We start from the raw sequence: 141675 nt of genomic DNA on the forward strand, positions 1-141675 counted from the left end.
TGGGGCGAAGTGGACACGCCGGAGGGCAGGGAGCAGCTGCAAGCAGACCTGGACAGGTTAGACAAGTGGGCAGAAAACAACAGAATGCAGTTCAACAAGGAGAAATGCAATGTGCTGCATCTAGGGAGGAAAAATGTCCAGCACACCTACAGCCTAGGAAATGACCTGCTGGGTGGCACGGAGGTGGAAAGGGATCTTGGAGTCCTAGTGGACTCCAAGATGAACATGAGTCGGCAGTGTGACGAAACCATCAGAAAAGCCAATGGCACTTTATCGTGCATCAGCAGATGCATGACAAATAGGTCCAAGGAGGTGATACTTCCCCTCTATCGGGCGCTGGTCAGACCGCAGCTGGAGTACTGCGTGCAGTTCTGGGCGCCGCACTTCACGAAGGATGTGGATAACCTGGAGAGGGTCCAGAGAAGGGCCACTCGTATGGTTAAGGGCCTGCAGGCCAAGCCCTACGAGGAGAGACTAGAGAAACTGGACCTTTTCAGCCTCCGCAAGAGAAGGTTGAGAGGCGACCTGGTGGCTGCCTATAAGTTCGTCAGGGGGGCACGGAAGGGAATTGGTGAGTATTTATTCACCAAGGCGCCCCTGGGGGTTACAAGAAATAATGGCCACAAGCTAGAGGAGAGCAGATTTAGATTGGATATTAGGAGGAACTTCTTCACAGTTCGAGTGGCCAAGGTCTGGAACGGGCTCCCAAGGGAGGTGGTGCTCTCCCCTACCCTGGGGGTCTTCAAGCGAAGGCTAGATGTGTATCTAGCTGGGGTAATGTAGGCCCAGCACTCTTTCCTGCTTATGCAGGGGGTCGGACTCGATGATCTATTGAGGTCCCTTCCGACCCTAGCATCTATGAATCTATGAAAGACCCTGCCACGACTGGGCCGTGGACCCATGCCTGCATCTGGGACGAGGAATGTCTCCTTCCCTGCAGGGAGGGAAGACGTGCGTGTATCCTCCCACAAGCCGGGCATGGAGGGAGGCAGTTGTCTCTGGATGATTAAGGCAGAAAGCAATGCAGGAAGCTGCTGGGATTTGAATGACTGGCTATAAATAGCGAGAGCGCAGGGTGTTCCCCTTTCGCTCCGGCTGAGCTTTAAACTTTGCTTCCCTTTCCACCGCGCTCAGGGGTGAGTGATATCTGGGGATAAGGGCAACGCGTCCAGGCCACCTTGCTCACGGGCCTCGCGTGGGAGCTGAAGCCACAACCGCTAACCACCGAGCTTTCCTGGGCTGCGATTTTAACCCCTTTCCTTTCCTGCCTGGGGGTGGGCAGGCAGCCTGCGTTTGGGCGCAGGCAAAATCATAGGTTTGGGAGCGAGCTGCTTTTCAGCGGCTGCACGCCTTCGTGTCGGCTTCCCAGGAGCCTGTGCTGGCTCGGCTGCAGAAACGCATTGCTCGCCTGCAGTCCCACGATGCAAATATTTTCCTTAAATCTCCAGCGTGGGTGTGGAAAGCAGCAAGGCCAGCAACCGTCTCCCTCGAGCAGAGCCCAGATGTTGGTGCCATAACAGCAGAAGGGGACTCCATGCTTCGGTTCGGTTCAGAGGCTTACTTTGCTCCTGTTTCGCTGCACAGCTGGGCTCCAGGCACTTCCTTCTGCTTTTCAGTTGTGCTTCCCAATGCTACTCCCATTTTGGATGTATTGCATAGAAAATGAGGGTGGCAGGGACCTCAGGAGGTCACATTGAGTCCAGCCCCCTGCTCCAAGCAGGACCAGCCCCGACTACATCATCCCAGCCAAGGATGTGTCTTAAACACCTCCAAGGATGGAGACTCCCCCACCTCTCTGGGTAACCTGTTCCAGTGAGCCCATTCTGCTGAAGCCCCCTCCCAGCCCACAGTCCCCGAGGGGTAAATCAGCATGACCCCCCTCCCCATGCCACGCTCTCCCAAGTGCGTGGGGAGGAACAGTGTGTGCACCACGCATCTGTGAGAAGAAACAACCCCGCGGATGCAGCAAAACCGAGCAAGGGGAACCCGCAAGGAAACGCCACCGTAATCCGTGTAAACGGGCCTCAACAGGGAGCAGCACAGCCACAATTAAGGTGGCTTGTGTTACCGAACACAGCAATCATCACCTCTATGTGAGCGGAGTCAAGGCTGCAGCCCTTGGGGGCACCGGGCGGCTCTGCTCTGTCCCCACCCCGCCACGGCATCTCCGGCACCAGACCTCCCCGCTCCTCCCCGCCGGACGCTTCCCTCTCCCAGGACGAGGAGCGGGGGCGCAGAAGCTGCCCTGCAGCTCCCCCAGGGCCGGCCAAGGGCCCCGTTCACTCGGTCCTCACCCGCAGCCTCAGGTCCGCGCGGATGGCTGCGTGGGCCTGGGCTGGCCACCCCCCGGCAGCGGCAGGGGAAGGCTGACGTTGCCAGGAGGGGATTTGGGGGTGTGCATGCATGGGTGGGTCCCAAGTCGCAGCAGCTCCTGATGCCTGTCCAGAAGGGCGGCCTGGGAGTTTACGTTACTTTCCTCGGGATTTAATCCGGAGTACTGTTGGTTTTACCCAAGGACTCTAGGCAGCTTCTTGCAGCCATGAGACCTGGCAGACAGGAGGGAGGACTGCACCCAGTGGGTGACCACAGAGGTTTTGAGAAGCAGCAGGAAGGCTCTGCTTGTTTGCGAAGCAGCTGTTTGTGGCCTTGGCGTTCAGCTGCCAAACCACATAAGAGCGTCAGTAAGCACCAGGTGCTTAATCTGGAGAATGAGGACCTGAGGGGAGAGGCCAGGTTTCTTCTGCTAATGGTTTCTACTGGGAGACCTCCCATCTCTCTGCACTGGAAATACCTCCTTCTTCCGCAGCTGCATTTGGGCACTGCATCTGGAGTTGTTACCTTGGCTCTGAATGCCAAAATAAAGATGGAAGAGGCAATCAGGCCTCATAGTAGAGATGGTATCTTTTATTAGATGGACAAGATCTTTGCCAAAAAATGTTCTTTCATTTCAGGGGTGTACTCGGTAGCCGTGTTGGTCTGAGACAAAAAGACATACAAAAAACTAGAACTCTTGTTTCCAAAATACCTTTTATTATAGTTTCATAGTTTCTAGGGTCGGAAGGGACCTGAGCATATCATTGAGTCCGACCCCCTGCCACGGCAGGAAAGAGTACTGGGGTCAAACAACCCCAGCAAGATGTTCATCCAACCTCCTCTTAAACACCCCCAGGGTAGGAGCCAGCACCACTTCCCTTGGAAGCTGGTCCCAGACCCTAGCCGCCCCGTCTGTGAAGTCGCCTCCTGATGTCTAACCTAAACCTGCCCTCTGCCAGCTTGTGACCGGTATTCCTGGTCACTCCTGGGCGTGCTCGGGGGAACAGGGGCTCCCCCAGTGCCTGCTGATCCCCTGACTAGTTTGTAACAGGCCACCAGATCCCCCTCAGCCTTCTCTTGTGGAGGCTGAACAGGTTCAGGTCCTGTCGCCTCTCCTCGAAGGGCAGAAAAGGACAATTTTCTTGCCACTTTCTGGTTGGTCTAATAAAAGGTATCATTTTGGAACCAAGAGTTCTAGTTCTTTCACTGCAAGCTTTCAGGCACAAACACCCTTCATCAGCCTTTATACCCATAGAAAGCTTGGTCAGGTATCTGGTTGTAGCTGTATTGGTCTAGAGGCAAAAGGAATCAAAACTTGTGGAAGAGGTGCTGTCTTTTATTAAACCAATGAGGTATTTGCAAACAAATTATGGTATTTATCTGCAAGCTTTCGGGCACACTCACCCTTCATCAGGCATAGGAGAGAGGAGAGATTGTAAAAGTTCTCCTAGGTAGACGTGCAAATTCATATTTCACAGGGGAGCTGAAGGTGTGGTAAGAGCTCCTGGTTGGAATTGTTCATTTTGTGCAGGTTAGGCACAGAGAAGAGTCGAAACAGGCTTTTTACCCCCAAGTTGTTTGGTGGCGCACACAACAATCACTATTTTATTGCGCTGGTGTAAAGCCCTTCTCAGAAGGCAGGTGCTTTGCCCCTGCTGGCTCTCGGGACCCCGGGGCAGGCAGCCCTGCTGAAGCACTGGGTAGTGAAGCTCCAGCATTCCCGCTTTATCCTGGGATTAGCCTGCAGCACCTTGGCTCCGGGGATGCCCACAGCGTTCCCAAATCACCCTTTCAGTCCGTTCTTGCAGCTCCTTCCCCACCTTGGTCCCCGAGTACCATCTTCAGGCTCCTGATGCGCTGGGGCAGGATGCTCTGTGAGCAACTTTGGGCTGTTCGGTGGTGTAAACACCGCCGACCCCTTGCCCCATGGGGCTGCCAGCTCCTGCTGGCACCACTGCCCGCGTGTCTGTCAACCCTGTTAGAGCGTGCTTGGAGCATGGGCTGCTTGCAATACCCCGGCTCCCAGCACAGGAAGAGCCTTGGGGGTGGCAGTGGTCCTAGGAAAGATTTATAGATCTTACCTGGTTTGGACACGGGTTATGTCTTGTATCTGGTGGCTCTCCAGAAGAAGCCACTTCTCCAACGGGAGCTGATGTTCTTGGAGGAAAGGGGCACAGTGTGGCGGGGAGCACGCGGCTTGTTGCTGCTCGGAGGCACCCACCGTTCGTTCACCTACCTGAATGGATGGAGGTAGCTGGAAAACCCTCCCAGAAGCGGTTGCCCTCTCTGCCACGCCGCCTGCCCGGCCTCCCCCAGGCACGGGGCGAACGGGCTGCTGCGTGCACGGACGAGCTGGGCTGGTCGGAGCAGCGCTGCCAAATCCAGCTGGAGGGAAGCCGCCGGCGTTGGTGTTTCTATTGAGTGTGATGGAGGCTGGAGCTAGAGTTGGTCCCCACTGTTATGAGAGCCCCGGGCACTGAAAGCTGCTATTCAATCCCCCCTTGGTCTTCTCTTCTGCAGTCTAAATCAGCCCGTTTCCCTCAGCCTCTCCTCACCAGTCCTGTCCTCCAGCCCCACAACCATTTCCATTGCCCGCCGCTGGACTCTTTTGATGTTCTGCTTTATGGGGGAGTTTCTTTTGAGCCTGGGAGGGAAGGGCATGGGCTCTGCATCACAACTGCCTGGACCTTCGCTGCTGCAGGCTGCAAGGGGGGTGAGGAACTCGTGCAAAGAGGAGGAGGGAAATGGGCTGATTTCATCTGCAGAGGAGAAGACTGAGGGGGTTTAATTGCAGCCTTCACTTCCCTGCAGGGGGGCTGCAAAGAGGATGGGGCTGGGCTGGTCTCAGTCGGGGCAAATGACAGCAGGAGCAATGGGCTCAAGCTGCAGCAAGGGAAGTTGAGGTTGGATATTAGGAAAAACTCTCACCAGGAGGGTGGTGAAGCCCTGGGCCAGGCTCCCCAGAGAGGGGGTGCAGTCTCCATCCTTGGAGGTTTTGAAGACTTGAGCAGACAAAGCCCTGGCTGGGATGACGCAGGTGGGGCTGGTCCTGCCTGGAGCAGGGGGCTGGACTGGATGTGCCCTCCTGAGCTCCCTTCCAGCCTCGTTTCTGTGCTTCGATGAAAATCTCTGCTCAGACCCAGGCAGACGAGGCTCTTGGGGAAACCCAGTATCACTTCTCGCCTTTTGGCTCAAATCAAGCGTAGACCCGTAGCCTAAGCTCAAGCGGGGGCACCCGAGTCCCAAGCTCTCCAGCAGGCACGCGGGCTTCGGGGGTCCCGGGGTGAGAGCGTGGGGCAGGGATGCTCGGTGGTCGCAGCGCTGCACGCGGGGCCGGGAGGGAGCGAGTTCTGCCTGCCCCACCGAGTCGGGTTTGGACCGATGGACTTCTCTGCTCCATCGATACGATTTGGTGCCAATTTGACCTGGACCGGGACATCTATTAATAATAAAAGTGATCCCTTGTATTTGGGCCACTAAATGGTTGGAAAAACTTGTTCCTTGCAAGCTTCTGGGTACAGGCCGCTCGCCCTTCCAGCCTCTGTGACACGAGAGCCTGGGCCGTGGGCTGGTGGCCTGAGCCCGCCACGGCCCTTCTACCCCCCCCCCCCGCGAGCGCTGCCCGGGGCAGGACCCAGCACCCAGAGCAGCTCCAGCGCCCTGGCGGGAGCCAGACATGGGGGACCCCGTGGGGGTGCAAGCAGGCGAGAGGGGATCTGGGCACTGCCAGGGCACCAGGGGGCACGCTGCCCTGCAGCCAGTCTGCTCCGGGGTAATTCTGCCCCGCATTAACTGTGCCCCGGACTAATTCTGCCCCGCTTTAACTTCGCCCCCTATTAATTGTGCCCCGCATTGAAGTCTGCCCCGGGTGTTAATCCCCCGCCGCGTGTCCGACGCGCGCGGCCGCAACGCGCAGTCGCTCCGGCGCGCGGGGCCGTGGGCGGGGCCCAGGTGCCGCGGCCCCGCCCCCCCAGGTGAGCGCCGCAGAACTTTCCCCAGAGGAAGTCCCGCCCCCGCGCGCCGCGCGCATTGGCTGCCGGGCCGCGGCGCCGCGCGCCCATTGGTCGCCCCGGGCGGGGGGCGGGGCCGGGCGCGCTGAGGGTCCCGCGCGCCCCGGCCCCGGGCGCGGCTGGCGGCGGTGGTGGCGACATGAAGAGCCTCAAGTCCCGGCTCAGGAAGCACGAGGCGCCGGGCGGCGGCGCGGTGAGTGGCCGCCCCCCCCCCCCGAGCCGGAGTCACTCCGGAGTGCGGGTCCCGGGGCGGTGGCGCGTGTGAACGCCCGGTCCAGAGTGTGGCGTCCTGGGGACCGTGGCATCTGTGAGCACCCCGGTCGGGAGCGTGTGTCCCGGGGCTGTTGGCATGTGTGAATGCCCCGATCCGGAGCGACTCGGTGGCAGTGGTTCACGCGGGTCCTGGTGGCGGTGGCGCCATGTGTGAACGCCCCAGTCCAGAGTGACTCCGGAGCGTGGGGCAGGGGGCGGTGGCACGTGTGAGCACCCGGATCCGGAGCGCCTCCGGAGTTTGGGTCCGGGGGGAGGGTGGCGCCACACGGGCACGCCCCGGTCCGGAGCGACTCCGGACTGTGGGTCCTGGCGCCGTGTGTGAACGCGACAATCCGGAGTGGCTCCAGAGCTGCCCCCCGCCCCGTTGCCGAAGCCCCAGGTGGGGCGTCTCGCGTTTGGCTGGTTGGTAGCGGCGACGCTCCGTGGATCCGGGGTGCCCCCCCGTGGCGCGCGCGACTTCCCAGGCGCCCCCAGGATCTCGTCCAGGACCCCCCCGCCTCCGCGCACGGCTTCCGCCACTCGCTCCCCCAAAGCTCCCCTTAAAAAGCGCCGCCGCAGCGTATGTGGGAGCACGCCTCCGCGCCGGGGAGCGTTGCCGGTTGGGAAGAGCGTCGGGCATATAGACGTTATTGGGTGTATAAACGCCCTGCACGCAGCAGCCCCGTGCACCAGAACGGCTCAGGAGGTCTTTCATCCGCGTGTGCGGTGCACGGCCTGGCACCGCCTGTGCCCTTTGCTACAAAAGGGTTTTGGGTCAATTTGATCTCTTTTATTATATCTTCTCCTATGAGACCGGCCTTGACTTTTCCAGCCTAAAATGTTGGCGGTAATAATGGTGGCAATCGCTTCTCAGCCAATAATGGTGGCAATAAAAGTCAGAGCCGGCTTCAGAGATGGCAGCGTCAGCGCGTTCGGTGGCTTGTGGTTTTCTGGAGGCAAAAAGGAAAGGACGGGCCCAATGCCGGCCTGCGTGGCACGAATCGGTGCTTCTCCTGCACGACGCACTGCCGTTAAAAGCTGGGACTGTTTTGGTGCATGAAGAGAAGCTGCTTTTGCGACACGGAGAGATCAGGACCGAGGAGGGGCTGTGTCCCAGTGATGGAGGTGCCGATTCCCTTGGCCTTGGAAGACCCGGCTTTTGTTGGCTGCGTTGGTGGTGTTGGTCCCGGCTGTTACGCCGGCAGCTGCAATGAGCTCGGCGGTGAGGAGGCCGTGAGCCATTTACCGTTTGCATCAAGCACTCGCTCGTGAGATTGCAACGAAAACTTTGTGCTTGTGGGTCGGGGCAAAGGGAAAGGCTGGGGGGTGGACTCAAAACCTTCCCCCCGTCTAGACTCAGCTCCCCCACGCACCTGTATTGCGGGCTAGCGGTCCTCTGCTCATAACTTCAGAGCCCACCTCCGAGGGTCCTTTTTCTAGTCTTTTTCCAACAGTAGCAGCGAACACCATAAATGCATTGCTGCAAGGTTTGGAAGGACTGTGAAGTCATCCCGATGTCCGAGTTTCAGGATGCTGCTGCTCCCTTGGGCAGACAAGTGAGTTGTCTGTGGTCTTGGGAGGACAAAGTTTTGCTTCGTATTTAGGAGGTGCCAAGATCTGTCTCAAAATGCCGAACCCTACAGAGCTTGAGGACCTGGCACGCTAACCGGGGAAATGTTGCTTTCGAGACTGCAAACGGATTTTTCCCCCATGTGAACATCACTCTTAACTGCTGCTTCGTTACAGTCAAGGTGTCGCAGCAGCATTTGCCCCCAAATATTCTGCATGCTTGAGATGCCCAAATCTGTACTGATGCTGTATATACATCTCTTTGAGGTCTAGTTTGTGCTGAGGAGCTGCGTTCTTCCTGTGTATGCTAGGAATTCAGCGTCCCTCCTGCGGTTAATACGTCACAAAAGACTGTGTTCTGGATGGGAGGAAAGGCAGCCAGCTCTTGGAATTCAAGGTAGATGGAGATGCTGTACTGGTCCTTTCAAGCATGTGCATTTGCCCAACTTACACTCTCTGAGACATTCAAACTATAGAACTTGGTTCAGAGATTATACCTTATATTAGAAATTTCCAAAAAATGATCTTTTTCTTTGAGACTGAATTTCGGATGGTTTGTTTTTTACTAATACTCTGTGCAAATAGCTGTTGCTGTCTGGCAGGATCTGTTTTCAGGCGTCTGTGTGTACAGCCCCACGTGCATTTGCAGGTCTGCTAAAAAGTGCCACCCAGCTCCTGGGTCCGGAGAAGGGAGGCGGGGGGGTTGTGGTGACAAGGGAGTGCGGAGAGCTGGAAGAGATGAGTCTGTGGGGGAGGAGAGTGTCACAAAAATGTGCGTGCTTGTGTGGGAGGGACAGCATGGGAGGACTGGGATGCAGGAGGAATGCAGTTACACTAATATAGTCATGTAATGTCTCATTGTAGAGAATGTGGAACAACCTGCCTTCCAGTCTAGCTTTTGTCTGCTTTATTAGCAGGCTGGAGAAACCAATGAAAGTCCCTTGCACAGGGTCTGAATGGATGTTGTCAGCCCCTGTAGGCAGAAGTAGAGTTGTGCTGCCTTGCCATGTGGTTTTGGAACAGCTTTATTCAGAAATGTTGGACTTAAATTGCAAAAGGTAAAACTGCAACTGGCAATAGCAACTAAAGCTGTCCCTTTGCAGGAGCAGTTCCTAGCCCACCACCCACGGGCAATGCGTTCAGCAGCTCTGTCGCTGCTGAAAGGAAATTTGGCTTCCTGCAGATAAAGTTTCTTCAGGTTGACTGATAGCGAGGCCCCCTGGGGCCTGCAGAACGGGACGTGCTCACTATTGTTGCCCATGGGAATCACTGCTCCCGATTCCTTCGCGCTAGCTGTTCTGTCATTCTTGGCTTAACTTAATCTTGTTTTTCATGAGTTACTAGTACAATTTAAACAAGCTTTTGTGCCACGTGTTGTGGATGCTTCCACCAGAAATATGTTTATAAGCATTGCCCTTTAGCCAGAAAACAAATAATTATTGAAAATATTTTGGGGAGGCTGAATGCCCAGTTCTGTAACGTGAGAGACTTGGAAATGATTTTCAGCTGAGCAGTCCTAATCCCTGTGGTGCAAGGGAAACTGAAGAAGGCAAGACCTTGTTGGTGACAGACGAGGCTTCACTTATTAGCAGGTGTTACCTTACACTGCACAAAAATAGCGTAACCTTTTTCTCCATGCACATGGGCTTGGGGGCTGAAGGAGCTGTTATGGGCCCTTCTGAAGGTTTCTGATGCCGTGGCACAGAAGTTAAGTGCACATGGGGTCCTTGGATGCCCTTGAGAGGAACTGCTGAAAGGATATCTCTGACCTGGGGTTTCTCTGGTTGTTTTTGGTTGGTCCATTATAAAATTTGACAAGGTCTGCAGCAAAGGTGAGCAAAACGATTGAGATCTGCTGACAAGCTTCGGTGACGAGGACTTGTTAACTTGAAATTCGACTGCAAGGGGACTCGGCGCTTTAGTGAAATGAGGGGGGTGGTGAGAACCACGCTTCTCGCTAAGGCTGCGCTGGCATAGGGAGGGGAATCAAAACTGGACTGCAGTGAATTCAGAGCCTGGAAAGGAAAATCTTGCTCATTTCAGAGTGGCGTGTTGCAGAACGCATTGCTGCATGAAATACGTCTTCACGTTGGAGCATTTAAGATGGCTGGAAAATGACATGGACGCACACAGTGGTTGCGGCTCAAGATGAGCGAAGAGTGAGAAACGTTGCTTTGCTTTGCCTAAAGGGGCCAGGAAAGCTTTGGCACCTGGGTGCAAAATGCTTCACTACTGCTGCGGTTCCTGGCGTGCTTGCGAATCTTCTGAGTACCAGCAGCTTGGAGAAGTGCGTAGACCAGTGGTCCAATCTAACACGGTAAATCCCATCAATCTTTAACTGCATTTACCCGATCGCTAACACAGCTTGTGCTCCAGCTATTTTAGGGTGTTGTTGCAAATGATGGTTACTGGTATCTAGCAGTGTTCTGGAACAACTGGAATTGCACGCTTGAATGTGTTCCAGCATGAATCGGAGAGGTGGAGCTCCTCAAGCGCTGGGTCCCTGCATTTTCAGACTGGTGGACTACAGTCAGCGTTGCCCACTTCTCATGGGCTAGCCTGCACCCCTGATACCTGGCTCTTCTTTGGAAGGGGAGGGTAAGAGGTGGGCTGCAATCCCTGGACAGTCATTTGGGGCCTTCTTTCTCTGACACACAAACTTGGCCAGGTGTACTGTTCTGTTTTGCAGGCTATAGTTTTGGGTGCCAGAGGCAGGATCTCAAACCCAGCTTATGCTTCACTTTACACTAGTAAAAAAAAAAAAAAGGGAATCATCCCTGTCTTGAACCTCATATCCTGATTTTTAACTGGTTGTTTTCTATATCTTAACTGCTATGCTTTTCTTGGGGTGTGCTTGTATCCCAGGATGCTGTGCTCCTGAAAGCTGAAAGACGAAGATGGCACATACAGCGATTGGTTGTGGGTAGAGAGAATCTCATCTTTTTTTAAAAAGCCTCAAAGAAACTTTTCTTTTAAATGAATACAGCTGTTTGTGATGCCTTGATAAAGGGTTAGCAGTTTCTAGTCTCTTCATGAACAGGCTGTTGGAGCAGAAAGGTAGGCAGTTGGTTTATTAAGCTGGCCTCATTTTGCAGAGACTTCATTGCTAGTTACTTGTATTTTAAATATGCAGCGTATCCCAAAGGGAGCACGGAAGGAGCAGTTCTTACTTCTGCTAGTGAGTGAAGGGAAATGCTTCGCTGCATTAAACTGTTCTCCATTGAGCTTCATGGCCAGGAAAGTTGTACGCTTTGCAAAGCTTCTTCTGAGGATGTTGCTGTGCTCGGTAAATGTGACTTTTCCTCCACATTCCTTTAGTTAAGCAACAGAGCTTCTCTTTTATCCTCTCCTCTGACAATAAAACACACTATCTTGCATTCTTATCTGATCTCTCTTGTGGCCTTATCAGAACTGAAGAATGTAATCAGCTTGCCGTTGCTAGTTCATTAGCCATGACATGCATCCACGCAAAGCTTTGTCTGTACTATAAAATAATTCTGTTCACTGCATGGTTGGGGCCATAATGAGCTGCAGCCTAGCTTGTTTCTGTTGTAGACTGAGGAAATAAGTGGTTGAAACTCTTTGGGAATCATGGCTCTTAATCTGGTTTAAAACAGTTTTGAATATAAGAGGTCCTTGAATTTAAGATGCACCCAATCCAAAGAAACCCCTGCAAATAAAATGTTTTTACAAGACTGCTTCAGGGTTGTTGGTTGTAGTCGTGTCTAAGGAGGGTCTTTGGGTAGATGCGATATCTTTTATTGGAACAGTTGGAAAACCTGTTCTTTGCAAGCTCTTGGGCACAAAATTATGCAAAGAACAATTTTTCCAACTATTTAGTTGGCCTAATAAAATCTCACATTTACCCAAAGCACCTTGTTTGCTTTTTTACAAGCAAGCAGCGTATATGGTACCTATGTGAGAGTTTTATTTCCACTCTGGTTTTAGATGCAGGCTTTTTTTTTTTTTCTTTTTTAGAAGAAATTTGGTTATAAGAAGTGTGTCTTAGAGTTGAAATAATACAATAGGTCTCCTCCGTGCTGAATGTTAATAGCTAGGTGGTGCAAACATTGGGTGGTAGATGGCCCTGGTAGGGGGTCTAAGGAAAGCTGTGTTTATCTTCACAAGCTGACCTCTGCATTGTTGTCTGCTTGAGCTGATGAGAATTAAATGTCCTGGCACACTCCTTGATATGGCTACTTCTGAAATGTCTTCAGGGGCTGAGAAGATGAGTTCATTTGTGGTGACTGTATGTGCATGCATGCATGTGTGCACAAACAAATTGCACCAACCCTGCCCTTTGCTTTTACTTTGCATTTAGGTAAGGAACACCTGAATGCTTTCTGCTTGCCGGGGCCCAAAGAAAAAGAAGATTGAGAGTGCGGTGTGCAAATACTGTGTGGTCCTATACGGTTGCAGATGATGTAGGCTTCTGATCAATCCAAAATAGTTTATTTATAAACCTCATCAGTGCTGCATTTGAAATGCTGATATTTAGCAGAAGTACTTTTCAAATGCAGGGCTAAAAAAGGACTTCTGCTAAATATTGGCATTTTTAGCCCTGCGATATTTAGCAGAAGTACTTTTTTAGCCCTACTGGTTTTATAAGCACTTCTTGTTTCCGTATGAGCGTCTAGACTGGCAAGATGTTTCCCGCTTGTTTGGTCTTGTTCCTAAATACAAAAGCAATTATATCATGCCTTGTCAATAAGCCACTCCTTGCAACGGTTGGGCAGCAGGTGCTTTTCCCAGGTCTCATCTCCCTGCTGGGTAAACAGGGTGACAGCCTGTGAAACCAAAGCTAAAATCCTCCTTGAGCATGTCCTTTGGGGTGCTGCTGTTGGAGATGGGGGTGTGGGGTGTAGCCCTGTTGGTCTAAGGACATAGGCAGAAAAGGGTCTTTGGGTAAATCTGATATCTTTTATTAGACAAACTCAAATAGTTGGAAAAATTGGCATTTTAACACAGCGAGACTGTTTAGTCTCATGTAATATATTTCCATGAGATGATGCTGTACATGAAGAAAGGACTGTATAACCAGCTAACCCATCTTTGCGTGACTGCTGTGAGGCCAGCTTGCTGTTGGGCTAGCCCTGGGGCAGATGGGAAGGGAGCTTATCTCCGAGAGCTGCAGTCTTTCTCCTCTCACGTCCCTCCAGGCCCGTACCTGGCCCTGCCAGACCCGACAATGTAATTGGTATATGCTTTCTGCTTCCTCTTCCTGCTTGTCTGGTGAGCTGGGATGGGGAATCGGTGCAGGGGTATAAAGGGGCATCTTGCGGTCTGTCTGGCTACACAAGCCAGACCACAGCCCAGTCTTAAGATGCTCTTCCTGCGGTTAACCTCTGGAGCATGTAGATGGTACCGATGCCTTCTTTGTAGAGCTGAAGATATCCAAGTATGCTCTGTAACAGAGGGACTCAGGTTTGTCTAAAGAGCTTTATCAACGTGTATTGGAAAGCAATTTTCCTGTCTCAAGTGTGCCCCTTCCAGTGTGAATCTGTTGGGGGAACATTGAACGGTCCATGAAATCCTATGCAGCTTTCCACATTGGTGCCCTGTTCACTGCACAGGACCAGGGAGTTCATGCTCCTGCTTGCGATGTAACCATCACACACCTTTAAAACGCCTGATTTGGTAGGTAAAGATTCGGTGAGCTCTCAGGTCTCTTTTGATTAGTCATTTTCTGATGACATGATTATAAGCAGCTATCCAATCTTTACTTGGGAGACCTAACTGAAATGTTTTGCTACAAGATGTCTGAAGTGAGGGGTAAAGTTACTGTAGTTTTTTTCTGGCTTTACACAAAAGGCATTCGTTTTAGTCTCTCCTCTTCGCAAGCAACGTTTATAAAGCGCACCCTTATCATTAGTTCGCTAAATGAGCTGATACTGCTGTTCAAAACCAGATCCGTCATGTCCTGCTGGCGTGCCTTGAAGTTTCCTACTCCATGTTGACTCAAGCAGGGAGATTTGTTATGTTAAATTTCTTTGGAAGAAAACCTGAGATCTTTAGGACTTTCACTCTGTCATCATTAGCAGTCATGTCTCACCCTATTACCTGCATTAAGGAAGGATGGAAAGTTGCACTGTATAACATACTCTGTGCAACTCAATTGTAAATAGGGCAAGTTTGCTCTGAAGACCTGGCTTAGTAATAAATGGTGCTATGCTTGGGCATCTGCTGGGAAAAGTGGAGACGACCGCCCTGTTTACTAAGCAGCTCCAGTTTTGCTGCTTGCAGGTTTAAGTAGTTCATCTTAGTCCTACAAATTAGGATTTACTCCAAGGGAAGTCACCTGTAGGGAGACTCCTAGCTCCCCAGATGGGAGACCGTCGTTGGCAGTGTAAATCATGGCTGAAGTGACCTCTGCCACTCGTTTCGGAGGTAGAAGATGTGCTTGCAGGTTGCGTGATGAATCTGGCTGGTGGAGTAACTGAGGTCAAAACTATCCCGTCTGTTCACGTGGAAAACCCAGTCCGTCCTGTTTGAACCCAATCTCTTCAGCTCCAGCTGGATTCTTTTTCTTTGGGAAATCCAGCTTCTTTTGTTGCTCAGTGATTTTTTTTTTTTTTGAAAGTGGCAGCTGAATTACTGTCTCGGTTCACAGAGGAATGCCTTTAATGTGTCACGCTACCACGTCACTTTAATCAGGCACGTACTCTGACCTTTGTGAGGGACGAGCTATGGACAGGCCAATAAAGCTGAAAGCTGATATGGCAGTAGTAGCGCTGCCATAATCGCCGCTTTCTTTCTGTCCTGTTCTCTCTACTGGCCGTACGCTGCTGCAGGGCTGCTTTGTCCATTTGCTCTTTCCTTCTTGGCTTTGTCTGCCTTTAAAATTTTTGCAGCTTAATATCAATGCTCATGCAGATGTGACCTTAATTAACAGTGCCCCCAGTTTGCTAGGGCAGAGGTTTGGACTATACACTGTTGCACCTCTATTCAGTGCCTCAAGGCAATTCTCTTCTGTTTTACCAAGTCCTTGAAAAACCTAACACACGGCTCCTTTTCCTTCTCACTACTTTGCTGCGTACTGCACCTTTATTTTAAGATTAAGGTAACAGTTGTCAGGGCTTGAGCAGGGTGATGCGTAAATGCCTGGAAGGGGGATGAGGATTTAGCACTGAAACTCATAAACAGTCTTGAGAGACTTTCATTAAAAGTCCGTAGGCTTTCTGGTGGCTTTCACACAGACGTATTATTCGTGTGTCTGACCAGCTGCCTGTGACAACCTGAGGCAAGCAGTTTGAATTCAAACAGTCTGGCAACAAAAAAAATCTCCTGTATACGGTGTGGATGTTGTGCCTGAGTATTCGTAGCCCCGAACGCCTAAAGCAACGGGCTTGTCAATGGTGGGCATTGAAAAATTTGTTTGCTGCCACTACAACTTTGGGCGCTTGGTGCCCAAAATGAACGAGGGTGACTGAACCCAAATGCGCATTGTTTTTAAGCGAGGTGCCTGGGTTCGGTCGGGTGCAGGCTAAAGAGTAATGAGGTTGGCAGTGATGCTCTGTGATCTGGCGGGTGGGTTTGTATTGCAAGTCCGGTGTGAGCTTCCTGTCTGACATCCTAGGTGACGTGCAAACAGCTGACTTGTCTAGCTTTTTCACGTGAGAACTGTCATGAGACCTGTTTACTAAACTTTTAAGGAGAAGAAACATCGCCTCGTATTGCCAACGTGTCAGCCTCGCTCTGCAGTAAAAGTGCTGCTCAGCCTGCCCTTCCCGAGCTCGTCTGTACCGTTTTCATTTGGCAGGTGCGGTTGTTGAGAGTTGTGTTTTCTTCTTGGATGTCGAGTGGTTTGTAAGAAGCATCTGCTTCATTCATGTGCACAGCCTACTGAGCCCAAAGGGTCTAGCGTGCATCTGAGAGCTAGGACCTGGAGGAAAAGGGCAATCGCGTCACCTCCGAGAGGTTAGTCGAGGGGGCTAGGTCCGTGTTCTAGGAGCAGGACGCATGCACGATGTCCAGCGTAGGAGGGAAGGGAGCCCCTTGTTCCCGTCTGCTCAGGTGGAAGAAGTAACGGCAAGTGCCCTGATGTCAGACTGCTGAGCGTTCGCACTTGTGTTTGCCCAGCTTCCAAACTGAGCCTAAAAAGAAGGCCAAGCGAACTCAGTTGAAGCCGCAGGGCGCTCTGCCGGCCTTATTTTCTGTCTGCTGCTCGCAACTTGTGCCAGGGCGAGTTGGCAGAGAAGGCAGAGAATTTCTACCAAGCCCTGTGCTTGTGCAAGTCTGGGCCAGCGGCTAAGAGGAAGCAGCAGGATGTCAACAAATGCCATTCATTTTTTTTGTGTGTGTTAGTAACACAAATTGCAGTGGAGAGCCTGGATGAGAAATCAGCTTTGCGGCTGATGCTTAGGGGAGGAGCATGCTGACCCATTTGCCCAGTACAAAGTTTAGGGCCCAAGAATATGCTGCAGGGTTGTGCTCTGGAGCGAGGAGTCTTGGCTGACTCCGTGGGAGGTTGCAGGTGGTCCGAACGGTCTCGCTAGCAAGTGTGAGCAGCTTCTGTTCACGTTGGCTCTGAGACCTGAAGACCATGAATGCCAGCAGTGTCAATGCATGATACCCTGCGTGTTCTCTCCTGAGTGGGATCTTGCACCACCCCGCTCACCATCGGATGAGCGCCTCGGATCGATGTAGTTTGGGTTTCCAGCCTCGGGTCCCGAAAGCCCCAGTGACCAGCTCCGAAAGAGCTTGCTCCCCTCCCCTCCTCCCTGTTTGCATTAAGACAACTGTCCGTCGCCTCTGGGGGAACTAGTCAACCAGAGGCCTGAGTCCCCAGATAAGAGCAGATATGGTAGTGACTGAACACGGGGCTTTTATGTCACTCCAAGTCCATTTAAAAACAAATCTCATTCCAGCACGGTCTGTAGCAAACGGCACCTTGCTTCAGATCTGAGGGCGGGTTTGCTGGGGGTGATGGTAAGTCATAAATGAGATTTTTGTGTGCAGGATTACACTTGTATTGTGGTGCCAGAGCATATCAAGAGCAGCAGTTCCTCGAGAAATGCCAGTCAAGAGGCTGAGCAGTGGTGATGCAGCTTAGGAGTCTCAGTCTCTGAACTTTATGATACCTAAACCATACTCCAGTGTAGGTGAGAGAGTCTTTCTCGGCTGGGAGATGTGGAGGAAAAACAGCCAGTCTGTACAGCTGAACAAGCAGTGTTTATTACCTGTACGCAGAGTGGAAATCTGGATTTTGAGGACCAGCCCATCTCCAGGACCTCTGCGTCTAATGAAGGATGACGGGTCTTATGCACGTGGCATGAAGGTCTTTGCCTTTCCCACCCCTATAAACAGATCAAGGGCAGGTCAGGGTCTGGTAGGACTGGGTCCCTATGAGGCATTTCTGGCAGTGTGCTGGTGTAGCTCTCGTCTCAGGGCATCCTCCAGCTAGCTCGGGTCTGTGCTTGTATGGCAGCCTTGTGTGACCATTAGCTGCGTGCACCGGTGATGGGCCCCAGCCCTCCTGGCAGGAGAAGCAGAGGATGATTTGGAGGTGATGGTGGTACCGCTTAGTTGCTTTCTGAAGCCGTCTTCCACTCCAAATCCCAGTGTCCCATGTCTCCTCGTGCTTTGTGTCCGAGCCGGAGGCAAGCGAGCACGGATGCCTTTTGCTGTAATTTCATCTAAAGAGTCAGAGGAAAAACAGCCGGATTCTCCATCTTGTTCTAGTCCAGGGATCCTCAACCGGGGGCCTGTGGCACCTGGGGGCCCCTTGAGATCCTTTCAGGGGTGCCCCCGGGCTGTCACTGCGAGGTGTGCGAACATGATTCACAAGATAAACTGTGTTTTCAAACAGGAATTGCATTGTATCGGTGGCTTTCTGCCCTGCTGAGCTCTTTGTAACAGAATTGTTCTATTAGTTTTCACCCCTTTTTTGTGACTACAGAAAAATCAACTGATGTTTTCTGAGGGAGGCCTCCAGTCTTAAAATCTGAGAACCGGTGGCCTGTCAGTCTAGTGGACCAGCACCTTGCAGTGTAGGTGTGAAAGTGGTGTGTATAATGGAAAATTTAGGCTCTGCAGAGGAAAATGACTTTTTCTTCTGAACTTTCCATTTCTTCCTGGTCCTGGGGATGGCTGCTGGGATAGTTCAGTGGTGAAAAGCTTGGAACCACGTAGGAGACCTAGCCTATAAATAATCTTGATTGCTGATCGTACCCTGGACCTCTGCTTCCCGCTGTCCTAGCAGCTGTATGCCCTTTTCGTTATTTCTGGTAACCTAAGAACATCCTGTCTCACTTTCTCCCTTCGTTCTCCATACCCTGTGTACTGGGAATGCCTTGCAAATACCACCCCGGGCAGGCACTGCGATGCTTTCTCGTTACCCTCTCGCTTTTAAATACTTACTTGAAATGGCAAGGCCTGCGCAGGGTTGTTTCTGAGGGTGTTAATTTTCAGGGACGTGCACTGCTGAGTAGGTAGGCTTTGAGTCTGGGTCTGCTTTTAGAAAGCCATTAAAGCTGCAGGCGTTTCCCCCATGGACGGCTGCTCCTGCATCCGCTTCAGCATTTGCATGAGGTCAAGTGGCTGGGTAGGGGCAGATGCAAGGCCTCAGTATTATCAAAGAGACTTTCAAGTTCCATAGATGCAAGGAAATATAAGGGAGATCATAGCTTTCTTTCCCTCCTAAGCACCTCCTTTAGCATGTCAGACCAAAAAATAAGCCAGGAGCTTAGTTTAGCAGCTGGTCTCTAAGCCTCTAATAAAATCCCTCTTCAGTGTTCGTTGTCTCACCTGTTGACAAGCTGCCTCAAGACCCATCTATAACCCCTTATGTCATGCAAAGAAGAGCTGCTGTTGGGCTGGACTTTGTCGTGCCCATAACTTGGGTAAGTACATTTTTCTTCCCAGTGTCAGCTTTTTAACTGATTTTCCCCCCTCCCCCCTCTCCCTCCCCCACTTACATTGATGCAACAGAAAAGACTTTAGGGAGTATTTGGCCTTGGTAGTTCTTCCAGCCAGTCATTGAAGAGGTGGAATCTAGTTGTGCATTCAGACACTAAAGATGAGAGAGGCATTAATTGCTCATAGGTTATTTTTCCTGAGGGGCTAATTATGACATTGATCTGTTCTTGGAAATGACTAAATTAGCTTTTTAGTTGTTCTCTGTAGGCACGTCCGTGTTTTTCACAGATGGATTCCCAGTGTTGCGAAGATGCAGGCAACAAGGTGTTTCCCAGGGAGGTCAGGGAAGCATAGGGAGCTTCAGCCTCTGTTTTTAGGGCTGTAACTGTTCATGGTTCAGTGTAAACACCCTGATCTCGTATCTGAGGGCGGATCAAAGTTGGGCTGTTCCAGGTCACAGGATAACAGGCACACCCATGCAGGGACCTTGTGGCACGCTCATCTGAGATGTGGGAGACATGGGTTCAGATTCTCGGCCTGGCTCAGACCTTGGGGGACTCGAACTTAGGGTTTTCTGTATTTCTGAGTGCTGTAACCACCAGCATCCTGGCTTGTTTTGGGGTCCTTGTGTCTCTTGTGAATCATAGAAAATGAGGGCTGGAAGACCTTGGGAGGTCACATCTCATCCAACCCCTGCTCAAAGCAGGACCAGCCCCAACTACATCATTCCAGCCAAGACTTTGTCTTCAGCACCTTCAAGGATGGAGACTGCACCACCTCTCTGGGTAAACTGTCCCAGTGCTTCACCACCCTCCTAGTGAGAGTTTTTCCTAATATCCAACCTCAACTTCCCTTGTTGCAGCTTGAGCCCATTGCTCCTTGTCCTGTCATCTGCCCCCACTGACACCAGCCCAGCGCCATCCTCTTTGCAGCCCCCCGGCAGGGAGGTGAAGGCTGCTATTCAATCCCCCTCGGTCTTCTCTTCTGCAGACTAAATCAGCCCACTTCCGTCAGCCTGTCCTCACCAGTCCTGTCCCCCAGCCCCACAACCATTTTCATTGCTCTCCTCTGGACTGTCTCCAGTGTGTCCACATCCTTTCTGCAGTGGGGGCCCACAGGTGGACACAGGACTCCAGATGTGGCCTCCCCAGTGCTGAATAGAGGGGAAGAACCACCGCCCTCCATGTGCTGGCACCGCTCCTACCGATGCACCCAGGATGCAGTTGGCCTTCTTGGTGACAAGGGCACATGTGCCAATAGACTTTTTATCCCAGTTCTCTCCTGGTTCTGTCTCGCCAGCCCTGTGCCAAGCCTGTTCCTGTGCTGACCTCCCTACGGTTGCTTACTTTGCTGATGCTGCTGGGTTTGTGGTGCCCTCGTTTTTAATTCCCTGGTGTGAAGAGTGGTGTGGCTGAATCCCAAACTGAGCCTGGCACTCAAATGCTCCCCTCTAGGAAGGGGTGTGTATGCCACAGGGGCCTAACTACACTCCCATCACCATTTCCTTGCTTGTGCAAAACAACTTTCCTCTAATTACATCTTAATGCCAGATGACTTAACCCTGTTGATGGAAAGTCTGACAGAGCCCTGACTGGTTACCCTGAATTACCTTCCCTGCAGCCCTTTGGGATTTGTGGCTGTGGATCTTCATACTTGATGCTGAAACGATAACGTTCTTTTAGAGATGCATAGCTGGAAGTAGTGTTGTCCTCTTGACACATTCCCACTCCCCAGTACAAAGGGGCTGAAATAGGATCACATGCTTCAAGCTGTCCTGGAAGCCAGGAAGGCCTTCCCTTCCCTTCCCTTCCTTTCCCGAAAGAAGTTTTTATATTCTAATCCTGTTAGCATTAGCAGGTATGCAGAGAGCTGCCATGAGCTCACACTAGAAGTGAGCTGATTATATCGGTTGCCTATTGGATTTGGCACCAACTTCAAAGAGAAATGACACTGTTGACTATTGGCCTTTTTTGGCTGTTGTGGCAAATTTTACTGATTGCAGATAAGTGTGCCTTCTGGCCAGGGCCCTGGATACCTGGGTTCCCTCTCTCCCTTGGGGCCAGGGCCCCCGCATGTCTGGGTTCCCATGGGAAATGGTGGGTTTCCCCTTGCAGGTGGGGAGCATTGTAGCCTGCAAGGGGTCCTGCTTGGGGCTGAGGGGAGCGGGATGCAGGGGGCCCACATGCATGTGCGCGGTTGCATGCGTGCACGTGGTCAGGCATACAGCTGGGTGGCATGGAGAGCAACTCCCTGCAGGTAAGTCTTTGGAGGGAAGGGGCATGAGGGGTTGCAGATTGAGACCATGACAGTGAGAGCAGGAGTGGGGCAGCACCTGGGGGCAGTGCATGAGACCCAGGCCCGGGGCAGGGAGCGGGAGGGAGCAGAGTGCAGAGCCCCAAGCCCACAGCGAGCAGTCCATATCTGCCCTTGCCTTGCACGCCTCCGTTCTGGTTAGAAATGTCCTCGTGCTTAAAAATGATGGTGGCAGCACTCGAACTAAAAGCTTGTTTGATGAGCTTCATTTCGGGCGGTCCCATCGCCATTTTTAGGTGCCAGGACTTTGGTACATGTGATGCAGGAGGCTGCTGGAGCATGCAAAAGGTTTATTTATGTCAGTATTTTAAAATGCCTTTCATTATTACTAAATGTCAGTTATCGGATCAGCATTGGCTGATACAGTTGGTTGATAATTGGCTATCAGTCAAGAAAATCTTTACTGGTGAATCCCTAGATCACACCAGCTGATCTGTATTTTATCCTAGCTTGGGTAGAAAAAAAGATTTGTATTTTAAAACACACAACTTTATGCATTTTTATTTCTATACTGCTCTTCCCAGCAGGGCAGCTTACAATAAGAGAACAGATGGATTTATAAAATAGGAGAACAAACAGGCAAACAAGGCACCTAGTGTATGAACGTCAAACAGGAACCTCCTAAACGATTTCCCAGTTTAGCTCAAGGTGTGGTTTGCTGTTTTGGGGTAACGGCATCTAGTTTGCTGTGAATGCAGTGCGGTCCCGCAAGGCTTTTAGTAGTTATGATTTGAAAAGCAATGTTTATAAAGTGAAAGCGAGCTGATAACACTTGTGAGTGAGCTGATCATACTTGTGGTTCCTTCCTATTAGGCGATGTACTTCCTTTGTTTCAAAAATACCCCCTTGGCAGCTTCCAGCAGCACGGCCGCGATTGCAAGGGAGATGACAAGGACAGTCCACGTGGTGCCTCCCAGCCATTCATTTTCTGCTACTGCACATGTGAATGACCTGGACTCGGGCACTTTGCCGGGTTATAGAAGTCGCCATGCATAGACAGCTAGGCTTTCATTTGTTACCTTTTTTTGGTGTTCGTTATTCATCGCTGCATTTCTTTCTGGTCCCTTGGCTTGTAGAGGGGATTTGTGCTGCTCTTAGGAGTTCTCAAAGTGCCCCATTGCTTGAGGTCAAAAGCTTGGAAATGGGTTCAGGGGTGTTTCCCACCTGGTACAGCGAAGTGTGACCAGCAGGACACGCTTGGGACGGAGCTTTGTGAACGTAAAGATCCAGGTGAGGAATCCCAGAGGCTTGCGGTGCAGGTTGAGGAAGGCAATCGGGGCCCTATCATGGACTCCGTATGGCCAAGGACTTTGGGTTGCATTGGCGACCAGAAGAACCCTTCCAGTCTCAGGCGGGGAAAGGCATTTCCAAATCTCTGGAAATCTGAGTCTGTGATTGACAGAGAGGTTGGCGCTCTCTACAGTCCAAAGGGGAAGGAAAGGAAGCAGAAACCGTGCAGCTGGGTGTGAGACATGGGGAGAGGATGGATTCTGTGACTACGCCCCGACTGGTTTTGCTGGTTGAAGGACTGAAAGCTGTAGCTGCCTGTGCACTCGGGGAACCCCTCCCTCGTACAGGTAATGACGGGGACAGTGTAGACGGAGCAGGGCTACGTGTCGGCTTTGAGCCAAGGCTGTAGGGAGGGGGTGTCCCCGGGTAAGGAGCCAGAACAAGCTGCTGCCACTTCTCGCTCAGCATTCCTTCATCCTCTTCCTCCACGCAGGGCAATAATAAATTCACGTTTTCCCTTAAAAGCTGACACATCCTTGCGCCTATGTGACAAAATCTGAATCGTAGAGAAGGGCTGGAAGGACCTCGAAAGATCAAGTCCAACCCCCCTGCTCTGGGCAGGAATACTGGTGGAGTCTAGGTCCTTTCAAAAAGGAGTTAATTCAACCCAAAACCATAACCTCTTACTCTCTGATATTGACTCCGGGCCATCTAATGATATGGGTGTAATGTTTTCATACATTTAATGCTTGCAGACAACTTTCATCTCTAGAGTGTCTCCAAACAGGCACGAGACTTGCAGTGTTTGAAATCGGTACACGTGAGCAGTTAGGTTTATTTGGCACCAGCCGTATTTTTCCAAATAATGCCTTCCTCTTGAATTCAGAGACTGACATTTGTAAAGTTTCATTTTTAATTTGTTCAGAAAGCATCAGCCCCCGCTGCTGCCAGATACCTTGCCCTGTAAAGCATCATCAAAACATTGGCAGTCTCACACTCCTCTTGACACCCCCTTTCAACAAGGCTGTGTTAAACTCGGTGGAGGTAGAAACGGAGTTGTTTGCTCTCCATATGCGTGCTTTGCTTGGCACAAATTGCATAAACACAGGGGAGACCCAGTAAACGGGATTAGCACGCACGGTTTCAATGCTAGAACAACGGAAAATCATCTTGGATTGGGTGTAGTTGTTGCTGCGTCGTGGGGGCATGTTTTAATTATGGCATGAGAAGCTGGATTGCCTGTTTTTCGTGGAACCAGCTTGATCCCTTGCAGCCCTGAACTAAACCAGCAAATCCTGTTTACAGACCAAGTGGGATGAAAACATTATTTTGCAACTTCCTGTTTTGGTGTTTTCCCTTTGAGTTTAATTATGGTGTGCTGCACTGATTTGGGGAAGGGGAGGGAGGGAATTCTGCAATTATAGGTTTCAAGTTGTGGGCAGAAAGGAGAAAACAGACATTGTTGTGTTGATTACAGGCTTAGCCTGCTCTTTAATCCTTGCCATTACTTCCGAGGGCTTTGGTACTAAATCATCTCCTGCTGTAACAGGTACCTGCGAGATCTTATGGTTGTTTTCAGTTAAAATGTGCAAATGCTCTTTCAAGCACATGCTATGCGGTTCTGTACCTTGTTTCAACACAGAACCAGTAGCAAAAATGGGAGAGCAATAGTCTGGCACACCAGAAGTCTTCGTATTTTCTGCTGTGTGCGTCTTCTGAGAGATGCTGCTAACAAAGACCCCAATGCAGCTTTAGTGTGCATCTGCTCTGAATGAAAGGCACAGACAAAAAGTCAATTTATGCAAAACCTGAACTGGTCTCTGCTGGTTTCACACTTGGAACGAAGGCAGGAGGTGATCCTCCGTGTTCGTGATGAAGGCAGGGTGTTCCCAGCATCTGACAAATAGGCTGCTGCCTACACAAGTGTATGCCTTTCTGAATGAATCGGTCTCCAAGGTGCTGCCCTGCCCTGACTTCAGACTAACATAGCTAACTATCTCTGTGCACAGATGCAATGTTTCCAAAGCTACCAAGAACATTAACAGGAATTTTACTTGGTGATTAGTCAGTATGTATAGAGATATTTTAATCTCATAATAAGATTTTCCCCCCTCCCCTTCCCCAAGTTAAAATTTGCTGGTGGTTCCTTTTTTAAGAACTTCTGTTTTTATATATTTAACCAAATCCAACTGTGAAAAGTCAAGTCATTTAATTGTTTTTGGTCCAATCTAATTAAAGCCTCCTTTGTACACTCGCATTGATTTATATTGTTTTTTTGGGGGGGTTGGGGTTTTTTTTAATAGAGAAAATGTCAGGCCCTGGCATAATATGGCATTGTTTGGAAAATATTTAGACATCAGCAGAGATGTTTTAGCTGCATGAAAGGATCAGACATGCTGGACTGGAAAGCCTGGATTTTATCTTAACAACTGATTCATAACAGTCTCGTTTAGCTCAATCTCTTTGTGGTGGGGTGGCATTTTGAACTCGTTAGATATGCTTTTAAAGCTCCTCACGAGGTAAGCATGGACGTACCTTTCTAGCGCTACCTTTGCCTCTTTTTGGTGGGGGGGAAAGCAAAATGATTGACCACTCTCTCCAGGTTGGATGATCATACAGCGACGTATCCTGTGAGCGGGCCAGAGCACTTCTTTCCTTGTGACCTGAGTCTTTTGCAGGGCCCTTGGACTGGGATGCTTCAGAGCAGTGGGTGGGAGAAGGAGGAAAAAATAAACCATGCCTGGCCCTGGACCTACTGTTTTTTAGTCTTTAATTTGTGGCATACTTATATGTTGCTCTAGAGAGGTGCATCCGTCTGTATGGGACGCACAGGGCTCCATCCTTGCGTTACTTCTGTTTGTAAGTATAAAGTCGGTTGGGAATCGGCCCGAAGATCTCTCTGAGCGTGCGTGGACAGCTGATGCCGAACTGTTCTCTGCTTCAAAGGAATTCGTGGCCTTGCTAGACCCCGTGCCTCCAGCACAATGACCATCAACCTTTTTAGACTTGGAGGCACCCCTTGGAAAACACCAGCTCTTGGGTTTCTCAAGTCTGGTTGAGAATCGCTGCTCTGGGAAGATGGGAGCTTTGTTCCATGTGACTGGGCGCGCGTAAGTGGTGATGGTGGGAAACTGTTGAACATCAGTGCAAGCTGTCAGCAGCCATAGCCTGCTTGACCATGCAGCACAGCAAGCGTTGGGAGCTCTTACCTTCAGAGGCTTTTTTAAACCAAGCTTTTGTTATTTTTGGCATCTCTGACCTCTCCTCCTGAAAGCCCTTGAGCAGGCCCAGGAAAATCCCTTGATGTAGCTCTTGTGGCCAATGCTCAAGCCCTGTTGGACATGGCTCATGGCCGTCCCATGCTCCAGAGGCTCTCAGCGTAGTAGTTACTCATCCCAGGAAGCTACAAGTTGCTGCATGTCCTTCCCTTGCCAGTGAAGAGTCTAGAGCGGCGATTCTCAACCACGGTGCTGCGGCTGGTTTGTTGGACTCTTAACAGGCTGCACCGTGAGTGCTTCTGCTCTGTGCAAGCCTCTGTGGTGCCTTGAGATCCTTTCAGTGGTGTCAGGGTTGCAAACATTCATGTGATAAACCCAGAGATTTCAAATGGGAATCTGTTGCATCAAAAATATTCTGGCCTGTTGGGTCTTTCCGGGTTCTTTGCAACAGAAGAGTTGCTCTAGTATTTTCCGGTAGTCAGAAAGAGAGAAAACGAAGGGATGCCTCACGTCTAGAAAGGTTGAGAACCACTGGTACTCTTCAGTTGTCACAGCATGTCCTGGGGCTTCCTGCAAGAGCCTCATCACTCCTGCTTTGCACCTGGGAGGGCAGAGGTGCACGTGTGTGGGGGGCAGGGGGAGTCAGTAGATTGACTGACTGATGCAGAAACTAGCACCATTTTATAGAAATATGGATGACAGGAAAGGCCATGCTTATGCGAACAAATCACTTTAGTCCTGCTGGCTGCCCTGGGGCTGCTTGTGCTGTGTGCCAGTCATTCAGCTCTCAAACATGCCCCTAGTCTGTCCGCACTGTTCAGGGATTGTACTTTATCGGGGATGGTAAAGGAGTGTGTGGATCTTGCAACAGGGTAGGTGAGTTGCTTTGAGCAGCAGTTCAATGAATGCTCCCTCCTTCTGCATGGTTAATCAGTTGACCTGACTGATTATTGGGTAATTGCCGAACTTTCACGCTTATCCATTATTTGTTCCTGTGTTTCCGGCTGAAGTACTCGGAGAGCTGAGCAATGAAAGCTGGAGGTGACTTTTCCATGACTGCTGCAGTATCATTTTACTAGTTGGCTGCTTGACAGCGCAGCATTGGAAATGAAATCTGCATCCCTTCCAGGGGGTGTTTTGCTTCTGCAAGGCATTTGCAGAGTGGATTATCGCACAATGGCATCGCTGATGGGCGCTGATTGTGCTTGCGGGCTGCATCTGATATAGTGGATATTGTGGATATCCGCTGCTGTGACTTCGGGGTGCTTGTGTGTATTGTACAGTCCCAAGACTTGTGCACAAAACTTTCAAGACCGCCTTCCAGGTGCCAGGGACCCGGCAGCAGAGCTGCGTTATGGGCAGATAACGTTGAGTCGACTTCCAAGACTTCTTAAAGAAGTGGGGTTTTTTGATTCTCGACTTTCCAATTTGGTTGTTTCACCCACTTCAGGAAATATTTGCTCTGCATTAATTGAACGTTGACAGTATTCTCCTCCAAGTAGACACCCCCTGTACGTTTGGCAGCTTAGCAGCTCTGGACTTTTGCACTGTTGTCATGTTTGAGAGGCCTTCCAAACCCATTTAGTGCTATGATTTTTAAGTCTGTTTGTACTTAAAGAATCAGCAGCAACATCCAGGCTCATACAGATTACTTGGCCTTTCTCTCATATTTTTCCCCTAAAAGTTTTAACTGGTTTGTTCCTAGCAGAAGGGAGACAAATGCCTTATTTTACATAATTGCACAAAATGAGGGTTGGAAGGGCCTGTAGTGGTTACATGTAGTCTAACCCCCTGCTCCAAGCAGGACCAGCTCCAGCTACATCATCCCAGACAAGGCTTGGTCTACCTGGGTCTTCAAAACCTCCAAGAATGGAGACTGTACCACCTCTTTGGGGAGCCTGTCCCACTGCTTCACCACCCCCCGGTGAGAGTTTTTCCTAATATCCAACTCAACTTCCCTTGCTGCAACTTGAGCCCATTGCTCCTTGTCCTGTCATCTGCCCCCACTGAGACCAGTCCAGCTCCATCCTCTTTGCAGCCCCCCTGCAGGGAGGTGAAGGCTGCTACCAAATCCTCCCCTTGGTCTTCTCTTCTGCAGACTAAAGCAGCCCATTTCCCTGAGCCTCTCCTCAAGTCCTGTCCCCCAGCCCCCAACCACTTTCATTGTCCTCCACTGGACTCTCTCCAATGTGCCCACATCCTTTCTGTAGTGGGGGCCCACAGGTGGACACAGGACTCCAGATCTGGCCTCCCCAGTGCTGAATAGAGGGGAGAATCACTGCCCTTGACCTACCAATGCAGCCCAGGATGCCATTCGCCTTCTTGGCACCAAGGGCACACTGCTGGCTCCTGTTCAGCTTCTTGTCCCCTGTCACCCCCAGGTCCTTTTGTGCAGAGCTGCTGCCCAGCCCGTCACCCCCAGCCTGCACCGGTGCATGGGATTGCTCCCTCCTAAGTGCAGGACTTTGCACTCGTCCTTGTTGAACCTCCTGCGATGTTGGTTTTTTTTTTTTTTTTTTTTTTATTTTGGCCCAGTCCTCCAACTTGTCTAGGGAACTGAATCCTAGCCCTACCCTCCAGCATACCTACTACTCTTTCCAGCGTGGTGTCATCCGTGAACTGAGGGTGCACTCCATGCCATCTTCCAGGTCCTTGATGAAGATTGTGAACAAAACCAGCCCCATGACCACTCCCTGGGGCACTCCACTTGACACCAGCTGCCAACTAGATATTGAGTCAGTGACTGCGAGTGGGAGCTTACTTCACACAGAGCTTTTGTTTCCACCTACACCAGTTAACACGACTCTGGTGCAAATGCTTATTAAAATGCTGTGACGCAGATTTTGTTTTCCTAGCCCTGGAAATCTGAACATCCCTCCCCTGCCCCCAAACCACAAACAGCTCGGCTTTCTTAGCAAAACGTGAAGCACTGCATTGCTCTTCTGGTCCTCTCCCTCTTCTCTGATCTTTCAGCTCTGCAGGTTTATTCAAAGCTGCTTCATGGCTGATAAGACCTGTAGCCACTTCCTTTTTGGGTAATTTGCTGCTTAGGCTCTTTGACCCTAAATGGATGCAAGGTAGGAGCAGAGTTTTATGGGTCCCCAAGCAGTACGTGCAGGGCTGCCCTTGTGGGAACAGGGCTGTAAGAGGTTTTCGTCGGCCACTGGAAGAGAAGTCCAGGAGACCTGGACGAATGCTGGTATGTCAGCCCATGGAAATGGAGAAGAGCCAAAGCTTTGGCGGGGCTGGGTGAAACTGAATAGAGAAGCAGTCTGACTTTGAACAGGATATAGTCTTTAATTGGAGTCATATGGGTTGGCGCAAACAGAGCCAAGAGATGCAGCCAGCCAAGTATTTCTGTTGCTCCAGTGCTGGGGGGGAAGGGCTCTCTGGGACCATCTCTGAAATTTGTCTTGGAGAATCAGGCTCTTGATTTCCAGGCATTTATGGAAGTACTCTGTGGAGGGCATCCGCCTCCCCAGATCTTGTGGGACGTTGCACGTAACCCTGCTAAGTGATCTCTTGATCGGATAATGGACAAACACTGATTTCCTACAACTTTTTCCTTCCAAGGCTGCTATGTATTGGTTTTCGATATTGTAATCGCAATACTGTCTCTTCTAGGGGAGGGGGTGGTGGGAGGCATATGCTGTTATTCCTGGCTGTTCGGGGCTGGTACAGTAGAGCCAGTCGGCATCGCTTCTCCTGTTCTTTCCTACAAAGATTTGTAATCTCCATGCTTCTTCTGCTTTGGGCCCAAACCCTTTCTCTAGTCTTTAGTGTACTGATGAGCTATGCTATTGCCAGGCCACCAGTTTTTCCAATGCAACCTGTTCTGACCTTGTGCTTTTCAAACAGTCCTTTTTTCCAAATTTTACTTTTTTTTTTTTTTTTAAAACTTGGCACACTCAGGAAAAGCTTATGTTCCCCAAGTGCCATTTATAGCTGCTGGAGGTTGACTTGCTTCACAGTCATAAGACAGCTTTTGGGGTGACTTAGGCTGTATGTAATCACTTAACTTGTTGTGTGTTGCTTTTTTTTTTTTTTTTTTTTTTAAATTGGTATGGTTCTGTTGGGGAAACTCTGACGGCAAATAGCTCCTGGTATGTGGATTTTCAAGGAAAACATCTTGGTGTCATAAGGCAAGGGGCTATTTGTCAGAAAGCAAATAAGATCTATTTATTTATTCATACAATGAATATGCTGCTCTTCCCCCATAAAGGTTCAGGGTGGCATATGGGAAGAGAACAGAATAACTTGAAAGGGCAGAAATACTGTAATACTCCCAATGTTGTGAGATGGCTGCACTTTTGCAGGGCAGAGATTGCCTGCACACTGGCTCATTTGTATATGAGGGGGCAGGAGGCTTTGTAAAAACTGTTTTCCTGCCCCCCGATCCGTTTTGGAAGACTATGTTTGCAATCGTGCTGCGTGCGACAGTCTTGCAGGGCTTCTATTTTCCTTTGCACATGTTCATATCCCCAGCAGACAAAACAAGCAATAATCATAAGGTTGACCTAGTCCCCGAAATATGGCATTTAGGAGCTCTCTGTTTAAATTTAAAACGTGTGAAAGGGGACCCGGCCTCTTCGGTACCGTTAATCATTATGCTGTCTACTTAATGTTTTGACAACCTTGGTGGCTCTTCTCGTTTGACACGTTGGGAGACAGACTGGCAGCAGCCGTAAGCTGAAACCCGGTGGTGTTCAGAATGGGATTTGTTGTAAAAGGAAAATTTTTGAAGTGCCAAGGCGTGCGCTTTTCCTAAATTAAAAGCGGTTCCATTTTTGTTGAAATACAACCACGCATTCCACTTGCCGCACGGCCGCAACTTTGTCTGCCATCAGCTGACCCGAAAGCTGCTTTCGGTGTCGTGTGGTGGCGGGGCGAACTTGTCTCCTGCCAATATTTATAACATCCTATTTAACAGGACGGAGCATGACCCTCCTCTAGTGTCAGTCAAAAGTTAATTGGACTAATGTGTTCGTTCCTTGAAGGTGGATGCCTGTAGCTCTGAAAACCGTGGCTCTGCGGTGGTAATGTGTCATGCATACTTGTCTTATTTGCTAGCAATAAACCTAAAATATATGACTCGGAGGATAAGCACGCATGGAATGTATTATTAGCTATTCCTTTCTATCGCCCGGCTATCAAGTACTGGACAATCAGAAAATAGAACGGGGCTGATGGGAGACTGTCTACATATTGTTTACGGGGTATTTCAGACCTGGGTGGTATTTACTGCGAGTCTGAGTCACTGTGGTTGTCTGTGCTGCAGCAGGGGAGCTGCAAAACTAGACGCCGGGGGTAGGGCTTCCCTACGGGGACGGCCACGGTGACAGCCACAGTACAAAGTGGGACTGGAGGAAGAACTGCTCTGCCTGCCTCGGCTGTCTCTGCACCCTTGGAAAAAGGAGGGGAAACTCTTATCCAAAGAGTTATGAAGTCTGAAGAAGATCCTGAAGATGGAGAAAACGTCCTGGGGGAACCAAGCTAAGTGAAGGATGGAGCAGAATGAATGTCGAGCAGTAGACATAGCCGGTGTCCTCGAGCAGCCTGCTTTGAACTCCGGCTGGGCGCTTGCTTTGTGAGCTTCAGCAATTTTAAACTGAATGCAAGATAAATTATTTGCTGCTGGCAGCAAATTCTAGGATGAGCTGTTGGTTTTCCTGTGCTGCAAAAAACACAGTAGGTACCTTTTGTGTTTCATGTTACTGGGAGACTTTTTTTTTATAGCAGCTTTCTCATTATTCCACGTGTCCCTCATTTTCATCAGCCTTAATATTGTCTGCTTGTTGGGAATTTCCAGGCTAAAATTTTAAATGTGGAGCTGTTCTCTGAAGTGCTTAACAGGCACTTGGGTTACTGGACCATAATAAATTGACATAATGATTTCTAGAAAGAGATTATTAATAAACCTTCATATAAATTGTACTCTCTCTTACACTAATACTAAGCATTTTTACGCTAATTATCTTAATCTTGAAGATCTTAATTGTGGGTTTAACATAACAGACCTGTTTCATTTGAAAAAGGGCTTCCATTTTTTTTTAAAGGCCCTTGTTGCATTTTGAATTCATTCCTTCATGTTGAAGGTCAAGCCTGAAAATCTGACAGTCGAAAGCAGCTGTTTGCATACGGAGCGGTGCAAGTCTTGCATTGGATTGGACACGCTGAGTGCTTAAAGAAGTGGAGAGTATTTAGAAAGGAGAAAGTGCTGCTTGTCTACATGGTCCATATTTATATTCTGTGCAATTAAACTCTTAATAGCTCATCGCAGCTTCACAGAGCTGCGTGGAAAAAAACTGAGCATCGCACAGGGGGTCTAAGCAAAACAGCTTCCCTCTCCAGGAATTTATTTATTATTTATTTACATGGTTTTTTGGAGGAATGACACCAAAATGTGTTAATTGTCAGTGCAAGTAAGGGTAGATCTGAACCTTAGATTAACCAAAGTGTGTGTATGTGCACCTGTGATCTACTTGGGTTACAAGGTGTGAATCTACCCTGCCGGCCACTACTCTTTAGACTAACGGGGCTAACTTATAGCAACTAGGAGAGAAATTCCAACACAGTGGCTTTTTACAAGCAAACAAAAGCCAGGGTGCAGATGCATCGATCTCCCTGCATATTGGTTACTTAAGGTACCAGCCATAATGGCTCGGTTATTTTTACCAAGTGTCCTACTAGGTATCCGTTGCTTACTGTTGCATTACAGCAGACGAGAGAGGCTCTGGTCATGCTCACGGCTCCACTGTGCACCTTCCATGGTGCAAATTCAGATTCCTGCTCCAAACCTGCAGAGAAGACCTTGTAACTGCCCGTTGGTCTTACTACTTTACTGAGTGACTAGAGACGGATGTCTTGCTGCGTGATTCCCTAGACCTGCCTGGTTTGAATATGCCCAAAAGCCTCTCATGTTCCTTAATTCAATCTACCCCCTACCCCCATGCTGGGAACACTTGATTTTTTTTTTTTCTTTTGAACCCCTATTTTTGAAGCGGATACATTTATATGGATTTCAGCCTTATTTTCCTCTGTCTTGTTACCTTTTCTCTGCATGCTTGTAAAGTCTCAATGTCTTCTGTTATTTAATGTGCTTCAGAATTTAAAGCTGCCACAAAAAAAACAAGGAAAGTTGCCTGCGGCATGCAACTCCAGCGTTTCATGAATGTCAAGTTTGCAGTATTTGAAGTGAGAAAGTGGCTTGTAGGGGTCTGGGGGTGGGGAGTGTCTCGCTCCTCTGCTTCGGGAATTCAGTAATTGGCTAAAGATTGACTTTGCATGATCATCATCTTGCTGAAAGAAAAAGTTTCCAAACTAGCATTCAGTGAGTTGGTGCAGCTGGAAATAGCAGTGGTACTGTTTTAATGACTTTTGTAGAGAAGCTGGTCTCTGTGTAGCTCAGCGTGCTGCTATCATTCCTTCATAAGCCTTCTTCTTTGGCCACCGGTCTTGCTAATAGGAATGGATCAGTCTGAAACGCTACATAAAAACTTTTAAGCTCGGAGTAAGTTCCCTTTTTTTCCCCCCCTGCAAAGTGTAAGGCGGCTCAAGTGGCTTCGACCAGGAGATCCAAAAACTGGGTTGCTAATGTGGGTGGATTTGTCAAGTTTCTTGGGTGACAAGCTACGTGGAAACATCAAAGGTGCATACACATGTCTGCGGGACCAAATCTACAATCACACGGCTTGCTTTTAAGGTGTTTGGCTGTAGATGGGGTCCCCACTTGCACACGCATTCGCCGGTGCTGGATCCAAGCTGCAGTGGATGGTGGGGGGCATGGCCTATTGGGAGGGTTTTGGCCGGGGCGGATCGGAGGACTAACAATAGCTTGGTTGGGGGGTGGGGGTATAGGAAAAGCACAGCCTGGGTGCTAGGGTTGGGGCAAGTGGCCTGGCTCCTCCAGCCCTGGGGCTGCTCATCAAATGTGTGTACACATTTGGTTATGTTGGGCTTGGTGTAGCCCAATCAGTGTAGCGCACCTCCTTAGGTGAACTAAGTAGGCTGGCTGGTTCTGCCCAATCTAAATTCCCCAAATGTATGTGCAGTTCAGCACTTGGGTCCACCTAACCCTAGTTAGTTTGATATAAGTGTACCACCAGCAGCCACCCCAGATGCTTTATTCTCCTGGCATTGAGGGGAACGGGTACGGTTTTCTCATGATCGGTCTAGCCTCGATACTCTGTAGGAAACTTGCAGTGGTTGATCTTGAGATGTCAGCTCCCTCATTCTCATTTTTCTCAAAACAGGGCTAAGCTTTGAAGACTGCACAAAGATGACTAGAATTTCTATCCTAATGGCAGCTAGCAGCCCTGGAAAGCCGTCTTCTCTTGTTCATTCACTGCCAGCAGGGGGTTTTCATGTTAGACTGGGAAAAAGGTACCTAGCTAGTTCCGTTCTGGTCCAGCTAACTTTAAGGGGCCGCGTTCAAGGAGTATTGTTAGGAGTTGTAACTTGGATGGGATTTTTGCACTGAAATAAGTGGGTGTTTGGAAAGGTATAAGCAACATTGACACTAGCGTGCATCGGTTAGGTTAGATATCAGGAGGTGCTACGTCATGGTCACGGTCCCAGCGGCTAGGGTCTGGAACCAACTCCCAAGAGAAGTGGTGCAGGCTCCTACCCTGGGAGTGTTTAAGAGGAGGCTGGATGAACAGCTTGCTGGGGTCGTTTGATCCCAGTACTCTTTCCTGCCATGGCAGGGGGTCGGACTAGATGATCCACTCAGGTCCCTTCCGACCCTAGAAACTATAGCTATATTATACGCTGCCCAAGAAGGGGCCTAGCCACAAGGTGCTGTAACCGAAAGCTGACCATTCCACAGGTACGTTGGAATTACGCATTCCCTGTAGTCCATGCTGGTGCCCGTTCTCCTCTGTAGGGCCTGAGTGCTGGCAGCCACAGCCCAGCCTGCCTTTCCTAGGACCCGCCTGAGTTTCAGCCTAAGTCCCAGTGTCCCCAAAGAGCCCCTGAAATGGGCCTGAATTAGAAACATTGGTCCCAAATTTATGGCCCCCCCTTGCAAACGGGTAGCTGGCAGCACTTATGCAGCTGGGGAAACTGAGGCATGGCAATTGAGTGACTTGGCCATGGCTGCTCAAGACCCCCGTAGAAGAGGAAGGAGCAGAACCCACTTGCCTGGCCCCTTGGCCACCTCATGGTGTGTGGCTGTGCCGCTTGCCCCACAAGCCCCTGCCTATCCTTGACTGGGGTCTGGGGCTCAGGAAGAGAGACATGAAGGGCACCAGATCCTTGGAACTCTTTTTGAGGGGGGCAGCAGGATGGATTTCAGGGACTTTATCTTGGTCCTGACCTGGAGTCAGCCCCACTGGCCACACTCTGCATCGTGGTCCTCTCATTAATGGCCTGATCATGCTGGTTTCCTTTAATTCCCTTTTCTCTAGTTGCAGTAGTCCTCTCCTTCCTATATTGCAGTGAGGTCCAGCACCTCATCACTGCTCCAATTAGAAGCCCGTCTGCCAGGGTCCAGGATGGACAGCTTTAGACTCATTCTGGCTGAGCTGGAGGTCATGGGAGAAAAAGCTTGGGCTGGCTAGCTGGTACATGCTCTGCACCGTGTTTGCACTAGTTTGCCCCCCTGGGGTTGGAAGATCACACTCCTGGGACAGAAGAGGGGTTGACTTGGTGCCAGAACCACCACCTGGGCAATAGAGTTCAGGGTGGGGAGGGGCCATGTGCATCCTGGGATACTGGAAGTCTTCAATTTAGGCAGAATAGTTGCCTGTAGTAGCCACACCTTAATGGAAGAGAAGCAAAATTAGGTGGACTAGAGATGATCCTGCTCTGGAGTGGCATAACCTTAAGCCACTTAAAATGTATCAACCCCTGGACTAGCTGGATGTTAAGAGCTCCGGAAGCCCCATGTAACAAAGCCCTTGGTTCCTGCTCTTGCAAAACTGCTTTCTTTGATCCTCTGATCTGTTGCCCACTTGTTTGTCATTTTGCCATTGAACAATCCCCATCCTTTTTTTTTTTTCACTATTTAAAAGCCTTGTGTTAATGTCACAAATTTAATTGCAATACTGAAGCAGGAACCCATTGCACTTGGAGGTTAAGCTGTCTGGAAACATGAAATTGTATTTTTTTTTATTGAAAAAAAAAAGAGGGAGAAATCATAGCTAAGGACGGCTTGTTCTGCTCCTGTTTGACCGTTGGCAAAAGAAATGAAAGGGAGGGCAGCACTGACAGCATGCATCTTGATTGCGTTAGATGCTTTGAAAATTTCTAAGCCCTTTACATGGATGATCTTGCTAACATTTGTTGCACGCTACTGTAACACTTAATGTAAAGAGTGGCAGTATCTTCCACATCAGTAAAGCAAACTCATTTTAAGAGCTTGTATTCTCCAGAAAGATATGCTTGCATGTCAGCATCAGAAGCAAGTGCACCGGGGTCAGTTGTTTGAGGCAGAGGCTTGGCGCGCAGTTTTTTTCAGAGATAGAACTGGTCTGATATCCTGAGACTTGGCATGGATGTTAGCTACTCTTATCTGAAGCTACAGGAGCTGGCATAAGTACCACTTAACTTGTATCACGGAGCTGCCGAAGGGCGCTGGATGACACTTCTGTATCCTAAATAGTTGCTTTCCGAGTCAAACGTTCACTTCCCAGGCCTTGGTTCTCCAGCCAATTTAATAGTTATTGTGAAGACATTTTGCTGAAAGGTTTGATCTCTTGCGCAAGTAGAACATGGTGTGCTGGCTGGCAAGGGGCAGAATAAGCGTTTCTGCGGTTCGTCTCCTGTCCTACATCTGTTTCTGTCTAGTGCAGGAATGCACTAGATAACGTGACTAACGCATCGTTGTACGTGGCTGATCTCTCCTCCACTCTTCAGCTGGAGAATTGTGCATCCACAGCTGCATTTTGCATAAGCTTGTTTAAAAAAAAAAAAGTGTGTGGTGTGTGTATGTGGGCACATGTAACACACACACATGCTGAATATATACTGGACAGTGGAGGTTTCCAGCTTGAGTTGTGATTTTATTGAAAGCATTTTGCCTGGGAATTGAAACCTAGACTGTGCCTAGCTTTTTCCTGGGGCAGCCGAGAGAGGTTCAGGTTCTGCAGTCACCTCATGCATGCATTCCTTTTTTTTTTTTTCTCTCAATCCTTTCTTTTTACAGCTGAATACAGACTGGAACAAATATGACGATCGGTTGATGAAAGCAGCTGAAAGGGGAGATGTGGAGAAAGTGTCGTCGATCCTTGCCAAAAAGGGAGTCAATCCCACTAAACTGGATGTGGAAGGGAGGTCTGCGTAAGTAGCTCCCAGGAATCTACGGGGAGGTTGTCTTGGTCCCATCTTTACCCCTCTCTGCACAGGGTGTTCTCATAAATTCCCACCATGCTGGAAACCCTTCTCATTAAAACAGGAGATTTTAAACCAAAGAAGGAGATGTTAAACCAAATATGCAAATGGCATATTTTTCTACAGGAAGGCCCAACTGCATGGACTCGTATAGAAAAAATCACACTTCGTCTGCTCAGGGCTGTCAAACCTCCTGCAGGCTGCAATGAGAGCAAAGATAAATCATTCTTTAGTGCCTGCTATCCTCCATGAAAGAAATGCCTGAACCCCCCTGGCTTGGAAGGCCAAAGGGCACAGCTGTTACCCTCAACTCTGCTCCTTGAGGTAGAGATAGCCTGAATGAAGTGCATTTATTCCCGTGGGCAAGGTGAGGCTCTTGTAGGGTGGTGGAGAGGGAGGAAGAGGCAGAGAAGAGATTGTAAAGCAGGAGGTTAAGGAAAAAAACATTTTGCTGAAATCTGTGCAGCAAAGGATAATTCCATGGATGTAAGAGACTTGGCCCCTAAAGGTAACAGCGGGTGACCTAACCATCCCTATTGTCTTTTTGTTATACAGATGAATGGTGTATAATCTGGGTGTATGAAACACACACATGTACGCACGCGCGCATACCTCGGAGATACTGCGGGTTCGGTTCCAGACCACCGCGATAAAGCGAGTCACACAAATTTTTTGGTTTCCCAGTGCATATAAAAGTTATGTTTACACTATGCTGTAGTCTGTTAAGTGTGCAATAACATTATGTCTAAAAAAACAATGTACATACCTTAATTAAAAAATACTTTATTGCTAAAAATGCTAACCGATGGAAAAATGGTGCCGATAGACTTGCTCGACGCAGGGTTGCCACAAACCTTCAATTTGTAAAAAAAAACGCAGTATCTGCGAAGTGCAATAAAGCGAAGCACAATAAAACAAAGTGTGTGTGTGCGTGTATATGTATATGTGTATGTGTGTATATGTATATGTGTATGTGTATATATGTATATGTGTGTATATGTATATGTGTGTGTGTATATAATAAAAATATGAGCTTTATCTGTGCAACAATATAGACAATTTTTTCTATGCTCTGCAAAAAAAAAAAATCTTAAACTTCTTCTGTGGTTTGGGACCCGTCTGTTTTCAAATTTTGTACAAATTTTATTTGATGTGAAGAATAATGTGGAGGTTTGCTAAAACCTTTTGATTTCTCTATTTTAATCTGGTCACAAGTGTTGAAGGGCCAGTACAATCGGTTAAAAAAAAAAAAAAAGTAAAAAAAAAAGGCAATCTTCAGAACTAAACTAAAAATGAGTTTTTGAAAAGCATTCTCCAGATCTTACTGCTAGCCATTTGGGGTTGAATTATAGCCTGTACTTTCAGGCTGTTCAACAAGTTTTGCATTGTATTATTTGCAGTAGGTAGTAGAAATGCATGTGCTAGGGAGGAATATTTTGTAGTTCAGTTTAAAATAGTGCCTTTCTGATCCTTGCTGAACTGTTCTGGTTTCTGGATCGTACTTTGTCAAAACGTTGTTTCTGCCAAGTACAGGGGTCTTTGGGTATTCACTTAGCTATTCTTTGTTTTCAGTCCCTTCCCACCTATGGCTCATGGTTTAATAGCTTTCCAGGTTTAGTGAATGGATATGTGCGTGATGAAATGCAAGTCTGGAGGTAGAATCAGTATTCTTCTGGAATGCAGCCGGGGGATCCAGCTGTAGCTTTTAGAAGTGGCTTATCACTTGGCTTAAATATTTTATGGAAGAGTGGTAGCATGGTATTTGTGTATCCAACTCTTATCTGGTTAGAGGGGGTTCTGGTCCATGCCTGTTGGTGGGCTGAGCTACGTCCATAGATCCTGATGGGTAAACTAACCTCAATAATTGCTCCGTTGTCTGGAAAAGAAGCTCCAGTGCTTTAAATGATCCTCCGTGACTGTGGTATACCCTACCTTCCTCTGAGTCCCTAATATTTAAAAATAGAGAGGTCCAGACTTCTGTGTCCCACTGTTAAAGCATTTCAATTCTGCACCTGTCAAATCCCGGAGAGCAAAGCAGGGATGGCAATGTGGAGGTGGTTGGACTAAACAGGAAATGTGTCTGGACCCAGTGGATTTTGAGAGGGGTGAGGTGCAGAAGGAATTGTTCTGTACCCGAATTGATCCATGATCTTTAATACTTGGGTTGGTGGTTCAAAACTCCCCTGGTTCTTGTAACAGTTAAGTTGGCCTTCCCTGTTGTTCATAAAATTTGGACAGAAGCCTGGGTGACTAAAACTCCTTCGGAGTATGAAGGAGCCATACTTTGAGCATTTAAATGCTTCGTCTTGCCAAATTTGACATGATTTAGAAGTGGACAGCTTGTCTAACTTACTCGTTCTCAGGTACACACCCAATAACCTTACCTGCAAGCCAAGAAATGACTCCTTTCTGCCTTGTAAAACTCTGTCACTTAAGCCTAGAAAGGCACAGTTTTATCTCTGTTTCCATTTTAGGTTTCATGTTGTAGCATCAAAGGGAAATCTAGACTGCTTGAATACCATTCTTCTACATGGGGTTGATATCAAAGCCACTGATGCTGCAGGTATGTTTTCTCAAAACTTTGAGACCATGTTTTCAAAAATACTAGTGTAGGTCGATATCCCATCCTGAAACAAAATTACTTTTGTTAAATGTTTGTCATTTGCTTTACATTAGACCTGTCCTAAGCAGTCTTCCATTAGCACTTCTTACACCTGGTATAAAATGTGTCGTGGTTTCCAACCTTTGAAAATTGCTACAAATTTAGATAACTTTGCAGGAGTAAGGCCAAGGTGGATGGACCACTGTTGCCCTGCTGCCCCCTATTTAAAGCGCAAAGAGCAGGGAGTGCATAGTTTGATAGTAGCTACAGGCCTTCTGAATAACCAGGATCAAGCCGCAGTGAGACGTACACTGCACATACCTCATTAAGTGATACTGAACCTAAATGAGGTATGAACAGTTGAATTAACAGGCTCACTTCAGCTAAAGGGCTGTTGTTAACGTAGGATAACATATAGTATTGAGAAAATGGTTTGTGCCCTTTGCATGGTTTAAACGGCTGCTTATGCTAGTGTTATCTTGTACTACATGTTAGTTCCCAGCCTAATCCCATTACGTACTTTTTAACTCTTAGGGAGAAACGCATTGCATCTAGCTGCGAAATATGGACATGCTCTTTGTTTGCAGAAGCTCTTACAGGTATGAAAAACTCAACTAATAGATGCTATGTTTTCACAATTTGAATGCTGAAGAAAGAGAGGCACTTTTTCAGAGATGCTATCAGTACACAGACTAGTTGACTTTTAGAGCAGGGGAGTTTAAGTAGCTACTTGACTTGTGCCTGCCCCAAAAGTCCTTTTTATGAGTTTTCTTAATTAAAGAATAAAGTATTTTCCCACTGCTGTGTGAATGTCCTGCCCAAAGACTAGCCATACACATGTGGAGTTGTAGAATAGATTCTGCTAAAAGCTGTTGGATGCGTTGTATTTAAAAAAAAAAAAAAAAAAAGGTGCATTTTATTGCATATTCAGTGCCATTTCATAGCAACACCAGGTGTTTTGGGGGGGACTTATCTGTATACATGTGTGTTTAAATTATGGTGTCCCTTTATGTCTTTGAATTCGACATCGGACTGGGAAGACAGCCTGGGTTGTCAAGTCCTGCTCTTGTAGCAATCGGGTCCCATAACCTGGTGTCGTAACATGTTCAAGTTCCATCTTGAACTCCTTGTTCCTGCTGTTCCAGAACCTTAAGACTAGTTTCCAGTTTAATTCTTTTTTTTGTGACTCATTTGCTCTGTGGAAATTCATTATTTTAAATGGTTCCTTTCTTTCCTTGGCATCTTACTTGTCAGCGTGCCAGCATGTGCACTGGTAACGATGCCATTTGTGTTGGCTATGGGAAATATATAATTATTTCAGCTTGATGAAGAAACATGTGCAGTGGTTGGGAAAGTGCTAGGAAAAGTGCCTAGAATGTAATCCTCTGCAAATAATAACTGTGGTTACCTTAGACATTGCACACGCACACTGACAAAGTGTTGAAACTCATCAAGTATGTGCTCTTTATTTCACTGCACATGTTCAGTGTTAAACAAGGCATCTGACTTTATTTGATTATACCAATTTTTAATATTTTTTTTGTGTGGCTAAGGTACATTATAAATAATCCTCTTCAACAAGTCGAGAGTTCAAAATATAAATTTTGGCCTTCTCTGTAAAGTTAGAGAAATTTAATATAATTTTGTTTGCCTTAGTTTCTCAGAAATCCTGATTTTTTTTTTTTTTTTTTTTTTTTCCAAACTGAATTCACTTCTCCAACATAATTGTTACAGGTAGTTTTGAGTTAAGAGCAATGTAATTCTATTTTTTTTATTAGCTCTTCGATTTGTAGGACAGGGAGGTCATGCATGCTAAATAAGGGAACTGAATCTTGCTAATCTCAATCAAGAATTATTATTTTAACAGTTCAATTGTCCAACTGAAAATGTGGATTTGCAGGGCAGGACTGCTCTTCACGATGCAGGTAAATTGGGCATTGTTCTATTCTGCTAATTGCTATATGGCATTTCACTTCATGTTGACAGGTTTTTTTTTTTTTTTTTTTTTTTTAGTCAGCCTCATAAAACATTGTGGTAGAAAATATCTATCATGCATGTTTATCTTCATCTAATTATATCACTCAACTGTGTTCAAGATAGCTGAAAGTACTTGGGCAGTTGTGTTGTCACATGATTAACATTTATGACAAAAAAGGTTGGCTGAAATAGCTGTTGCTTACCCTGAGCTAAGAAAAGGGATCTCTTTCTTGGAAGGAGTGTGATAAAATGCGGTTCACTTTTACTTTTTTTTTTGGATCTGCTTGTGTGAGAGGGGAAGGGTTATTTAAAAAATGTTGACGCTGTTTTGGACTCTAACCAAAATGCTTGTATGGGGATTCAGAGCTGTCATGGACTCTGCCCTCCTTGGGGGAGCAGAGATTCTGACGTGCCGCGAGCTAACGGAGAAAAAAGACTATTCGGTCTTGGAACCAACTACAGGGCTTGGATTTTCTACTAAAATCTAAAGAATGTACCAAGAGGCAGTGTTTCGGGTCGTGGGTATGCAGTGCTAGCAGACCAAAATAGCTTAGTCTTGACCTTTCTCCAAGTCTTGCCAATACCCTGTGCCCTTTTCTTACCATTTTAAACACTCATTGTGTTCAGCTCAGTTGGCACGTGCTTTCCAGAGCATGGTACCCGAGCTCATTAAATCCTAAATGATAGGCACCCTCCATGTGTTTCTGTGTGCCTTTGCAGTTGCCTTTTTGGTGGGGAACTGTACATTATAAACCATCCATGTTGGCTTACAGTATTCTGGAAGTGGCTGTTACAGCTGCTATATCCCAAACAACATTACTTTTTAGCAAAGTGGACACTCAGCGTAAGACTGAGGCCAACTGATTTAAAAGTATAGTATTCTCGGTGTTCTTCTTGATGAGCTTTTTCTCTACAGCTGATGTTGAGCCATGCTGATAAGCGTAGATGGAGTTTTCTGCGGAGCCAGTCTTGTCTCAAAGTGCCACGCTTTTAGATCTTAAATGCTTGAATGTGTGCAGTAAATAGACCCATTATCCTACATGGATCAAAATACAAGCAGCTGACGTTTGTTTCCTGCACTTCGCTCCATACGATGTTGGCATCGTTCATGTAGCGTGCTTTAGGGGTGTGCATGTGCAGTAGTCCCTCTTGCACCACCCAGTATCTTTCCTGGCTAACTCAAGGGTAGCAATGGGTTCTTGGGGGTCTTTCAGGGTCTGTCGGACCTTGAGAGAGAGTGACTGTGCAGTGGAGCCTGGTAGCTGACTGGGGCTTTGGGTATTGTGGGGGTTTGTGGAAGGCTGTGCCCAGATGTATAAATAGCTTTCTTCTCCTTGTTTTGCTCTTGAAAGCGATGTCGGACTGTTCCTCTGGCATACAGTTACTGTGTGATCATGGAGCTGCGGTGAATGCCAAAGATGGGGTAAGTATATTGCTCTCTCCCCTTGCCTGAATTGTCCAGGGCTGCTCATGTCTTGTCTTCCACAATGTGTCCTTTCATTCATTTATTTTTTCCTTTTTCCCCAGGATGGGAGGACACCACTGGTGCTGGCCACTCAGATGTGTCGTCCGAGCATATGTCAGAGTCTGCTGGATAGGGGAGCTGACCTCAACTCCAGAGACAAACAAAACAGGTGATGCATGCAGCTGGGCTGTGCTGGAAGTAGGTTTTGCATTGTTGAAGACCAGAGCTGTCCCTCAGCTTTCAGTCTTTCAAGTTTACACAGATTCACAGAGGTCTAGGGCTGGAAGGGACCTTGTGAGATCATCGGGTCCAGCCCCCCTGGTTTGGGGAGGAAAGACTGCAGGGGTCAAATAACAGCAGCAAAGTGTGCATCCAATCTCCTTTTAAAGATCTCCAGGGTAGATGCCTGCACCATCCTGTCTGGGAGTCTCTTTCAGAGTCTGGTCACACAAGTTGTAGGACAGATGTTTCAGCTGTGCAGTTGAATGATACCCTGTCTTATGAATATTGGTTAGATAACTCACTGTGGCAGTGGGTTATCTAATCAGTCCTTGTTTCTACCAAAGCCTGTCTCAGTTGAACTTCCAGCAGTTTTTTCTATTCTTCAGTGTGTAGATTGCTGGCTTTGTGCAGCTGAAATGCTGCCGATTTGTGCAGTCATGTCAGGTGGCTGCTTGTAGTGAACTGGAAGGAGATGGATCCCACAGCTGGAAGGTCAAGGTGCCTCTCCTACACTTAAAAACTCATGACTACCTACCTGCACACTACATTCATAGGCTCCCTGCTACCCCTCTGTGGCCCCTGTTAAGGTTTCTTTTGTAAAAGCCTTTAAGTTCTTTCAGGGCCCCTGTCTGACTTTGGTGCTTTTGAGACATTTATTATGTGTGTGTTTGTACTCCGATTTTTCAGATGCAAGCTTTTCATCCCCTACTTATTCCTGTGAAGAATAAAAGTGTAGGGTGCTAGGCCAGAACATGGGTGCATATGAAACCTGCTTCTCAAGGGCATGTGCACTCCTTTTGGGGTGGGATTACCTGTGTGTCCAGGCACCTTCCAGTGTTTGGCCCAAAGTTTATGGCCATTTTGAACTGAGCAGCTGTTAAAAAAACAAAAAAAAAACCCACAACTATCTTTGCTTTTCTGAAACCCATGACAAATCAAGGAGAAAACAAAGACTAAGTCTTATTTCAATTTTTTCCTTTAATCACAGTTATGTCAATGGCGTTAAGCTGTCAAACACCTTACAGATTGGTTAAATAATCATTTGATTTGGTTTTTCTTTTTATTGGGGAAAGTGTCTTGTCTGTAAACAGCACAGCCTTTCGTCACTGAGTTCACAAAGTACTGAACTGCTCTTTTTGAGTAACTGTCCATCAGAAATATCTCATCTTCCTCAAGTGTCTGTGTGGTCTCTTTCCCACCCCAGGACTGCTCTAATGTTAGGCTGTGAATATGGCTGCAGGGATGCAGTAGAAGTGTTGCTCAGAAACGGTGCGGATGTTAGTTTGGTTGATGCCCTTGGTCATGACTGTGCTTACTATGCCAGAATTGGTGACCATGTTGACATTTTGGCCCTACTAAAGACTGCCATTGAGGATTCCAGCAAAGGTAGGAAGAGCATGCCTGTATTTAGAAAATGTTTCTCTTTCTTTTTGTTGGATTGTTTTCCCCTCTCTCCTCTTGATGTGTTCAGATGTATCATTTCTCACACAGGGACCATGTCTGTTTTTGAGTGGGCAGGTGGTAATTATACTCTTTATACTTTTACTCTCTCAAGAATTTTGGAGTACAAATTGAAATTATAGGGGGAAAATGACTTCTTGGAAATGAATGCCTTCAATATAAGAATGTGTTTGGTATAACAAAACTATTAGACACTTCCCTCCCCGTTTGGAATAAAATGACAAGTTTCCCTAGGTGTGGCATACTCTGTAAGGATATGCTTTTAAGAAATTGCTACTCTTGTGAGGCTGTAACTAGTCTGAATTAAAAAACAAACATGGAAATGATGAATTTGAAATCAGAGGAGATGACTTGCTTAGCCTACAGCTGAAACAAGTCTAGAAGTCGGACTCATGGAAGCCAGTCAGTCATATTTATATTGAAACGATTTGGCTTTGGATGTCTGAATATTTTTTCAGGTTATCCTGAAATCAATGTGAGCTGGTAAATACGTGCAAAAATATTACTAGGTTAATGTCTACTCTGTGGCATGAGTTTGAATGGGAGAGAGCCTGCGGACAGATGTGCTGTTTGAAGTGCTTGGAGTGCCAGTGAGCATGCAGATGTTGATGCTTGAAGAAGCCCTTCACATGTAACCTTCAAAATCCAGGAGCCTTTTGCAAAACAGAATGGTACCCTACGTGTCCGCACCCTCCAGCGCAGTGCGACAGGGTTGCCTGGTCCTCTTGCCTTCCACCCTATCCTGCTGCCTCCACCGGTAGTGGGTTGGGAAGAGGGTGGGGCAGAGGCTGAGCCAACGAGCGCTCTCCTCTGTGCTTGTCCTTGGGATCCTCTGGAGACAAGGAGGGATTCAGGGGTCCATGCTTTCCAGCCCTGTGGCTGGATACAGCTGCTGCTGCATGCTCTTGTGGCCTCTGTAAAAAGCACTCCAGGTGTTGGGGGAGGTGGGAGGGTGCATGTCCAATGGACCTGAAGCACTTGAAATTGGAGCAGGATTTGGAGTGCTTCAGGTGCCATCTATCCATGCCCAAAGATGACTCCCATTCTTGTGTGGTTTTTTTTTTTTTTGTCTTTTTTTTTTAGTGAGGGACCTCACGAAGAAAGGGCAGCCTGAACAGAAGGTAAGGCTTTTCTGTGCCAAGTTGCTGATTTCCTTTCCTGATTATAGAAGAAGTTTATGTCTGTTGCTGCCACTCCATTTTCTTCCTTGACAATGGTTCCATCTTTGGGAAGATAGGCACACCCGTTCCTCTCTGCTCACTTCTGATGGTTTCATAGAGGAGGAAACCGCTAGTAATATAATGCGGTTTAATATAGATTTAATATAATCTAGTAGATCTCGCCTGCCTAACCTAGTCTCTTTTTACGACCAGGTTACAAAGCACTTGGACGCAGGAGTAGGGGTAGATATCATTTACTTAGACTTCAGGAAGGCCTTCGGTACGGTATCCCACCCCGTACTGGTGAACAAGTTAAAAGGCTGTGATTTGGATGATTACATAGTCCAATGGGTGGCAAATTGGCTAGAGGGTCGTACCCAGAGACTGGTGGTGGATGGGTCGGTGTCGACCAGGAAGAGAGTGGGCAGTGGGGTCCTGCAGGGCTCAGTCCTTGGACCGGTACTCTTCAATATCTTCATCAGTGATTTGGATGAGGGAATGAACTGTACTCTTGTCCAAGTGTGCGGATGATATAAAACGGTGTGTCCGCTTCTCCCCACAGGAGGGCAGAGAACAACCACAGGCAGACATGGACAGGTTGGGCAAATGGGCAGAAAACAATAGAATGTGATTTAACAAGGAGAAATGCAAAGTGATGCACCTAGGGAAGAAAAATGTCCAGCACACCTACTGCCTAGGAAATGACCTGCTCGGCAGCATGCGAGTGGAAAGGGATCTTGGAGTCCTAGTGGACTTTAAGATGAACATGGGTCATCAGTGTGATGAAGCTAACGGCACTTTATTGTGCATCAGCAGATGCATGACAAACAGAACCAAGGAAGTGATACCTCCCCTCTGTCAGGCACTGGTCAGACCTCAGCTGGAGTACTGCGTCCAGTTCTGGGTGCCGCACTTCAAGAGGGATGTGGATAACCTGGAGAGGGTCCAGAGAAGGGCCACTCGTATGGTTAAGGGCTTGCAGGCCGAGCCCTACGAGGAGAGACTAGGGCACCTGGACCTCTTCAGTCTCTGCAACAGAAGGTTGAGAGGCGGCCTTGTCGCTGCCTATAAATTCATCATGGGGGCGCAGAAGGGAATTGGTGAGGCTCTACTCACCAAGACGCCCCTGGGGGTCACAAGAAATAATGGCCATAAGCTAGCAGAGAGCAGATGTAGTCTGGACATTAGCAGGAACTTCACGGTTAGAGGGGCCAAGGTCTGGAATGGGCTCTGAAGGGAGGTGGTGCTCTCCCCTACCCTGGGGGTCTTCAAGAGGAGGTTGGATGGGCATCTGGCTGGGGTCATCTGAACCCAGCACTCTTTCCTGCCCAGGGCAGGGGGTTGGACTTGATGATCTATTGAGGTCCCTTCTGACCCTAACATCTATGAATCTATAATGCATTATTCAGAATGAGTGGGGACATCCAACATTGTTTGTCAGTAAAACCTCTTCTGTTGTCTGAGCTCTGTACAAGCAATTGCTGAGCATACCAGCGACTCTTGTCTGCCATTAGTGCGCTCTCACCAAGCTCATTGCTTTGTGGAGTAGGCTTGAGATGCTTGCTTGCCTACATGAAAGACAGAAACTTTATTCTGAATGTATCTTGAGCAATATTTTCTCCAGGCCTTTATTATTCTTTATAAATTACCCTCTGTGGCTAATGCTGAAAAGCTTATCAGCATGTAACCCAAGTTCTCCGGGGGTTTTACCTTTCACTGAAATTCAGTGAGTGGTAACCCTGCTGAATAGCCTTGCCAACTGGCTGGGATGGAAAGGGAATTCATAAGCTAAATTGCTATACTTGCTAAAGCATTTATAAAGAGAGGCGGCTGCTTTTTCCCCCCCCTTGCTTGTTGTCTGCCATTTGGTCTAGTCATATCAAAGTCAATGTGAAACATTTCTGTGCTGGACGGCTATATCACACTGCAGAAATATTTTGCTGAATAATACTTCACGCTGGCAGGGGCTCGGTAGGTTCTTTTCTTAAAACTGCTTGGTCCCTATAACAAAAAAAATAATTTGTCTGCGTGGCTCGGGCACTTCAGTGCCGATTCTCCTTTTGTACGATTTCCAAATTTGTCAGCCCTTCTGGCTGCTTTTCTGGTCTGTGGTTGCAGCAATGAATCTGGACCTTGCTGTTTTAAATAGGTGGCATGTTTGTTAGTTTGGGGGTTTTAAGTTTGACTCGCATCGTGGTTTAACTCTGTTGCGATGGTGGCAAACATTTGGACTGTGTGTGTTGTTTCCTCCCACCCCACAAAATAAAATCAAATCCTCCCAGACGAAGTGTGAACTAACACTGCCCTCCTGTGGAATATATAACGAAGGCACGGTGGCAACTGAAGTTGGAAGGCAGTGCCTGCACAGCAGCAGCTCTGCCCAGAGCCGAGTGCTCTCGGCAACAGAACTAAGCCTTCCTCTGTTTAAATCCCCTATTTCATGCTGCCACAACAGGTTGCTAGCACACCCCAGAAATGGAACCAGCAGCAGGCACAGGGTGAAGTGAACTTCCAACCGTATCAGAGGGAACACCTGACTATGCAGGTAAATCGGGAAACCGTCTGCGTTGCTGTCTAGGCTCACGAAGGATTGGCGTTTGGTTGCCCATTGGCACGTGTGAAATGCAATGTCTCGCTCACAAAGTTGGTCTGACTGTACTGACAGTGCGGTCTAAACCCTTCACTGCAAAACTGTTGGTGCAAAAGTGTTTAGAGTTATACATGCCTTCTGCCTCCATGGAAAAGGATGCTCATCCATTGAGTCAGACAGCCTGATGCTGAGAAATGATGTATGCCCTGCATTGAGCGTGCTGTCAGGGAAGTGAGAGTTTCTGCTGTCTTGCAGGACGGGCTGTAGTAATAAATTGCTGGCTCAAGCATTGGAGTCATTCCCCATAGGCAACAAGTGCAATGTTTTAAAGCCATCCTGCACACAGCTTCACCAGTCTCTGGTGTGACTGGTGAGCCAAGGTACTCATTTCTCTGGCAACAACAAGCAAATTTGATTTTTTGAACTGTTTCACCTTTTTGCATCCCACATGTGTATAGTGGGTGCTCATAAAGCATGCTGATCAGAGACCTAAATTAGCTAAATGACAGTTTTTGTCAGCGCGTTGAGCTATTGATAGATGGCAGCGTCATAGGCCGCTAACACTCATATGAACTTCCTTTGAGCACTTCCCTGAATGACTAACTTAGGGAAGATATATTTTTTAGGCATCTTGCCAAAAAGAATGAATCAGCCCGTTATAATTGTGTCTGCTGATTGGCATTAACGTCCTCCTCATTAAGAGTTTCATTTACATTAAGGAAAACAGCCACTTCAAAACTGCGGCTGTTATTTTGAAACATGGTGGGTACTTAACAGAACGACATAAGAGCAGTGGCCTTAAACCTGAGAAGCTGACTGCAGTCTATCAACAGGGCTACTAAAGGGCACACCTTGTTATACTGCACATCAGGGAGGGAGTAGTAGCATTAATTATGATTTTTTTTTTTCTTTTCTTGGTTTAAATTGAGCTCTTAATTTCATTGCATATTTTATATTAAGAATATGGCTTTTCAGTAATGGAGCAGATTGTTAAAAGTTCTAGTGGTGACTTCAGAAAGCGTACATATGTCTGGATTTGACAGAGAGTGCTAGGCTAATGGAAAATAGAGTAGATGCACTTATGCTCGTTTTAAAATACATGGCTAAGGCTTCATCTGTGCCGCTCTAGACATGCTGAGTTAAAAGGCTATCATTATGCGCCATGCAGATGAAGAGGCTTTCACGTTACATCATTGACCGTGGTGGCTGGGTTTCAGACACTTTAGCACGAGTTAAATCGCTACCTGTCAACATGTACAAGATAAGAAACAGTTTTTGAAGTATCTGAGTATGGACAGGCAAAGATTGTGGTAAGGACTGTGCAATATATCTAGAGACAAGCTTTCAAAGTCACTCTAAATCCTTTTTATGTAAGCACTTTGGGATCAGATCTAGGTTGAAGCTACAAATATGTTAGAGATCTTGTTAAATAAGAATAGGTCTTTTGCCTGACTGTCCTAACACTTATGTTTGGACTTCCCTCTTCTTTATTTAAGGAACTGGAGACAGAAAATAAAGATTTGAAAGACAGATTGAGAGAAGTTCAGCAGGAACAGAGAATGCTACTAGACAGATTCAATGGACTTCAGCTACAGCTGAACGAGGTAAAAATAGTGTCTGTGTAGTCTCATTGAAAAGCCATAATAATCCCCAGACTTCACAAGACCAGGTTCTGCATAAACCTCAGAAAAGGGTGGCTTTGCCTAGAGTTGTGCCCTGCAAATTGTCAGCATTTTTGCTTATATAAGAAGCAAAAATGTACTGGCAGGTTGTTACTTTTAGTAAATTGGGTGTTCTGTTAGAGGGTTCTCTGCTTTGATAACCATCTGAAAACTGAATGACTTTAATTAAAGGAAAAAAAAATACAGCTCCGGACTTTGTTCATCAAGCAACATCAGAGTAACAAATGCATCCCTTTCCAGAGGATGAGAATGCTTCGTGCAACGAACTGTCACTCTGATGTTTTCAAGGATTTTTCAGTACTCATTTTACTTACTCAGCTTACTGGGTGTGTCTACATGTGTTTTTACGCGCACCCAAACATAATGCATACTAGCCTAATGTGCTTCAAGGTGATTTAGGCATGCGTCTACATGTGCACGTGCTAAGGTGCATTAGTGTGGGAGTGCGGACTGACTTAGGACTAAAGTTAGTCCTGAGTCAGTGGACACATAGTGCGTTAATGCGCGTTAGTGTGTCTACATGGTCACCAATGTGACTTAGCTATTCACGCATAAATTTGATACCTGCTTTATGCAGGTATCTAATTTAGGCTTGACTAGCCTAAAATTGCCATTTTAAGGCACATTAAGGGTGCGCTCATGGAGACGCGTGCCCTTAATGTGCCTTAAATTGGGCTAATGCACATTAAATGTGCACGTGTAGATGTACCCAATGTGTCATTTATTAACCTGATAATGTAGATTCTTAGAACCATAGAAAATGAGGGTTGGAAGGGACGTCAGGAGGTCACATCTACTCCTACTCCCTGCTCCAAGCAGGACCAGCCCCAAATGCATCATCCCAGCAAAGGCTTTGTCTAGTCTGATCTTAAACACCTCCAAGGATGGAGACTAGACCACCCTCTGGGTAACCTGTTCCAGTGCTTCACCACCCTCCTAGTGAGAGTTTTGCCTAATATCCAACCTCAACTTCCCTTGCTGCAGCTTGAGCCCATTGCTTCTTTTCCTATCACCTGCCCCCACTGAGACCAGTCCAGCTCCATCCTCTGATATGTCTCGCATAGCAGACATTCCTACTGCTCAAAACCAATCTGACTAACGGCATTTTCTGGTAGCTGTTAACACTTCCCAGGCAAAACTGTCTAGACTCTGTCGTGGTTACTGTTACAGCTCTAGGAATAAATTCTAACCTCATGCATGGCTATAGGTAGGTTTGTTTTTTTTTTTATATTAATGGTATCTTGTATTTGTATATGTGACTGTTGCTTGCTAGTAACATTGATTGGTTGTGAGGTATTTCTAGGAAGTGGATGATAGGAGGGACAGATTGGTATGGGGTTTAATTCTAAACTGGAAGGTGGCAATCACATTGTCACCTGCTTGCAAACCACTTGCAAACTTATAATTGAAACGTGTTTGAACTTACAATTGAAACATGGTCTCTTGTCTGCCTTACAGGAGCAAATGGTTGCTGATGATCTTGAAAATGAGGTAAGCGAATGTCACTCCCTTTCCTTGGTGATTACTAAACCCCTTGGTGAGGGGTTGTGAAGATCAGATTGGGTTGGGGCAGCAGCCATGGGCTGGGGTGGGGTGGCTGTGCAGGCAGTGGTCTGGGGGGGCCCAGCTGGGGCTGCCCAGCAAGAAGGGGCTCCTCTGCCTTCCGTGGGAGCAAGCAGCAGAGCCACCTCCTTGTGCTCTGCCCCAGGCACTTCCCCGCCCGCATCCCCCTGCTCCCAGCTGTGGGCGAGGCTGGGGGGGTCCTGTCTGGCCTGGCATGGACCCTGGTATCTGCTGTGCAGGCAGCATCTTGCCGGGCATGGCCATGGCAGCAGGAGCAGGATGGGGTGCATGGAGCCAGCTATCTCCCTCCTGGGGCTGTCCCGCTGCCCAGCTTGAACCCTGCACGTGACTGCTGGTGGCAGAAACAGCTCACCTGGGTGGACAGGTGGGGGTCCAAGTTGGGGCAGGCAGGCAGGCAGGAGCCTGCAGCCCAGGGCGGGCAGGGAGCTCAACAGCCACAACTTGGTAGCCAGCCCTTCACAGCCCAGTAGCAGGCTGTGGTCCGGTGGTTGGGAACCCCTGCTCTAGACAATGAGCAGTGACTTAGGAAATCAGAGTTGTAATGCACGTTGTTATTATCAGTGGGGTTTTTTGTTTGTTTTTTGTTTTTTTGTTCTGCCATATCCATCTCCATGTGCTTCATATATGTACAGATGTTAGTATCGTAGCGAAGCATATGGAATCGGGAAGTGAGGGGTTTTCAACGTTAATTCTGGAGAAATGTCCACCAGGGTTTTCATTTTGGGGTTTTATTACATGTTTTGAATACTTGTGGGCTGAGCTAGTGCCGAGTAACTGATCTTAAACCTGGAATTTTGTTTGCAGAAAGATGAGCTGAGGAGACTTCTGACAGCCAAAGAAAACCAACAGGAGGAGAGCCTAAGAACTATTGACACTCTGAAATCTAAGCTTAAGTACTATGAGGTATGTGAATTGAATTACAGGAAATGACATCTATTAGTAAATGTTGAAGCAATTGTAGTCAAACTCATAAATGTCTCGTCCCAGAAGTCATTACACGCTGCTTAAAATGGATCTGGAAATGAGTATCAACATTTCATCATCTAGAGACAAGTAGAATGAAATGAATATTTATCTTACTTTAACCTAAATTACAGCAATCTTTTTTCCCCTTTGTTTCAGGGTGACTACATGGGGTCTGGAAGCAATTTTGGCAACAGTGAGTATATTTTATTTTCAGAACTGACCTTGTGGATTGTGCCATCTCAGAAAATCCAAGTGAAACTGTTGCTTTTTATTTCTGTTTACTTTCTTTTTTTTTCTTCCAGTCTTGTAGTCTTAGCTGTAGCTGCACTTAGTCAGTGGGTCATGCTGCCTTACTTTCAGGTTTAGGGTTTATATGAATCATGTACCTGTCTTGGATGGATATAAAAATTACCATATTTTCTTGAATTTAAGACAAGGTTATTTTTCCACATTCAACATGGGGGGGACCTCTCTTGGATTCAAGGGTGGGGAAGCGGCTGTTTTGGTTACAGCTCTAGCCCTGTCCCAGGGTCAGAGTCAGAGCCGTAGCTACTGCCAGCCCCCCCCACCACATGCTTCCTTGATGCTGCTTTCCCTATTGCAGCGGTGGGAAGGGATGGATTTGAAGAAAACCCTCCAATAATTAGATTCTAGGCATGGTAAATTATAACATTTGTAAGTTTTCTGTATATGGTATCTAATTATTGGGGGTCATCTTGAATTCATAGTTGCCTTGGATTCCAGTAAATGTGGTAATAAGATGGAGGGATGGGATGGGGGTGGGGAAACGCATGCGCATGCACATGCACATGCCTACACACAAGTAGAGATGGTCTCATGTAGCAGTTGTTCTCCAAAAGGAAATGGCAGCTATATTCTGAATAGAGAGAGGTAAATTTTAGTATCTTGCATGATGGCATTAGTTAAGACCACACAACTCACTGGCCACGTTCAAGAAATGCTTGTTCAGATGAATGGGCGCAGAGAAGGGCTGCTAGGATGATCAGGGGACCCCATCCTGCCAGAGGAGAAAAGATGTGGCTGCTTTAGCTGAGCCAAAACAAGGCTGAGAGAGGATAGGTATCAGGTAAACAGCAGGTAGGGAGAAATCCATTTAAGTTAAATGGCACATGAATAAATGGGTATAAACTGGTCATGGGTGTAGAACTGTAGGGAAGTAGGGCTGGAAGGGACCTCGCAAGGTCACCTTGTCCAGCCCCTTGCTCACGCGGGTTCAGTTATTGCGATTTCTTAGACTGGTTCAGGGAGCAGATTTTCTCTTGCCTCTGATCCACATGGGTTACCTTCTTTGCTGCCAGGGGTTCACATCTTCCAATGGGTGTTTGTGTTCAGAATAGCTCAGTGGCTGTTTTGACGTTGAACACTTGCATGCATCAACCTAATCCCTAATGTAACTCCGTTAGCAGGCTAGAATTCTACCCCAGGATGAAGTTCAGCTTTCTTACTCCTATTTTGCTATTTTTAAGTTAATAAAGTGCCTTTTTTTTTTTTTTTTCCTCCCTCCCTGCCTCCTTTTTGGTGAACTAGGGAAGGAAGATATGCTGCATAAACAGGGTCAAGTATTTGCTGCAGAATCGCAGGTAATGTTTACTTTTTGAGACCCTATTAACACATTTATTCGGCTAATATTTGTGACATATCTGCAAATTCCTAGGTGCAAAAGCAGTGCTGGAAGCAGGCACAGTTGTAATACAGAACTGGATACAGGAGTGAGCTACGAAACTCCAACTTCTCTGCGTTAATTTTACGACTGCTGATGCCCTCTAGAGTAACTGTTCTGGCATAGCTCGTTAAGCCTTGGCTCCTACTGTTTTAAGAGCAGGGTTTGTTTTTTCCCCCAGCTTTACACCAGTATAGGAGGAAGTTCCATCCTGTTGCAGTATAACCAGTTGCCTTTTTTTTTTTTTTTTTTTTCCTAAAGCTGGTGTGTTAAATTGAGTGGAAGTGGAAGTTAATTTATTGTAAATTAAATTCCAAGGAAAACCAGTTGTTCTTTTGGGGTTTGTTCTTCATCCTTTGGCAATCCCTCGCAGTTGAGGATGATTGTCTTCCATGATCGTCTCGTGTGTGTGTGTCAGATGGTCCACAGGTGGCGGTTGGTGGAATGACCTTCAGGGAAGGTTAGCTGCGAAACGAGCAGGGGTAACTCTGCTGAATAAGCAGTCACAGAGCAAGCAGCGACAGCACCACCGGGATGTGGTGAGGACCAAAGATGGCAATGGTTTCCCTCCTGAAAAGCCACATACATCTTTTGATGGTGCTGTGGCATGGCAAATACAGGTTGCCACTATCATAAGCCTGCCCAGCTGCCAGCCATGGATCTACAAGTCCTCAACGGTGGAGCAGGTGGAAGAAGATGTTAGAATATCAATGGTTGTGAAGGTAGATGAAGGATACAGCCGAACAAGATCCCCAGTTGTCTTTGCCTCCTTGCTACTGGGTGAGGGTCCTGTTTTGTCAAGAGCTGTGTGGAAGCTGATGTGCAGCAGCTTCTGGGGTTCATACTGGCTGATGGCAACATGCGATGGGGAGTCCTTCCCCAGTTCTTCAAAGAAGCGTGATCAGCCCTGAGATGACATGTGCAAGAACATTTCCCACATACTTCATAGATTTCATAGACATCAGGGCTGGAAGGGACCTTGGGAGATCATCGAGTCCAGGAATACTTCCTTTTTATATTTTCAAAGCATAGTTTGGAGCGGTGGCTCCAAGGAGACCTGCATTGCTGGATAAATGCATGCTTCATTTCTACTTAGTAATTTTTCAGCCCAACAAATTAATTTAGGGAACGATGATGATTCCATCTTTAAGTAGATGATTAGCATTGGCTCTGCTGAAGGCCAAAGCAGTGCTCGGGGGACTGGAATAGATAGACCGTGGTTTGTCCTTTAATATGACTGCAGTTGATATTGTTGGACTAACTTTAGCATTGTAGCAAAGCTGCATGGCCCCAGCCAGGCAGCATCCCATCACAAGCTGGGCAGGGATGATAAATTGCTGCCTCTGTACCAAGTAAAGTCACCTGTAAGCAAAATGTGCTAGGCTGATAGGGGCTAGATGTTTCTATTCAGTGGCTTTTGTTTGGACTGGGTGACAGTGATGTTCTCATGCCCATAATTGCCATCATGGTTTGCACTGAATTGGGACCTTTTTCAGCCTCATCAGAGGCGTGGACATGCCGGGGGTAGAAACAGAGGTACCTTTTTTTTTTTTTTTTCCAAGGAGTCCCTTGACTGGACATTGGAAGGAAAAATGACAATTTTTTTGCTCCTAGTTACTAGGCTTTCCAAGTACAAAATGCAGTTGCTTATTTGTCCTATTCCAAGGTGATTGTTCTTATGCCTTTCGTAAGTGCTGGTGTGCATTTAAAAATTTGCTAATAAGCAGTTAGAAAATAATAGCTTGCTTTAGGAATTGAACCGCTAATTGTCATCGGCTAAAGCAAAAAAGTGTGTATATGCTGGAGCTATGCTTAGCAAATCTTATTGGGGTGGGGGGAAGATGTATTTTTGGTTCCCGGTTTAAATTATCTGCATTATCCCCCCCTGCTTATAATATAAATTGCTTTTGTAAAAGTGGGGCTCATGAGGGTGAAGATGTTGGGTTTTGGAGTGCTGTATGGACAATTAGAGGGAAAAGTGTGATTTATTTAAATGAGCAAAGCAGTTTAAGCATATGTCTCTTTCTGTGCCGATTTAATTTGCAGACTAGGTCTATGCTGAGGCCACTGGAGCTTTCCCTCCCCAACCAATCCTTCATGTCTGAGAATGAACTTCTAAGGAGAGAGCTTGACAACTTGAGAGCTGCCTATGGTGCTGCAAAAGAAGAAACGAGCAGACTTCAGCGAGAGCTGTCTCATAAGGCAGCTGAATGCAAAGCGTTGGCACTGGAATATGAGAGAACCAAAGTGGAATCGGATGGGCAGATAAAGCAGTTGGAGGATGCTCTGAAAGACGTGCAGAAGCGAATGTTTGACTCGGAAGGCAAAGTCAAGCAAATGCAAACCCACTTCCTTGTGCTGAAGGATCACTTGACTAACGAAGCTGCTACAGGAAACAGTAAGCTAGTAGAAGAGCTGAAGGATCAGGTGAAAGACATGAAAGCAAAATACGAAGGAGCCTCCGCAGAAGTAGGCAAGCTAAGGAATCAGATCAAGCAGAACGAGCTGCTGGTTGCAGAGTTCAGGCGAGATGAAGGGAGGCTGGTGGAGGAAAACAAGAGGATGCAGAAGGAGCTTGGTAAGTTTGAGATGGAGCGAGAGAAGAGAGCGAGGAACGTCCTGGAGGCCGAAGGGCAGCTCAAAGACATGGCTGCAAAGCTAGCCCTCTCTGTGCCTGCTGAGAAGTTCGAGGCAATGAAGAGTTCGTTATCAAACGAAGTGAATGAGAAGGCGAAGAAGTTAGCAGAGATGGAAAGAGAGAATGGAAAGCTGCAGGCAGAATTTTGGCTTTTAAAGAGAGACCTTGAGAGTCAGAAAGTGAAATTGGTTCAGCATGTGAAGCCGGAGGAACATGAACAAATGAGGCGCAGACTTGAGCAAAAAAACGAGGAACTTGGGAAGACCGTTTCTGAAGCGATGTCAAAGAATCAGTCTCTGCAGAAGGAAATGGAGAGGGTTCACACGGACAACAAGCTGCTGAAGCAGCAACTACAAGCACTAAAAACGGAAATTAAAAGCCAGCACGTGCCATTAAAACTGATGGAAGAGGTGAAAAGAGCCAATGAAGTGACCGTGGGTGATCTGACCAAGAAACTTTCTGAAGTCACGCAGAAGTATAGTGAGAACAAAGCAGAAGCAGAGAAGTTGCTGGCAGAAAAGACCAGCTTAAGTCAGAACATAAGTCACTTCCAGGCTGTGTACCTGTCCCCAGAACAACATGAGAAAGAAACAGCAGCCTTGAAATCCAGCCTGGCTGAAGTGAAGAGGCAGCTTGCCGAGGCTGTTCAAAAATGTGACGGCGAGCGAGCGAAAGCCTGCAAGCTGGCATCGGAAAACACAGCTCTGAAAGATGCCATGAGGGATCAGTACGTACCAGTCGCAACACATGAGGAGACTAAAACAATCCTGAACAGCACATTGGAAAAGACAACCAGGGACCTGTCAGATCTCAAGGGAAAAACCGAAGAGATAAAGCAAGAATTCGTGAGAGTCAATGAAGAGAATGGAACTTTGAAAAACAAGATGAAACTCCTGCAAACCCAAATCCAGACAGAATACATCAGCGGAAAAGATCACGAGCATCAAGTGTCTGGCTTGAACAAAAGCCTGCTCGAGCTTCAGGAAAGCAATGCTGACCTGATGGCTAAATATAAGGGAGGCCAAGAGGAGATCTTACAGTTGCATGCAGAAATTGAAGCCCAGAAGAAAGAACTCGACACAATCCAAGAATGCATCAAGTCCAAATATGCTCCGCTTTCCTATTTTGAGGAGAAAGAGCAAAACTTTGAAGCTGTGGTGAAAGAGCTGAAAGAGCAGTTGCTGGACCAGACGCAGAAGTGCCAAGAAAGTGAGGAGGAGACCAGGAGGTGTAAAGAGGAGAATGAAAAGTTAAGGAGTGAGTTTTTGTCCATACAAAATGACCTGCAACAGAACTATGTTCTGGCTGAGAAATCCCACGAAATGGAAAAAATGTTCACCACCAGAATGGAAGAGCTGAACAAGCAGCTGAGAGACTTGCTGAAAAAATACACTGATGTAAAGCAGGAGAAGAACAAGCTGCAAGAGGAGAGCACGAAGCAGATCTCAGAAGCTCGTGCCATGCAAAGTCGTCTACAGGGCCAGTACGTTCCAGTGAAGGAGTTTGAAGGCTTGAAGGAGAGTCTTGGCCGCGCATTTGAGGATCTGAAAGAGGACCTTGGTAGAAAGAAGGCAAGTTATGACAGAGAGGTGCAAAAAGTAGCCAAACTGCAGCAGGAGTTAGCAGATCTAAAGAATTCCTCGATACCTTTGGCAGACCACACGCAGGTAAAGGAAGCGTTGGAACGAGAAATCTTAGCAATCAAAATGACTTTGAAAGAAAAGGAGGAGGAGAACCAAGGAAAAAGCGAGGAACTCTCGAAACTCCGGTTGGAGATCCAGAGTGCTAAGCAAGCCTTAACAGGCCTGGAGAGCAAAGAAGTAGTTGATATGTCGGAGTATAAATCCATGAGAAGTGCTCTAGAGACCCAGATTGCCAACGTGACTGAAAACTTGGCCAGCTTGACTAAGAAATATGAGGAAGCATGCGAAGAAGCCTTGCAAGCCAAGAAGAGTGAGCTGTCTTTGAAAGACGAAAAAGAATTGCTTCAATCCCGCAGTTCCAGCATAGAGCAAGAAATCAAGGACCAGAAAGAGAGATGCGATAAGTCTTTGACGACCATTATTGACTTGCAGAAGAGAATACAGGAATCTGCAAAGCAAGTGGAAGCAAAAGACAACAAGGTAGGCAGGAGGTGCAGAGTGCTGGATGGAAATCTGACGGGCTTTGTGTAGAGCATGAGGGCCAGACATTCAAATGTAGCTACCCAAGTACCAAAACGCATGATTTGGGCATCTACGTTTGGACCATATTTGCAAAGCTGGGGACTTTGGACTGGGTATTTCATAGAATCATAGAAAATTAGTGTGGGAAGGGACCTCTGGAGGTCACATCTAGTCCAACCCCCTGCTCCAAGCAGGACCAGCCCCAGCTACATTATCCCAGCCAAGGCTTTGTCCAGCTGCGTCTTAACCACGTCCAAGGATGGAGACTCCGTCACCTCTCTGCATAATCTGTCCCAGTGCTTCACCACCCTCCTATTGAGAGAGGTTTTTTTCTAATATCCCACCTCAACTTCCCTTGCTGCAGCTTGAGCCCATTGCTTCTTGTCCTGTCATCTGCCCCCACTGAGAACAGTCCAGCTCCACCTCTTTGCAGGGGGTTGAAAGCTGCTATTCAATCCCCCCGGGTGCATCCAGATGAGCACAGACATGGTTTCCCAGGGATAAGTATCAGCGGCACACCTTGTACCGCTCCTGCTTGTCCCTGGGAAACACCCATGCCACACATGCTCTGACGCATGGCAGGTTACCTTTGCTGGAGCAGGGGAGGCAGGGGCCAGCAACCACGTTTACCTGAGGTTCTGGGAGGCCTCGTGGGGCTGCAGCCATGCAGCCGGAGCATGGCTCCGACCAGGTTTAGGTGGCGCACACTGCCGCCACATGTGCCATCCCGCTTTTTTTGGCATGTGTTTGTTTTTGTTTTTTTTGACCCCGGGATGTCTTGGGGTCAACCCCTCCTGTGCTGCAAGGTAGTAGTGCGGGGAATGCTTGCATGCACGGTGGGTGTGATGGGTTTGCGGCACCACATAGCGCATGTCCACGCTTGTCGAGACATAGCCTCTCCGTCCTCTCTTTTCTAGACTAAATAAGCCCGGTTCCCTCACCCTTTCCTTATAAGTCATTTCGAGTCCTGTCTAATTTCTCAAACACTTTAAAATTGTGCTTAACTTAAAATGATTCATAACAGAGACCTAGTCAACTACTTCAAGTTTTCAGTGTCAATTTGGTGCCATATTCACATTGGAGAAGCATCAGGTACCTTTCCCCAGCATTTCTTTAATCTGGTAAAATTGCACTTGTTTCATGACTTCTGGTTCCTTTTGGGCACGGCCTTGGCATTCTGGCGCTGCCGCCTGCCAGTTGCCAAAAGATACGGGCAGCTGATGTGCAATGTCTGACCCTGTTTAAAAGTGCATTATAAAGCTGAAAGCTGTGTTAAAGAACAGGTTAGGATGGAAGAGCATGGTGCTAACTTCACCTGCCTGTATCTTTCAACATCAGTTCGTGCTGTCCAGACAAATGGATGTTGCATCTCTTGCTGGTGCCTACAGCTGCAGTTAAATGCGTACTCTGTGCTCTCCTCCCTGGAACTTGGTTCAGTATATGCTTTAAGAAGCAAATTTCCCTATGGGTTGCCCTCTTACGAGCACTCCTGCACCTGCCGTGGGACCTAGAGGCTGATTTCCCTTGGAGATCTGGGCCTGAGCATCCCCAGGGTCTGAACTGCTGAAGTTTAACCTCTGTGGTCCAGATTTTAAGGTTTTCCCCATCTTGGGAAGCAAAGAGCAAAGCAACAGAAGCACGTGACTTGTATTCAAAGCATCTAGATTGCTTTCTCATGGTAAACCTAGTTTAGGCTGCCTTTAAAAGTCAAATGATGCCTCCACCTGCTGGTGTTAGCCTTTTCATGACCCTGAAAACTAATATTCGTGACTTCTTTTCAAGATAACGGAGCTGCTAAATGATGTGGAGCGGCTGAAGCAGGCTCTGAATGGCCTGTCTCAGCTCACGTACACCAGCGGAGTTTCTTCAAAGAGGCAGAACCAGCAGGTTGAAACGCTCCAGCACCAAGTGAAAACCCTGCAGCAGCAGCTGGCTGTAAGTCACGTGAAACATAGCTCTGGAGTCTGCTAGCCAGGCGCAGCATCGGTCATACGTGGTGCAACGTGTGTGTGTGTGGGGGGAGGGGGGGGCAGGAAGTTTTGGTTCTCCTGAGGCAGGGGGACTCAACCTCTGTCCTGAGATTTTGGTGGTACCGACTCTTGCCTCCCTGCTGCCAAATTTTGGGGCCAGTAGGGAGCTTTGCGGGTCAGATGGCATGCTACACAGGTGTGCCTCAGGGGCTGATCTGGGCACACAAGGGCCAACTAAAGGTAGCGTGGGCCTGATTCCTGCAGCTCGGGGCTGAGGAAGCGGGCTGTGAACATGCACAGAGCTCTGGGAGGCGGTGTAAGGCCTGATCTGGCCCGTGGAGCATCCCAGAGCCTCTCTGGTCCATGTCAGTAAAAGGCTGACTGCCCCCATCCGAAAGAAAGGGACGGCATTGTTTGAACTTGCTTTTTCTATGAATGACTGTCTTGCGAGAGACCCCTTGCATTTGCTCCCTTGTCCCCATGTGGAATTTGCAGCGTCTTTCAAGAGAGTGCGTCCAGGGGAAGCGGATGGGGAAAAACGATTAATCGAGGCAGAGACCCTTTGCTCTTACCACGTCCTCCCGTTAGTATCCTCCAAAAATAATGAATGATCCCTGAATTCAACTGCTGCAGTAATTCCTGACAAACAGTTGCCCATGGTGCTTTCTGAAATGCGGAGAGGTAGTTCCTGCCCCAGGGATTTGCTGATCTAATGTCTCACACCTGCAAATACTTTTGAGCATGTTGCTCACTTCTGTGAACAGTCCAACTTGAGTGGGGCTATTCATTGTAGCAAATGCCTGAGCAAACCACTTTTTTCCCCCCCATGTTGGTCATCCTGCTCGTTTTGTGGAACTGCTCGTGGGAAAAATCACCCGTGTTGCCCGTGTGACTCACCTGCATGAATCTGCACAGAACTGGGCCAGGTTCTCAGTGGCAGGATTGATGCTTACAGTGAGGAAATGAGCTTGGGGCTCCCACACAGAGCCAGCACCTGGACTCGATACTGAATCAGCACATCTTTTTCCGATTAGGCTTGGTTCCAGGCAAAACACTTTGTCAAGATGAAAGCAAAGGTGTAAGCCTCTGTCATTCAGCTAATGGCAGGGGGAGGGGAGTGCAGCCATTGGGAACACTAATCTTGAAATTTCAAATTAACCCACGCTGATGCCAGCAAAGTCAGGCCAGTTATGCGAAGAAGGGACGTTGGAAATGCACGTGACTCATTTGTCTCTTCTGTCGCCCTCTCCATCTTCTATCTACAGGATGCTAAAAGACAGCACCAAGAGGTGATTGCAGTTTATCGGACCCATCTTCTCAGTGCTGTGCAGGTGTGTGAGCTGGTCTGACACGTTTGAGTCCAGCCCTTTTCCACACCCCCACCCCCAAAGAATTCTCTATTTAAAGCCTGTCTACACAATGATTAATGCCTCACATTAGAGCCTCCAGTCTGCCTTTTTAAAAATTACAGGCAAGACAAGCCCCTCCCCCCCCTGCTTTTTATCACCAGAAGGAAAGTGAGAAGCAAAACAGCAACACAGCAGGTTTAAATTTAGTGTCATCTTAATCTGCTTTTCACTTTTTGGAGGCAGCTTGATATAATATACAGGGTTGACCCAGTTTGAAGTTGTGGTCTCTGGTGATGATGGAAGTCTGTTAACATACACAATGTCCCAAATATTTCTGGAAAGGAGTTAACTTGAAAGCTTCCAATGTTCACTTTTCTTGAATGGGAAATGCGAGTTTATGCAGCGAGAAGCATGCTTTTCCTGGGGGTACTCACTGAGCACACTAATAGGATTTGGCTAAGAAGTTTAATAAGGTATGAAGTTTCAGACCCTCAAATATAAAATTATAGAATCGTAGAAAACTTGGTTTGGAAGGGACCTCAGGAGGTCACATCTAGTCCAACCCCTGCTCCAAGCAGGACCAGCCCCAAAAACATCATCCCAGACGAGGCTCGGTCTAGCCAGGTCTCGGACACCTCCAACGATGGAGAGTCCACCACCTCTCTGGGTAACCTGGTCCAGTGCTTTAACCCTCCTAATGAGAGTTTTTTCCTAATATCCAACCTCAACTTCCCTTGCTGCAACTTGAGCCCATTGCTCCTTGTCCTGTCATCTGCTCCCACTGAGACCAGTCCAGCTCCATCCTCTTTGCAGCCCCCCTGCAGGGAGGTGAAGGCTGCTATGCAATCCCCCCTCAGTCTTCTCTTCTGCAGACTACATCAGCCCAGTTCCCTGAGCCTCTCCTCGCCAGTCATGTGCCCCAGTCGCCAACCCTTTCCACTGGATTCTTTCCAATGTGTCCATATCCTTTCTGTGGTGGGGAGCCCACAGCTGGACACAGGACTCCCCAGTGGTAAACAGAGGGGAAGAATCACTGCCCTCCGTCTGCTGGCAACGCTCCTACCGATGCAGCCCAGGGTGCCGCCTGCCTTCTTGGAAACAAGGGCACACTGCTTGCCCATATTCAGCTTAAATCTATATGGGTCACCGTGAGAGCAAGGAACTGTCAAACTACGGGAAACCAGTAGGACGTGTGGAGGGTGAATAGCAGCTCCTCTGAATAGGCACAGGGTTTCTAAATGGGAAGTTTTCTAGCTCTCGAGCACTGTTGTAGCCAGTAGGTTACATTTGGCAACTGCTCGTCCCATCGGTGGTGACTTAACAATGCAAAGATTGCATATTTGGTTTGGGAGGGCAGGAGCCTCTTGTTGCTGGAGTCCTGAACGGTGCAGTCCCTTGTGTTTTTTGTCCACTCCAGGGTCACATGGATGAAGATGTCCAAGCTGCATTGCTTCAGATCATCCGCATGAGACAGGGGCTTGTATGTTAGTGTGCTCAGTGCTGCGCCTCCACAACACCCAACTGCTGCATCCAGGAAGAGCACTGTGATTACAGGAGTGTTAACCTTCGCGAGCTTTATCTTATTGTGATGTTCTTAACTGTAAAAACAAAACAAAACAAAAAACCCCTAAGAAATATTTATTCCAAGTAGGAAGCAGATGTGAGGTGGCTGGAATCCATTTACTCCTTGTAAAATAGAACAATAGGATAAATGAAGTTCAAATCGGGCACTTCAGATACGTGGACTCTAAACGTATCTTACAGTTGGTGTATGAGCTGGCAGTCAAAATGATGACATGGCAATTCATTTTTTTAATGTCGGATTGACCACGCTTAAAACCCACATCCCAAAACTTCAGCTTGATCCTATTGTTAATTGACAAAGTGTGAATGAAGATCTAAGGCTAAACTGAAGTGACCTTGGCTGAAATACTGTGGCTATTTGCGTGTTTTCTTCTGGTTAAAAATGTGTTTTCTTTTTCTTCTTTTGCCGGTCATATTAATTGACCAAGACTAGTTTCAAAATCTACAGTGTGTCGACTACATAACAAGACTGATGGTGTCAAAGTCTACATGGTAACTTGGCTGGCCAAGTTGCATTTGCTATTTAAGTAATTTTTAAAACTTGGTGCCTTTTGCTTTTTACTAGTGGTACAAATACCAGGTTCTTTCCTATCAAACACTAACTTGTATGACTTTTTTTTTTTTTTTACAAGAGCTATTTTTTCATGAATGCTTTTTAACTCCATTTACTAGGCTAAGCAACAGCGGGACTGGAGTAGATTACAGTGGTAGAACAGCGTTGCAACCTTAAATGTTGCAGTGAGAGTTGTATGTTTTTATAATCATTTCCTACTTCAGTGTGCATAAGATGGACGTAGACCAGGGATAGGCAAAGCCTGGCCTGCAGGCCGGATTGGACCCGCAGCAGACTCCATTTCCCAGCATCCCCTGCCTGCGTTGCTGCAGGCAGTTTCCCTGGAGACCCCAGCAGCCCTGGTAGGGTGAAGGCGGGGCTGGGGTTTCCATGGAGACCAGCTCCAGCAGTGCTGGCAGGGCAGGCAGCTGGACGCGGGGGCTGGGATCTTGCAGCTCTGCCTCGGGTCTGGCCCATGCTATCAGCACTGCAAGATCCCAGTCCCAGTGCAGCTCCCGTCCCAGTGCCGGTGCTGCTGGGAAACTGGCTGCAGCGACGTGGGCAGGGGCTGCTGGAAAGGCGGGGTCTGCCACGGACCCAGTCTGGCCCGCAGGCCAGATATTGCTCACGCCTGACATAGTCGAACTCTTTGGATAAGTTTGTCCATCAATAATTCGAGTGTCACCTAATCAGCCCTTTTCTAGCAAAGTTTTAAGATGTCTGGTTTTTATTAACCGTGTAAATTATGGACTGTAATCAATTCTTGATTATTTATGGGGAAGCTGCAAATAGTAACATTCATACCATAAGAAATCTAACTGGCTTGGGATTTACATGTTAAACAAGGTGGGGCTTCATCTTTCAGTGCAATAATACCAAAGGATAAAGCATCTAAATGCAAGTTCAGCAAAAGAAAAATCCAGCAGTTGGGAATGGTTTAAAGGAAAACATCAGTGAAACGCACGGCTATTTACAAAGAAGGGTGTCGTCGTTTTTCATGTCTTACCTGACCCTATACGTTCCACCTATTGCATATGATGCTCCTCACTACGCGAGTTGTCTTGTTAGCTTCAAATTATTCTATCGTTAGCATTTTAGCCTGTAACTAGCAAACAGGCACCTGGCATCCTGGTGTAGAACAAGACAAAATTTGGCTTTTGTGGGGGAGGGGGTTGGGAAACAGGAAACTTGAGGTTGTAAAGTAAGCGTGTGTGTACGAGATCTAACTGATGTAGAACAAGACAAAATTTGTCTTTGTGGGGGTAAATAGGAAATTTGAGGTGTAAAGCAAGTGTATGTGGGCATGATCTGACTTCTGTTCACAAGGCAAGGTTAACTTTTGCAACTTTCAAGTTTTTCTGTTTTCCAGCAGAGTCCTTTGTCCACGCTCTGAGTCTGGGTCTCTGGCTCTGGGGCCTGAAATGAAAGCCTGGCAAAGGAGATACAGAGGCATTGAGATGCATTTGTAGAACAAGCTCCTTTGACAATCCGTTTTTAAGGTTTAATAAGTACTTTGCTGTGGTGTGACATCTGATCCACGGCTGCGTTCCTTTAATTTCCAGGGGGAATCCCATAGGAAGCATCAATTCACCGAGTGTACTTTTAGTTCCTAGTTAAATTCTTTCCTAATCTCACTACTTGAAGCTCTGTCTGGAGAGAAACTGATTGTTATACTAATGCTGGCATATTTTGCTATTGTATTTGTCCTTATCGGGGGGGGGCGGGGATTTTTATGGGTTTTTTTTTTTTTAATTTCTCCCGTATTACATAACAATAAAGTGGTTTTTGTCTCCTTGTAATGATGATGGTACCAACGTGAAAGAAGTGTATTACCTTGCCTGTTAGCAAGTTCATCTGTGGGTAGCAGAGAGTATTAGCCTTCCTTTTCAGCTCTGTACAATAATTGATATGCAATAGCCAAGATTTCTGCTTGGAAACAGCAACTTGGGGAGTTTTTTCAGCACTTGTGAAAGGCAGTTTGCCCCTCTGAAATCCTGTGGGCTGGCCTATCACTATCAGTCTCTGAGCACTTCCAAACTGAGCGTTTAATTCAGTTTGTCTGTTGGTACAGCCAAAAAAAAGGAGAAAGTATCAGCTGTGGTGGGGAAGGGGTCAACTTCACATCCAAATGGCTGTCTTGCCTCTCAGAGGGACCCAAGCATCCTTGGGATGTTCGCTCACAAGCGCTGCCAACATTTACTGGAGTTGAACTGGTAACCCTGAAAGGGAAAGGCCAAATCTGTAGCTGCATCTGAATTTCTCTAGCATAAATATGTCCATGAAGCAGGGGAGCGTGGTAAGATTGGGAGAGGGATGGGAAGCATAAATTGAGCCTTATGAAATCCTGCATTAAACAGTCCCTGGGATGATGACTCTTCCCTTGGGGACCTCGTGGAAGTTAGTGTCTTGGAGCAAGAGTTTGCAGCTGTCCTGCAAGCAGTTTGCTCGGTGTACCATAAGTACCGGCCGCCAGTAGTCAGTACCAGACCTTTGCAGGTGCTTTCCTCGATTGACTTGCCACGAAATTCTCAGTACATTTGAGCTACAAGCACCCCATCTACTGGAGATTGCAACCAAAGCCCTTTGGAGTAGCCTTTGTATTCATTTAAGCAAAATAACTCCTTTCTGCTGAATTTCCCCGGGAGGAACATTATCTTTTCTATCTTTTTTAATAAGTGATTTTATGACTCTTGCACTCAGTTGAAATTTGCTCAAGAACAACCTGCTCCTTTAAACATGTTCCTTCTCTCCCACCTTTGAAGCGTGCACTCACGTTGGGGTCTGGCAGTGCTGGCAGTATCCTCTTGAATGCCAGTCATGCAGGAACATCAAGACCCACGTGTGAGGGGCTGTTGTAGAGCCTGACAATTTAACCAGGTTCAAAAGGATTAGAGAGGGACCCATCGGTGGATATTGAACCCAGCTGCTGCCTCCAGATGAGGACTTCCTACACCTGCAAACCCTGGGGGTGGTGAAGGAAGAGAGACAAGGGACAGGTCGCTGTGTAGGTCCTGCATAAATATTCTTCCCCGTGGCACCCGTCCTGCCACAGTGAGAGATGGGACATGGGGCTGAGCCAACATGTGGCATCTCTTACGTTCTGCGGGTGCAGTGCGGTAGGGCAGGATGGCACCTTAGGGACCGACTGGTTCAGAGAAGCTTTTGTAAACAACAGGCAGGTTCATCAGAGCTTTTACCCAGAGAGGTGGGGGAGTCTCCATCCTTGGAGGTGTTTAAGACAAAGCCTTGGCTGGGATGATGTAGTTGGGGCTGGTCCTGCCTGGAGCAGGGGGTTGGACTAGATGTGCCCTCCCTGAGGTCCCTTCCAGCTGAATTTTGTATGAGTCCATCAGATGCCTCTGAAGTTGGCTGCTACCTACAGAAGGTCGTGCCTCTCTTGAGCCAGTCAGTCTCTGAGGTGTTGCCCTGCCTTGCCTCTGTCCTGGCAGCTGACTAATGTGGCTACCTGCCCTCCGTTTTGCAGGGTTAGTTATCACCCATGCCCCTTACCCAGTGCATGAGACGCCCCTAGAGCAGGATGCAGGACACATCCCTCTAGTCACCAGCGACAGCAATCATCCCTCCCGCTTGATGCCTTCTCCTCCACTCCATGCGCTCTGGCTCTTTCTTGCTTTTCCCTTTCCTTTGAGCTCTTCCATCCCTGGCTGGAGGTGGCTCTCCCAGCCGTGTCTAGTCCGCAGCTGACAGCACTCCCCTGAGCAGGGGCAGATACGGATTCGAATCCCCCCAGCCTGGGAGGCCCAGGTCTCCCATTTCCTGGGTGCAGGGTCTAGCCATAGTTTGCTGTGGGAAGCCATGGTTTACTGCCATGGGCTCCTCTTAGGGCAGCCCCTTGTGTGCGAAGATGCTGAAGCCTGGGATTGGCTCTCAGTGCCCCGCAGGTGCCTAAATCCAAGAGACGGACCCTTCCCTTCAGCATTTCCTGATGGCTTCTCCCTCCCCTTCCCAAGCTCCTGCTGTCTTCCGTATTTCCAGGTGCTTCACTCTTCCCCATCGATTGATGATAGAGCTACAGGCCTCGCTTGCTCTGCAGATGTGCACCTAAAACTCGGGAGACTGAGCATCACGCCAGGCCCACCTGTGGCTCTGGCCCTGGATCACTAGCACGTCCTCTCATTCCCGCTAGCAGGGTAGCACGGTGGTGAGGCACACACCGTGCAAGGTCCTCAAAACGACTGAGATTTGAACGTAGCCAGGGGGAGGACATTTGAATGCAGTTGCAAATGGGTGCTCTGGATCGTCTCGTATCATCCCTACTGGGTTTTCCTGTCGGTGTCGGCACTGAACGGCTCTTCTGCTTTGCAAGAAATCCAGCTCTTTTCAGGAGACTTGAATTCAAACATTGGATGTTATTTCAGTCGTGTGGAAAACAGATCTCCAGGCACGAGCCTGTTCCAGTGGAGACTTCACCAGCCTGGTGTACCTGCTCCCAGGCTCGACTGACTCGTGAAGGTGGCGATAAAATCTGGATTGCGTCTATTTATCAACGGGGCTCTCGCCGCAGCGGTAATGCAAATGTTTAGCATAATCAAGCGTGTGGCATCACCTACATGGCAAAGGACGTTTTCATTATTTATGCCTCCGGGGACAAACATCGATGATAAATGAAAGCAGAGCTGCAAGGTCACAAAAAATGTCAGCTCTAAATGAAATGCATCTGACGGGTGACTCGCAGGAGAGATTGGGATCCGTTCCACGAAACAGCAAAGCAACATCAATAAAGTACAACTTACAATTGATTGGTGGTGCCATCTTGCCATACTCCACAGCCAGTCTTGATGTGGGTATATAAGGGTGGGGGTTTTGGTTTGTTTTTTTTTTTGGTGGGTAGCTGGCCTGAGAACCTCTCTGATTCTGGAAAGTTGATAGAGGTTATTGCCTTCTTAATAATTTAATGCTTGCATTGCTCTGCCAGCTCAGAAAATTAACTTTTAATAGAAAAAATGGATATAGTTGAGACACGGCTATTACATCAGATGGATTTTACATTAAGTGAAAAAGATGTTGAGCATTTAGGGCCCATTAAGCTGTAGGGTTTCTTTCTTATTGGAATCACAGGCTTCCAAGCCAGCACTGTGCTGTGAAGAGTATTTATTTTTACTTTCCCAGAGCATGTTAGATGATGGGAAAGGCGCACGTTTTTGGAGAAAATAGGGCATGAAAACATGATTTTTTTTCCCCCTCTCTTTTTCCTCCACGTTGCGAATAGCTAGTTTTATTTCATAATAATTAGTTTTACACCTCATTAAGTAGTAGGTTTTCTTATATGCTGGTAGGATACAGTGGAGAGCACTGCAAAATGATCTGCAGGATATCGAGGCAGGGTGCATTATAAGCTAATGGGGCTGTTTCGCTGCAGGGAAGCATCCTTCGGTAGCTCCCACTGCACTGAGGGTCACGCGTGATTTTCAGGTTTGTTGAAGTGCCAGCTTCACGCTTGAATCTGCAATCAGCTGCTAGCACAGGCCGGAGGTCAGAGACGGGGAAACCGCACTGTGTAGGCTTGGTGAATGGCGTCACCAACTCTTGCGATGCTCAGGAAGCCCCTCACTCTTCAGGTAGCTAATTCCCGACAACAAGAATCCTTCCTTGGGTAGAGACCCCTTTTTCGATTGCAGAAGGGCTTGTAGTTTGGACTGGGAGATATGTGGGATCTGCAACACATTTGCTTAGGGACTGCTGTACTGGTGGGGAGGGGAAGACTAGGTGGCCTCTCTTGTCGATGGTGAGATGGGATGCCCAAGGGAAGGAGTCAGAGGGAAAAGCTTCCAGACCCAGCAGAGAAACCCCGGGTGTGGGAACCAGGGGCAACACGTGCATGTGTTCATGGTCGCCTTTGGGGTTAGACATCTGGGGCACTGTAAACCCCCACCCCCCCGGCCTGCTGTAACCAGGAGGGGAGCTGCCACTTTGAAGAGTTGGGTGGGTGATCTCCATCAAATGCTGCAAGTCTGCCTTTGACCTGGAAAACGAGCCTGTGCCCAAGCTATCCCTGCAAGGAGCATCGCTGGAGGTGACAAAACGGGTGGTGAAGCATAATAGCGAGTGCACGGAGCAGTCTTGGAGCCTGGAGAGTCTTAAACAGTGCCTGCTGTCGGCAGCTTCTCTGCCCAGACGGTAAATTAAAGGCAGCTGCACATTTCATATCTGTTCCCTCTCCTGTCCCCTCCAACTGACGATGTCTTTTTTCATTATCTCCTGTCTGGAAAGAGCCCTGGGGTCGCGTTGCCCGTGGTGGACTATGGGGTAGTTGCATCCCCTGCAGTGCAGTTCATGCCAGTCTCTCCTAGATAAGAGTCCAGCCTGTTGAATATCCACCCCCATGTATGTGTTGGAGGCAAAGGGGGGGAGACTAGCACATCTTATGGGAACAGGAAAAAGAAAACACCCTGCTCTTGATGTGCTAAGGCACAAGACCTCAAACAATTCCAGCCATGAATCCTGCAGAGAAAATTAAAGCAACACGGCATCTGCCAGGTTCATTGACTCTCCGGCTTTGACAGATGACAACGGAAGTGCAAAGATTTCTTGTCTTCCTCCACAAGGATCTAAAACCTTCACCTCCAAAAATGAATTTGGCCCCGGTATAATACGCTTCTCGTTGTGGGTGGATTGAGAGACACGGGCATCAATTTCAGCGGCGGAGGGGCTTGCCTGATGTGTTATGCACACAGCATTGCAAAATAAACCCACCTGCTTGTTGGAGGTGTGGGGTGGATGCAAGTTGTGACATGCCAGAGAGCATCTGTTTTCTCTGCTGCTTTTCCTGACAGTAGGCAGAGCTCCTCTCCGGCAGGATGGTCTTCATCGTCCCGCTGAGCTGGCTTATTGCAGGCTGGACACGCACAAGTTGCTTCTGGCGTGCCAAGCGTTGCCTCTTCCACTGAAGGGCACAAGGCTATGAGATAGTAGGAGATGCATAAGGAGAGCCATGGGTAGAGACAGCTGCCATGGGTGCGTGTAAATGCCCGGGGTGGAAATGGGGGTGTGTGAGGGATTTCAGGGGAAATGATGAAGGAAGCAAAGGTTTTGCAGCTGGTGCATGTTAATGCTGCTGCCAGAGGGAAAGCCCAGACCCCACCGAGTAGTGGGACTTCTACCATAGGGCCAAAATCCTGCCCCACAGCTCTATTTCAGGATCAGGCAGTTGTTTCTCCCAGTTGCGGTGCCAAGCAAAGGAGTTGAGCAGCTGCCCGGGCCGCTGCGCCTTGTGCGTTTTGCAGCCGGGCACTGGGCATGACTCCGAGCTTGGCCTGGGGACAACTCCAGTGAGATCGGGGAGAGCGAAACTGGGGGTCTGCCTCCCCCCCCTTCTTTAGCTCTGTCCTTGCAGCTGAGTTGAAGGTGACGGCTGGTGCCGTTGCACTCCTGCTGCGTGCAGCACGTCTCGTTCTTGCTGCCCTAAAGTGTGCATGAAAGCAACCCCCGTGGCTTTGTGTACTGCTTCTTTCTTGGTGCAGGGCCTACTCCCAGCTCTCCCACCTGGAGCCCTGGCTTGGTGCATGTGTCACCTGAATGTGACCGCTCCCAACAGCCCATAAGACCTGCCACATCCTGGGTCAGAGCAGCGGTCCCTCGTGCCCAGTCTCCTAGGTGACCCTGTTATAGTTTCACGGGTGGGGCCTTTTTCCCATGAGTCCGTGAAGTGCCAAATAGGAAGAGTGAACAGGGCACGACTGGGTTTTTTCATCTCCATTCCTCTCTCCATTGCAGCCTCCAGTATTGAAGGTCTAGGAAGGCCTGATGCCCCTTACTCCCCTGCTCCAGAGCTCCTAATGCACCTGGCCTCCAAGTTCAGGTTCAGTTCCTCCCTGATTCTGGCTAAACTCAGCTTCCAGCACAGCTGGTGGCAACAAGTCCTACCTTTTAACAACACGCTTGGTGAAAACTTTTTGGTATTCATTTTAAACGGACTGCCTCCTAGTTTCATGTTGTGACCCCTGGTTCTTGTCTGGTGATGGAGAGTCCATAATAAATGCCTAGTGATTTTATCTTTGCTATTTAGTATGTTGTAAACTCTTCTCATGTGCCCCCCCCAAGCATCTCTTTTCTAAACGGAGCAGGCCTGGCCTCTTCAGTCTCTTCCCATAGGGAATCCCCTTCATACTGGGCTCTGGCTGCAGGCGACCACCTAAAGGCCTGGCAGTAGCAGCCTTAGGGGAGTGCAAACCAGGCCCCAAAATTTTGCAACAATTTTTTTGGGGGGCGGGGGGGTGAAGTTATTTAAAACTTTGTTCTTTCTTCAAATTATGAATAAGTTTCATAGTTTCTAGGGTCCGAAGGGACCTGAGTAGATCATCTAGTCCGACCTCCTGCCATGGTAGGAAAGAGTGCTGGGGTCAAATGACCCCAGCAAGGTGTTCATCTAACCTTCTCTTAAACACCCCCAGGGTAGGGGCCAGCACCACTTCTCTTGGAAGCTGGTTCCAGACCCTAGCCGCCCTGACCGTGAAGTCGCGCCTCCTGATATCCAGTCCGAATCTCCCCTCTGCCAGCTTGTGACCGTTATTCCTGGCGGTGCTCGGGGGACAGGGACTCCCCCAATGCCTGCTGGTCCCCCCTGACTAGTTTGTAACAGGCCACTAGATCCCCCTCAGCCTTCTCTTTTGGAGGCTGAACAGGTTCAGGTCCCGCAGCCTGTCCTCGTAGGGCCTGCCCTGCTGCCCCCTGATCATGCGAGTGGCCTCCTCTGGCCCCTCTCCATGCTGTCCACATCCCTCCTGCAGTGCGGCGCCCAGAGCTGGACGCAGTCCTCCAGCTGCGGCCTGACCAGTGCTGCATAGAGGGGGAGGATCACCTCCCTGGACCTGCTCGAGATGCATCTGTGGATGCACGACAAGGTGCGGGTGGCCTTCCTGACTGCATCCCCACACTGCCGGCCCGTGTTCATCTTGGCATCAATGATGACTCCAAGATCCTTTTCTGCTGCTGCCCTGACAGACAGGGCAAAGTAAAATTGAAATCGAAAATGTCCAACTTGCTTATAGGTCATCAAAACTAAGCATCTAAAGGGGCCCCAAATGACCCTAAGGCCACCACTGACCCTGGAAAAAGGCCCTGAGTCCTGCCAGCAGCTGCCAGCACATCGCTCTGTGTTGAGGGCAGGTAGAAGAGCTTGTCTGCACTCACCTGTCCAGCAGCAGGTTACCGAGGGCTGAGGACCCAATTAGCCCAGACCTGCCACACCTGCCCAAGCAGGAGCTGGCTGCTGCAAGGGGAGGAGGTATTGCTTTTCCCTCTGGGAGAAATGCGGTAGCAGCTGTGGCCAGGAGGCTGCCAGGTATGGGGGTGGGAGCCTCTCTGCAGCCTGGGAGCAGAGCAGCTGCTTGCTTGTTTGAAGACTGATGCCGGGGAAAAGGCAGGGATCTGCTGGCCTCTTTGGAGCTCCTTGTTTGCTGTTGCTTTGGGACTTCGACTCCCCTGCCGAGGTGGGAGAGCATCTGGGCTGGAGACGGGCTGTGCCAGATCCTGGATGAAGCAGCAGCCGGCCTGTTGAGACCCAAGGCAGGTGAGTACTGCCTTGCTGGGGAGCTGCAGAGAAACCTCTGCTTTGATGTGTAAGCTGCTTTCCTGCTCAGTCACGGGGCCTTTGTAATGCGGATTTGCAAGGCCCTTTGCAAAGGCAGAGGTCAGGTTCGAGGAGCAATGGCAAGCCAGAGAGCGGCTGGAGCAGGATACAGTTCTTCCAGGAGCCATGAAAGCACGGCTGGCCTCGTCCTCCCAGAACCTCCCGGTGAGAGGGCGCTTGCTGCCGGGTAACAGACAGGATCATCGCTCTGAACACGTTTCGTGATGCTGGAACAGAAACGAGGGTGCCTTGGTCCCAGGCTGGGAAAGCACAGGCCAGGAAGGGAGCGTGTGTGGCTGTTACCACCTGCCTGGGGCACGGGTGAGCTGTGGCGTGTCTGGTGCGCTGGGGAGCTGCGGGTGCGAAGCAAAGGGGCCTTACTCTGATCCAGTTGAGCCTGTCCTCTAGCCTTTGCAAGGCTCTGGAGGCTGGTTCCTCATGCTTGCCATCCTTTGCCTGGTCTCCTTATGGTACAAGAAGGACCCAGCATCGGGGCGCTCTGCCCGGGGTCCCTGGCTGCATGGGGTGCACAGTGCAAGCCCACTGCTGCGGGGGTTCATGCACCTGCCTCCTCCCGGGCTGTTGGATGCACTCCTAGACAGCTTTGCTGTGGGTCCAGGTTGGTGCCGCACTGGGCTTGTTCGTTCATGCTGGCTTGTGACCAGGGCTCGGCTCCTGAGGGAGCTGGAAGTACGAAAGGGGGGTCCCGGGGTGAGGGCGGCAGGGGGAAGCCTGCAAGGGCTTGCTGGAGCTTTGCTGTGGGGTCCCCGCACCCTGGGCTGTCCCGGCGGCTGGAGGGATGTGAGGGGGGCTGCCAACCCCACTGGGATGATGGCAGGGCTGGCAATGAGGGGGAATTGGGGACTATTTGGAGAGCTCGAGGAGTGGCAGCAGGGCTTGATGGGGTCCTAGCTGTGGGGGGTGGATGGGGACACTGGGGCCAAGGCTGATGAGAGGGGAAGCAGGTCTTTTAAGTCATGGTTCCAGCTGATAACTAAGGGGTCACTGGGCCAGCGTGGGATGTGCCTGGGGTCCCTGAGCAGAGCCTAGAGCTCGCCTCATTGGGGGCAAGACCCAGGTGACCCAGCATGAGCAGAGCCCCCAGGCAGCACCGTTCCCGGGGGTTAGTTTCACCAGGTTCCCTGAAGCAACTTTGGATGGAGTAGCCTGGGCAACGGGACAAGGCAGCATTTCGTGGCTTAAAACCGGAGGTGCCATCCTCTCTCTGCACGTGTGCGAGTTGTCTCCATCCAAAGGTTGCGCGGCCAAGCACGGGAGCCAGTGCCCGGGGCTGCCCAGAGCAGAGCATGACCGTGGAGAGGCTGAGCAGGTCCGAGCCCCCGTTGCCTGCCCTCCCTGCATTTGGCGGAGCTGTGATGAAGAGCTTCTGGGGTCGCCTCTGCAGCATCTCAGCGTGCAATGGCTGGGATGGCCAGGGATGCCTTGCAAAGTCAATGGCACGGAGCGAATCGTGCACTGGGGCCTTGGACAATGCTAGCGGTGGTGACCTGCAGGAACGTCTGCACAGGGGTTTGCACAGGCAGGGCCAGCGAATGCCAGGGGCTGCCTGGACCGGTCTGTTGGTGACTTGGGGAATTAGCAGTAGCTTCCCCTTGACTTCAGTGCAACTCTTGGGCTAGACCTGGGCAGCTCTGTATTGATGCACCCCAGTTTAACCCAGGGCTTCTGTGAGGAGGCAGCCTCTCTTGGACTCAGGTGGGCAATCATCGGGGCTGAAGGGCCACTTAAGGCGTTTCGGTGAGCTCTTGTGGGTGCAGGGTGATGCTGATCTGGGACGGCAGGGACAGGGGGAATTGGTCCTATCTGCCTTGCACCCATTGCCAGGGGCTCCTGACGGAGCGGGCAGTAGGGTCTCCCATGATCCTGGCCCTGGCCACTGGTCTCATTCTTGGATGTTGCTCCCTGCCTGCCTGCGGCCCCATCCCTTCTGTCCGATCGAGTGCGCCCCAAACGCTGGGATGTCGGGTTGGTCCCCAGAGGCTCCCCCCGACTGCCCGCTGTGTTCGGCAGTGGTTGCGGGGCGGACTAGTAGCGGCAGCCGTGCAGCGAATCTGTCCCCCGCGGTGCCCCTGCCGCGTGCCGGGGGGTGGCAAGACCATCTGCATGTGCCACGGCCTGGGCTGGGTGGGGTTGAGGGACGGATCAAATCCTTTGGTGGGGCAAAGCTGGCTGTATTTCACCTACCCCTGCTATAATTGCTCTTCTGCAGAAAGGCCTGGCAGTTACTATCCAGTCCCCTCCATGTCTTTCCCTCCAGATGCAGGGGTGCTCAACCCCCAGCCTGTGAGCCAAACCTGGCCTGTGGCGCCTTGTCATCTGGCTCATAGGGGGGGCTTCCCAGCTGCCAAATTTCCAGATCCACGGGGAGCTTTGCAGGCTGGATAGCATGGCCCCAGGTGCTAGATTGGGCTGCGTTGGGCCTGGGCTCCACGCCGCCCATTGACTCCCCACGAGGCCAAAAGCTTGAGCACCGCTGCTCTGAAGCATTGCGTGGCATTGAGAGCAGACCTGTCCCCATTTCCCCTTGGACCAGTGGGTTGGCCACCGGGCATTGAAAGATTTCCAAATCATGAGAATAATGTATAAATCCTGCTTTCTGGAAGCTGCCAAGCCACAGACAGGCTCCACGTTCTCACAAGTACTTGCCGTCCACGTGTGGCCGAGTCGCTACGTTGCGTTGTTCAACCAGCTAAGGAGAAATGTTTTGAACCCAACCTCCCTTCCCTTCTTTCTTCCTCGCCCTCTCCTCCTCCCCTGCGGTTTGCTGCCTAACTCGGTAGCCTGCCACAGTGAGTTTCGGTCCTGCCTGGCGCTGATCGGAAACACAAGGCGAGGTTTCGTTACCCGCTCCGTGGCTTCCTCCTACACTTAACATACCGTACAAATTGTTTGCTCAACTCCGGCATCTTGCCTCGGAGGAATTTTTTGCCACTTGAAGGTTTTAAATCGACTATTTGAGCCTCTCACAATTGTAAAGAATAAGCTATTAGTTTAGAAGAGGCGTGTTTCCTGGCATTGTGCGACCCTCCGAGGGATCGCACTGTCGTTGAAACTCTTTAATGCTGATAGACTAGAGCGTGGTCGGGCAAGAAAAAATATCACCACGGGGAAAATTCATTTTTGGAAAATAAGAGAAATGAATAGATGCTGTTAGCCACATGTTATTCATTTTCTTGTTATTGCTTTAACATGTCTTCATTGGAAGGAGTTGATGTTGGAGGCCTTTTATGCCAGCTCTACACCTGGGTCAGGCTGGAAAGAAACCAGGGGAATTGGGCCTTTCATCTTCCTTCTTCTGTTACGATTGGAACCAAAGCTTGGCCCCGGATCAGACAACGCGAGAGCTGAAAACCATCGACGCAGCTGGATTTTAGAGGGGTTTTTCTTTGAACCTTGTGTCAAGCTTGTGTGCCGGCAAAGGCAGGAAGCCATTGCGCATAATATGGCAGATCGGACTGAGTTGCTGCAAGGCCCAAGACCATAAATTATATCTTCCAGGTTTATGATTTGCTCGTTGACTGCAAGTCAGTAGGAAAATGGTGTGTGGGGCCACCTCTTAATTATGAGGCTGATGTGATTAGGTTGTGATGAGAGATGGAGAAAGCTGTGAAGAGGGGTGGGTGAAGCCATGTGCTTTTTCACGGAGCCATATGCTAGTTTCCAGTGTAGAGAGATCGCTTTTCTTCGTTGTCCTGTTGATGGTCGTTTGGGTCGTGTGGATGGCCAGGTTTTTCACGTAGCGTCTGGAGAAGCCGAAGTGGAGTTCAGTGTGCCCAAGAGATGTTCTCCTATGCTCTTTCTTAGGCACTTTCTCATCTAGTGGATATAACTTTCAATAAAATATCCAAGGACTGGGCATTGCTGTAGGATTTTTTAGTCTATTTAAAGTATGATTTAAATGCCTGGAATTTGCTGAGATGAACTGTTCCCGTTGGCAGAAAAACTAATGGTTTCCTAATAAGTGGACGGGAAAATCTTGCTGTGCTTAGGAGTGCCCCATGTAAAGGGGATCTCTGCACGCTTTGCATTTTTCTGCTCATCACTTCCAGGTGTGGCTCTGATGCTATATAATCCCCTGGAAAGCATCCTGTGCAGCAATGTCCCCCTGAGGCCTTTGGTTATTTCGGCTGGGCCCAGCGTGGCCAGGAACAAGGCATGGTCGAGAAATGCAAAAACTCTCTCTTCAGAAAGTGCCTTTCTTCACCCCCAGAGTTCGGCGTCCAAACCCATTCAACAAGGCAAGGATCTTGTCTGCTCGTGACTTCACGTGGAGCATCGAATCCAGAGCGTGCAACCACTGTACTCCTGCTAACACCGGCCAGCTCCCTGGCACCACGAGGCTGATACAAGAGGGAATTTCAGACTTGGGACCTTTTATTTCCAAGTGTCTTTTGGTGTTCTCCAGCAGCCGCTGCTTGGGAAGTCCTCTCCGCGCTGAGGCCAAGTGCGCATAGGCACCTGAAATGGAGATAGATACTGGTGCAAACACTGTCAAAAGTGGGACTGTGATAAGCATTTCTCCATCATAACAGTGGTGAGATCGTGGATACGTGGCTTTTAAATGAGGACTCCTGGAGGGGAGGAATGGCTCCTGCCACCTGACCTAGCAGGATGGAGAAGCCCATGCGTGCATGTTTGTGGCCTGAAAACCTCCTCATTTCCATTACCCTATGGATGGGGGCTCCCTCTTGTCTGTCAAGCTGCTCAGTGTGGATGACTGCTTTCAAGCCAGCGAAGCTGTTCCCATCGGGAATGGATGAGGACTGTATGATGGCTCCAGCGTTATGGCTAGATGCTCTGAAGCACGGCTGTCTTGTCTTGTAGCCCTGGGCTGCACCCTTTGGATTATCCAAGGGGACAGTCCTGATGGAGTCGGCCCCACACCTTTGACTCCTGTCCTTAGCTTGGCCTGGTGAGCGATGGGACCTGCCCACGGGGTTAACGGTGCAATTGCCGGGACCCTCTCCTGCCTTTGGTGCGTGTTGGCCCTGAACTGTCCCCTTCCCAGGGACAGGAGGGAAGGATGCTCAGCCAGCAAACCCTGCAGGGCTCCCCGGAGCTGGACACGTGTGCATCCCCGTGCCCCTCCATTTCTGGCTGGAAAACAAGTGGGAATGGCCTTTTGGCAAATCCCCGCACAATGTGCGTGCACGTCCCAAGGGCTTGCCGAGGAACCCAGTTTGTGAGCTCAGTTACCTGGACGTCTGGTGTGGAGGGGTCCTGAGCATGCACCGCCTCCAGCCTCTCTGCCTCCAAGGTGCAACCTGGGATGACTCTGCTCCAAGTGCTGGGCTTGGGCCCACAGCATGCGAGTCCCAATGGGTGGGACTTGATTCTGGGCTCACCAGGGAGGTGATGGACCATTGCTATGGCAACAGCTGAGTCGCCCTTACCTATCTGTAAAGTGGTTTTCCATTTTTCTGTTGAGGCTAAAGGTCCTATAGGACTGACCTGGGGCCAGATGCCGGCAGTATCTGCTTGTTGTGGGGCTGGCTTCTGAGCCTGTGCTTTCTGATCCAATGCAACCTAGTCAAATCGGCAAACGCGCCAATCTCCCCACTCTGGCGGAGCGTTTTCCCATTGGAAATAGGTGGTTACTTTCCCCCCCTCTTCTATGGAGATGATTGATGCTGCTAGTGGGGATTATTACTTGGAAAAGGAAGATGAGAAGGGACTTCCAGAGGTCATAGCTAGTCCAACCTCAGCCTGAAGCAGGATCAGCCCTGTCCAAACTGCCCCAGACAAGTGCTTTTTCAAGTTCTGCTGGCTTTAACTAAAAACCATTCAAGGCCCCTTCCTTCTCCGGTGACCCTTGGAAGAGAGAGCACCCTCCAGGCAGCAGTGGGCGCACGTGCAAGGTTGGAGCTCTCCAGGACAGATCCAGTCTAGGGCCTGTTTTGCACCGTGCGCCGTGAGCTGCACAGATGTCGGTCGGCTTAGTGCTAGTTTGGAGCAGCCGCACCTGCAACTTGAGCAGCACATCTTGGGGCCGGGGGGTGGCCACATGTTTGCAACAGGAGCTGTGTTGCATGGGTCAAGAGATCACCCTGCCCTGGAGAGGCATTACTTTGAAGATGTTAATGTGTGGACAATCCTGGGGTTAAGAGCTCCAGGAGCTGCTCAAAATTACCATGTAACAAGAACCTAGGTGCTGGATTGGGGGTGGGGAGGGGTTGGGGGAAGAGCCTGCTTATCTGGGAACAATAAATGTAACATTGGGTAGTAACTGAAAGCAAAAAAAGCAGTTGTGAAAGTTTGCAGGTATGGAAGGGGATATCTATTAGAGGGAGCCCTTCCCCTCCCTTGGGTTAGTGCTTGCATTGCCTAGCCAGAAACTGTATGTCAGGGCATGGGGTGGACCTGAGATCATAGAGAAGTGGGCCTGGAAGGGACCTCCAGAGGTCACGGCTAGTCCAGCCTTGTCTTGTGTCCCACACAGGGATCAAACCTGCGACCTGGGTGTTACTAGCACCACGACTTGGAGCTGGAAGAAACACACACATCCAGGCACTTCTCTCTTTGGAGATGGGGTGGTGGCTGCTGAGCGCTGGGCCCCTCTGCGTAGCAGAGATGGGACCTGCCCTGAAGGGCTCGACACCTCCAAAGAGATGAGGGTGGATCCAGGATTTGAGAAAAGGGGGTGCAGGACCAGCACCCTGCAGTGCAGACATGGAGGCACCCCTAGCACCCAGCCTCCTCCGCCCCTTTCAATATGGGCAGACTGTCCTCAGCACCTATGGGCTTTTTAAAAATCCCCAAAGGAGGTGAAAATCCTCCCCTTTTACCTCATTTAAGGGCTTTAAGAAGTCCCCCAAAAGGCTCCCTGATCCAGAAGCGGGTACAGCCGTGCCACTGCACCTGCTCTGGATCCACCCCGGGAGAGAGACAAGATGGGTGGAAGTGGAAACGGCACCATGACCCCTGGCCAGAGCTGGGATCCCAACACGGGCACAGGTAGGGAAGATCAGCCCTTGCTTTGCTGGCAGGGGTGGTCCCTTGGACTTCCTCAGATGCCTCCCAAGTGTGCTGGTCCTCGGGGAGGAGGCAGCACGAACGGCTCGCCCTCTGCACCCGCGCCAGCCCGTCCCTGCACTGCCGGTCTGCTCCCCGCCTGCCCCCGCCAGCGGTTCTGGGACAGTACAGCCACAAGCATATAGACGTATGCTTGTTCTGTGCAGTAATTTTTGGTTACAGTGCAGTGACTTAAGTTACTGCGCAGTAAGGGTGCACATGTAGACGCACCCAGCGAATGCTTCCCTTGGCTCTTGCAGGGACCAAAACCTTCTTCCACTGAGGTCAAGGGCAAAGCTGCCTGGGGGTGAGCAGCACTGAGGAAAGATGCAGGTCCTGGTACAGGGCAGGATTTCTTGGGGCGGTGTCCATTACTGGAGTAACTGCATAGCCAGGATGGAGTTGGGCAAGCTTTCAGATGTAGGACATTCTCCATCAGGTTTTGCTGGTAGAATAAGCTGGTCAGCGCGGGCTTCTTGGCCTCAGTCCGACGTGTCTGCTCATGATGCTGCAGCATGTCCTGGCTCTTTTGCATGCATCCCCACCATGCCAGCTCCTCGGCATATGCTCCCCACGCCTGATGGGGGGCCAAGGAGACCGGGACTGGCTGCAGAGGGGCTAGCAGAGAGGTCTCATTCCTTTTCAAGGTCTGTTTCTGCAGACTCCAGCTCCCCGCTCGGTAAAGGAGCCTCATGACCGCACGTAACTGGAAGTGAATCCATCTGGCATGCTTCTCTGGCTGCTGTCTGCAGAGTAGGGATCTGTCGCCCTAGTGAAAGTGGAGGCCTGGTACTGGGCCTGTTGCCTCTCCAAAGATCAAAAGCTTCTTGCATTTGGTCCTTGGGCTCAAAGAAGCAGCAAAAATGTTTCCATCATGGTCTGGTGACCTGGCGTGGCTTCCCCAGAACCTGCCCTGTGAGCTTTCTCTGCGTAGCTTCACAGCCAGCAAGAACTGAACCAGGACGAGACAGGCCAGCAGCCCGGGAGCGGATTGATGCTGTCAACACGAGAAGGGCTCTCGAGTGGGTGTCACAGGGCACCTGGTCTGCAAGAGCCCAAGGCTGGTCCAAGCTGTGGGCCTTCAAAGCCTCCAAGCATGGAGACTCCACCACCACCACCCTGGGTAACCTGTTCCAATGTTTCCCCAGCTTCCTCATGAGAGAGGTTTTTCCTAATATCCAACCTCAACTTCCCTTGCTGCAGCTTGAGCCCATTGCTCCTTGTCCTGTCGCCTGCCCCCACTGAGACCAGCCCAGCTCCATCCCCTTTGCAGCCCCCCTGCAGGGAGGTGAAGGCTGCTATTCAGTCCCCCTCAGTCTTCTCTTCTGCAGGCTAAGTCGGCCCATTTTTGTCAGCCTCTGCTCACCAGTCCTGTGCCCCAGCCCCTCAAACCATTTTCATTGCCCTCCACTGGACTCTCTCCAATAGGGGCCCTTCTCTTCTGGGCCCTGCCCAAGGAAATCATGGATCAGAAAGCCTGCTCAGGAAAGAGAAACGAGGGAGAAACTAAGGCAAGGAAGAAGTCACTTGCCCAAAGTCATGTGAGCCATGGTCAAACTGAGCCCAGTCCCATGGCTAAAAAATAGCATCATCTCCCCATCCTACTGGCTGCCCAAAAATCTTACCCTGAAGCTGGCCCTTTTTTCTTGGGGAAGGGCTTAGAGGGCAAGGTTCTGGCTTTCCACGGTTGCTTTTGGTCCATTCGACTATCGCTGCCGGGGTTGCATCCAGATGTGCACTGTGTTCTCAGAAGGGGGGCACCTTCCTCTGGTCTCGAGGTGCAGTTCGGTGTTTACTTGGCCCAGACTAAATCCGCGGGTTGTTAATTGGTGTTAGTTAGAACGGGCTGTGAGCAGCTGCACTTCCAGGGTTAATACCATTTCTTGCCTGCATGGCTCTGATTTGCCACTAGAGGGCTGGCAAGGAGGGGCGGGACTAGGAGGCGGGACACCTGGGGTCTATCCTGCTCTGGGAGTGGTGCATCCTGGGATGCTGGAGGACTACAAATTACCTCCTCGATCTCTGTGGAACGGGCTGTTTATCCTGGCACAAGCAGGGTGCACGGCCCAGAGCTAACCTTCTCCTGAAGTGGCATAACTCTGAGACATCGGAGGGCGCTTAGCACGAGCCAATGATCTTTTATGTGCAGACGCTTGCATTTTAAGCGCCCTTCGTGTGGTCTCAGCATAATGTGTCACTTCACCCTCAGATGCATGAAATCCCAAAGGAAAGAGCAGCGCTGGCTACAGCAAGTCCCAGACTCTTCCCTCCCTAGCCGGCGTGAAGATGGCACATGCCTCTCACCAGGCATCCTGCGACCCAAGTGCTCAGCCGCCACGTGCATCTCTGCGCCCCAGTGCTTCTGCGAGGCTGCTGGCATGCCCGCTCCCATCTACCCATGCTAGACCTGGAGGTGTGGACTGGAGCACGGTGCAAGCCATCTCTGGTCACCCGCCTCCCGTGGGAAGAGATGGGCATGGCTGGGGCTGGATGCTCTGATGCTTCTGGGATCTGTTTTTCTGTATTTACCCTGTCTCAGGTGTATTCCTCCACCACAGGAGGCTGTGGTTTTGCTGTGCTTAGACTTGGAGAAGGATGGAGAGCAGAGCTGCAGCTGTCCTGTAAAAAACAAAAACAAAAAACCCAACCAACCAAAAAAAAAAACTCCAACCCAAAAAATTGCCCTTTTTCAAGGGTGCTGGCTGGTCCCTCAAGTAGGAACCAAGGCTGGAGAGGAGCATGAGGGAGCTGCTCCATGCCTTGTGCCAGATGGGGGGGTTGCTCACTGGTACCTCATGCCCCCAGTACCGTTAATTCCCATGCCACTGCTAATCGTCTTGCAGCCGTGGTCCAAGCTATAAATTTAGTTTGGAATGGGGGAGATGGGCCACCCACAGACCGCTGATCGCATTGCAGACGGTGTTTGATGCTCAGCAAAGCATCACCCAGGGAAAGGAAACCCAAGTGAAACCAGATTTCCACTCCCTCTCCCCCCGGGAAAGTGGAAACAGATGGCTTGTGGCTTTGATAATGAGAGAGATTGATTGCTGCGGATACCACTTAGCCTCAGTAACGTGTCGGGATGGGCCTGGGAGCCAAGCCTGGAGGCAGAAGTGATGTCTTCTGGGGCTGCTGGCATCTAAAGCTTTTGGAGGAACAGTGCTGCTAAAAAGCAACCCCCCTTCCTGGCTGTTTCCCTGAGCTGCATTCCCAGTTTGGCCTATCGAGGTGGGCTCAGGTACCATGTGTGCGACGCATACAGCTTCAGAGCTGTGTTTTGCACAAGCTAACAATGGGCACTGGGTGTGCAGGGAGCATGGGATGGGGGTGGTGGGTGAAGTGGCCGTCGTGACACTTGCAGGCCTGGAGGCTGCAAGGAGATGCATCCCGGTGGGCCTACAATGGTCTGCCGTGGCCAGGATGCCAGGGCTGCTGGTGCCACAGCGGGACCTGTAGAAGCTCTTCCCTTTGGCAGTTCGGCCATGAGGAGCACCTGTGACCTCCTTGCCAGCAGGTTACACGCACCTTTCCTACTAGCTTGCAGCCTTGTAGGGCTGGAGTCTGAGGCTGCTGGTGGAAGTTCATTTAAAGATGCGATGCACCTCCTGCCAGACCAGGTGTACAGGAAGCAGGTATGCTTTTGGGCCCAGGGATCACATTTCAATCGGGTCCCGCTTGTTAGTGCAGGGGGAGCCTGGGACCATGATCCCGGCTTCCTTTACGCTGGCAAGTTGAAAGCTGGGTGCCCAGCCACCAGCTGGATCGGGACCTCGCTCTGGTGCAGTCCAGGAGCCAGCCAACAGTCAGCTGATCATCAGCCAGTTCAAGTCCCAGATCTAGCCAACAATCACCTGATTCTCAGCCAATGGGCATCCCACTGGGCCCGGTTGGAGACTGCTGCGGTGTTAACCTTGCTACGTGTTCGATTGAAGGCACGGTGGAAACAGGCCACAAAACCTTGCATTTTTTTGCATAACATTTTCGTGGCTGGTTTCCCTCTGTGATGCTGTTAATCCCCCGAATGTGTGACCAGACTACTATTGTAAGCTGCAATTAATGGACATTAAGTGTAACGTGTGCTGGGGGCCCATGTATCTGTCTGCATTGCTTGGGGAAGGTCTGGGACTGCTGCCGTGGTCCCACACTCCTCTATAGCAGGGCAGCGCTGTGCATAGAGAGGCTGTTCCCCTCTCCAAGGCTTTCCTCTCCAACAGGGCAGTCCAAAACTCGATGATCTCCCGAGGTCCCTTCCAGCCCTAATGTCTATGAAATCTATGAAAACTTGTTGGCCAGCCAGGACCTGTGGTCTGCCCTGGTGTTGTCTCTGACGCTCCGGTGGGCTCCCACGTGGTGCGAGGAGAGGCTGGCCTAGGAACAGCCCCAGCTGCGCTTGCCGTGATCTGCTTCCCTCCCGACTCATCCCCACAGTTTCCATCACTTCTGCACCAGCTTTCTGGCCCCCACCATTTCCACAGAGGCACCCCGTGTAGCCCGGCCGAGCTGTTCCAGTCCCCGCCAGTCCCTTCTTTTCCCTGCTATCTTGCCGTGTGTGTGTGGGAAGCGACATAAAGTAGTTTTATCCTCTTGCCCTTTCCACAGCTGGGGTTTCCCTGGTCAGACTCGCCTGTCTCTTTCTCCTGAGTCAAGCTGATGATGAGATGCAACCCTCGCGGACTCAGTTTCATGCTCCTCTGAAGCTGCTAGCTCTGCGCTGGTGAGGGGTGGATGTGCTTGTTCCTACTGGATTGTGGCACCGCTTGATGTCCCCCCACCCTTTCTAGAGGTGTGGTGGGTCCCTGGGAACCTAGTCTGACAGTGTTTCCCTGGGGGTGTCTGCCCTGCTGGCAGGAGGTCTCGGGGCATGCCCGCCGGCTGGCCCCTGCCGGAGGCTGGAAGCAGCAGGTGAAAAGTCCAGGGTCTGTTCCCACGTATCCCACCCTGGATGAGGGCTCTACCCTGCTGCAATGGGCTGCCCTGGGGTCCAGTTGGTCTCTGTGTAGAATAATGATGTTTTCACTGTGCCAGGGGGGCAGCAGGAGGGGACGTTTCATAGTTTTTAGGGTCGGAAGGGACCTGAGCAGATCATCGAGTCTGGACCCCCTGCCATGGCAGGAAAGAGTACTGGGGTCAAATGACCCCAGCAAGGTGTTCATCCAGCCTCCTCTTAAAGACCCCCAGGGTAGGAGCCAGCACCACTTCTCTTGGAAGTTGGTTCCAGATCCTAGCCGCCCTGACAGTGAAGTATCACCTCCTGATATCTAGCCTAAATCTACCCTCTGCCAGCTTGTGACTATTATTCCTAGTCACTCCTGGTAGTGCTCGGGGGAACAGGGACTCCCCCAATGCCTGCTGGTCCCCTCTGACCAGTTTGTAACAGGCCACCAGATCCCCCTCAGCCTTCTCTTGTGGAGGCTGAACAGGTTCAGGTCCCATGTAGCCTCTCCTCGTAGGGCCTGCCCTGCTGCCCCCTGATCATGCGAGTGGCCCTCCTCTGGACCCTCTCCATGTTGTCCACATCCCTCCTGAAGTGCGGCGCCCAGAACTGGACACAGTACTCCAGCTGCGGCCTGACCAGTGCCACATAGAGGGGGAGGATCACCTCCTTGGACCTGCTTGAGATGCATCTGTGGATGCATGACAAGGTGTGGTTGGCCTTCCTGACTGCATCCCCACACTGCCGGCCCATGTTCATCTTGGCATCAGTGATGACTCCAAGATCCTTTTCTGCCTCTGCACTGACGAGAAGGGAGTTCCCCAGCCTGTAGGTATGCTGCTGGTTCTTCCTCCCCAGGTGCAGCACCTTGCACTTGTCAGTGTTGAATCCCATCCTATTCTCATCCGCCACCCCTGTAACCTGTCTAGGTCTGATTGCAGCCTTTCCTCCCTTCTAGAGTGCCCACATCCCCCCACATCTTAGTGTCATCAGCAAATTTGAACAGGGTGCTTTTTACCCCCTGTCCAAGTCACTGATGAAGATGTTGAACAGTGCGGGCCTGAGGACCGAGCCCTGGGGAACCCCACTGCCCACGTCCCTCCAGGTCGAAAATGACCCATCCACCACCACTCTTTGGGTGTTGCCCTCCAGCCAGTTGGTGACCCATTTGACTGTGTAAGTGTCGACACCACAGTCCCCCAGTTTCTTAATGAGAACGGGGTGAGAGACAGTGTCGAAGGCCTTCCTAAAGTCCAGAAAGACGATGTCCACTGCTACCCCTGCAGCTAAGGATTTGGTGACCTGGTCGTAGAAGGCTACCAGGTTGGTCTGACAGGACCTGCCTCTAATGAACCTGTGTTGGTTGCCGCTAAGCATAACCTCCCCTTGCTGGCCCCTCATGGACATGTGCCAGAATAATTCTCTCAGAAAGCTTGCCCAGGATTGAGGGAAGACTAACTGGCCTATAGTTTCCCAGGTCCTCCTTCCTCCCCTTTTTGAAGGTGGGAACCACATTGGCCCTCTTCCAGTCCTCTGGCACCACACCAGAGCACCACGAGTGCTCGTAAAGCCGTGCCGGGGTCCCGCAATGACCTCAGCTAATTCCCTCAGTACTCTAGGGTGGAGATTGTCCGGACCAGCTGATTTAAATACGTCCAGTCCCTCCAGAAGTTCCCTGACTAGATCTTCATTGACCTTGGCCTAGGCGCGCCTCCCCTGGGGCCTGAGGGGGTCCCAGTGGGGGGGTGGCTGTTCCAGTCCCTGCTCAGGAAAATGGAGGCAAAGAAATCGTTATATATATTAGCTTTGTTGTCTGGTGTGACGACCAAATTTCCTAGCGTGTCCTGCAGGGGCCCCATGTTACCTGGAACCTTCTTTTTGCCCCCTATATATTTAAAAAACAACTTCTTGTTGTCCTTGATCCGGGAAGCTAGTCTCAGTTCCATCTCCACCTTGGCCTTCCTGACTGCCCCCTGCATCCCCGAGCAACTGCAGTATAGTCCTCTCTGGTGATGGCCCCTCCCTGCCATCGGGTGTCTGCCTCCCTTTTAGCTAGGAGACATTCCCGGATGTTTTTGGTGAGCCATGGGGGCTTGTGTGCCCTCCTGCTCCCTTTGATCCATGTTGGGATTACCTCCCTTTGGGCTTGGAGGATTGTCTCCATTTCTTATGTCTTTCTGCAGTCTCCTAACTTGATTAGTGGAACATCAAGACCATTAAAAAGGAGAGAAGATCGTTAATACCTGTGGAACGAAGAATTCGGAAGGAATCTGGTAGATTTTAATGAGTCATCAATTCAGTTGACACTCTCCCAGCTGCCTGAATAGAAATGCCACTGCTGCTGCCAGGAGGTTGGTTTGAACCTTTAGGTGGAGTAGGACTCAAAGAGGGGTGTGAGTGAACCCCCCCCCCCCGGATCTGCCCCTGGTATTGGGTGCTGCAACCCAGAGAATGGCCCCGGCTGTGCCAGAGGGATGTGCACATCTGCCCTGAGGGCCTGTCTTCAAGTCTGGTGTGTTTTCTTCCCTCTGGGAATGCACAGAGTCCTTCCTAGGATCATGCCAATTGACCTCACATCTTTAAACAGATCGGCTGATGTTGTCTCACCTCCTCAAACAGCGAATGTCCCAAAATTGACGCCTGGAGCCAGTTAAAGGTGCCTCTGCAATTCATGCCCCATGGTCCCTGGTTCCCCTCAGTCAGCCTAAGCCTGGCTCTGCAAAATCTGGCCTCTGTGCTCTCCTGGAAGTGCATGTCCTTTGCTGAGTGAGACTGCAGCTAGGATCTTGTCATCAGTTTTGTTTCTAGCCGTAAGCCAATGCAAGGCAGCGGTTGAATTGCACCTCAGAGACACATGAAAGAGTTTTTCACAGTCTTGCTACACTAATAAAAACAACAGATAAAGCTTGTTTGAAATTAGGCCCCTCTTGAAGTCTGGCAAAACTTGACTTTGGCATCTATGCTGAGAGCCAAAACCAAGAGAGACTTGCCTGGTTTTAGGTTTCTGGTGGTGAGTGTTTCACCAGCTGCTGGTTCTGGTCAGCTTGCTCAGAATTTGAAAGTACAGCCAAGAAAAATCCTTGTGACACTATGGCTAAGGACAGACATTACACACAAACCAATTCAAGTGATCAGGAACTGGAGTAAACCTGTAACAGAACAGACATTCAGTGCACATAAACCAGTTTGAAAACGGCTGAAACCAGTTTGAGATAAACCTGGTTGAATGTAGTATCAGACTTAACTGATCTGGGTCAAACTGGTTTATGCAATGTTTTTCCCAGACCCATAGCACAGACACCATCATCCTAGTGCTCTGTATATCCACTGGAAGGTAATGCATAGGACTTGCACAAGCCTCCGGGGAAGAGACACAACCTTTTCTCCAGGATGTTTTTGCAGCTGGAATTAAAAAAGGACTTATGACTTGTACAGATGAATTGGTCTCAAAGTACTTTAAAACTGCATAAAAGAATGATATTTTACATTTTATGGAGCAAAACTGGCAAGGGGAAGATGTGGAGTTCCTTGGGATGAAATGGTTGGGGACTTTTTGGATGACCCTGTTCCAGGGTGGAGGCTAGTGAGAAGCAAAGGCTTGTTCTGCAATGAGCATCAAGGTTTCTGAAGTTTAGTTTCCCTGCAGAAGGCTTTCAGTGTGTCCTGAGATGTCCTCCAAGTATTGCTAATATGCCATGCTCTGGGCACTCAGCCTGGACACGGGAGACCCAGGTTCAAGCTCCCATCCTCCACATGAGAGTGGTCCAACACCGATGCAGCGCACCTAGATGGGTGGGAGTCTGCGTGGCTGGAAGGTCTGAAGAGGAGGTAGGACACATGCTTGGCTGGGCTGGTTGAGATGGGGATGGTCTTACCTGGAGCCAGGGGTCAGACCAGAGGTGACCTCCTGGCTGTGCTGCGACGCTGTGTTTGGTGGGAGCTGCTGTGGCTTTGTGAGACGTTTCTGTAGTGACAAACCTGCGGAGAAAAGCGTTTTGTTGAAGAGTCCCTAATGAGATGTGGGCAGGGGCAGACCTCTCCCACGTGAGCTGAAGAGAGGTGGCTCACCCGGCTTGCCTGAAGTCAGCAGAAGGCAGGGCTGGGGTGCACCTTGGAGACTGACTGGTTCAGAGCGCCTGAGCTTTTTTAGGGGACATGTACTTCATCAGGTGTTAAAGGAAGATCTTTACCACCTAAGTCCTGTCACATGAGAGGACCAGAGCAGTTCTGGCTCCCTCTGTGAGACGGCAGGAGGAAACCCCCATCCGTCGGCTCATTGCGGCATTATTTGTAGCAAGCGAAGCCGGCTGGAAACGCAACGCTGACGCTGTTTTCCCCCGTGACAAATTTGGAATGAAAAAACTTTGCACAAAATTGTTCGTTGAAATAATTCGACTTTCCTGCAGAAGTGGCTTGTTTGGGGGGGTAGTTTTTTTTGTTTTTTGTTTTAAGTTGATTTGAGATAGAAAAACTTCTCAATGATTTCCTGTTCAAGTACCATTTCCTCTTGGAGCAAAACCAAACTCTTCCTTTAAAAAGCCAGTTTCACTTAAAACCCCCCAAAACACAACCCCCCCCCCAAAGCCAGCTCCCCGCGAACCAAAATGAAGCAACGTTTAACATCAAACTACCAATCTTGGTATAGAACAGGGGGGTTGTATGGAGGGACGACTGTTGCATAGCTGTTTACCATGGGCAAGTTGGCGTTTTCCATCAGAACTGGTGTTTGCATGTGAAAAATATCTGATTGGATAAAACTGCATTAACTTTTGCTGAGGAAACTTTCCAGATACAACCCCCCACCCCATGCTCTCAAAAGAGCTTGGTGCTGATAATCGGCCTGTCGGAGCAGGGCAGGTGGGGGAGTTGTGGTTGGGAAATTACCAAACCCCGCGTAGGTGGTTTCGAATGGCGAAGAACCAGCAGACTCCACTTCTGCTTCAAGGAAGGCGATCAGGTCACCAGACTAATGCTGTGCTATTAAGCCTCTGTATCTCTTCAACCAAATCCTCTGGCACTTGAAATAATGAGCTCTGCTAATTCAGTGAGTTCGATCCCTCTGTCCTTATATGCATCGAGCCTGTCTTCCCTTTTATTAACCAGGCGTAACTGTCCGTCCTCAAACCCGCTGGCTCCACTACACTCTCTTTAAAGGAAACGTTTCAATTACTACAAAGTGAAGGTTTGTTTTGCAGGAGTGCCCAATCCACAGAAGCACTCTCCTGTGTAACGGGGGAAGTGCTCTCTCAAGCATTTTGGCGTGACTTGGTGGTGAAGAGGGGCTCAAAAACCAAGCGCGGGGAAGCTAGGTGCCCACCATGCAGCCGAGGCCACATTAACACTACTGCTTCCTCATCACAGCGTGCTCCTGTGACTTGCTCCTGCTTCTGGGGGACATGAATGTCCAAGTACTGAGACGCAATGACACTAGGGAATGTTTTTGGTCCCGGCACAGAAAATACGAAGGCAGAAGTTTGCTTGATTCCTGTAGCCGGGAATATAAGATGAAGAGTGACACCTTCCACAAGCTGCATAGCACGTGGGGCACTTGTACACGTAACGACTGTACACATGGAGACTACCTGGAGCTGAACTCTGGGTAGCAGCACCTTGCAACCACTCCTCTCTTGGCCCAGCCTGCACGGAGGAGCAGAGCTTGGCTCCATCACTTGGTTGCAGGGGAGAGACGCCGGTATTGAGGTTGTGGAAAGCCATGGACTGAGTGACGTGGGCACAAGCTGGAGCAAAGGGGCTCCAGGGACTGAGATGAGCTGTCCATGGACTTAGCTAGCAGAGCAGAAAGGGACAGGCCCAGTTTGCTTTCGGGGGAGAAGGGGGCAGAGCTCTTAGCTGAGGGTGCAAAAGCAGCCACAGGGATGGCCAGATGGGGAGAAGAGCGCTAGCCCGGTCGCTGAAGGGCTGCAACACTCTTGTCTTGGGGCAAGGCAGTGTCGGCTTTGGAGGTGGCCGCCTGGCCAGAGGCAAAGGTGATGGGAAGGAGGCCCCGCATGAGGTGGTCACAGGGACGTTCACCATGGTGAATTGGCTTGGGGGCAAGGTTTGTGAATGGGAAATGTTACAGGATCACAGCGGAGAAGGAATGCATGCTGGGAGGAGGAGGGAGGGAGCTGCAAGTAGCAGGGTGCCGCAAGTGACTGGTGCGGCTGTTACCCGTAAGGGTAGGGAAGGGGCTGTGGGGGCAGAGACCGGCCCGCAGTACTTCTGTAGGTCGGACCCGCAGCCCAGCTGGCCCCAAGTCCTTTAAGTTTAACCTGACAGCTGCTTAGAGCCATGAGGAACTAGCCTACAAGCCGCTCCCTGGAGGCGGGGGAGATGCTGCCCTCCAGCTGGCTGGGGTGGGTAGAAGGCCTGGGGGTATGAGGGGCATTTTTTAGTGACCTCTCTCCATCCTCTCCAGCTCTACTACATCCATTCAGATCCCACCAAAAATAGCTTTTCCTGCTAAGCGCTGCTGCTCCTGGCTAAACTTTTGAGGTTCAATGTGCGCCTGAGCATCCAAAGCCATTCATATACTGACTGCAAACCTAGCTGACCGCAGTCTCCCCGGCCCCCTCAAACCTTTCACATCCTGGCAGAGAGCCCAGGGGCCTTGCGCCATCTGTGTGGGCTCAGGCAGCGGCCGAAGCTGGGTGGGGAGCGGAGCCACGCTGCCTTTGGCATTCCCGGGAAGCCGGCACGGCGCTCCAGAGGACATTAAAAATGCATCGAGTCTAATTCTCAGACATCTTGCCCAGGGGCTAATTGAGGAGCTGGGTTTTTCTGAACTGGGAAGAAAATAGCACAAAAGCTGCATGACGGCTGCGTGTCTGGGCCTGATCCTGTGGGTTCTGTCCTGCGGGGTCCATTAGTGGTTGGTGCTGGGCAGGGTGGTGAGCATCCTGCTGGGGTACCCTGGGGATGCTTCCGCTGCATTGGACTCTGCTGAGCAAACCTATGGGGCTGGTTCCCTGCTTCTCCTGGCTGAAGAAAGGCAGCCTGACTAGGGTTCTCATGTCCTTACAGGCCCAAGCTGTTGGACTAGCACCCTATGGTGTAAGAGCTGCCCTTGGGGTGTCCTGTCTGCTTTGGGATCAGCCCAATATCTTGGGGCTGAATAGGTACCTAAGAGCCTTCATCCTCCACAGCTTCATGGGGCTTGTGAAGTGTAGGTGAGGGCACTGGGTCTGAATCATTTGCCCCCAGGGGGTTTGAAGTTGATGTTTTGGGCAAGAAGCCTTGACTAGAGCGAATCCATTGAGTGGAAATACTCATCTCTGTTGCATAGGAGGCCTGGAATAACCCAGCCTTGCACATCACCTGCCTGAGAGCAGCATGGGAGTTTGGGGCACCACGCTGCACGTGTCTGCTCAGCTGTAGTGTGCCAGCCAGCACTGGTTCCCTCCTGGCAGCCAGACAGGGTGCTCTTGGGGTGAGGAATGAGTCCCAGGCAGGTCTGTCTATCTGCTTGCATTGGCCTGCCTGCCGCGGCTTTCTTGGCAAGGCTTGGATGGCCAGCAACAACCAGCCCTGAGTGTGATGGGCACACTGGGCACCTCTTAATCAAAGGCAGGCACACTGGGCACCTCTTGACCAGCTCTTTCTGTTGCACTGCAGGGCTCTTGATTGCACTTGAAGGGCCTGCAAGCAGGCTCTTGCTCTGGCTGCCTGGGCCACCTGGGAGACAGTGATCATCGCTTGCTGGAATTCACCATCCAGCGTAAGGTGGCAAAGGGCTGCAGCAAGGCAACAGCCCTAGACTTTAGGAGGGCTGACTTCAACAAACTAAGGAGGATCGTTGGGGAAGCGCTGAGGACCCAGAGGGGAAGGGAATCAGATGTCGAAGGGGAGTGGTTGCTCCTTAAGGAGACGATCCTCCATGCCCAAAGGGAGGTAATCCCAACAAGGGTCAAAGGGAGCAGGAGGGCACATAAACCCCCATGGCTCACTAAGAGCATCCGGGAATGTCTCCTTGCTAAAAGGGAGGCATATACCCAATGGAGAGATGGGGTCATCACCAAGAAGGACTATGTTACAGTCACCCGAGGATGTAGGGGGGCAGTCAGGAGGGCCAAGGCAGAGTTGGAGATAGGACTAGCTTCCCGGATTAAGGACAATAAGAAGTCCTTCTTCAAATACATAGGGGGTAAAAAGAGGGTCCCGGGTAATGTGGGGCCCCTGCAGGACACGATGGGCAACTTAGTCATCACGCCAGATGACAAAGCTAACATATTTAATGATTTCTTTGCCTCTGTCTTCCTAAGTAGGGACCAGTCCAGCCACCTCCCTGCTGGGCCCCCCTCGGGCCCCGGGAGAGACACGCCTGGGCCAGGGGTTAGCGAGGAGTTAGGTAGGGTACTTCTGGAGAGGCTGGACGTGTTCAAGTCCGCTGGTCCGGACGATCTTCACCCTAGGGCTCTACAGGAACTGGCCGAGGTCATTGCGGGACCCCTGGCGCGGCTCTGTGAGCACTCGTGGTGATCTGGTGAGGTGCCGGAGGACTGGAAGAGGGCCAATGTGGTCCCTATCTTCAAAAAGGGAAAAAAAGAGGACCTGGGAAATTACAGGCCAGTTAGTCTTACCTCAATCCCGGGTAAGCTCTTTGAAAAAATTCTCCTGGCACACATCCAGGAGGGCCTTGCGGGGGAATGCATGCTCAGGGGCAACCAACATGGGTTCATCAGTGGCAGGTCTTGTCAGACCAACCTGGTGGCCTTTTACGATCAGGTCACCAAATCATTAGACGCAGGGGTTGCTGTGGATGTAGTCTTTCTGGACTTCCGGAAGGCTTTCGACACTGTCTCTCACCCTGTCCTCATCAAAAAGCTGGGAGACTGTGGTGTCGATGCCCACACGGTCAAATGGGTCGCCAACTGGCTGGAGGGCCGCACCCAGAGGGTGGTAGTGGATGGGTTCTTCTCGACCTGGAAGGACGTGGGCAGTGGGGTCCCGCAGGGCTCGGTCCTCGGGCCCGCACTGTTCAACATCTTCATCAGTGACTTGGATGAGGGGGTAGAAAGCACCCTGTTCAAGTTTGCTGATGACACTAAGATGTGGGGGGATGTGGGTGCACTAGAAGGGTGCAATAGGCTACAAGCTGACCTTGACAGGTTGCAACGGTGGGCGGATGAGAATAGGATGGGGTTTAACACTGATAAGTGCAAGGTGTTGCACATGGGGAGGAAGAACCGGCACCACACTTACAGGTTGGGGAACTCCCCTCTTGCCAGCACGGAGACGGAAAAGGATCTTGGAGTCGTCATTGACTCCACGATGAACATGGGCCGGCAGTGTGGGGAGGCAGTCAAGAAGGCCAACCGTACCCTGTCATGCATCCACAGATGCATCTCGAGCAGGTCCAGGGAGGTGATCCTCCCCCTCTATGCGGCACTGGTCAGGCCGCAGCTGGAGTACTGCGTCCAGGTCTGGGCGCCACACTTCAAGAGGGAAGTGGACGATATGGAAAGAGTCCAGAGGAGGGCCACTCGTATGATCAGGGGTCAGCAGGGCAGGCCTTATGAGGAGAGACTACGGGACCTGAACCTGTTTAGCCTCCACAAGAGAAGGTTAAGAGGGGACCTTGTGGCCTGCTACAAACTGGGGGGGATCAGCAGGTATTGGGGGAGTCCCTGTTCCCCCGTGTGCTGCCAGGAGTGACCAGGAATAACGGTCACAAGCTGGCGGAGGGTAAGTTTAGATTAGATATTAGGAGGCGCTACTTCACAGTCAGGGCGGCTAGGGGCTGGAACCGGCTTCCAGGGGAAGTGGTGCAGGCTCCTAGCCTGGGGATTTTTAAAAGGAAGTTAGATGAGCACCTTGCCGGGGTCATCTGACCCCGGTGCTCTTTCCTGCCAAGGCAGGGGGTCGGACTAGATGATCTACCTAGGTCCCTTCCGACTCTAGCTACTATGAAACTATGAAACTATGCTAGCATGTGACAGTCTTGTCATGTTAATAAGCTAGCAAGACTCCCCTTTGTTCTCAGGGCTGTTTCTCCAGCAGGCACTGAGTGGAGGTAGCAGAGGGCAGGTATAGCCTTTCATTTGGAGTTGATAGCTTGGCCTGGTGGTCCCTTGGGGGTAGGGTGCGGGTATAGTGAGAGGGCAAAGGTCACAACATTGCCGGTCAGTCCCAGCTTCCTATGACCACTGCAAACCCCATCCCCAGCTCAACCAGAGCTTAATTACTGCTTTTCTGAGCCACTTCAAAGGCTGTTGCTAACTGCAGTATGCAGCACATATTATGAGATTTGTTTTTGGAATATAATGATAAACTGTTGCCATTATGGATGGAGACATAATTATCCCAAATCTATTTTAATCTATTCTGCCTTTTAAATATTCTATATTCTCTTTTAATAAGAGGCAGCATCCAGCCTTTGATGTTTGGGCGGAGGTGTAGGGAGCTCTCCCCTCCTTGCTGGCAGTGTTAATTGAATAGCCTCCCTTTCTCTTCATTAGCTGCATTAACACCTTTTAATATCTCTTTAAAATCTTGTTCAATTTACTTTCTTTAATCTTTTTCCTTTCCCAGAATGTTGCATCACTTTGATCCTCATCTTCATCTTTTCTTTGATGACAACTTTGAGCTTAATTTGTATTTGAATTGAAATGGAAATTTCCTAATTACCCAGAATTCAGCCTTGTGCTATTAGGGTATGTTTTACCACTGCATTTTTTTTTTTTTTGGTATTGGAATTAGCATTCCCCTCCCCCCTCCTCCAGCTGGGGAGGGGACCAGGCTGAAATGGAGAGGTTTTCTTGCTCTCTCTCAAGTTCTGTGATTGTCTCCACCTCTCCTCTTCCCCCATCATGTGAGAGCTGTTTTACTGCCAGGTACCTTGGTTTATTGGGACGAGGGTCAAATTGAACCAGTGAAAGTCTTGGGTACCTTCCACTAAGAAATCTCACCCACCCCACAACCTCTGCAGGCCCAGGAGATGTCCCGGAGCTGCTTCCTGGCCCCAGCAGTGCTGTTGGCTCTTTGGTTTTTGGTCTGCCGTGCTCATGAGTTCGGCACTGGGCTCGGCCAGCGATGCTCTGACAGCAGCTTTGTGGAGATGCCAGGAGCAGAGCAATGCCAGGACCCCTCTGTGGTACTGAGGGGCAGCACCTCGCTCTCCCGGGCTGGGCTGTGGAGTGGACTCCAAGCCCCATGTTGGACATGGCTTGGAACGGGCTCTGAAGTGGCAGGGGTTGGGGCTGTGCCCGGGCAGGGCTCTCTGCAGCTGCCTGAGGCTGAGCAGATGGAAAGACTGAGGACAGAGCCAAGACCAAACCCTTCCTCAAGGCTGCAGGGAGGTGTCTCTGTTCAGCTGGGGTCCAAAGCCCCATGCACTCCCCTAGACGTAGGCCTTCAATGCTCTTTCTCTGTAAGATGTGAGCAAAGCTTTGGGAATAAGCATGCACTCGTGCTCTCCGTCTTTTTTTCCTTTCCCCCTTGTTTCTTGTAAAACATGAGTCTGGCAGTGGGGACAGGTGATCTCGGAGTCTGTCGGACTCAGAGGAGAGACCTCCATCTGCACATACCCTCACCATCATCTCTGACGGGCTGGCAAAGGACTCCAACTCCTTGTTCCCTTCTCAGCCCATGCAGAGCAAGCCAAGCTGCCAGAGCACAGCCTGCCGGGAGCCGCAAGAGTCCTGGCATTGCCACGGCAGCCCACAGGCATGCACCTCTATGGAAGTGGGAGACTTTCTGCCTCTGGGAGCAGCCTCGCTGCAGTGGGCTGCTCCATCCATCTCCTTTGGGCTCTTGCCATGTTGCATGGCAGCTGGTAGATGGGCCCGTGCTGCAGTGCCCTCCATCTCCCCTGCATGTGGAGCATGGTGGAGGTCTGATGCTGACAGCAGAGGTGTCCCCGTCTCCCTGCTCCAACCCCTTGGCCTCCTGCAACAGCTGGCTTTGCTGAGAGCACTGCCAGCCTCCTGACAGACTGCAGAGGCCTGCGCAAAGCTGCGGGTGGCCCTGCCTTTATCCTGCGGATGATGTTGAGCTTGTGGTCCTTGCATCTCACAGCGGTGCTTGCCAACACCCCCTGCTCTGCAGAATGAAATTCCTTTCTTGCTTGGACAGGTAAAGAGTGTGCTGAGACTGCTGCTATCATTATTTTTAGTTGTGCATATTAATAACTCTTTCCGGTACATTTTCCCCACCCAAGAAATATTTTGTACAACAAAAGACGGTGCCCAGCCAAGCCCGATTCTTGCAACTGCCTTAGGGTAGAAAACATACTGATTTTTCTGGTTTGTCCTTGGAAGCTTTGGGCTTGATTCAGTGGGACCGCGTGTATTTTTACATGCCTGTTTCATACCTAGGGAAGATGAGGGTAGGGGAAGTAGGTGGCTGGGGTCTGGAGACCCAGCGGGCTGAAAGCCCTGGGGGTTGGGGAGAGATGAGAACATTTGATCCAAATTTCTGTTTTCGTTCCAGTGGTTGATGAAGAGCCCAATTCAAAACTCCCTGGAGTGGCAGCAGCTTCCATGGAGCAGAACAAACCTGGGACCTGGCCCTTTATCTGTGGTCAGATCTCTTAGATCCGAGACAAAAGTTCAACAGACTGATTTAACCTAAATCAGTTAAATCTGATACTATATCCATCCAGGTTAATCTTAAACCAGTTTCAGCCATTTTGAAAGTTGTTTATGTTCCTTAATTTCTGTCACGTTGCAGATCTGAACCAGTTTTCAATCACTTATACTGGTTTATGTGTAATTTCTGTCTCTGGCCTTAAGGATGCATATTTAGTGGATTCTCTTTGGCTAGCTCAGGTTTTTAAGCCAACCTCTGCAAACAAGCTGGCTTTGAAAGCTTTATAGTTTGTGGGATGCTTGTGTGGGCTCGTGCATCAGATGCCACAGGTCTTATTACAGATGTGCATTGTAACAGGACGAGTGTATGGGCAAGTCCTTAACACCACTACCTCTGTGAAGTGCAGTAGGACTGGAGAGAGGTCTTTTCATTGAACAGATCGGGATTCGGGAGTTTTCGAGATAAAAGTCTTAATAAAAATGTCTGGAAGGTATTGTAAGAGAGATCTTAGAGATGATATTAGCACCATTCATTTCTAAGTAGGAAGATGGCCTATGTCATAGACTTCTAGCTACAAGTCATACATACAAATGGATGAGACATCGCACTTGTCTTTGAAAGAAATATAAGAACCTTTCTGGTTTTATATTTTTTTTCCCCCTAGCCTTAAAACATAATACGGTGAGAGTCTGCCTGTTCTTTGGAGAGAAAAGTATTATCTATTCTCTTTCTTCTTAAAGGTTTTATAGATGGTGCTACTGATCAAAAGACTCTGATCCAGTAAAAACCAATTGGCTTACATGGTAACCGTAACACCAGAAAGATGAATCATGGTTTTTGTGTTCCCTTTGATAGTGAACCAGAAAGAAGAGGTGGTTGGTTCCTTATTCACAAACCTTGCTTGACTTCTGCAAACTTTTTTTTTAATTCATAAGTGTTCACCTAGTGCTTTAGGCAAGAAACTTTTAGACTCTGGAGCTTTTCTGGGGAGCCATGCCATAGGATTTCCATCCCCTGATTGGATGAATAAATGATGGTGGATGTTGTGCTCCGTGCAGGAGGGTGAGAGAAGATGCTTAGTTGCAGGCCTAAAACCCGGAATTGAAACTGGGGTTTTAATTTCCAGGCCTGTCAGGGTTTCCTTGGTCTTGGCAAATCTCTCTGTGACTTTGGTTCTTCATCTCTTAAATGGGAATAATAAACCATCCTTACCTCCCTGCAGTGCTGGGAGTTAAAACACAGTGACGAGCAAGATAGTCCAGCACTGGTACTGAACCACCACCTAACTCCCAGGAGAGGTGAAGTTTTAGGAGCACTTTCCCAATGGCCAGTGGCTTCATAGGAGCCGACAATCAGGTGATGGTTTTATTTTCATGACTGGCAGTGAACTTAGTGTGAGCACGTCGTTCTCTGGCTTGGTTTGCAGATGAATCTCTCTTAATGATCTGGTATTGTGGGAGTATGTACGTGGGAAGGTGACGTGCATGTGCTACCACCTCTGGCTGTGCCATAGTTGTGCCCTCGAAGTGTCGTCAACAAAACAGGTACGTGACAGCGCTGATGTGGTTTAGGAAACGTAACGGGCCTCTGAATCCCCTGCTTTCCTCTTCTGCCGTTCACGGTGGGTAGAGAGGTGGGCACTAGGGTGGGACGGGCTCGCTCCCTCTAGCTTATTGGAATGAAATATTTTAACAAATCCAGACAGGGGTCTTTGGGTAGATGTGGTATCTTTTATTAGACCAACTAAATAGTTGGGACAATGGTTCTTTGCAAACTTTTGGGCACAAACACCCTTCTTCAGGCATAGGAAGGGTCTGTTAACAAAGCCAGGAATCACGAGGGCTGCTCTAGGTGGTCCCTTCCTCACACGGTCCTGGTTAAACCCTTGCAGAGATGTGAGCTTTTATTTGTGATTGGGAAGCACGTGTCTTGTATGTGCTTCCCCTTCAGACCGTGCAAAGCAAACTCCAGGTTTTGCAGGCTTCTTGGCTTTATTGCCCCCCACTTTTCAAAGAGCTTCTCCTTTTCCAACAGCTGCTTTTTCACTTGCTCTGCACAGTCAGCTCTTCTGCTTTGCTGGGTTTCAGCCTTCGAGGAGACATCTGAAAGCAGCCCCAGATTTAGCAGAGGAAGTACTTGAGAAGATGGAAAGCTTCCTCCTTTAAGAGGAGGCTAGATGTACACCTTGCTGGGGTCTCTTTCCTGCCATGGTGGGGGGTCGGACTCGATGATCTGCTCTGGTCCCTTCTGACCCTAGAAACTATGAAACTGTAAAGGGAGGGCGCCAGGAGGGAATGGCTTGAGAGATGCACCTGAGGTTAGCGAGGTCTCTTCAAGTGGTTAAACCTTGATCCACATAAAGCCCAATGCCCGTGAGCCCTGGGGGCAGACAGGCCATCTGACCTCGGGTGCAAAGCTTGACTTTCTCCAAAAAAAAAAAAAAAAGCCCTTTGCAACATCTGCATTAAAGATGGCAGCCAGATGGCTGGAGTGCTGCACGTGTCTTGGGAAAGCAAACTTTGCAACACACCTCGTGAGAGCCTCCATCCTTCTCCTATGGCTTTCCCTCCTCTGTACCTGTGCTGAGGCCAGGGGAGGGCCTCTAATGCAGGCAAATATCTGTCCCACGATGATCTACTGAGATCATCCCACTTGATGATCTGTTGAGGTCCCTTCCAATCCTAACATCTGTGAATCTATGAATTACCTTAGAGGTAAATTAGCAAACTTTATTGGATGGACTTGCTGTGCTGAGGGTGCGGACAAGTGGTAATGGCTTCTGTGTAATCTTGTCCCCTGCCGAGCTCTAGAAGGGAGCCTTGAATGTGGAGCAATGAAAATGATTTGGGGGCTGGGGGACTTCAGGAGAGGCTGAGGGAATGGGGATGATTTAGTCTGGAGAAGTGAAGACCGAGGGGGATTGAATAGCAGCCTTCACCTCCCTGCAGGGGGGCTGCAATGAGGACGGAGCTGGGCTGGTCTCAGTGGGGGCAGATGACAGGACAAGGAGCAATGGGCTCCAGCTGCAGCAAGGGAAGTTGAGGTTGGATATTAGGAAAAACTTTCTCATGAGGAGGGTGGTGAAGCACTGGAGCAGATTATGCAGAGATGTGGTGCAGTCTCCACCCTTGGAGGTGTTTAAGACCCAGCTAGACAAAGCCTTGGCTGAAAGGATGGAGTTGGGGCTGGTCCTGCTTGGAGCAGGGGGTTGGACTAGATGTGACCTCCTGGAGTCCCTTCCAGCCCTCATTTTCCATGACACTATATGGATGGCTGCTTTCCGTTCATCTTGCTTCTGGGATGGATCTGTCTAATCATATACTGCACGTCAATCCGGACATTGCATTACCCATTAATCAGTTTTGTTAGCTTAAAGTAAACTCACAAACTAGGTTGTATTGGTAGGCCTTATTGTCTTCTCTGCTCAACATTGCCTGGTGTTGAGTCTTTCTGGGAGCAAGTATAGATGCCAACTTAATTCGTGGGCACTAGATAGATAGATGTTGACATGCTACCCTGTAGGCGTGTCTACACGAGACACTAAATACGCAGTAGACTAATTCTACTGCACAATAACGTGTCACGGTGAAAGCCATGCTAATACACTAATGCACGGTAGAATTAGTCTACTGCGCATTAGTGTCACTTAAAAGGCGTGCGCTGTACATGGAGTTAGTACCTGTTATTACGCTGTAACTATGGCACATCAGTGAACATGTAGATGCACCTGTATGTAACTTCCCCTGTTGTTATTTTGAGATCTTCTTGGCAAAGGCTGTCTAAGGGCTCTTTGGGGTGGGGGGGATCTTGCAAGGGCTCCAAACTCAAGTCTCCTCTTCCATGAACCGGAGCGTGTTTCTGATTCTGCCTTCCAGGCTTCCTTTGATACAAGATGTTTTGGTGGGGGATTCGCATTAAAGAATCTTTGTAACTTGAAGCAATTTCATTATGATCATTAAGTAAAGGTCTAAAGATTCCCTGTAAATGAGAAGCTTTCCATGGCATGGAAATGTTTCCGTTTGATGAGACCGCATTGTATTTCTGTACCCCGCAGTCTCTCGCTCAGGATTTTCAATAAAAAGAAATGAAATCATGAAAACATTTTAGTTTTCAGGTTTGGAGGAAAAAAAGAACTTGGAGGTGTTGACGATCACTTCAAATTAAAACCAGCAGAGTTAACGATTTGAAGACAGTAAGCTGGACATGCCAGCGACGCGACCTTGCTGTGCCGTCCTTGGTATTTCAGTTGTGTTGGCTCTTCTTGTGGGGAACGCCATCCCTATGAACGTGATACATGTTCGCGGGCCCCAAATGGCACGTCCCAGGAAGAGTTCCTGCTTGTGTAGAAGCACAGGAAAACGGGACTGGAAGGGAGCTCGAGCAGTCGGCTAGCGTAGACCCCTCTAAACCCATCCAGACAAGTTTGTCTAACGTATTCTTAAGACTAAATCCCACAACCTCTCTACGGCTTTTTTCCACAACCTCTATAGGGATATTTTTTTTTGCAATACTGAACCACCTTATTATGAAAAAGGTCTTTCTAACATCCAAACTGAACTCCCCTTGTTACAATTTAAGACCATTTTTCCTTGCGCCGTCCCCTGTGAAAATAGTTGATCACCATAATATTTATAACCACCTTTCTGGTATTTGAAGATTGGTTATCAAATCCCCCAGGGTCTTCTCTTCTGTGGAGTAGATAGCCCCAGTTCTTCCAACTGTTTTTTAAGTCCTATTTCTCAGACCTCTCATCCTCTTTCTTGCACTCTGCTGGAATATTTCCAGGTGGTCCATATCCTTCTTGAAGCCTGGTGTCCAAAACTGGACACAGTGCTCCAGGTGAAGTGGCACCATGGTTGAACAGGGAAGAAGAATCGCTCCCCTTGACTTGCAGGGGAGATTCCTGCTAATACAACCCAGGATGCTGTTGGCTTATCTTTTTTGGCATGAGCACACTGATGGCTCATTCAGAGTAGGGTGCGCTAAGCTTAGAGAAGTCACTTAGGGTGCACTATACCTCCCAGGTTGTCTTCTGCAGTATGGCAGCCTACCCACTCTTTCCCCAGTCTGGATCAGTACCCTTGGAGTAGTTCATCCGAAGGGCAGGAATTTGCACTTGTCTTTATTGCATTTGATTGGGTTACTTGTGGACTGGTTTCAGACTTGGACTTGATTCTCAGAAAAGCTACTTTCTCCCACAGTCACTCCGGTCATGTTCAAACTAGAAGCCATTGACTTTTTGAGATGCTTAGTTGGGTTGCAAAAAGTGTCTAGAGAAAAGGCTTCCAGGACGGCTAACAGAACAGGCCTTTCAGGGGAATACTTCAAAAGAGCAACCATGTGCGGCTGTGCAAATAACCAGATTCCTTGATTTCTGTGGCTGAATGGAAAAAAACAAAACAAGAATCATAGAAAATGAGGGTTGAAGGGACCTCGGGAGGTCACATCTAGCTCAACCCCTTCTCCAAGCAGGGCCAGCCCCAGCTACATCATCCCAGCCAAGGCTTTGTCTAGCCGGGTCTTCAACACCTCCAAGGATGGAGATGGCTCCACCACCTCTCTGGGGAACCGGCGCTTGACTAACCTCCTGGTGAGAGATTTTTTCCTAATATCCAACCTCAACTTCTCTTGCTGCAATATGACATGATTCCAGGTTAGCCCCAAAACTCAATTTTTAGGGGTCATTTTATTGAATGCAAAAGATGTGGGGTCAGGGTGAACTGGAATGTCTGTCCAGAAGGAAATGACTTGGATTAGTCTCTGAAGATCTCTGATTAATAAAACCAAAGGTCTTGATTCATAAAAGAGGGAGTAGGAAGGCAAGGGAGCCCAAACTTCACGTGGGCACCATCACCACAATGCTAAGTGTATAAAAGACTTTTTCATTGTCCAAAGTGGAGTAGCTTCACAAAGAGAGCGGGGAGGATGTTAGGGCACTGTCCCAAGAGGCATGTTCCTATCCCTGCCTCTTCCTTCTCATCAATTTTTTGTGATCGGCATCATCGCCACTGAAGCTTTTTCCTATGCAGCCTTGAGTGCAAGTACCCAGATGCCATTCTTCAGAAGTAAACCTATTCCCTGGAGGTTAAATGCCCAGCTGCTGTGGATGAAGGCTTTCAATGCTCATGTAAGCCCTGCCACACCAGATCAGACCCAAGCTCCATCTCCTCCAGGAGGCTGTCTGCGATGGTGGTTGGCACCAGCTGTGCCAGAGGGACGTGTAGGACTGTCATGGCACCCGGGACCATGTCCCCCTCACTATTCCTCCCTGCCCTCGCTCCTCTCCTACTGCCACGACAGTGAAGTCACATCCTGATTTCTTGGTGTTGGGTATGAGGTTTAATGTGTTTTCCAAAACGCTCTGTTGGCACAAATGATGCCAACTCTGGATAGCCTCAATATCTGCATAAGCAAGAGACTTTCAGCACCTAAGAACTGGCTAGAAGGGTCTTGTCCTGACTAAGTTTTAAGCACACTTGCTCCGGTACCCTCTTGCATCTTTGCTATCTTCCCGGTGCAACTAAAAGAGCCCATTGCAACAGGGGGGCTATTGTGCTAGGTGCTGTACAGACGCCAGGTGGAGAGAGTCCGTCCCCCAAACCGCGTACAGTTCAGATGGAAAGCAAGAGAGAAGATACCATCCCCGTTCTGCAGGGACCCTGATTTAGCAAAGCGTGCGACTAACTTTCAAGCAGTGTCGTTGGCCATTTGAGGACGATCTCTACCACGGCTCATTGACGGGCCTTGAGGTGGCTTATCCTTGAGCCACACATCCATCTGCAGGAGCTGCAGGTCTTTCTGCAGGGGAGAGTAGGTTGTAGGCTGGGATTCCTCTCCTTTCCCTTCCTCTGCTTCCTCTTCTCTGCTTTACTTTGACCCTTTTAAGCAAGGGGCCAATGGGACCCTCCTCCTAAGCAGGCACCCAACGGTGCTATAGGAAGCAGAAAACCCTCCTTCTTGCAACATAGCTCTGCTGTACATCTTAAGCCTTGATGGGATCTGGGTAGGCCCCAAAACTTGGTGTGTTGGGCAGGGGAGGGCTGGGTCCCGTGGGAAGAGATGGGCAGAGTTTATGTGTGACGGAGAACTCTGAAGGGCCTAGAAGAAAGTGCTGCTCTCGGGCCTGTGCGGTGCATGAAAAGAAGTAGATTATAAGAAGGTCCTCGGTGAATGGTCCTTGTTGCAGATAGCAGCGAGCCCACGGGACGGACTATGGAAAGCAGCCACCTGCAAAAGGTGTCACTTCTAGGCTGAGGGGTGCCGTCTTCTCTGGTTCAGGTTTTTGCGCATCCCCGTTCTCTGCTAGTCAGGATGCGGTTGGACGTGCGCCCAAGCCTTCGCTGCTCGGCGTCTGCCTCCCGCCGAGCTTGCACCGAAGTGGTTCAGCCATCTCTGGGAACGAGACCGAGGTTGGGGTGGGAAATGATGTTGCCTGGTGGGTTTTGTGTTTTGTCTGTTGTTTTTATGGAGAAGCTCATATGTTTTCGAGCAGGGGCACGGCCTGCGGTGGAAAGGAGGGTCACAGGTGGGCAGGGATGTGACTTGGCATGTTGGCGGAGACTGGAGGATTTAGCTGTCTGTCCTTGGCGACTGCGCCGTGAGCATCCTCCAGCCCAGGCAGCGTCTCGCGCCGCAGCCCAGGCTCATCGAGACGGAGCAGGACTTCCCTGCGGCTGCTTCTCTGCGGGGGCCCCGGGATGCCAGGCGCTGGCACGTGGAAGCAGGGGTCGGTCCGACTTCTGCCGCCCGCGCGCTGGGAGCAGGGAAGGGGAGGAGGCAGCAGCCCCTTGTAAATGCGGGGCAATGGGGCAGGGAGAGAGAAGAGCATCTCTTCTCCTGGGGCGGGAGAAGAGATGCTCTGGAGCTGGGGTGAGGGCAGAAAACCCTTGTGACAGGTCTGCGCTCCAAGACTGTGAGAGGGAGTCACGTCTCTTGCTGCTGCGCGCGTCCCATCGAGCTGGCCTTGACCAAACGCCATTAGGCAGAGATGAGCACCCACCGGTCTGGTGATTTAGTGTTAATCCCACCCGCTCTGCCTGAGACCCAGCTGCTAAGCACCCACAAAAAAGGCTCCCACCCAGATGCACGCATGCAGACGGAGACAGAGCCCACTGAGTCACCCTAGGTGCTCGTGGGGCCTGCCCCTCGCGCCCTGCCGAGGCCCTGGAGCCGGCAGCGTGCTCGTGGCTGCTGCGTGGGGGCGATGCCCAGGTTCAAAGCTCCTGGAGCCTTTCATTTGGGCTCCTCGGCGCCTCTCCCTCACGAGCATCTCCCCTCCTGCCTTTTTAATGGGAAGCCTGCGGACGGGAGCATACTCCTCCCCTGGGCAAGCCGGAGCCTGCACAAGGTCTCCGAGGAGAGCTCCTCCCTCTCCTCTGCTATGGGCTTCAGCCTTGCCCAACCCACCCCATCACAACACCCTCAGGCTGATGGCATCTGGTCTGCCACACCACCGAGGCTGCCTTTTGGCTTGCAAAACGGCTCGTGGTGGATGTGTCTGGAGGGATGGGGTCGTGCGGTGCGGCCCAGCTGTCCTTCTGTCTGCATGGGGCAATGGGTGCGTGTCCAGCTTTGCAGCCTGTCCACTTCCCCTTGGCTGCGAGTCGGGCCAGTGCAGTGGTGGGGATTTGGGCAACCTGGGGGGTGCTGTAGTTGGCACAGGAGATCCCTGCTCATGCCAGCTTGGAAGCATCATCCCTGTATTTACAGAGCGGGCACTGGGCGCAGCTTCCCCAAGCCACCCCGATCAGGGCCGGCACAGCGTGTGCTGCATCGACCACGGACGTGCCTGCGTCTTCGCTGGGGACGACCAGAATCGGGCAGTCCTCCTCGCCGGCTCCCCAGCTCTGGATGCAAGGCCTTGGTTCACAGAGCGGTGCTAGCAGGGAGGGAGAAATGCCCCAGGTCCTGAACTAGGGGTGGCCCCAGTCTTCAGGGGCAGCTGCCCCGGGGTCAGATGAGGGGTTAGTAGTGGCCAGATGCCACTTCCTTGCTCCCTCCTTGCTGGGGCTTGCCTGTGGTCTGTGCCACAATTAGAGCAGCCTCAGGGCTACCTTAGCATTGCCTCGTGGCTTTGAGGAGCTGTGCTGGCAGCCCCTTCCCTGCCTATGCCCTGGCAGCTGGGCCTGTTGGCAGTCGGGGCAGGGCATGTAACGCAGGGGTGATCTGCCCCTCTCCGGCCCCGAGGCTGACGTGGGATAGTGCGGGGGAGCTGGGGCCACGCCACGGAAATAAATGGACTTCCATCAGCTTTTCCTCAGCCTCTCTTGCCATCCGCCGTGGCCCACAAGAATAACATGCTCCTGTTGGAAATGGAGCGGGGCTCGCCTGGGCTGCTTTCCGGGAGCCGTGGCATCCCGGTGTCTCTAAGGCTCCTGGTGCTGGTTCATCTTGAAAGACCTCCATGCACTCACCAGAATGAAGGGCAGGGCTGAGAACGGTCCTGCTCATCGATGAGGCATAGCACAGCACGTGGATGACGTCCAGCAGCGTTGTTTGCGATCCCTCCTTTCAAGGATGAGCTTTGCCCTGGCTCGTGGATGGGTCTTGACATGGTTTAGCAGTTTGCATTTAATAGCACTGCCTCTTTCCCTGTGGAGGACCGGCAGGACAGGGCAGGATCCAGCCTGGGAAGAGGCCTGCTCCGTCTCCTGGGCGGCTGCTGCTCCGTCACTGCCCCGGCGGCGGTGGACTCCGAATCCGAGCAGAAGTGCAGCCTCCTGCCGCTGTGCGTAACCCTTGGAGTAGACCCGCAAGTCAGCGGCGTACCCGGGAGATCCCAACTCTTCCTGGCTCCCAGGCAAATTTACCATACAAGTAACCCACTGCAGGTGGCATTGGGCTTTACTCTCCCTGACAACTTGGAAAAGGAGAAAGCAAAAATCTGGGTGGCTACGATGTGTGTCAAAGGGTTTTTGGGCACAGGTTGGGAACGGTCCCACCCAGTGCAGCCCGGAGGCGGGGGACGGCCTCTGATGCGGTCCTTCTTTGCCCACTTTGCAGACCCCGCACCCTCTGCCGGCCTCCCAAGCCGTCCTGGAGCAGCCGCGTTGCTCTGCCGGCCCGGGGGGATCGGGCACTGACCGGCGAGTGCCGGCTGTGGCACCAGGGGGAAGCTGCCCTCCGCTTCTGCAGAGCGGCGTCAGCCAGAGCTGGAATCGTTTCCCTCCACGGATGTGAGCAGATGCCAGCAGAGGGCACCCAGTCAGCGCCGAAAGCGGGGAGAGGAGACCTGCACACCCGAGTGCATCGTTTTGCTTGAGATTTGCTGGGCTCAAATTGGCTGTTTGATCTGGAGGAGCTGCACACGAGTCCCCTCGCTCCTGCTCCAGGAAAGGGTCAAGAGGCAAGAACTGCGGTGGGGGGAGAGATGGCGGCTCATCCGGGGTTCCCCAATCCCTTGGGACCCGGCGCGAAGGCCTGCCTGGCTTGCCTGCACCTCTGTCGGCATGCTAGTTTGGTGCCCGGTGCTGCTCGACAGGCCTTGGCGCTGGATGAAGTGTCCTCGAAGAATAAAATGGTGGATTTGGGGGCACTCAGCGGAGCAATGGGTAAATCTGAAGAGCTTGTCTGGGCCTGGCAGCATTTCCAGACTCCCAGATCTCATCCCTGTCTCGGGCATCTCCTCAGGACGGCGTCCCCGGGTCGGGGCCGTGCGCGGGAGCCTTGGGAGCGGGCGTTCCTGGCTTCTGCGGCACAGATTTGGGGGGCACGGTGTCCAGCTGTGCGCCAGCCCAGCACCCGATGGGACAGCATTGCACATTATCGCTGTCAGCAAACCCCGTGTCTATCCACTGCCAGCATCTGGCGGGGTGACTCCTGTTACTGGCGTCTGCAGGAAACCCGCACGAGGCTGTCGTGGTACCTACCTACTCTAGACCGGGGCTCGCTGCCACAGTCCCGTGCAATGCAAGAATCGAGCGAACGGACCCCACACCTGAGCCAGCCGTTTCAGCTCCAAGCCCGATCTGCCCGAGGTGCCTAATTGCATATTCTCCTGTCTCGGGCGGGCAAACCTTCCTGACCTTCCCTGATGGTCGGCTCATGCCCTGAAGCGTGAGGACGGATGACCCCTCTGCTAGGGCCTCGCCGTGGCTGGAGGAACACGGGAAGCTACAGCTGCTGTTGTAGCTGTCTAATCCTATCCTGCAAGCCTTGCTAAATGGCTCATAACCCCATCAGCTGGTTAGTCTTGCTGGAGCCCGGCAGCGGGGTGGTGACTGCCTGTATGAATGGAGCAGCTGGCTCCTCGTCAATCTGTCTGTTTTTATGCAGCGATTTGTCTCTACGGGAGAAACCCGGTCCCACGCAGAGGCCCGGCAATGCACTGCCTGAACAGCTGGGGCAAGTGCTGTGCTAGCCCTTCCCTTAGAGCGGGGCTTGCCTCCCCCGGGGCCCGAGCAGACCTCAGCAAGTCACAAGTCCAAGAGCAGCATGTGTGACCACCTTCACCCCCTTTCCCACGTACTGACCTGTCCACAAGCGGGAACAAGGTTTTTTGGGGGGTTTTTTTTGTTCTGCACCTTTCACTGGTTCTCATTTTTGTGGCTTGTGAATGAGGCTCAGGCCACGAGAGCGCTTGATTTTTTACAGTTCCTGTGGTTTTTGCTGGGTGTTTTCAGGCCCGGTGCTGGTCCTGTTCCCACCTCGCGCCGAGCCCGTGTAAACGAGGGGATTCTGGATTCGCGGGATCCCAGGAATGCTACAAGGGGGTGGGGAGGTGGTCCGGCTTGGGCTGGCGGCGGGATTGAAACCCAGGACGTGGAGTGTCGAGAGACCGAGCCTTTACGTCTTGCACTGAGAGACTAAAGGGTGAAGTTATTCATTGCACTTGGAACATAATTAATCGTGGCAAATTGAGCAGTATCCAAATGAAAGCGTGCTGTGAGCAGTTGCATGGTAAAGGTTAATGCTGCTTCTTGTCTGCACAGCGCTGACTTGCTAAGCAGGGGGGTGCTTAGGAGCCAGAAGAAGTGGGCTCTGAGTGGTGCATCCTGGGATGCTGGAGGACTTCAAATTGCTCATTTTATATCCACGGAGCAGACTGAAGTTACCCTTGTATCAGCTAGGTAACCCTCACCTGAAGTGGCGTAACTTCAAGACACTCAGAGGGCACTTAGCATGAGTTAATCAGCTTGAATGTGTGGCTGCCCACGTTTTAAGTGCCCTTAGTATAGTCTAAGTGTAATGGGAAACTTCACCCCAACTCCTTCAGCTGCTGGAGTGGCACCTTGCGCGGGCGTGGGCTGTGTACAGCAAAGCAAACCCATTAGAAAGTGTAGGAGTTTTTTCCAGGGTGTTTACGCTGACACTGCCGAGGGCAGCCCAGTACAGAGCCTGCTTTGGGTTGCAGCATGCAGCGGTTGGGAAAAGAAAGGCAATATTTTGCTTTTGCAAACAACAGGGATGGCATCTTCTGTGCTAAATCTAGACATCTGGACACAAGTAAGGGGTGCGTGTACATGCACGTGATGAAAAGCTTCCTAAAAGTCTATCCCACGTTGACTTCCACGTTTCGGCGAAACCACGCTGGGCACCTCGGGGAAAGCAAAGTGGGAGGGTGTGCAGGAAGACGAAGCCCACCATGTTGTTTGAACGCTGCCTGCAAGTCCCAGAATGGGCCATTAGGAATTAAAGAGATGCTGTTAATCTGAGCTGGAAATAACACAGGACACCCACGAGCTCCTCCGGTTGGTCTGGACTACTTCTGGTGTCAACTTCAATTGGAATAAACAAGCGTTGCTCGCCGGTACGGAGAGACTGGCGCGCCGAGCGGTACTTCATGCAGGAGACTTCTTCGGTCCCAGATGAACACCACTTGCCCAATTCCTGCTCATTTTTAAACACAGGCAGTTGTGAAGCCGAGAGGGTACTCAGGGGTACTCATTACTACTACTTCTTTTGCAAGAGCTTTTCCTCCAGCGCCCATAAAACGCTCCTTGCTCTCACCAGGGACTCATGAATATCAAATATGCGGCACGAACCACATGGAAGAGGGAGGAAAAAAAAGAGGAGAGAGAGAAAGAAGGGAATCTAAAATGTTTGCTTGCTGTAATGAAGAAGCCAGAAAGGTTAACACAGGATGAGGGAGGCTGCAGGCCTCCGTTTCTCTTTTTGGGGCAGCAAAGCTTTGATCATGGCAGAGCCAGCCTCATCTCTAAGGCTGGTGTCACTCTTAGGGGCCAACTGTGCGGCCGCTAGCAAACGGCACTGCCGTGGCTTATCTGGGCTCGTGCAAGCATCACTCATCCTGGTGCCACTAATCTGGAATAAAGAGGCGGGGGTGAGACGCACATGCCCCGGGGGTGGGTGCTCGAGGGGCCTGCAGCTCCATCGCGGTAGTGGGTGGACACAGGTCTTGAAGGGTCTGCCGTCCAGCCTGACCGCCTCAGCCAGAGACCCTCACTCCAGTAACCTGCACCAGAGCTCGAGCTGACCGATGAGGTGGTCCAGCCCCAGGATCCCAAGCACCCCAGGACCACCCCCTCCTGTTCATCTGCACCAAACTGGGAGCGTGGGAGGGAAATCCCATCCGAGATCAGTCTTGTAAAGCGGGCCGGAGGCGGAGGTGGCCTTCATGGTTCTGGGTGGGTGCAGGGGAGTAGGCACGGTGCCCCTTCTCAGAGGTGCAGCATGGATAAGCCCTGCGTTTCACCCTTTTGTTATCGATCCCCTGCGGGCTGGGGTCGCACAGCCAGCTCATGCTTTCCCTAGGCATTAATTAAATTCATCTTGCCAATGCTAGACTGTTTTCCTAAAGCATCCCACAATTGCAGCCATGGCACCGGGGAAGAGTGGGGAAGCCTAGTCACGGGGACCCGGCGGGTGAGCACTTTCGTCTCCGTGAAGCCCCTTCAAACTCTGACTTCAAGAAAGTAGCTAATGCTGGGGCGATGGCACAAGTGAGGAGCTGCTTGTTTGAGGGGAATAAGTGTCCAGCTGGTTGTGACCTCCGTGAGGAGGGGACAAGGTTGGTCGTGTCGGAAGTACACGGCATATTTTGCTACCACTATCATCCTCTGAACCAGCGTTGTCCTCAGCGCGGGCGCGTCCATCCTCGAATACGTTTCAGACTTTGAGGGAATGGAGGGAAAGCGCTACGTCTCCGAGCCGTGGAGGGGAGCCTAAATTTCCGCCCAATAAATACGATGCCACAATAAAATATTTGGGACACTGCTGGAGCTCCCAAGAGGAGCTGTGCTGTTTGGCGTCCAGCACCCCCCCTAGAAACGCCCCGCAGTTTCCCTTGCGTGTTGTTTTTGAACAGAATTGAGTTGTTCTCTTTTGAAGCATGTGGCAGGATCTGGTATCCCTTTGCGGTGTGATTTAGAAGCTGTTTTGCATTTGACGGAGAGACGGGGCCCGAGCTCACGTACGCTCTGCAATCCAGAATAGCTCCACTGCAGAAAGCTGAATGAAGACTGTCCCCAGCAGAGAGGGGACTCTCGCTCCCTCCGTACCTACCGTTGCATTGAATGCACAGCTCAGACCTCACCTTCCCGTGAATGCCGAGCCCTTTGCTTGTGAAAGGGGCCGGGGGGTTAGCATGGGCCAACGCTTCAGAACTGCAGTTCAGCAAGTCTGCTGCAGGCCCGGTGCACTGATGCAGCTGTTTTGTGTCCGGGAGCGCGGGTGTAATGGTGTAACGTGCAGAGGGTTCCCCCTCATGATACCCCTCGTGCCCGGGGCTCTTCCAGGCCTTTTATTCCCCAAACCTCCAACTTCGCAGAAGTTCCAGATAAAGGGGGTGTGATGCGGAAGTCACTTGGTGTTGCACAACGCAGCTGAAATGTTTTGTGGAGGAAGTGAGGGAGAACAACGTGTGCAATTGTCTCGGTAGGGAAGCTGGGGGTAATTACCTCTGGGAGGGCATGGGGGTCAACACCCAGACTCCAGGAGGGAGGGGAAGAGAAAAAGAAAATACCCCCCCCCCCCGTGTCCCATTTCTTGTAGCACCTGCATTACTCTGCAGGAGGGTGGGTGACTCGCATTGCGCCACGTCGAGCGTGTGCTCCCCAGGGAGGGGGGAAGTGGCGAAGGGACGGTCACGGGGCAGCACGATGCTCGCGGCCCAGCAACCAGCCCGTCGCCTCGCATCGGCAGGCGACCAGCCCGGCTCTCCTCCCCCTGGCAGCAGTCGGGGCAGGGCTTTCTCCTGGGGGAACAGCCCAGTGGTGGCTCTCGCAGGGCTGAGGCCCGGCTTGCCACGTTCTGAGCAGCGTCGCGGTTTTGCAGGCTGGGTGTATGCGCGCCCGGGAGGGGGTGCATGCGTTGCTTTGTACAGCTCTGGATCGGGAACAGCTTTGGCACGTGCGTTTGGTACCAGACTGGGTGGACAGCTGAGCGTGCTGTGTTGGACACCCAGGAGCTGCTGTAGGCCTGAAGGCCTTGGGGGATGAAGTAATGTCCATGTGCAGACCTCGTACCTTATTTCTGATGCCTTCCTGTTTGGGGGCTGATAGCCAAGGGCAGCACTGGGCAAAGGAGAGAGAGAGGCGATGCCTGTTTACACAAGTCTTCCTCTTTTGTATGGGTGACTTGGAGCACCAGTTATAAGTCCAGTTTAAGACTAGTTACCAGTTTAATGCTCTTGAGGAAAGGGAATGTATCCCTGTAATGTCACCATCAAATTTGTATAGAGGGCAGCGTGTTGTTACGTGGTCCATAGTTTGATCAAGGTTGCCACGGTCGCATTTTGCTGAACTACGAGCGCACCATTGGTGCATCAGGTGACCGCAGTGGCCATGCCCCGCTCGGACCCGATTTTGGAGCCTTCTATGTTTTTCACGGGCAGTCAAAACCAGGGAGCTTTATTGTTGGATTGAAAATTAGCTGTCTGCTGCACTGTCGCGTCCTACAAGGGCTTGTGCACATGTCCACGAACGTTTCCGGGAGGCCGAGCTTTGAGCTGCTTCGATGCCTTTGGCAGCTCTCCTACCAAGCTCCCGCTGTCGCGGTCCAGGCGCGTGGTGCCGGCACCAGTGCTGGTTCCTCCAAGGAGCGGAGGGCAGGGCTGCAACGGGGGCTCTGGAGAAGGAGCACGGCCGCCGCGGCTTCACGTTGCAGGCAAACGAATCTGTGGCTTCAGGCAAGCGGCTCCTGGCTGGAGAGCACTGGGGCAAGCAGGAGAGGTCTCTGGGCCCATGCTGCCCCGTGCGCATGCCTACAAAAGGAAATGTTGGCATGCTTTTCCAGAGCAAGCAAATCTCTGCGGTTGGTGTCTGGAGGCCAAAACGTAAAACAGATGGGGAGCCGTGTCGGTGCCGGTCTGCTGAGCCCTGGGTGTCCCCTGCCTTGGCCGCGGGTTGGGAGTGGAGCGATGGAGATGCAACAGGGCTTTGCAGGTGGGGAGCCCAGCCCTTGCAGCCCGGTTTCCCCTCTTGCTCCTAGACCTTTGATGCTGGAGGCTGCTGGAGCAAGGGAAAACCCTGCTCATGCCCTGTTCCCTCCAGCCTCCCCGCTCTGCCCCGGTACCGCGTGGCACAGGAGACTGGGCAAGATGGACTTCGGTCCGATCCAGGTCGGGAGCTTGCTTTGAGGGAGTGGAACAAGCGTCACAAGAGGGCACGTGACACGAGCACCTTCCCCGTGACGGGAGCAAAGGATGGTGAATGCAGGAAGACGCCGGCCTTGAAACCAAGCGACGGTCTTGGGCTCAGGCGTCGTGGGATGAAGCTCATTTTCTGCTAAGTAATTACAGGAGCTGGCGTAGCTGCTCCTTCACCCAGCCCCACCTCTGCCCCCCCCATGTGGGCACTGGGTGCGGTCGAGAGAAACATCCTGCTTTTAATCATCTATGTGCCGGGCAGGATTGGACCAGCTGATAGGAGAACGTTTTTTTCATTCCTTTATTTGTTTGAATTCTCTGCTACCCCCTTTTTTTTTTCCCCCCAAAAAAAGGCGGCTTACGACACAGATAAGCCAACAATAAGAGTTTTTCTAACTTGATTTCAAATCTCTCAATTCAGACGTGACTCTGGATGTGAAGTCCTTCCTCTGCTCCCTCCAGTGTTTCTCCTTCTCTCTTTGTAAACCTGAATATTTTTGCTGCTCCCAAGGCTGGCTATTCTGAACCGGGGATTCATTTAAGCATCTTGCCTGTTAGGTTGCTCTCGTTGCTCCTCCTGGTTGCAGCAGGCTTACCGGCATCTCCTTGTACATATTGATCTCCCTGTCAGCTAGTTCCCCTGATTTTTATTATATTTATTCCTGCCAGAATGGACAAGGTGAAGCCTGTCTGGGCTCTCTGGCTTCACGTGCAGCTCTGCCCTGAAAAGTGACCCTGGCAGAGCAGCATTATGGGAATCTTTCTTGTGGATCTGATTTCAGGATTACAGTTGCTGGGTTTTCAAGGGAAATAATATCCCCCCCCCGAAATACCAGCCCTGCAAACTTAGCCCTAAATCTGCAAGAGACTGATACGGGTGGATCTAGGCTTGTGGAAAGGGCGGTGCAGATGGTGAGTGCATCGTCCCACGTCACACAGCACGTATTTTTCTTTAGTTAAAAAGAAACCAGAAATTTTACTATTATGCTAGGTGCTTACATCTGTATTATTCAATTTAGGATTGAAGCAAAAACAAATATACATTTATTGGAAATGTCTATTCATTTGCTATGTCATATATTGGTTTAAAACAAACCACAATGAACTAGGCAAAATTTTTTTTTTAAATGTTGTTTAATTTGGCTTGTAGTCATTAGAATTAAATGTACATCTCTTCCAGATGCATAAAGCAAAATCTAACCACCTTGAGTGGCGTGACAGTGCATCACAGAGTTATTTTTGCACCTCAGTTAACCTCTCTGCAACTGAGTTGATGTTTTTAGCTTGGCTTAAAAACAGTCCGTAGGGCTGTGAAACAGGAGCGACGTGACAAGAAACCACAAACAGATGGCAGACATGGCAGAAGAGGGGCAGGTTTGATGGGTGGACCAGAAAGGCTGTTCATAAGGAGAGAGGCGTTAACACCCGTGGAACGAAGAGATTAGCAGGGATGAGGCAGATGGCAATGGGCCGTGCAGTCCAGTGACTCCCAGCACAGCCTGGCTAGAAATGCTGCTGGCACCATCGGGCAGTTGGGTTTAAACCTTGGTTGGAGCAGGAATGAACGGGGGTGCGACTGCCCCGTTAGCTGGATTCTTTTTGGTCTCTTATTTTGCTGACCTTGAAGGACTCGGAGACATCTCTGCAGTCTCCTTGCAGGCGGGCGCCATCTGTTTTGCATGTGATGAAAGCAGATGTTCAAATTTGGTGCCTAAACCGAGGGTGTGCACAACCAAAAGCATTTCACTGAGTTGAAAGGTGGGCGTGGGGCTTCGGGGCTGGTCGTGTGTCAGCTGCTACGCTCGGACCGCTGCGCTCAGGCCCACTGGGTGGTGAGTGAAGCTAACCTGTGGTAGCTTAGCTCTGCTTCGTTTTGGGGCAAGTTGCCCCCGTCCAGCTTTCCCTTGCTGTAGGACAGGAGCGGGCACGTGAAGCAGTCACTGCCGAGCAGCCAGGGTGCGGTAACTCTCCCGGCCCAGCTGCCCGTTAGCTCAGCATCACTGCTTCGTGCGTCTGCGGCCTCAAACATCTTAATACAAGTTGTCTCTTTTGCAGAGAGCCCAGGCGTCTTCGTTGGCTTGAAGGATGTCTAGGACCTAGTGCTAGTTGCAAATGCTGTCTTTCTTTTTTTTTTAACCTTTCCAAAAAACTTAAATAGATGCTTTTTTCATTTCAAGCTACTTGTACTTTGAAAGTTTTCTGCAGAAATTGATATAAAAAAAACCCAGCCCACATTCAGTTTGATTCCATTTCCGGAGTAGGAAATAATGGGCATTTTGGATTTCCTCCCATGTATTGTCAGGAATGTGACAAAATCCATATCCAGCAGCTTCCATCTCCATTTCTTTTCCTGTATTTCTTTTCTCCACTCTTATCTTTCCAACACTTCAGCATGGGAAATAAGAACAGAATTGATTTCATTTTTCTTTCACAACTCTGTCACACTTCCAAAGTAGTCATTTTTAACAAGAAAGAAAGGGGAAGAAAGGAAGGAAAGAAGAGAAAGAGGAGAAAGAAAGAAAGGAAGAGAAAAAGAGGAGGAAGGAAGGAAGAAGAGAAATTGGGGGAGAGGGGTCCTCCTTCTATTGGGTTTAATGTCACAGAAAAATTAGAAAACAAGACAAATATATAACTTTCCATTTTTGAAGATTTAGGCGCTGAAGAGTGAAATTGTCCTTTCAGTTGGAAGCAATGAAGAAAACTTTAACTTTTCCAAAACTTCCAGTTGGAGGGGAAAATAAATTCTAGTGAAACACCCAACACTACCTACTGTGAAACTATGAAACTGTCCATCTGAAGACAGAGTTTTTCACAGGATCACAGACAACGAGGGTGGGAAGGGACCTCAGGAGCTCCCATCTAGTCCAAGCCCCTGCTCCAAGTTTTTCCAAAACACCGTTTTCTTCGTGTCGTTAGGTGCGTGGCTGTGGGCCTCGGGGTTTGCTAAAGTTTGCCTTGGTAACAGATCTGCTCATGCGCGAGCAATGGGCTGTGCTGGTTTTGCAGGGCTAATGCGGAAGGAAAATGGCAAAAGCTTCATTGTGGGGGTTTCTAGCCCTGACCCCTCCTTCACTGCCAAAGAAGCTTCACTCGGGTCCAAGCCTGGCCATCCCAAGTGCCTGGCTTGGCCTTTCCGGGTCCTTCATCGCTCCCCGACACCGAAGTCCCTGAGCGTTGACCTGTGAATGGCTGGGGGGCCTACTCTTGGACACTGGCAGTCATCTATACACCCAAACCAAGTGCTCTTAAGTTTCCTTCCCCGTGCCTTTGACGCTGGCTGTTGACACACGGGGTAGTCACACCCGTTACAAAACTCCTTCTGCAAACGCAAGGCAAGAGGCCCAGCGCACAGCGGAGCCACATCGCCCTGCGCCGTCAGCGCCAGGCGCGATGAACGGGCTGGCGTTCCTGGCTGCTCGGCCTGCGATACCAGAGGCAGGCAAGCATTCCTGCTCCTTTAATAACATGCTTTGACCTCCTGCCAGTAATCTGGAAGGAAGTGGTTTGTGGGGAATGGTGACAACGATGAGCTGATTCTGAAACGCGGCTATTGCTTGAGGTTTCTGCTTTGGGAAGCTGACTAATTTCCCCCAGAAGCAGGCCGCAAAAAGAAAAAAAAATCCCAAGAAATGGCTGCGATGCCCCCGTGCACGCTGCTGGCTTGGATGGCATGGAAACATTAGACACCGATTTTACTTTTCCCCCCACCCCCGCGTCACTCCGTTTCACTCCGCGCAGCCGGCGGCTGGTCCGTGTGGCTGTGCTGAGGGTGGCCAAGCGTGTGGCAGAGAACACGCGTGATGAATACTGCTCGGCTCTCGGCGGGGCCTGGGTGGGCCTGATTTGTACAACGGCTCTCGCCGTTGCCTCTTGGTTTTCCTGCCCAGCGGAGCGGCAGATGCCGGTCTCAGACGGGGCAGAGTTCGCCTTCCAGGACAGTACTTTGAACTGGGGGAAGTGCAAGCACAGCCGTCTTTGAATTGCAACACGCAGTTTGGGGGTGAGGTCTGCCCCGTGCTTGGCGTGTTTGTGTGCAACAGGTACCCGGCAGTCTGCTCTTCAGGGTGGCCTCACGTGTCCTGTTGCATAACGCAGATGGTGCAATTCAGCGCGGTGGTTTCAGCCCTGGGGAAACCGGGTGTTTATTCGCACTTCTCTGTTGGGACGACAACACGGGCCCTTTAGGCAGCTGCCCTTCGACTGCCTGAACTCTGGTGTCGGGGATCGAGCAATGGCGGGGGGCAAAGGGGATGGAGCTAAGGCCCCTCTCTGAATCCTCCAGGAAGGTGGAAACGCCGCTGCTAGCCTCTCTCCTTCCCTTTGCTGTTCATCATCTGTATCTCTTATGGCTGTACAGTCCTTTCACAGTTCATTCAACCTCAGCATGGGTCTGCAGAGATGCACGCTCGACCCCTGTTCTGGGACAGGTGCAAGGGTGCACGGAAATGCGTACCTCCTCGCCTAGCAAAGCTGGGAAGAGCCGGGAGTCGTCCTCCTCCTCCCCTGCGGCTGGGCTGGATGCAGAGGCAGGAGGCCCATGGTTTTAATTGCAGGGCAGGTTTTCAAAGCGGCTCCAGCTTGCAGGAGCGTTTCATTTCCCCGCCCCGGTCCTCCCTGTCTCATGCAGGATTCAGGCTAGTTTCCTCCTGGCCCACTCAGCAGCTCTTTTATTTCTGCTTTGCATGGGGATGGGAGAGGCCTTATTTTTAATGAGCAGGATGGCTAGTTCCCGATGAGCTCTTGAGTCCAGCTCCACCCCAGCTCAGTTTCTTCATTTTCCAGCAAGGACCCATCGGTGGCACAAGGAGAGCCGTTGGCACAGGTGCCTGCTGGAGGACGCCCATCTAGACGGGTCCCTGTTCTTGGTGTCGGGGCAGAGAGCTGTGGGGCCCGTCTGAATGATGCAGCTTCTGCCGGGTGAAATGCAGCAGACCTCTGCCAGTGTCTTCCCTCTGCAAATAGTTTAGTTTCTTGGGTGGCAGGATACAATTTGCATCTGAGCTTGGCTTTCTAGTGAAAGCGCCTGGCTTGTCATCTCTTAAAACACAACACGTTCCCTAAATAGCAGGCTAAATTTCTCCACCTCACTTAAAAAAACAAAACTAAACAAAAAAACAAAAAAACCCAACAAACCCTCCCCCCCCTTTGCCAAATGAAAGGACATATTCCAGCATTTTTTTTTTTTTGGTTGTTGTTGCAACAAATTAGGTGGATACTGTCAGACTTCTGTATTCTGGGAACGCATCCAGCATCTCTCTTTGTGTGCAAGTTGGTTACCATGTAATTGTCAACTTAAATTGCAGTGTTGGATAACTTAGCTTAGTCGTAAGATAATCTGCCTCTCTTGTGGCTTCGCGGCCGGGGAGACTGGAAGGATCCCCAGGCATCCGGCGCACTGGGAAGGGGGCACCTCCGGGCCCAAAAGGTGTCTGGGCAAGCGCGCTGCAAGCTGTAATTGCAGCTGGAGCGGCCCGGCACGAGTGTTTCCCGTCAGGTCTCCCTGGCTTCGGCGAAGGGCAGTGCCAGATTCTTGCTGTCCGATGCCCAGTGTCGGCGTGGGAGGGAGCTGTGGTCCAGGCCTCCGGCTTTAGGAGGCTCTCGTATCATGGCACGGATATAGCAAATTGCTGTGTGCAGGGCCCCATGGGTGGCCTGACCACACTGCTCTGTGCTTCACCCAGCTGCTTTCCTTTCCGATGCTATCTGCGGGGTTGCGCACTTTACTAGCTAAGGCAGCAAAAGAGCGAAGCCTCTCTGGTGCAACGTCTCTGCTGCAATCGGAGTCGGGCTTGTCCGCCTCCTTCCCCTTTCAGGTGGCTGGCTCCCATCTCGCGTGCATCTCGCCTGCATCCCGATGGCGGGCGGCTGGATGGAGAGGATGAGCCGTTTGTCTGTACTTTGACCTGCGTCTCCCCCCGCCCCAAAGCCCGTAATGGGAGGAATATGTTGCCTCTGGTGAATGGCGGGCCAGCGGCGAGCAGAAGAGCTCAGGGAGGACGAGTGGTGCAGGTTTCAGCTGCTTGTGCAATTCTTGCTGCACGCAGAAGCCACAGCATCCGTTTGGGCAGGAACCTCGCAGCCTCGCTGGGAAGAGAGCTGAGCAGTAACTGAGAAGTTCAAAGGTTCACGAGATAGCAGCACGCCTCTGGTTCCCACCTCGGCCCTTTTGCAAGCCCCAGCAGCTCTGGCAGGTGGGAAGCTGCTCCTTGGATGCGTCTACACAAGACACTAACTGCGCAGTATCCTAATAACACTGTGCGGGTAGCACGCTGGGCAACACCCGTGCTCACACACAGTTGCACAGTGTTATGAAACTACTGCGCAGTTAGCATCTGGAAAAACCCACGTGCAGGAGCACCAGTTACTGCTCATTGATTTTGTACTCGGTTATGCAAGTACCATACTTAATGTGCCGTAACTACGGCACAGCCGTGCACGTGTAGATGTGCCCCGGTGCTGCACGTTGGTGCTTGCACTGTGATCAAGGCTAAGTGCAACGTGAAATCGATGCCGGGGCACATGACTCCCATCGTGCACTGGCCCGGACAAATGGGGAGCTTGTGTTGTATCGGGGAAGGAACAATCCAGCCGGGAAGTTGTGATGCCCAAATAGTTCAGTGCTGAGGTTTCTTTGGGGGGTGGGGTCATCAGAAGAACCCAAAACTTTGGCTGGCGGATGAAAAGCAATTTCAGTTTGTCGTAAAGGGATCCTTGAATAAAAACAAAGGTCTGCCCGACTTGTAAAGAACTACTCTCGAGTCCAGAACGGCCTCGTTGCCCGGAAGCGAAGCGGGGGAGCGTCAGCTCGCGAGGGCTCTCGGCAGGGGGACCTCCGCTCCGCAGACCCCGCGCGGCGTCCTTCCGAGCTGGTTTCGACACCTCTCAGCGCGGCCGTGCGTTTGGCTTGCAGAGCGGTGCGTTTGAATCGGCTGCATTTGCTTTCGCTTTGCGGCAAGGCACTTATGAAACGGCTCCTTCTTTCTAGCTTTTCATTTAAAAACACAAACGAGAAACCCCAGTTAAAGTGACTTTGCTCGGCGCCGCGCGTGTTGCGAGCGCCTCACTGCGACGCGTGTCCTGCTGATGTGTGCAGCCCCTTCCCAGATGAGTTTGGCTGGCTGGTGTTTGCAGTGACACCTTTTAGCACTCAAGCAGCTGTTTGCTTTGCTGGATCCGTAGCTGCTCTCAGGGACATTTCGCTTTGACTCAGCTCGCTGCTTCCTGGCGTGCTGTTGAGGGCTGACTCTGCCGGCAGACTCTCCAAGCCTACACCTGGCTGATGACTACACGCGAGAGAAGAAGGAGAACTGATTTTTTTTTTTTTTCCCCTCCCCACCCCAGCTTTGCATTCATTTTCAAACCAGCACCTGAGGGTAGAATACAAACCAAGCCCCCAAGTGACACCTTTTCAACGGGGAAGCCAAGAGCACCACTGGCAGTCGGGGGACCCGCTGCATCGCAGCGCTTTGCTTCGGGGTCCTCCCGTCCAAGCAGCGTTGACCAGACTCTGCTTATCTGTGCAGAAATCTGCCGGTCTGTCAGCTCGGGCTCTGGGTTTGGCTTTGAAGTGAGAAGTGAGCGGGCCTACAGACACAGGAATGAAGGCAGGGAGGGGAAGAGGATCATAAAAATGCTACAGCGCCCAAGGCTCGACGAGTATTTGGTGTTTTGGCTCTGTTCCTGAAGTCTCGAGTAGCACTCTTCAATTAAAAGGATTAATTTCCTCTCTGGCTTATGCGAACTCACCTCAGGTTCATGTGCCAGGCAAAACTGAAGAACGTAGCTTCCGGTTTTGTTGCTTCGAGCAAACGAGAGCTCGGCCCTAACGCAGACGTTTCCACGAGAGGCTGGTCCCTGCACCCAGACCTCGGCCTGAGAGTTCGTGACCGAGATGCCGTGATGCTGAGCTAACGGGCATTAGAAAGATGTTTTTGCAGCTTGGAAGAGGGGGGCTCTAGTTTTAAGAGGTCTCCTCGTGTTAGCGGTGGGTGGATGTGCGTGGAGGTGATCTGACGGGACAGGATGTGCAGCGACCTGCCCTGTAACGTCTCAGACTCGCCCCGCGTCGCCCGGCTTCCTCTCGACTTCCCGCTGCCGGTAGAAGCCAGGCAGGTATTTGAAACGGCCCACGCGAGTGGCACGCCGCTAGTCCTGCCCTTGCAGCTGCGTTGCAATTTGGCGCATCCCTAAATAACAGGGCCAAGAGTTTGAGCGGGTCTGTAACCCAGGCTGATGGCTCACGGCTGAATCACAGATGGCTGTATTACGCTTCTGATTTATTGTAGGCCGAGGGATTAATTTCCTGAAATATACGGCCACGATGTTGAGGTTAAATTAAGATCTCATTTGAAAGGATTCTTTTTATTATATTTAATTGCAACCTTTTTCTCAGGGCCATTTTGCGTTTCTATCTCCTCCTCCCTTCAATTTTCAGTGTCGTGTTTCCAGGAGGAACGCTATTTCATGCCGGCTCATGGCCTTGTACAGCATCACCTTCAAAAGTCACCCGCCCGCCATGTTCCTCGCCTGCCCGTTGTTTACATGCCACAGGATCTCGATCCTTTCCCGGGAAACAGAGCGAGGCGCAAAGCAAAGGCGCTCGCGGGCGGACTGGAACAGGGGTCAGAGAGAAACCTGCCCTGGAGCGGCGTAACTTTAAGCCGCCTAAAGGGTCCTTAAAACTGGCTCACATGTCTTCATGTGCAGACAGCCCAGGGGTTAAGAGCGACCTGAGACGCCTAAAATGGACGCATCTCAAAGCCCTAAGCACGGCTCATCTCATGCCGTGTCCTTTTGTGAGCATCAGTGGGTGCCGCGCCGCGCTGCGCCGCGCCGGGCTGGCTAGGCCCCTGTGTGGTTCGCGTGTCTGAGTCCTGGGTGCTGCGATGTGCGGGAAGGCTGGATGAGAGGCAGAGAGGTCGGTGTGTCACTTCCCAAACAGGATGTGCAGTGGTTTAATATCAGTTTCCCCCCGTTTTGATTCAGAATAATAAAAGGGAGCCACCCAAGGGCTCGGGGCATCGTGCTCATTCGGTCAGGGGCATCCTTTGGTTTTGCAAGTCCAATCAGCGCGGTCCTTTTACTGTTCTCCGTCACTTCTGCCACCTCCTCCCTTGTCTCTCGGCCTAAAGCATTGCTCGGACACCGCTTGGGGGCTAAACCAAGCCCTGTGCTCTCTAGGAGTCCTCGCTCTTCTTGAGCTTGGCCATTGCAAAACTGACCACACCATCAGCAGAGCTTCCCCTTCCCCACTGATTTATGAGACAGCAGATGTGTTACCCAACTCCCGTCATGTTGTTCCTCTGCTGGCGCAGATGCGGCTTTAAGGCATGGCCAGAAGGGCAGCACCGGGAGCACTTGGCTCGAGGGAGGAATGATTTCCAAAACATAGCAGGTCTCTCCGAGGCAGCCCAGCCAGCAATAAGTCTTCTGCCAGGTCTCTGCTGTGGGCATCCAGGGTGGTGGTGTAGCACGGGGAGGTTTTATGAGGAGGAATTTCCATCCCAAAGACCGGCACGAAGGGATGGATTGAGCAGAGATGCGCGTCTTCTTGGGAGGTCTCGTCTCAGTCGCGGCATACCTTCGTCATGCCTCAAGCGCGCGCTCCAGCAAAGCCTTGGACCTCTGCCTCTTCTGACCAACTTCCCTGTTTTGCCGGGGGGTTTCAGAGCCTGGCCTATAGAAAAAGACCGAGAGCTGGTGCATGTTGGGAGGGCAGGATTTCTTCTCGGAAAAGTGACTGCAAGTGGAGGGGAAAGCCTGCCGAGCCAGGAAGTGGCTGCAGGGAGAGAGTAGCAGCCTGGGACTAGATAGAAAGAATTGATTCTTGTCTGATTTTAAATGAGCGCCCGCTGCCAGGGCTGGTGGGCCAAGGGAGCAAATTCATAGCTCGGGGTTTTAGTCGCTCTCTGACTTTCGAGCCATCTCAAAAGTCTCTCTGGCGTGTCTTTCTGCACTGGAGCGAGGAAGGAAGCAGCTGTGGCGGCAGGCAATGCCATGTGTTTTGCACTGGGACAACCTGTGGAGCATCTTGCTGGCTAGTCCGGTGCTGTCCCTGCAACCCCGAAAGCTGGTCCTTTGGTGAGGGGCCCTCTCCGGTTCCTCTCGGGCAAGCTGGCCACAGTCTGCAGGCTGCCCGTGCCACCGCGATGGGACTCTCATGTCCTCCAGGGTATTGTTGGTTGTGCGTGTCTTACCGTCTGCCTCTCTTTCGGTTGGAGTCAGGAGAGTCATTTTGCTGTTGTTGCCCGCGAACTTGTGCGCTCGGCTTCGATACCTCCAAACATCGGGGCGGGGGGAGCCCAGTCCAGCTTTGCCACAGCCCTCAGACCCTGACAGCACGGCAAACCCTTCCTGTTAAATGGTATCGGTGCAACTGAGGTTGGCTGCTGTCCTGCTGTTGCCGCCTCTCATTTTTTGCCCCCAGTCTGCCTAGGGCTGTGCACGTCGCTGGGGTGCTTCTCCATCATGACGTGCCCCATGCTGGCAGCGTCGGCGGGAGAGTGACTCAAACCAGTGTCATCCGAGCTTCCCCTGCATGGGTGCTCTGGCTCCCTGGCTTCTGGGAGCTTGCACAGAAAGGGCCATTTGCAAAGGAGACAGTGCAGGAGCCCAAAGCAATTGCTCCAGACCCCAGCAAACGCGACATAGGACTGTTCCCTGCAGAAGTCACTGCGCGGAGGTGCTGGTTGCTGGTGGCCTTGTTATTCACAGTTAGTAGCTGTGCGTGGGGGAGAGAGCCTGTGCTCCCAGGAGCTCGTAGCATTGTGCCTCAGATACCGTGTTGTATCCGAGGTGGCTTGATCCACTGCAGCAGCAAGGTGGAAGGAGACCTTTATGAGGCCTCGAATGCGAGCAGGCTCGGAGCCCCGTGGGTTTGCGTAGGATACCTGTGCCGTGCCAGGGCCGGGGATCCGCCACCCGGGCGGTCTGGATGGGGAGAAGGGCGAGAGTCTGGAGGCTGCTCCCGGAGCTCAGAGCAGTTTTTATTTTAATAAGCAAAGGGTTGCTCTGAACAGCCATGCCTGTTCCCCCGGCTCCCGGGGAGCCAGGCGCGTCCCCGCTCCTTGCAAACCCCCGGTGCATGTGGAGCACGAGCAGAGCCTGACACGAGCCTGCCTTGCCAGGCCCACCCCGCGTCCCCTGGCCCCCGCGGCTGAATCACCCTGTTCCCGGTGCCGGCTGAGTCCTCGCCAGCCTGTCAGCTCTCCCCCCGAGCTGTCAAGGGTGCTTTTCCCCCCCTCTCCGGACGTGCTGATGGACAAGTTAAGTAACTGTATCTGCTTGTTATAGGACATCTTGAGGCTGATTACTGAGGTCAGGCCTGAGCTGGAAAGACCACAAAGGGCTGCTGACTGGAATCCGTGGTTGAGACGAGATAAAAACAACTGATGACAGCAGGGAAGTGAAACAGGCCTCTCAGCACTTGGACGGGAGCCCAGGGAAGAGGAAGGAGAGAAATGGGGAAGAGAGGAGATGTACTAGAAACCCTGGAGAAACCGAGGGGGAAGCAGCAGGTTCAGATGTGCAAGGTTCACGAGTTTCCGAGCGGCTGTGGCGAGCGTGGGTACACGTGCGGCCCTGCGTCCGGCCGGGCTCTGCAGCCCGTTAATTCAGCTGGGCGGTGCGAGAAATGACCTTGGGAGGGCCCGGGCTGGGAGGAGCAGGGCCCTGGGCAGCCAGGTTTGCAGCCCTGCTGCGCGGGGGCCTCTCCAGAGCCGGAGAGGGCGAGCATCGGGAGCCGGCCGAATAAATCCAAATCGGAGCAGGGAAGGATAAATGAGGGACCTTAAAGGGGCCTCTTATTCAGGAAATCCTGCCGAGGATCACTGGAGTAATTAAATCCTAATTGCTGCTTCTTCAGCTGGAGTGACATTGCAAGTGGCTGAAGGACTGTGACAAGGAAGGGGAAGCAGAACCCGCCAGCAGCTGCGCGGGGTGTTTGCTGAGATGCAGATTTGCCCCAGCCGAGACCCCGGCTCTGCGTGATGGCACGTGAAAGCCACGGTACAAGGAGGGTCTCGGGTCTCGTGCCGTGGCTCACAGCCCAGTGGGCTAGCGGGATGGACGCGCGCCCCTTTCTGCAGCCGGCACGCTGTGATGCAGTGTTGTGACCTTGCATCCTACCCACCTCCGTGGACCCCCACCCCCGTGATTAGGCAGCCGTGTCCCACTGCCTTGAACTCTTGCCTCTTGATCCGTGTTGAACTGCTGTGACCATGCCCGGGAGTGCCAGTAGCCCTGGGCCATCACGGCAGCCACGTGGCAGGGGATGACCCACCATCTGGGGATGCTCTCGGGTCTACCTGCCCTCCCATTTGTGGGGCCTTGTCCCCCCTCAGACTGGGGTCATTCTGCACAACCACCCTGCATGCGGGCCCATGGGTATGTCCCTGCATAAGGCCACGGGATTGCGGTTTCCCATCCGCCCCGCTGAGAAACGGAAGGAAAAGGGCCAATAAATCTGGACTCAGAGCTGTGACCCAGCTTCAGCCTTTAAGCCACTAAAAGCACACCTAAAATCCCTGCAACGTCCTAAATGTCCCTTGCCGTGCTGATGTGCTACAGATGACCGTAGTGAGGGAGACCTCAAGCAGGTTTCACTTCTGGGTGCAAACTCCATGCCGGGTAGCACACTCCAGGTTTGCGGGGTGTTTTGGGGGGACAAGGTAGACACGATGCACTCTGCAAGCTCCGACGGACCGGTTCCCAGCTGTGAAATGAATAACCACCGGCCTCCCAATCCCGTAAGAGCTTAGTGCCAGGGCTGCATGCGTGTTGTATTGGAAAATCAAGTGGATTTGGAAGTAAGACTCAAAGCCGGGTCCTTGGGCATGCTGTCCCACCTGAGGCGGTCCTGCTCCTTGTCTTAGGGCATCCAACCAGAAAACCCTCCTTCCCCTCCCAAGGATTCTTGTGCTGCTTCCCCTCGGTGCAGATTTTCGGTGCTCGTATTTGCAAGGCCTGGGGCAGGACGTGGACGAAGCGGGATCTGTCCCCGGGCCTCCAAACTGCAGCTGACTCTAGTCTTGCAGAGCCCCGAGTTGTGGTGCATCTCGCTGGATGTAACGCTTGGGCATAGCTGAGCTTTGGGACCAGAGCAAGACCAGGAAGGAAAGGGGATCTCCTGGGAACCATCCTGGTCCTGAGCTTCCCTGCTTTAAAAGCACAGAGATGAATAACATCTCAGCTTGATTCTGACTCTTCATCCTCAAGGAGCTGAACCCTTTGAGGAGCTCTCATTGCCCCAGGCTCCTTTTTCCTTGTTTCGCTGGACATCCCGGCTGCCTGCTACGGCCGCAGGTCTGAGTGAAGACACGACAGCCAGAGCTGGTTGAACTTCACTGACATCTAAAACATTTTTGTAAACTATTATTATTATTATTATTATATTTTCCTTTGCTGTTTCTTGAGGCATCCCTGTTTTTTTGGGTCAAAATTTCAAAAATTTCCAATTTTAAAAAAATGAAAAATGCTTGAATTTGAGTGAAGAAAAATTTTCTCTCTCTCCCTCTTTTTTGTCAGTTCTAAAAATATATATATATTTTTGGAAGCTACCATGCGTGTACTTTCATGAAGTGACTGGCGGTTCAGCAATAAATACATGAAAAGCAAACAAACTGAAGTTGGTAAAGTGTTTTTTTTTTGTAGCCAGCATATTTATTTTATTTTTATTATTTTAATAAGTGCATAATGAGTCAGATGGCTTCCTGATAGCATACAGCCCCCCCGCAAGGAAAGAGCTGATCATGATGAACTGCGTGCTATTAATTTACTGCCAATAAACCACTCATGACTTTAGAAAGTCTCCTTTTTTTGAGGCTTATCAGAGCCAACTTGAATCACAACTCTTCTCCCTTATTCCCAACAGCAAATGCCAACCCCTTTTCGAGATCCTTGAACAATTTCCTCCCCGTGCTACCCATTGCCAATGAACATTGGGCATAATTATGCAATGTAAATAGGGGGAATACAAAAGACATGTTGATTTTGGATGTGGCCCTGGCTTTCAGAGGCGGGGACTTGACCTCGTCTCCCTGCACGACGTGGGAAGCCAACCCACTTGTTCGGGGCGAGGACGCGAGGAGCTGGAGCAACTGTTGAAACCTGGCCACGAGAAGCAGTCTGACAGATGAGAGCGTGTGTTCGCTCCGCTCGCTGCCAACTGACTTGCGCCTGCTTTCTTTGGAGAATAATTGAAGCATAACAAAACAAGGAACTTATGTTCCTATAAAAAGAAGTCTCATTCCTCCTACAGAAAATGCATCCCTAAATGAGATTCATCTGTGGCTTTCTTCCCTCCCTTGAAAAGAACTGAAGAAAATTAAAAAAAAAAAAGCTACCCTGTACGATGCCACCGCCTCGCCTGTGGGTCATTTGGTTTCCAAAATAATTTGGATGTTGGCTTTAGCTGCCCCAAGCTGGCTTCTTCCGCCCTACAAAGTCTCCCGAGGTCAGCTTGCTTTGAAAAAGCAGTGGACCTATCTCATCCAACATGTGAGCTTTAATTAACGGGGGCTGAAAAGTCTCCTGCCAAGAAGAATGCCCCTTGTGTCTAGGATAAAGATGACCCCTCGTGCCAAAAGCCCGGGTAATAATTAAAACGGAAAAGGAAAACGACTCAAATAATGCAAAGCATCAGAAGTCTTCACATTCCCCTGAAGTTTCTGGAGCAACTGGCACTTGCCCATAAATGTACTTAAGCAGAAAATCACCAGAAAAGTGCTATAATCTGACAGATTTTTCACAGCCTTAAATATTCATGAATTAAAAGAATTGGCAGAATTTTCTACATTATTAGCTTTCATCATGGCTACAGGAGCAGTTGGCATACTGGCTGCTCTTCAAAAACTATTAATCTCGTCTGTCATCATAGCAGCCATTTTTTAATTAGCTATTTTACTGAACGATCTGGTGCAGTAGCAAGACTGGCAAATTTAAATGTTATTAAAGTTTCAAAGGTGCCCCTTTCCATTTTTAATCTAGGTTCTGAAACACTGCAATGTCCAAATGACCCTAGAAATGAAAGACTTCATTTTAGTTGTTTTTTAAAAATAATTTTATTTATAATATCAAGGTCTGGAAAACCAAATGGCTTCTTCCGGGAGACGTAAGCGCGAGGAATAAAATTGTTCTTTGCACTGAAATCTGTCACGTGCCTTCCTGATGAAATCAAAATCAAGTGGTTTTTGTTTTGTTTTGGTTTTTTTAGGGGGAGTTTGAGTATTTAAAAAAAAAATAGCAGGAGAGTCCATAAAATGGCATGACATGCCTCTTGCTGGAATCGATTGCATTTGGTTTCGCTTTTTGCCATTGCACTTATGAAACCACTCATTTTTTCTGGCTTTAAGAAAGCTTAAAATAACGTTGCGGACGTGGCTCTGCCTGACACACCAGCAGCCTCGCGTGGCTCAGCGAGGTCGAAAACGGCATCTTCTCTCCGTGCCCGCGGGCCCACGTAACGGCGAGCTCTCTGGAGCGTGGGCGGCTGCGGTGCCCGGGCACAACGGGGTGTGGAGGATGGAGTTGCACTATTAGCTCTTAGCACAACCTTGACTGAGAGGTTTCCCTCTTCCTCTGACACGTCGAGCAGCGTGCAAGCTGCTCTCCCTTTCAATCCTGAACAGGCACCGGCTGCTTTCGTGGCCTTGCACGGGTTATCCAGCAAACCAGCAGCTCGAGAGGACCTGCTGCGGCATAAACGGGCGATCCTGGTGCAGGGACTGCTGTAGTCTCGCTAGGATGCTCCTCACACCGAGGCAGGCCGTGGTCCCGTGCAGACGAAATCTGTGGCGCTTGGCCATGGAGAGGATCCAGCCTCTGCAAGGGGCGGCACCGCGTCTGCGGTTGGGAGCGCAGGGTCGGTCCCTGGTCCTTGGCTGGGTTAGCTGGGCTCAGCTTTCCTAACTTCCCACTTCCCCAAGTTCGGGCTCCTTCGTGGTCTGTCTGTGGGGCTGGGAGCTCCCAAGGCCCCAGCCCTGGAGCCGGCGCCATGCTTCTTGGATCAATAGGGGAAGTGGCCTGCGGTTCCCTGTTTTGCAGGGTGCAGGGTAAACTCTGCCTGGGTTGTCCCATGCACGGGCTGTGTGGAGCCCCTGCCCGACTTCTTCCTTCCCCCAACTTGCCAAGGCACGGCTGTTGCAACAGCTGGCAAAGGGTAGCTTGTGCCCATCCAGGGTTAGGGGCATCCTGTCTGCCGTGCTCCCAAAGCACCCAGCTTCATCCCCTTGGCTGGATGTGTGCCGTGGCTGCCTGCTTTATACCTGACACGGACACCTTGACTTTCCAGGTCCAGCACAGCCTTCTCTGCCTGCACCCTCATCTCCCCGCACGCATGTGGAAAGGGCGGTGGCAGGAGCATGGCACTGTCCGTTTGCAACTAGGCATGACCAGAGCAGAGCCATCGAGCAATGATGTGTCACACCCGCGGGTCTCTGAGAGCTAGGCCTACAGACCTGCCATCATGGGCCCAGCTCCAGGCTGGCCCAGGGGCGTGTAGCTGGCAGGATCGAGTCGGGGAGCAAGCAGGGACTGCGGGGCTGAAGCTGCAGGTCAGCAGAGGGGCTGGCGGAGCTGAGCCCAACATTCGCGCTGGAGCCAGGTTCGCCGAGCCTTGGGGCTATAGCAACATCATCGTTTGTGCATCTCTGTTTCGCCCCAGCCTTAGCTATTAATGGTGGCTGGATTTACACCCGGCTGTAAATTCAGAATTCATTAGCACCCAGACGTGTTGCAAGCATCACCTACATGCAAAGATACCCAGGCCCCCTGTGAGAAGGATGCTTATGACCCAAAAGCCCAGCTGCATTTTTCCTTTTAACAACAGGGGAAGCCAGCCAACTCCACCCGAGCTTCTGCGCCTCTGGCTATGGAGACGTGGCCGATGGCATGATGCAGGCATGGTCCGTGAAGGATGGCCACTGCTGACTGCAGCTGGCACCAAGGGAATGCCAGCTTGCCTGGGGGAATTGATTTTTGCATGCGAGAGCGCACAGGACATCTCATCCCCGCTCAGTAGAGGCAGAACTGGTGACCACAAGTCTTCTGTGGGGTTGATTTGGGGTGGGGGGAATAATGGAAAGTGGATATTTAAGCCTTCCCATTTCCAGGAAGAGCTGAGTCCCTGTCGAGCTCCACATTTTTGTGGTGGACTCTCCATCCTTGAAGGTGTTTAAGACCCGGGTAGACATCCTTGGCTGAGATGATGGAGTTGGGGCTGGTCCTGCTTTGAGCAGGGGTTGAACTAGATGTGACCTCCTGAGCTCCCTGCCACCCTCTTTTTTTTATGATTTCTATGATCTTCTAGGGCACAGGAGGGTGTGGAGGTCTTGTAAGACCCAAGAAGCGGTCTGTCCAAGGCAGCCCCTCATCCAGCGGTCTCATCTGACAGCGGTCCCACTTCCCAGCAGGATGGGAGAGCGATGAGCAAGCCATCATGAGTCCCGGGGGGAGATTGCTTCTGACCCTAAGGCTGGATGGCGCTGGGTCTCTGCGTCCAATTCTTTATGTAATGGGGTCTCGCTGTCTACTTTCCTGCCCAGTTCATTTCAAACCTTGGCTTCCCCCACTTCTTGGCGTGGCAGGTTTCATGAGTCATTATTATCATTGTCATTATTATTATTTTTCAATATGAGGAAAAAGGATTTCTCAGCTCTGAAAGCATTGTCTTGAGGTGGCGCTTGAACCCCACTGCGGGCGTCTCTTTGGGGAGAAGCTAAACAGAAACCAGGGGTTTATCCTCTCTGCACCCTTTGTTATCGATGGGCCTGAGTTTACATATTGTCATGCTGGCTTTGGTGAGGGCGGGGGATGAAGACAGGAACATTGAAGTGTGTTGAAATGAGAAGCAAGTGGCAAAAATTCAACTCTTGTGGCAGAAAGGAGTTGGCAACGCGTCAAGGTATAAAATTCCAAGCTGCAGCTCTGTCGTCAGGACTGCCGCCATCCGAGCCTCTTTTTTTCCCTCCTCCTTCTTTTTATAACCAAAGTTTTATTCTATTTTACTTCTATTTTATTTTGCTTGACTTAATATTGTACTTGCCATTTGAAGGAATCGGAAGCTGGCGCGTCACCAAAGCGTATCCGCTAGCATAGAGCGCTGTGAAAGATGTACACAAACTGCTAACCATTTTTCCTGTGCTTTTGGAGCAGGGAGGAAAGAATTGCCAGACACATACTCTTTATCCCCGTGCTAAACAGCTGCATATCGCCTGCCGCACCGTGCCCACCCCTAGCGAGGCCGCCGTGCTAATTCTGGAGAGAAATAAGCTGTTTGGCACAGTGACAGCTGCCACCTCCCGCTTGTCCCGAAGCAGCACTGGGTTGGGGAACGTGCCATGTTCGTCGAACCCTGGCTTTTCAGGCCTGAACGAGTGCAGATCTGTTTCCGCCTCCTGCGTGCTGTGTGCCCTCTCGTGCTACTGGAGCGATACCTCACCCCCCTGCACTGGAAGACGACCGCGTGCATTTTAGCAGTGTGGGAAAGGGAAAGCTGTGGAAATCCAAGGTTGCCTTGCGATTTCAGGTGTTTGATTCATGCCTTGATTTGTGCAGCCGTCTGCCTAGCAGACGCAGTATTTTTTAGCAAGCACACCTCATTCAGTCCGGTGTCAAGCAACAAGTGTCTCAATGAGTCTCAGGCATCTCGAGGGGAAAAAAGTGGTGGAAATCCCACCCCCGTGGCATAATTTAGAGTGCGGTAGTTTGTCAGCTGGCAAAGAGAGGAAAGGAAGTGTTAGATCTGGCCCAGGCAGAAAATCTTCCATGGACACTGAGATGAGTTTATCCTTTCCAGAGGAAAATGAGTTTTCTGCCTGTAGGACCTGTTCATTATTTGTTTTTTTGGCACAACTCTTTTGAGGAAGAAAAATGTTTTCTTTTTTTTTTTTTTTGCAGCAGGCTGGAAAACCCATGCTCTGCTTTTCTGGCCCTTATGAACTCTTTCCTTTCTTAGGCCCATCCTCATGCCTGTCCCTTCTGGCGTCTTTCTAATAGGAGAGGGTTTTTTTGTGCTACTGGGAAAGGAGGCTGTGTGCAGGACTGTTGCCTCCTTCCTTTGCCCTACGCATACCGGGGTGGGAGTTTTCCCTTCTAGTGGAACCACAGATATAATGAGGTGCAGAGAGCACAGGTATAATGAGGTGCTAACACCTCTACCCTAGCATGGGTGGATAATCAGTGCCTGGTTCTGCTGTCTCTGCAGTACCCACAGAGCTAGATGGGTGCCCCTGCAACCCCCACCCTCAGGTGCTCTTCTGAGCCTGGCAGACCCTGCCCGAGCCCCCTTTGCTCTCGTGGTGTGGGGGAGATGTTTACAAGTTCCTGCCGGCAGGTTTTGGTCACCAGGACCATGGGGGTGGAGAAGAGGAAGCGGTTAGTACCTGGACCCCCCAGGGCAGACCAGCCAATGCAGATCGCAAGCTTGCAACCTGCTGCAGACAGCCATGGCTCTGCTCTCCCAGGCCTTCCCTTCCAGGCACCGCTCCCCTGCTCTGCACTGCAGCTGTCTTTTTGGGATCGTTTGTGCAGCTGGTGATTGCTGGCAGAGGTGTCCTCAGATCTGCCCCCTTGCAAGAGAGACTCCTTCCTGGGTCTTCATAGACAAGGAGGGTTGACGGGACGTCAGGAGGTCACATCTAGTCCAACCCCCTGCTCCAAGCAGGACCAGCCCCAATTGTCTAGCTGGGCCTTAAACCTCCAAGGACCGAGAGCCCACCACTCCTCTAGGTAACCTGCTCCAGTGCTTCACCACCCTACTAGTGAGACAGTTTTTCCTAATATCCAGCCTCAACCTCCCTTGCTGCAGCTGGAGCCCATTGCTCCTTGTCCTGTATCTGCCCCCACCAAGACCAGCCCAGCTCCATCCTCTTTGCAGCACCCCCTGCAGGGAGGTGAAGGCTGCTATCAAATCCCCGTCAGTCTTTTCTTCTCCAGACTAAATCAGCCCAGTTCCCTCAGCCTCTCCTCACCAGTCCTGTCCTCCAGCCTTCGAACCATTTTCATTGCTCTTGTTGGGCATTTGCTCACTGAAGGGTGCAACGGGGGCACCAGCTCGGGGCAAGGGCAGAGGTGGTTCTCTGGGGGCCTGGCCCTCATGTGCTGGGCACACCAAAGCAGTGTTTCCCAGCCCAGAGAGGCCAGCGCGTGCCCAGATGTGGCTTGTCCACCTGGTTGTTGCACACTCCCAGGAGGCACCAGGCCCACGCAGCGCAGCTGAGCCCGACCTTGGGTCCGAGCGTGCACGTGGGCAGGGACTGCAGAACAGCTCATGTAGCATCCGCTGAAGGGCTGTGCTTTAAATCCACCCCTCATGGCCTCCCAAGCATGGGAGCTCTCAGCCTGTGCCTGGGATAGGTTTTCAGCCCACGGCTCTGAATCCGGTTTGGTAGAAAGCGACGGCTACGGAGAGGGTCTTCCCTCCCACCACAGCTCCGTGGAGAGGTGTTTTTGGTGAAGACCGGGCTTCCTTTGTGCACCTGGGGCTCTTTGCCATGATGGCTTGCATGGGCTGAGAGGTGCCCTCCCTGCCTCCCTTCGGTACGTGGCGCTTGGGGCATCACCTTCCTGTCCTTGGGCAGAAACGGGGGAGTGTGACCCAGTGGTTAGAGCATGGGATGGGTCTTGGGACACCTGGCTTTCCTGATGCAACAAGGAGCTCACTTAACCGCCCTGCTCTTCAGTGCCTGGGGCAATGAGGCCTTTGTGATCCTTGTTCTTCGATTGCTCATCTTGCTCCTTGTTGGTAATATTTAGTCGCCTTAGCGAGGAATGCGCCCATCTGGGCAATTGGTGGCCATTCCTCCCTGCAAATTCTCAGACAGAAAACCCTTTATTGTTGTTTAAAGCCTCGCAAAGCCGACCTGACACCACCACTTTATCCCGCATGCTGCACCAGGGGCTGCAATGCGCGGCCATATAGGGCAGTTAATTAGGAGAACATGTATAACGGGCTTGTGAAATGTAGGCTTGTCCCATGCTGCTCAATGTCTGCATTTACGGTGCATTTAATTAAAAAAAACAATAGGTTCCCTTCTTAAAGAAGCATGTGAGCTAGGTGAATGTATCTGGGAAAGATTGCCTTGCAATCATATTAACCCACGCTGTGCCTTTTTACAGCCCTGACTAGCTGGGAAGAGGGAAAATGCTGATGCAGTGCAGGAGCTGGATGCAGAATGGAGGTAGCATCAGATGGGTCTGGATGATGAGAGGAAGAAAACCTCTTCCCAAGCAGAGGGTAGGGGATAGCTTGGCAACTGGAATCTGGTTTGTACAGCATGCATATTTAATGCTCCCGAGCCCTCCCGGTACGTGCCCTTGGATGACACAACAGGGTCTAAAAGAACTCGCACCCCTATTTAAAAAATAATCAGCTTTATTTTTCCCGATTTTGAACAATGCAGCCACGTGTGTTCCTTTTCATTAAAACCATATTTTTCTGACAAGAACGCTGTTGCAGAAATAAGTATGGAAGCCGACATAATTAAAGGCTTCTATTTCCCCAGCCATTGTCCGCCAGCCTTTGAAGAGCTCAGGGATTCCCAGAGGAATGCTCTGAACTCTGCAATATTTTGATAGCTGCAATAACATAATCAAAAGATGCTTTCAGGAAGAGCACCTTGTGTGAATTGAGGCCATTTTTCCCGCAGATAACTGATTTAATGGGGTCCAGAGCTCAAGCACAGATGGGTAGTTTTATTTTCCGCACGTGCTTCTCCAGGGACGGTGCCCCACAGTGCTCGTGAAGTGCCATATGGAAAGAGAGACTTTCTTGGCATTGTGGGACCTGCGCTATGTATCTGCACCGATGCAAGCTTTTTCTTTCCCGTCAAAGCGGGAGGCGAGCGAGTCGGAGCTGAACGGCAGGCCCGTTCAGCCCCGCTGCTCTGGGGCTGGGACTGGCCCCGCAGGGAATTGGAGGTGAACTTTCTCGGCAGGGCTTTTCCTGCCTTGAACATGGCCAAGCTCATGTCTGAGATGCTTATATCCACCATGCCTATGTCAGCGGTCCCATCCCTGCCACCTGCGCTTGTGTTTTGGCACTTGAGAGATTTTTTTGTGGGGGCCCTTCCTCTTTGAATGTGCAAACCTTCACTGTCAAAGCTTTTGTAGGGCTTTGGGTCATCGTGCAGTAGCCTCTATGCACCACGAAGCTCAGTCGTTTTCAGCCCCCACCTTGCACTGGTTGAAGTCTTGCGCTGCTGAATTCAAGGAGCGTGGAGCTAGCTTGTCTGGGCCGGGGCTTCTCAAACGGCATTGCATTAGTATTGCTTGCTAGGCTTCTGCTTGTGCTGAGATCTGAGCCCCAGGAAGACACAGCTCTGGCTCAAAGACCTCTCTGTCTAAACAGGCTGGGTGCGGGGCTGAAGAAGCAAAAGGGGGTGGTGAGGGGAGGCGGAGGAAATGATTTGCTTAAACCATGCGGCAAAGATAGTGACGGGGTCTCGGGCCAGCTTTTCTCTTGCTGACTTTTACAATCAACCATTTCCCCTTTCATTATTGATCAGGTGCTACGTATGCAGCGATGAGTGCCGTTGCCGACGTAGGAACGTCATAGACTTTGAACTGCTCTTCATGCAATTTGGCAGCTGGTAACCCAACAAGCCCCGCACCCCAAGCCACAGGTTGGAAACTGCTGATCAAGGCCACTTATGCTTGGTACTGTTATCTTTTTAATAAATTCCCATTGAAAAATTCTATAAATGCAAGAGGATCCCTCGATTCATGGAAATCCACCGCCTGCCCTGTACGCATAAAGCGTGGTCACCTGTTGACGTTAGCAGTGGCACTTGTAAGAAAGAGGGGCCAGGTCCCCAGCTGGTGTTTAATTAGGGCCATTCCACTGAAACCAATGAGGCTCTTTTTTTTTTTGCAATGCAGGGTGTTTTTTAAACACAAATGAGTAATTTGCTATTATTTCTGCCTCATTATTCTCCCATTTTTAAGCCTTTTCAGCCTCCCGGTCAGGGAGCAGAGATAATATCTGGTGACTTCGGTGGCCAGTCATGCATGGCAAATAACTTGCAGCGAACAGTCAGCAAACAGGCTGGCATGTCCCTGTTCCTCCCTTGGGTCGGGGTGGAAACATGGACTTTCCTACCTTCCTGCTGTAGGGCGTCGAATCGGTCCTCCTGCCTTCTGCAGCACGTGCTTTCTGGGCACCCGTGGACCCGGAGAAATACAGTCCAATTATTTCCTTTTTCTTTGCTCCAGTTTTCACCCCAGGCTTTTCTTTAAGTGCCCTTGTGGTGACTCTCCTGGCAGAAGACAATGACAGGAAGCAGGCATGCAGTGATACATAGTTGCAGTGGTGCCAGCTGTCTTAATTATAACTACTTCGTCACCTCTTGTTGCCCATAAAAGCAGCTATTCACAATAGAAAGTGAATTCTTTCTCATTAAAGCCTGCTCAATTACTCAGGGTGCTTGCCAATTGCTCTCAGCGTGTTTAATGTACCGCCGAGTCCTTGCTTTCTCGACTTCGAAGGTGTTTCTGCTGCCGTTGCTTTGCAGGTCTCCATGCAAGTGCTCGGTGGAAGCCTACACAGCTGTACAAGTCCTTCCTTACAGATGTTAGGGGCTGGAAGGGACCTCGCGAGATCGTCGGGATCTTCATTGACCTCCGAATGTTTTTTAGTGCATCATAACATTGCTCTCAGGGACATGAGACAAGCAGCAGAGAAGGGGTGTTCAGGGGACAGAACTGCTTTATGCATGGAGCAACAACCAAAAAACACCCCCCACCCTGCTTCAACCCCTGAACCAGTAGGTTGTTATCCTTTCCCGGTACATTTGTCCCTTCACATTTCAAGTTCTTTGGGGCAGGATTGTGATGCGGCTGGTGGGAAACCCTTTGGAAGTGGCATCAGGAGCAGTCCGGGGGTAGCAAAACCCACGAAGGGGAGAGCCTTTGTGAGAGCTCACCGGTGCCCCTCTGAAGGGTTGAGCTCACCCAAATGGTCTTAATTTGCAAGGATGGAAGCAGGTGTGAAAAGCTTTCCATGGGCGTGGACTGGAACATGCACGTTGAAATGATTGAGGACATTCATGGGAAACCAACTTGCTAAGTTTGAAGCAAGAAGGAAAACCCTTGAGGCTTTTAAACATCTCCAAGCAGAGGCCGGAGAGGGCTGGTTGTCAGCTGGGGTAGGTGCATCTCCAGTGGCTTTGGGACATGGTGACACAGCTGGAAAAGAAAGGTCCTTCTGGCTCGTTGACTCCAGGCTGCTAGGACCATGGCCAACCGTGGTGCATCCTCCCTTCCGAATTCTCCCTCTGGAGCCGCACCCATATCCATCATCGTCCGAGGGCCAGCCTGTCAACCAGCAAAGGACCTGGAGGCCCGTGCGCTGGTACAAATGCCCATCCTCACAATTTCAGCTGGGGCTTTGTGTTGGTCTTCAGCCCGGTCGCTAGCAAGCGGGACTTGGATCGGGGGAGAGGCAACACATGCAGCTGTCCCTGTGCTGCAGGAGAGACTCCGGATGTCACCGCAGACCGAATCGTTCAATAGCAGCTAGGCACTTCTCCCACAGACAGCTTCCCTAGCTGCAAAGTGCAGGGCTCCTAAAGCGTCGAAGGTAACGGTGCCTAAATTTGCTCCATCTTGGTGTGAGGAAGAAAAGCCTCTGGTACTCCAGCCCCGAGTCATGCCCTCTGCCTGTCGCGAATGCCTGCAAATCGCCTGGAACTGAGCCCTGGCCCATTGTCTCCGGTTTTGTGCTCTAACCTTTTATTACAAAACCTTCAGAGGTACTTTGAATCGCTTAGCCTGTTATCATTCCCCCCACCATGCGCTCGCCTGATCCTCTCTCAGAATAAGCCACATGGCAACCACATCACACAATGCAACTTCTGTTCTGAGATTATTCATATTTTTCCTATTGTTGCCGTGCCAAGTCCTCCCTTGCCCCCTCCCCTCCTACTTCTGAGAAACCAAATGCAGAAGAGCGGTATTTCTGGTACAGGAAGATGCAGGTGTAAGCGAAGTGACTCGACAAGTGTATTCACAGGAGTCCAATGCAAGGGGCTGGGGGAAAAGTGAAACAAAAAGCCCTCGAAACTTTGGTGCGTGCTTCTTAATATCATTGGCTGGAAGGTGTTGTTGTGTGAAATAGCAAAGCGTCCTGGAGGAGCATCTGCAGAGAGGATGAGGCTAAAAAACAGCTGAGGGAAAGATAGCTTTTCATGTAGATTTTTTATTTTTTTAGATGTGGGCTGTCACAAATGGCAGTTCCCAGCACAACAGGGTGAAAGCAAAGGTTTGCACTGCTGGGCCCGTGCGTTTACTGTGGCTGTATGGCAAGGGAATGGCTTCTTCCCATTTCCTTGGCACGGCTGTCCTAGCGGGTTATAAATATGTTACATTTCAAGTGAGTGGTGCATAGGAAGCCCAAGCTGGATAAAGTGCTTTTGAGTGGGGGTGGGGGAGGACAGGACTCTGAAGTATTTATTTGTCAGAATAAAAGATAGGGCCTGCTTCTAAAGCATCGTTGAGAAGCATATCTCGGTGTCTAGGAGCTGTAACCCCATTCGGCTGCTTCATGTTTTCGTGGCGGATAGCAGCGACGGGAGGGAGGAAGTAGAGGGCCAGAGGCTGAGAGTGTAAATATTGATTCTGCAAAAAGGATCACGGCTCCTGCGGTGCAATAATCCGGTGCTGCATCACTTGTGCAGGAAGGTACTTTCTAGGTATGGATCGGATGGCAAAATCTGCTCTGACATAGATACCGGTGCTTGGCGTCGCGATTATATTGATCTATGCTGATTACTTTAAGTGGGCCACATGGACGAGCAAGAGGTGGAGGAGTGGAGAATGGCTATCCTGTCACACGTCTGGAAGATGAAGGGAAGGGAGACTGTTTTTTTTTTTCTCCAGACCATGAGCAATCCCATGCAATGGGGGAAGGCTAGTTTTCTGTAGACCGGCTAAGGAAGAAGGGGGTGGAGCGATGATGACCCCTTCACTCATTGACTGACAGTCATCAGTCAGCCAAAATGCAATGATAGATAATGAGCTGGTGATGGCAGTTACCTGGGAGAGTGCAGGGGCGTTGATAGGTGACAGGGGAGAGAACGAGAAGCGTAGAGAGCAAGAGCTGCTGATCAGGGCCGCAGCATCGAGGAGAGGGTATAGCAAGAGAAGGTCCTGGCAGCTACAATACATTTAGAAATACATTTAATAGAATACATTCAGCAAATGCACAATACACTTAGTAAAATACAATACAACCTACGACCCAATGCGTGTAGTGAAATGCACGTGGTGGGTTCCTGGAGAGTCTCAGAGCCAGCAGACGCCATGCCTTCCA

General features: G+C 50.5%; 1 protein-coding gene and 1 long non-coding RNA gene across 2 annotated transcripts; both read left to right on the forward strand.

Annotated features, from left to right (window-relative positions):
- Nucleotides 1-1082: 1082 nt before the first annotated feature.
- Nucleotides 1083-3680, forward strand: LOC149851997 (uncharacterized). The gene is made up of 2 exons (XR_016439331.1): nt 1083-1136; nt 1449-3680. It is a non-coding gene; the product is annotated as an uncharacterized LOC149851997 (long non-coding RNA).
- Nucleotides 3681-10037: 6357 nt separating this feature from the next.
- On the forward strand, nt 10038-65787 carry UACA (uveal autoantigen with coiled-coil domains and ankyrin repeats). Its single transcript, XM_090028657.1, has 19 exons — nt 10038-10461; nt 36909-37042; nt 39568-39656; nt 40230-40294; nt 41563-41620; nt 43025-43095; nt 43200-43306; nt 44564-44745; nt 45904-45941; nt 48436-48525; nt 50067-50174; nt 51711-51743; nt 52641-52739; nt 52959-52995; nt 54351-54403; nt 56530-59244; nt 61069-61221; nt 62522-62587; nt 64023-65787. Exons 1-19 carry the CDS (start codon nt 10366-10368, stop codon nt 64092-64094), a joined length of 4266 nt encoding a protein of 1421 aa, XP_089884783.1. The 5' UTR covers nt 10038-10365; the 3' UTR covers nt 64095-65787.
- Nucleotides 65788-141675: the final 75888 nt, after the last annotated feature.

Source organism: Crocodylus siamensis, chromosome 15 (assembly GCF_052110815.1).
Source record: "Crocodylus siamensis isolate JL-2025a chromosome 15, ASM5211081v1, whole genome shotgun sequence".
Lineage (NCBI taxonomy): Eukaryota > Metazoa > Chordata > Crocodylia > Crocodylidae > Crocodylus > Crocodylus siamensis.

Bases quoted from the DNA above. Each gene is read 5' to 3' on its own strand.
- UACA (XM_090028657.1), top strand. From the start codon at position 10,366: ATGCTTCACTACTGCTGCGGTTCCTGGCGTGCTTGCGAATCTTCTGAG. The intron at 10,462-36,908 runs GTAAATCCCATC...TTCTTTTTACAG, and splicing joins CAGTGGTCCAATCTAACACG to CTGAATACAGACTGGAACAA. The intron at 52,996-54,350 runs GTGAGTATATTT...TTGGTGAACTAG, and splicing joins TGGAAGCAATTTTGGCAACA to GGAAGGAAGATATGCTGCAT.